Source organism: Rhinolophus sinicus, linkage group LG14 (assembly GCF_036562045.2).
Source record: "Rhinolophus sinicus isolate RSC01 linkage group LG14, ASM3656204v1, whole genome shotgun sequence".
Taxonomy (NCBI): domain Eukaryota; kingdom Metazoa; phylum Chordata; class Mammalia; order Chiroptera; family Rhinolophidae; genus Rhinolophus; species Rhinolophus sinicus.
This window is the reverse complement of record NC_133763.1, coordinates 30298546-30442724: the sequence shown is the minus strand read 5'-3', so window position 1 is coordinate 30442724 and position 144179 is coordinate 30298546. Positions and strand designations below refer to the sequence as shown.

Sequence of the window (144179 nt, the reverse complement as noted above, 5' to 3'; positions counted from 1 at the left end):
TTGTACTCGTATATCTGTACCACATTTTCTTTGTTGATTTGTCTACTGATGGACACAGGTTGCTTCCATATCTTGGCTACTATAAATAATGGTGCAATGAACATACAGGTGTATATATATTTTTGAGTTAGTGTTTTGGATTTCTTCATATAAATACCCAGAAGTGGAATTTCTGGGTCAGAGTGAAGCTCTTAAAACACTTAACAGATTGTGTTGGTCCATGGCCTAAAACCCTTCAATGGCTCCCAGTCCCCAGAATGAAGTCAAATCCTTAGTAGGAAATACAAATCCCTCTATGTCTGCCTATGTCTTCAACCTTATATCCTATCAATTTCTGCCTCATTTTTTGTACCCAGTAATTAGAAGACCTAGCATTTGTTGAGATCTACAAGACCAGACAATTAAGTTCATGAACTCATCCTAGAAAAAGTGCTACATACCTCATTGCTAAATATCACTAGTCACCTTCAAAGTATTCCCCTTTGGGAGTCACCTTCAAAGTATTCCCCCAGGGAAGCCATGCCCTGACACCAGCACCTAGTCCACTCTTCAAAGCAATTTTGGAAATTGTTTTCTGGAATGGCCATTAGAGCTCTCATCATATTACCCTTGATGTCCTGACTGTCATCAAAATGCCTTCCTTTCAATATTTCCTTTATCTTCGGGTAAAGAAAGAAGTCATTGGGGGCCAGATCAGGTGGGTAGGAAGGGTGTTCCAATACAATTATCTGTTTACTGGCTAAAAACTTCTTCACAGTGTTGTATGAACTGATACTTTGTCGCGATGCAAGAGCCATGAACTGTTGGCAAAAAGTTCAGGTCATGTAACTTTTACAGCAATTCCAGAGCAACCTTGGTTAACTGTCCAGTTAGTACAAATTCATAATGAATGATCCCTCTGATATCAAAAAAGGTGAGCAACATCATTGCAACAAGTTTGCGAATTTAATTATCAGACCTGCTATGCACTAGTCACTTACAAGCACTTCACATGTACTGATATGTTTCATCCTCATGATAGATACTATTGTATCTCCACTTTAAGATTGAGAAAACCAATTCACAGGTTTTCATAATTTGCCCAAAGTCACAAATCTTGCAGAGCCTGGGAGCCATGCCCAGGCAGTCCAATGCTAGATAAGAAATGCTGAGTTCTTGATAATTCGCACACACAAAAAGCTGTCTCAGGGTTCCATGATTTGAGTTATATTCTTCCTTCCATCTGAAATAACCATTCTCTTATTTCTTTCCCTGGATAAAAATCAAGGCCTGATTTAGTACTTATCTTTTCAAAGTACTTTTATTCTAAATTAAGAGTTTTTACATTTTTCTAGAGCTTATTGTTACGGAACCCAGTGAACCTCTCTATGTTATCATCTCTGCAATTTGTTTGTCTCCTCTCTTAGGTTTAAAGCAACTTGAGGACAGACCAAACCATATTTATCTTTATTTCTCCAATCTTAAAGAAAAAAGCTGATCTACTTCGCCCTCCAGTTGTCACTCATTTCTTTCCTTCTCTTTACAGCATAAGTTCTCAAACTATGTTCACCGATCAAACGAAGTACCCAGCTGAGCCCAGCACAAATAATCAAACTGCAGATTCATGAGCTAAATAAATGTTTGATGCTTTTTAAAAAAACAACAAAAAAAAACAAAAAAAAAAGTCTTTCCTTGTATTCTTTCTTGAACCCACTTCAGCCAAGCTTCAATGCCCCTTCACTTTACCAAGCAGGTTTATGTCAAGGTCACCAGTGACTTCCTCATGTCAGTTCTCATCTTGACCTTTCATCTCAGTTTGGTCTTTGGCAAAGTTGACCACTCATTCCTCCTAGAAATTCTCCCTTTTCTTGGCTTCCAGGACACCACACCCCCTTGTGTTTCTCTCAACTTGATATAGGATTCTGGTGTCTGGTGCCCGGAGATAATGGTCTCACGTACCTGAAGAATGAGAAAGCAGACTTGGAAGGAGAGGTAAAGGAACAAAGATTTTTATTAAAGCGAAACTACAGCTCTCTTACTATAGGGGGTATCCAAAACTGGGGTGCCTACTGGTTAACGCAAAGGCTCTTTCATACTTTCTCTTGCATGCTTGGGGAAGGGAATTGGCACCTTCTGATCCATTTTGTCTACCAGATTCGCTCTGTTTGTCCAGCCTAAAGGGATTTACGAAATAACCCATTTATCCCTAGAAGAATGTTACATGGTTGCCCTGGAGTGAATGAATCATTCCAGAACCTGGAGTTCTAAGATATGGCTGCCTTTGTTTATTCTACCAGGGACTTCTCTGTTTACCTAGCAACATGGTAATTAGCCTGTCTCAATCCCCCCTCTGAAGACAGAACTCTAACTGCCATTGGGTATAGGGGCGATGACTGCTCTGGCTGCTTCATGCTGAGGAGGGGTGTAGAACAGGCAGGCAGCTAGAGGTCTATCTAAATGTCCCCAGTAAATGAGCGAATTCAGGTGAGGTTCCACACTCAGGACCATCTGGAGGTGGGTGGTCTTCTTCCCACGGTCCAGTTGGTATAGTCACTTGAACCATGGAAGCCGGCCAGTAGGTAATCTGCAAGCTGAAATACATTGTAGGCAACAGCATGATACAATCCCTACAACAATGAACAAGAGTAAAATGAGAAATGCCTCCTTTAGCCCAGTTAGGCTGGGAAGCCAGGAAGTAAGGGAGGAGAGATCAAGCCCATAAAACCCTTCTCTCTGTTTAATACCAGACACTATGTCGTAAATCTGTTTAACTTTGCCTTCAATTAATTGTGAGTTGTCAGAGAGATTAAAACAACATAATTCTTTAAATTCCTCACATCCATGGTTATGTCTTAAGAGTAAATAATTTATGGCAGCTCTGTTTTTGAGAACTGCTTCTCTGACCTGTCCTAACTCCTGCCCAATGGTGTGGATAGCCTATGATGTAGCGTTTAGGACCTTTGCCATGGAGTAGGCTATTTATCTAATCTCTACATTTAGGGCAATAGTTATAGCCGGTACTTCAAAAAGAGATAACGATACATACTCAGCTGGGCTGAATAGATGTACATCAATGTTACAGCTGGAATCTAGAACAATGGGCAGCAGTTAGAGCCAGGGCTTCGAGGTCTTTAGATAAAACTTTTCCAGAGCCCTTTTTAAGTTTAGTTTGCTTATTTTACCTTTCCTCTAAGGTAAGGAACAATGATAAGGAATAGGCTGAGTAAAATAATCCCAAATCTGTGGTCTTTCTTTATCTTTACAACCGGCAGTCTTCAGAGGAAAAAAGTCCGGAGTGAGCAGTTGAGACAGAATAAATGGCTTCTATATTAATCAGGAAATTAACAGGCTTACCTGCCATGTCAGGGTCACCTGCAGTTTCACCTCTATGATGAGAGTACCTTGGGAGCCACTGGGAACTTCAGGCCCAACAGTGATTGCAGCTATTTGTGAGGAAGGAGTTGGACCCTGCTCCCTTCAGAATAGGGGGCAATTCCTCCTCCAGTGCCCTTTAGTTTGCACAGGGGGCACGACTGCTTTGGAAGATTAGGACACTCCTTATTCCAGTGGGCTGGGCCTCCACATCGAAAGCAGGCTCCTTTATCTGGCGTTTCCTCTTCTGGGGCTTTTGGGGTTCCTTGAGGTGGCTTCAGCCCTGGGTTGTCTATAACTGTGGCCAAAAGTTTGGCCTGTCTCTGGTCTTATCCTCCAGTCTTACTGTTCCTTTCTTTCCTCATTTTCCCTGTCTCAGTTGTTAAAGACATTTAAACAAATTTCCTGGCCTTCTTTTAGGATCTGAGCCTCTTAATCAGGGATTGATTTAACAGTGAGCTAGAACCATTAGAATTCCCTGCTAGTTAGGAGAAAACATTAGGCTTAGCTTCCTTATATTGGCCTATATTTGATACCAAGGAAGGCACATGAACTCTAGCAGTTTTAAAATACAGAAATTTACTTAACTATTAGCAAAATTTAATACTTAATTTTTTTGAGTAACCAAGGACCTGATTGAGACAATATAAAACACAGATAATTATTTTGATGACACATATAATCTTTGCTTTTCAGGCAGAAAAACTTTTCCATAATATCAGTAGCAGACCAATAGTCTGACTAACTTTATCTTAATAGAGAAAACTTAACTTGAATTTTGCACCAGCTTACTTTTGAGATTTAAATTTACTTAATTAATCACATTCAGCTTAACCATATAAAATGTTCTCAAGATTTTTCTTCACAACCTTTTATGTTTCCCAGTCCCTCTTAGTTTGTCTCCTCTCACTCATTCAGAAATAACCAGCCTTGGGACAAACTACTTTTTTTTAGTACCTTCAAAAATGCATTTCCATACCTTATACTGTTCTTGAAAACTACATCATTTCCTTTCATATTAATTAAATTCATAACCTTCAGAACCTTAGTTTCTACTGACAACTAAAAGCCAGTAACGAATATTTCCATTAGCAAATCCACAATACATTTTGTAACCTTTAAAAGTATAGGTTTGTTAGCAACATATCTACCAATTTTTAAAATTACATTAAAAAAAAATTTCCTGCCAGATCTTAAGTTCTTTTAGAATTTTTGTGACAAGAAACCAAAAAGTAATTAACATTTTAACATTGTTATTTTGAAATATCTAGACATCCAATAATTTTTATTTAACACAGCTTAGTAAAACTGAAATCTTAAAGTTGCCAACAGATGCTGAGAAACCACGTCTAAGCATCCATATCATGTAATTATTACTGAAGTCTTATCTAAAACCTTACTTTAGTTAACTCTTTATTAGCTATTAATTCTGAAAGGAATTATTACCCAAGCCATTTTCTTGACAAATTTTGTGACAAAGGTAACATAAATATATTTTTGTAAACCCAGGTAAGACAAAAGATACCATATTTAATGTTAATAACCTAAAAGACATATGTATTTAACTGAAAATTAAACCAGCCCTAGTATCAAATATTTTTTAGATCACGTGATCCTGAAAAGTACTTGAGTTAATTTTTAAGTTTATATAGCACTTAATTTTTTCTTTAAGCCAATTAAATGTAATCTGGCAATACCATCCAGAGGCAAAAACGCTATTGTATATAAAACACAGACAAGCACAGATATTAGAGGTCAGATATATATAAACAGAATTATTAACAATTGCAGAGAGGTCCTGAGATTTTATAATTACCCCTACAATTGCAAAGTGGCTAGAACAAGGGATGGGGTGTCTGGCTTGAGAATTAGCTGCTTGGTTTTAAAAAGTATCTTTTTTTTCCTTCAGTTACCTCAGCCTCAGGCATTCCTGGTTATAAGTGGATTAGGAGATGGGTGGAGTTCCCTTTTCTCTGAACTATCAATTTAGTTTTCTTTTTTATGTCCCCAATGAGGGCTTCTAGAAACCTGGCATGTCTGGTCATCCCTTCTGCAGTTATAGTTCCAGTTAGGATCAACAAAAGGCACCGTACCTGGTCCTGGGGCATTGCTTTGTGGATTTCTGGAAAATACTTCATCTGCCTCTCGGTAGGCCGCTTCTAAGATGCGATCCCTTTCAATAGCAGTACAACAGGTGGCCAAGATAAACTGAACATCTCTCAATGAGAGGTCAAAGGCCAACGTTAAAGTTTGAAACCCATCTGCAAATCTATCAGGGTTCTCAGAATATTTTCCTAGTTTTCTTTACATTGTTGGATATCTGCTATCAAAAAAGGGACTTGTGGGCAGGCCCGGTGGCTCAGGTTAGAAGCGTGGTGCTCCTAATGCCTAGGTCGCCAGTTCGATTCCCACATGGGCCAGTGAGCTGTACTCTCTACAGCTAAGATTGTGAACAACAGCTCTCCCTGGAGTTGGGCTGCCGTGAGCAGCCAGAGGTGGGCATGAGCTGCCATGGGCTGTTGTGTACTGCCGTGGGTGGCTGTGTACTGCCGTGGGCTACCATGTGCTGCCAGGAGCAGCTGATGGCCAGCGTGAGTGACTGGCAGCCAGCATGAGTGGCCAGCAGCCATCGTGAGCAGCCAGCTGCTGGCGAGAGCTGCTGTGAGTGGTCGACTGACAACCAGTGACAGGCTGCCTCAGCCTGGGGGGGAGGGGGGGAGAAGGGGGGGGAGTGCAAGTCTTATAACACCAGCATGGGTCAGGGAGCTGTGTCCTACACAACTAGGCTGAGAAACAACGGCTTGAACTGGAGTTGGGGAGGGGGAGGTGGAAGAAGGAGAAAAAAAAAAGAAGGGGACTTGAACCCTCACTGTGTACCCTTCCAATCCGGGCTCTTCCCTAAGGGGAAAGATAGCAGAAGTGGATGGTGGGATTTCAGGGTAAAGCATCCCATTGCTGGTGTGGGGAGGGCTAAGGATAGCTTCAGAGTCCTCGGAGGGTGTACTAGCTGGAGAACATGGGTATGGTGGAGGATGGGGTTTCCCCTGAGAGGTTATAGGATCCTGTTGCCTTTGAGTAGCAGGGGGAGGCTATTATAGGGGATCATCTATAAGGTCTAAATGATCTGGGCTTTGATTTTGATCTTTGTTGGTATTGATTTCTTTGTTCCCAGGGCACAAAGAGGGGTCCTGGTAGAGGGCAATAAAGGCCTGAACATATGGAATTTCTGACCATTCGCCTTCCCTTCTACAGAATGAATCTAGTTGTAAGATAATATTATAGTTTGAACTTCCATTAGTTGGCCAGCTTTCTTGGTCACCTAGTTTGTATTGGGGCCAGGCTTCTGAACAAAAGAAACTCAGACACCGCTTCTTCATAGTTTGGGTTTGGACTTGTCCCAATATTTCAGAATATAGCCCAAAGGGGTGCAGGCACTTGAGGGCTTGTTGCCCATCTGAAAAAAAGAGGAGGGAGAGAAGAAGGGCGTCCCTTTTCTGTCTCTTCCCTGCCGTCACCTAATTCCAGGGCATCCCCTGGACCTGTGGGTTCCGACGCTCTGTATGACCAAACGCCGGCAACAGAGGAGACATGCACTGCCAGGAGTAGTCATGCTTACCCAGGCCATGCCACCCATGTTCCTGAAACTTGCCATGACGCACCCCTATATTTGATGGTGCTTCAAATATTTGGTGGTGCCTATGGGTTCCGATGCTCTGCATGACCAGACGCCAGCAACTGAGGAGGCACGGGCCACCAGGAGTAGTCTTGCTTGTCTGGACCGTGCTGCCCCTGCTTCCAAACCTTGCTTTGCAGTACCCGTGGGAAGGGGTATTTTTTGTGGTTGTCTGTTTTTGACCTGGCCCTGGATGATAGAGTTTATGGCCAATGATTAAACACCCAACAGTGGAAGAGTGTATGCCGTGACTTCTGACATCTTAAAGGCCTACCATCTGTTCCCCGAACCTTTTTCCTTCATCATCTAACAGGAAGCGGACTGTTGAGATGATACTCAGAACTTGGAGGCGGGCCACTTTTATAAGAGGAAACAAACTTTGACAGCTAGAAGGGAAGAGATTCAGAAATCCTGTAATAGACTCACAGGGGGTGGCTACATGGCCAAGATGTGTAAGGCCTTGGTGAAGGCCTTACTAATGTTGTGGCAGTGGGAGAGGTGGACTAGTAACTGGCTTAGCTATTCTGGCTTCCAGGGATGCAGTCCTAGAAGTATACGGTGGGCAGTGCAATCACCAGAAAAGCGACAGCAAACATGTGCTACACAGAACAACATCTACTTCTTCCTTACTTTGACTGCAGGACCATCGTGTTGAGCAAAAGAAAAGATGACGTAGACGTGCAAGCCAGAAGAGTGGGCTCAAAGGTGGCCTGAAAACAGAAATGGGGCAGATAGAATATGGCCCCTCACAGAGAAAAGTAAGGCAGAAAAGGAGGATTGCTTGAGGTCCTCAGAGGAAGTTGGCAAGGTGGCAAAAGAATAGAGGGGATGAAAAATCAAGTCTCCAGAGAGACATTGTGCCATACAAACATAGACCTGATGGATGCTTGAATTTGTCTTGAGCCCGACAGGTCCTAAATGACCTGTTCCAAAACCAGGTTATCCTGTCACAGGAGTCTTCAAGCAGCAGACGCCCTACTGGTTGTTAACTGTCTGACCTGTACCCACAAAAGACGGCAAACAAGAGGTTACAGAAAAATGAGCAAGAGGTTTGGGGGCCTCTAAAAGGGGCTTATCTCTACGCCGGTCTGCGCTGAAGGGAACTGAGGAAGTCTGATGGGGATAGGTCCCTGTCACGCGGGACGGCCTGCGGGGTCTCTGGTCCCACTCCCCACATAAGAATGCAGGATATGGTGAGGCCAAAAAGGAGCACCCATGGAGCCAAAGGTAGGGGAGTCATACTACTACATTCTCACTTGCAGCTGGGTTGGAGACACAGGAGGCAGGAGCCACACTATCCGCAACCCGCCATCCACTTGTCTCTGCCAAACTCACTTGCTAGCAATCTGTTTCTCTGCAATCTGCAATCCACACTCCGCTGCTTGCTAGCTCAGCCACCATCTTCTTGCTAGCCCCCATTTTCTGCTAGCGTAGCCACAGCAGTTATATTAGTGGCCAATGGCTCACTGGTTACAGCTGACGGCCAACTGGCCATAGCTGATGGCCATCCAATCACAGTTGATGGCCATTTACTACCTGAGTGAGCACCTTTCCACGTGAGGCCGAGAGCCTGGAAACTGTACTCCTGGCTCTGTCCCCACACTCCACCCCTACAGGGTCTCGCCTCACAATCTATGTGACAAGTGTCTGCCACATGGGGCCCTGTGTGAGAAGCCTGGAGGTGAATGCAATATCTTAGACACAGCCAGGCTCTCTGGACACAGCCAGGGTTTCTCAGGGCACCACCAGTGCTTCTGGGCACAGCCAGACTTCCTGGGCTTCTTAGGGTACCACCAGTCTCCCCGGACACAGCCAGGGTTCTCAGGGCACTGCCATTCTCTTTGGGCACAGCTAGGCTTCCTGGACTCAGCCAGGGCTCTCAGGGCACTGCCACTATCTTTGGGCACAGCTAGGCTTCCTGGACTCAGCCAGGGCTCTCAGGGCACTGCCACTCTCTCTGGGCACAGCCAGACTTCCTGGGCACAGCCAGGGCCTCTCAGGGCACCGCCACTCTCTCTCTGGGCACAGCCCGACTTCCTGGGCACAGCCAGGGCCTCTCAGGGTACCGTGCTGGAATAACAGCGGCTCACAGTCAAGGTGCTTACATATTCTCGATGGCGGCCAGTCAAGACACAAAAGCAAACATCTGCCAGTTCCACTACATGGTGGTATGTTCCCAAACAGTCAAGTGGTCCATTAAATTAGGGATGGAAGGCAATTCCCCATAGTCCATAGTCATTCGCCAGGGCAGTCATGGAGGTGAGGGACGACCTTGACCTCACCCTCATCTCCCACGGAGGACTCAGCAAGCCTTTCCTCCTGGGACAAGTCCTGCATCCGGGCTGCCTCAGCAAGCACTTCCCAGCCTGCAGGGCCGCAACAACCTTCGCTTTCTCCAGCCTATGCTGGTTGGGGAACCGTCCACATCTTCCCACCCCTCCATGGGATTCCAACTCTCTAGCAGCTGCTCCTCCTGGTCTTCCTGAGACTGAGTTTTCATAGGCACAAACAGCTCCACCGCCCTTTGGGGAGCTTTGGCCAGCACCGTACCCTGCTCGCTGCGCCATTTGTCGTGCGGGGCAGCCTGTGGGGTCTCTGGTCCCGCTCCCCACATAAGAACGCAGGATATGGTGAGGCCAAAAAAGAACACCCACGGAGCCATAGGTAGGGGAGTCATACCACTATATTCTCACTTGCAGCTGGGTTGGAGACACAGGAGGCAGGAGCCACACTATCCACAACCCACCATCCACTTGTCTCTGCCAAATAATCTCACTTGCTAGCAATCTGCTTCTCTGCAATCTGCAATCCACACTCCGCCGCTTGCTAGCTCAGCCACCATCTTCTTGCTAGCCCCCATTTTCTGCTAGCGTAGCCACAGCAGTTATATTAGTGGCCAATGGCTCACTGGTTACAGCTGACGGCCAACTGGCCACAGCTGATGGCCATCCAATCACAGCTGATGGCCATTTACTACCTGAGCCAGCACCCAGCACCTTTCCACGTGAGGCTGAGAGCCTGGAAACTGCACTCCTGGCTCTGTCCCCACAGTCCCAGACCAACTGCTCAGTTCTTGGCATGAGATGGAAGGAAGGAAAGCTAGAGAAGAGAGGAAAAAGGAGGGGGTCCTTAGGTCAGCACCCTGATGGGCAGTCAGCCCAGCAGAAGGGACCAAGGGAACTTCGGGACCCACCGTAGAGTTGCTACAGCCAGGGTCCCTCAGTTGTCCCCAACTGCTTCTCCTAGATTCGTGCCACGTTTAGATCCCCGTGGAAAGGAGGATGGTCGGGACAAGGCCAACATTTCCGACAAGGTCAGGGGATTGACTGAATTCCTTCTGTTAAGCCTGTCCTCTGAGTCTTGTAGGTAAGCAGTCGTGCTAGTTGCTTTTAAATGGCTGATGGAGGCCCGATTTTTTGAGAGACAGAGTCTTAAAATGGAAGCCTGAAGCCAGGCAAGTGGCAGCAGAAGCAGTGTGCTTACCTCTCTTTCAATCCTGAGCGAGCCCCCAAATGATACAGTATTCTGGTGTCTGGTGCCCGGAGATCATAGACTCATGTACCTGAAGAATAAGAACGCAGACTCGGAAGGAGAGGTAGAGGAGCAAAGATTTTTATTAAAGTGAAAGTACAGCTCTCTTACTAGAGAGGGTACCTGAAATTGGGATGCCTACTGGCTAAGGCAAAAGGCTCTTTTATTCTTTGTCTTTCATTCTTGGGAAAGAGAATTGGTGTTTTCTAATGTGTTTTGTCTATTAGATTCGCTGTGTTTGTCCAGCCTAAAGGGATTTATGAAATAACCCATTTATCCCTAGAAGAATGTTACATTGTTGCCCTGGAGTGAATGAATCATTCCAGAACCTGGAGTTCCAAGATATGGCTGCCTTTGTTTACTCTACCGGGGACTTCTCTGTTTACCTAACAACATGCCAAACTAACCTGTCTCAAACTCTTCTTCAAAGTCTCCTTTGCTGGCTCCCTCTCATCTCCCTGACCTCTAAACATTGGAGCATCCCCAATTTCAATCTTTGGATTTCTCCTCTTTTCTTATCTACACTCACATCTTAGGTGATCTCATCCAGTCTCATGACTTTAAATGCCGTCTGTGTGCTAATGATAAATTTATATCTCCTGTTCAGAATATTCTATCCTGAATTCTAGAGTCCATTATCCAACTATTTACTGGCTATCTCTGCTTGGGTGTCTACTACACACCTCAAATTTAACATGTCCAAAACCAAGCTCCTCATCTTCACTCATGCCCTGTACCATCACCTGTCAAGACCTGCTCCTCTGGTTTCTTTTGTCTCTCAGTAAATGACAGTACCTCATCCTTTCAGCCACTCAGGGCATAATCCTGAGTCATCCTTGACTGTGTGTAGGGAGGAGAGGATTGCTGGAGGCAGAAGGCAGCAAGCCTCCTTATTTCTCTTAAAATCCCATTTTCCCCTGGGTCAGCCCTTTCCCGGGGCCACATTCTTAATGTCCCTCTCTTCTGCTCTAAGTCAGGTTTGGTTCCAAGGAGGTGACTGTGCAAAGCTGTCCCCATCCCTCCCTCTCATCTGATGGGCCACTGAGCCCACAGAGCTTGGTGGGGTTAATTCTGAGAGGAAAAATTCCCACCTCACCCCAGGAAGTTCTCTGGCTCCCAGGGATCCCTGGTGCAATAGGGAGCAGAGAGGGGGTCGGCTCTCTAGCTCGGAAGAGGGCTGTAGTCTGGGCACTAGGCGGCCAAGGATTTATTGTGGCCTCAGCTGGTGGAGGGTCTCCTCCCTCCTCCACCGTCTGCCCAGCAGCAGCTGGGCTCCTGCCCTCCCCTTCCCTCAGGCCTTTGTGGCTCTAGTTTATTTTCCAGTATGAAATGTAGGGATTGGGGGGTTTAGGGGATGGAAGGGAGGCTGCCTCACTGCTGGTGACCCTGGAGATGCTGACAGTCTGAAGGCATCTCCTCTGGAGGCTCCAGCCTGCACATCCGTCCCCTTCCCTCACACCCTGCCCCAGGCTGCCTTTGGGTCACAACTACCAAATGTCCCCCACACCTCTGGGCTGCACCCTGCACTCCTGGGAGCAACTGCAAAGAGATCTGAGCCAAAGCTGGTATTTTTGGTGGTGTGGGAGAGAGACGAAAACCCTGCAGCCAGAGGTCTAATCCTGCTTCTGCCATTTGCCAGCTGAGTGTCTTCCAGCAAATCATTCAACAACCTCTCTGAATGTCAGAGGAGGTGGAGTCTGGGAATGTTGCTCCTCCTTCTGGAGTCAGAGAAGGTGAGGTCAGACAATTAAGTTTACGAACTTGTTGCAAAAAGGTTGCTAACATTTTTTGATATCAGAGAGATTATTCATTATGAATTTGTACCAACTGGACAGTTAACCAAGTTTACTATTTGGAAGTGCTGAAAAAGTATTGTGTGAAAAAGTTAGACAAAAATGACCTGAACTTTTCACCAACAATTCATGGCTTTTATATCATGACAATTCAGCTCACACAGCACTGTCTGGGAGGGAGTTTTTAGCCAATAAACAAATAACTGTATTTGAACAGCCTTTCTACTTACCTGATCTGGCCCCCAGTAACTTCTTGTTTTACCCAAAGATAAAGGAAATATTGAAAGGAAGACATTTTGATGACATTCAGGGCATCAAGGCTAATACGATGACAGCTCTGATGGCCATTCCAGAAAAAGAGTTCTAAAATTGCTTTGAAGGGTGGACTAGGTGCTGGCAACGGTGCATAGCTTCCCAACGGGAGTACTTTGAAAGTGACCATAGTGATATTCAGCAATGAGGTATGTAGAACTTTTTCTAGGATGAGCTTGAGAACTTAATTGTCCAACCTCATAGATCATGAAAAATAGAAAACACAAGATTCTGTGTTGTATTGTCGACGAAAAAACATTCAACCTGAGAAACCTTGTAAGAGTTTATTTGAGGGCGGTTCAGTTGGTTAGAGCGCAAGCTCTGAACAACAGTGTTGCCGGTTTGATTCCCACATGGGTCAGTGAGCTGCGCCCTCTACAATTAGACTGAAGACAATGAACTGTCGATGAGCTTCCAGAGGGGCTGCTGGATGGCTCAGTTGGCTAGAGCGCAAGCTCTCAACAACAAGGTTGCTGGTTCAATTCCCACTTGGGATGGTGGGCTGTACCCCCTGCAACTAAAGATTGAAAACGGTGACTAGACTTGGAGGTGAGCTGCGCCCTCCACAACTGGATTGAAGGACAATCTAGACTTGGAGCTGATGGGCCCTGGAGAAATACACTGTTCTCCAATATTCCCAAAAAAAAATGTATTAAAAAAGAAAAAAAAGTTTATTTCAGACAAACTGACAACAATGGCCGGGAAGCAAAATCTCAATGGATTGAGAAAATGCTCCACAAAATGGCTGTTTGCAGCTTATTTTATACAAATCAAAGGAGGAGGGTTACATGAAATCCACTGGTGGTAGATTTAGGAAATGGGGTAAAGCAAAGCAGGGAAATCTCTGGGGTGAGATAAAAGTAAATTGGAGAGACAGGTATGTTATCTTAGATGCAAAAAGACAATGGACAGGCTCACTTAAGGTAAAGATTGACTTTTGTCAAGGAAGCTACAAGCTAAAGATGTGACTTCCTACCATGGCCCACCTTAGTTAGGAATTTTTTATTTTCACGCCATCCTATGTGATTCAGTCTCCTGAGCTTGTCAGATTTAACGTGTGGCCCTTTTGCATTCATGGTATCCAGGCTTTGCAGCCTCCTAGCTGAACAACCTTTGGCAGGTTACCTAACATCTCTGGGACTTTAGTTCCTCCATCTGTAAAATGGAGGAAACGAGTAGTTACTGAGAGAGGTAAATGAGATAATTCACAGTAAAGCACTTGGAATAATACGGGCACATAGTAAACTTCAGGAAAAGTGCTGCCCACTATTATTATTATTGTTATTCAGCATCATCTTAATAAAATACCAGTGCTGTAAATAGAGGTAAATCCAATTTTATGGGGCCTGAAGTTTATACAGTCCTTTGGGCAGGGTGAGGTGGGGGCTTCCTTAAAAGGAAGGAATACAAAATTAAAAATTAGGTACAAAAATGAAAATTTATTTTAGAATGAAAAAAGATCTTGACAAATTACAAATAGTAAAAACTTATCAAAACAGAAATTATTAAAATCTAGAAAAATAGCATAAATCATTTTTAACTGCCTGACACACCCGTAAAATATTTTTTCTACTTTTTTGGGTGCGTACCCTCTGATTGATTCTTCATAATGATTTTGCAACTTTTTTTAGAGAGAAGAAAGATAATTCAGTTTTCGTCTAGCATGACTGATTAAATTTTTTTCTTATTTTTTTATATGCTTCAAAAGTGTCTTTCAACTTTAAAATTGCTATTGGTAATACCATATATAATTTTTGGATTGCTGTTAAATTTGAAAAAAACAAAACAAAACTATACACTTTTTTTCATAATTGAGTGGTAAGCTATCCAGACAATTCAAGTTTTATGTCGTAACTAATCTGAAATACTTGTTAATAAGGGACACCAATCATTATTAACTAGTTCGTCCTCATTGTAGTAGCCTATTAGTTTTGTTATCTTTATCAAATCACCATGAACTTTCCAATGTAATCATTTTGTAAGACAGGTATGGGTAAACAGGAATGAACCTAGGAGGCAGCCTTTGATTGGGGTAAGGGGGTAGGGGAGTGGGGGTTGGGGTGGCTCCAACTTAAGTTTACACAACAAATGTTGTGATAACAAGTTTAACTACACATTCCTCCACCCCAACAGACAAAGCTGGACACAATAGAAGATTCTAGTACAGGCTGAAGCAAATTACATTTTGGTTAGAAAAGTATAAAACCCCAGCTAAAGAGAAACTCAGCATAACTGTCTACTCTAGACTATTGCTCCCCACCCCCAACTCCTCTGCCCGTGTTTCTCTTCTTCAATAAACTTTCTAACTTCTATTCCTTTGTGCCTCGTGAATTCTTTCGCAACCGGCAAGTGAGCAACCATGACAATCATGTGAGTTATTTCTCTACGTTAATCGGACTATTAAACAATCCAAAAACCTATTATAAATCTATCTCTTCCTCTTAATGTAATATCTCTTTGGGAATAATCTGAGTTTTGTGTTACCATTCATTTCTTAACGTCAGAATGATTTCTATCTAATAATTTAATATACACAAGAAACATTTTTCTATGGTATATTTGTAATTGATACACTACATCATCAGGCATATTCCTGGCGGGAAAGAATTTCCATTTTGACAAAGCATCAGTGAGAACCAAATTACTTGCAATGCTACACGTGATTAGAATTTTCCATGGACTAGCTTCTGGCTCCATACATCTCAAACACGGCTTCCAGGTCCAGGCACTAAAGGACATGTTCTTCTCACCATGACTCTCTGGTTCTGCATCTACATGTCCTGATGCTGCATGAGTCAGCTTGGTGGCCACAGGAGCATTCCTGGAAGCTATTCCTACACCAGGATGGGTAGCATAATCATACAGTCAAGTGATTTTGATCCACATTACATAACCTTTTAATCCAACCTAAATATACTCTCAACCCAATTTCCACTTATCCAGACCCCCGGAATGCCCATGACTTCTCTACCACCTGACATGAGGGGAGGAGGGGACGTCATAATGAAAGAAACAAGAGTCTTAATCAGTTGTGGTTACAGTATCTTGCTCTTGCATCTTTTATGTAGAAGCACACAAACACTGTCAGAGTGCCACCCAGGGCCTTAGAAGGGTCCTGAGCAAGTGTGCTTCCTTAACTTTATGGTAAGCCTGCCCCTGGTGGTAGACTTTTAAACTAGGTGTAATTTTAGATGCTTTAGAAGGTCTCTCTTAGTATAAAGGTGTCTATAATTACATTATTAGAAATTCATTACTTTTGTTAAAGCATTGCCTCAGTGCTAGCTCTCTTTTAAAATACATGGGGGTGGGGGGTGGGCAAGATGTGGAGTTCTTCACATTTTAGTATAAACTCATTCATCAGGGGAAGTTTGGAACAGTAGGGAAGCTCTCAAGATTGTGGAATAAAGATTCAAAAAAGCCAGACCTATCACCAAAGGCAAACTTCCTTCAATTCACACTTTTCTTGGGGAATGGATGTGCTGGGTTCTGTAAGCCCCAAATTTGGGGTTCCCTATGTAGGAAGGCAGAGTGAGAGAGAAACCCTATAGCATCACATCATTTTTAGTCAATTTTCAATTCTAAGCTATGATGGAAAATAATTACTGAACTGGCCCGTGGCTCTGGTGGTTGGAACGCCGGGCTCCTAGGGGCCAAAGTCGCCAGTTCGATTCCCACATGGGCCAGTGAGCTGCACCCTCTATAGCTAAGATTGTGAACAACAGCTCTCCCTGGAGCTGGGCTGCTGTGAGCAGCCAGAGGTTGGCTCCAGCTGCTGTGTGCTGCTGAGTGCTTCTGTGAGCTACCGTGTGCCATCATGAGCAGGCGGCAGCCAAGCATGAGTGACCAGCACCCGGCGTGAGTGGCGGGCAGCCGGCGAGAGCTTCCGCAAGCTGCTGTGAGTGGCCCACCGACAACTGGTGACTGACTTCCTCAACGGGGATGGGGGGGAGTGGGGGAGATGGAGGGAGGTAGGGGGAACGCAAGACTCATAACACCAGCATGGACCACGGAGCTGTGTCCTACACAACCACAACTAGACTAAGAAATAACGGCTTGAACTGGAATGAGGGGTGGGGGGAAGGTAGAAGAAGGGGAAAAGAATTATTAATTATCTTAATAGCAATTTTTTAACAGCATCACTTCACTTGGTAAATATTTTTTTATTTTATTCAGTACTTTAAGCCACATGCTGTTGACTTAGCTGAGGATGGATTAGGAAAACAAATAATTTTTCTGATTTGCTTCCTCCCCATCATCTGCCCCCACTACCCAACTTCTGCTTGCAGGAGACCATGACTCAGGTCCCAGTCTAGCTGAACTATGCCAACACACTCTATCACCACCCACCTTGGGTAGTTTCTAGGTCCTACTTTCTCTGAGGTAAGTAAGCATTTGATGGTGTGTTTGTGAGAGGGAAACTCTCAGTCCACCTTGGCTTCTCTTTCCATTTAGACTAAATAGAGGTGGCAGTAAAATCACCCAAGAAGATCCAGAAGCAGAGGAGGGGAGAACGGACAAGAGCCAATGTTGTGAGGAGTGTGGGGCTGCCAGGCGACTGTATATCTCACAGTCTCCCTTGCTAGTTCTGAGCTTTCTTCTCCCATGTAAATGAGGCAGGAAAGGGCAAGGCCCCAAGAATACAAACAGAGCCTGATGTTTCTTCTTTCATAGCGGTAATCCTATAACAAGCCTCCTCAGAAAACTCCACTTTGATAAACCCCAGCACTTGAGTGAGCCACACTGGAAGCAGCTGTGAAGAGGCAGGCTATGGGCTGAGTGTGTGCAGTGCCTTTGACAAGAGAATGAAAATCCCGGGATATTAGATAGAAACCAGGCTATAGAACACATAGTCCAAGGTCTCCAGGAATAGAAGAAACATGATAGAGTTTGACATCGTGGGTGAGAATCCTAACGTCACATTTACTTGCTGTGTGCCTTTGGTCAAGCAGCTTAACTTCTCTCTGCCTCAATTCCCCTCCACAGAAGTGGAGATGATGACATCCACCTTGTCATTGTGAGGATGAACAATAATGCCGGTACAGTTTTCTAGCACAGTGCTGGACATGTTGTAGACACGGGCTCACAGAAGGTACAGATATTTGATTGGAAAAACATTCTTGGGGCCGGCCCGGTGGCTCAGGTGGTTGGAGTTCCGTGCTCCTAACTCCGAAGGCTGCCGGTTCGATTCCCACATGGGCCAGTGGGCTCTCAACCACAAGGTTGCCGGTTCAATTCCTCGAGTCCCTCAAGGGATGGTGGGCAGCGACCCCTGCAACTAAGACTGAACACAGCACCTTGAGCTGAGCTGCCACTGAGCTCCCAGATGTCTCAGTTGGTTGGAGCGTGTCCTCTCAACCACAAGGTTGCTGGTTCGACTCCCACAAGGGATGGTGGGCTGCGACCCCTGCAACTAGCAACGGCAACTGGACCTGGAGTTGGGCTGCGCCCTCCACAACAAAGGCTGAAAGGACAACAACTTGAAGCTGAACGGCACCCTCCACAACTAAGATTGAAAGGACAACAACTTGACTTGGAAAAAAGTCCTGGAAGTACACACTGTTCCCCAGTAAAGTCCTGTTCCCCTTCCCCAATAAAATCTTAAAAACAAACAAACAGAAAAAAGCATTCTCTAACCATCTGCCATGTGGCAGGTTCTGAGCAGACCCAGAGGGAGGAACTAATGTGTGAGGAAGGTGCACGTAGTTTGAGAAGTAGGCAAGACATGTCCGTACACATGTCTATAATAGTGAACAGGTGGCCTTAGAAGCAGAGAGTAGAGAGTCCATGGTAAAGGTGCATCATCCCATCAGGCAGCTCAGAGAAAATGCTGCATCTGACTTGGGGCTTGAAAGAGGAGTTTTGAATGAAGATTCATGGTAAAAACAAAACAGAACAAAAAAGCATTATGTGGAGGGGAAAGCATGCACAAAGGCACAAGGGAGTGAAACCCTAGGGACTATTTGTGGAAAAACTAATGGATTAGAGATTAGGGACCATCTGGCATACGTGAATAAAGCTGGAAGGCAATAAAGCTGTCCCTGGAGCCCAAAGGTAAGTTAAGGCCAGAGAGGGGATGACTTTGCTTGTCTTCAGTGCCTGGCTTAAGTGTTCATAATGCACTAGGAGATAGGGAATCATGACAAGTTTTTAATGGACATTTTTGGAGAGACATCTCCATTCTTCAGAGCATCCAAATCGGGTCCTGGCCCCGTGTGGGGACAGAGCCAGGAGTGCAGTTTCCAGGCTCTTGCCCTCACGTGGAAAGGTGCTCACTCGGGTAGTAAATGGCCATCAACTGTCATTGGATGGCCATCAGCTGTGGCTAGTTGGCTGTCAGCTGTAACCAGTGAGCCACTGGCCACTAATATAACTGCCATGGATACGCTAGCAGCAAATGGGAGCTGGCAAGAAGATGGTGGCTGAGCTAGCAAGTGCGGATTGCAGCTAGCACGGCAGGTACAGCTAGCAAGTGAGGTTGGTTGTCAGAGAAGTGGACAGCAGGTTGCAGATAGTGTGGCTCCTGCTTCCTGTGTCTCCAATACAGCCGCCAGCGAGAATATAGTGGTGTGACTCCTCTATCTATGGCTCCGTGGGTGTTCCTTTTAGGCCTCACCATGTCCTGAGTTCTTATGGGAGGAGCAGGACCAGAGACCCCGCCTGACACACGCCTGACACCCAGCCTGACACCCCACCATTCTGTTTCATCAGAAGAACAGAGAATGTGTCCACCATCAAACAGGAGAATGAGGGGGGCCAATGGGCAGAGAGAAGTACTAGGGAGTTACAGCGTTATAAATACACTTTAGCGCAGTGTGACTTAGCCATAAATCGCCACAGTGTGCTCAGGTGATGTCACCCGACTCTCGGCTGTATTTATAGCTTTGTTCACTGTTCCTCGGGATTCTTTTCACATTCCAGGTAATATGTGTCACACACACACACACACACACACACACACACACACAATCACCCTGAACAAGAGAAGATAAACTTCCATGCCATTTCTGCTCTTTTTCCAGTGCCTTGGAAGGACAATTTTCTGGAACTTACCAAGTGTCTAGTTAGTGGGGGAGTTCCTCTTGTAGTTTAACTGCCAGTCCTCTGGCTGTGTACTCTGTAAAACAGAACCAGCTCCCTCTCTACTTTGGGAAATACTTTGTAGAATACAAAATAAGGAACAGCTCTCTCTCTTTTTTCAGTCCTAAGATGCTACTATGTGCCAGGCACTATGGTGACAGCAGTAAACAATACTGAGACAGTCTTCACTTGTACAGGACTTACCATCCAGCAGGGGAAACAGACACTGAATGCTTAATTACAAGTGTTATCAATGTTACCAGTGGAATTAGAGAGTGCTTGGGGGCAATAACAAGGTGATCTAACCTCTTTGGAGGAATTAGAGAGCCTTCCATGGAGAAGTGACATTCAGTGTGAGGTCTGAGGGATGAGTAGGACTTAGCCTAGGGGATGAGGTAAGGGTAGGGCCCCAGGTGGAAAAGAACATTGCAGGTAAGGCAATAGTGCATGTGGGAGCCCCAGTGATAAGAGATATGTGGCCAATTCTAAAACCTCAGAGAAGCCTAAGAGCTGGAGCATAAGGAGAAAGGGATAATGGGGAGCACTGAGGCTGGGAGACAAGGCAGCAACATCCCAGGCAGGTTCAGGGAACTGATGGAAAGATTCTGTCCGATCTTTGGGGAAAAGGTGAGTATTAAGCCAGGGAGTGAAGTGGTCAAATTTGAGTTTGAGAAAGGCCGCTGGGGCTGTAGACAACAGCACTGAGGAAGGGTCTTAATAGGCAGCAAGAAACTATTGCTGCTGGTCAAGGCAGGAGACGACAGAGGGAAGTGACAGTGGTGAGAGAAGGAAATGGACCACTACCTTGGAAATGACAACAAACAGGAAGGAATTGGAGACTATTGGGTATGAAAAGGGAGGAAGAAAGAGCAATCAAATACAGACTGGGGGAGTCTCTGATTTGAACAACAGGATGGAGGCTAGTGCCATTTTTTTTAAAACACATTATTGAGGTATGATTGACATACAAAAACCTGTACACATTTAATGTGTACAATGTGATGAGTTTGGAGATAATCCATGAAACCATCGCCACAATCTATACCATTAACATATTCACCACCGCCTAAAGTTTCCTCCTGTCCCCTTTATTGTGAGTTTACGTTGTGATAAGAACAAAACATAAGATCTACCCACTTTGCAAATTTTTAAGTATTAAGTATAAAATGCTTTTTGACTAATACCTCCCCTTTCCCTCTTCCTCCATCCCCTGGTAACTACCATTCTACTCTCTGGAGGTGTTATTCATGAAGGAGGACCACTGAAGGAGTAGCTAGGTTTCTATCTTTTTTTTTTTCTTTCTCCTTCCAGGGCAACTTTGTCCTCTGGCTATGCTTTCCCCTGGATCTATTCGCAAAGTCTCAATTCAGGCTCTACATGGGGAGAACTTAGTGTGGGTCTGGAGGAAGATGGAGGCTCCCAGCTGAGGGCTAGAAAAGGGAGGGTAGAGAAGGAGAAACTGTTATGGCCTGATGGAGGAGGACTTGCTACCAGCCAAGCCTCCTCTCTGGCTGAGTCTTGAAGGCTGAAATAGAGGCACTGGAGTGACATTAACACTATCTGTCCATTTGGAAATGCCGCCAAAGGTAGCCAGACCTTGTCTGGCATCTACAGCTAGGCTGTTTCCTGGCAGAGATGCTGGAAAGCCAATGGGAGCAGGGAGGAATGCCACTAGTCTGGAGTGTGGCTGTCACATGCAGGAAGGCCTACCATGTCAGGTGCAGGAAGTGGGAGTTAGGAAATGGGTCCCTGACCCTGGACTTCGGAAAGAATCCTGACTAGCAATAGGCCTCAAGAGTCTCGAGAAGCAGTTCTCAAACAGGGAGCATTTATAGAACACACCTATGTTCCCTAATGCAACCCCTCAGCAGACATCTCCAGGGAATGGCCCCTGACTCCTTATTAGAGGCTGAAGTATCACAGGGCCATGGGAGTGTCACAGCTGGCAGGAAACTAAGGCCCAGAGAGGGTAACTATCTTATCTAAAGCCACCCTTGGAACTTCGATGAAGATCCTCATTTTCAATTCTCAGCTCTAGGCAACTTTCTTTGACGCCGCCAAGCTGAGTTCAGTAACTCTTGCTACGCACTTTAAAACAACAACAAAAAAACATGGGCAGTTTTCTATCTTTGCACCTCCCAGCTCAGTTTGAATGACCTGCTGGTCTTTCGCACTAGTCTATGAACTCCTGGAGAATAAGGGGGCATGCTTTATTCAACTGTGTATCCCAAGTGCTTAGCCCAGTGCCTGGCGCAGAGTACACTTTTAAGACATGTTTGTGAGATGAATAGATGGATGAATGTGTGAGTGAACTAATTAATTAATTATTTAATTTTAATCCAAACTCTTAGCAAGGCTCTGTTGGAATTATAAGGGTGCGAGTGACACTGTTAAGGCTTGTGCTTTAAGTTAATGGCTTCACTTATACCCTATTCAATATCACCCTTAAACCTACCATGATGTCCAGTGACCTTAATACAACTTCATGCCATAATCTTAGGTGCCAACTTAATCTCCTCTCTAGCTTGGATGCAAATATAAACCATAGCCCTGTAACCTAGTCCTGATACTAATGATGGGATCTAATGATGGGTGGTTCTAGGTTTTTGAGGAAGCACTGGGGATTGTTAAAGTTCAGGAGACTCTAGACTTGGGAGTAGGATCCACGGGCCAGAGGAAGATGACAGACTCCCCTCTTCTCCTTAGTATCACTTGATTCTCTGGTTTTCCAATACCAGAGCTACATAATGGTCAGAGCTGTTTGTTCATAAGGGGGCGTTTACTGATAAAAGTATTTGGAATGAGTCTGGGGTGCAGAGGTGGGGAAGTTGGAGTTAGCGAGATATGTGGGTGAAGCCTGATCTAAGAGGCAAGAAGCCTGGGTTCTCGTCCTAGTCCTACTCTAACTGTAACTTGCTTGTGACCTTTGACAGATCATTTCACCATCTCGAAAGTGAATGGACTTCACGTTGTCTGAGGCCTCATCTAATTCTGAAGCTTAATGTTTAAGTCATTAGTTCATATAACTTTCTCCATTTTTTCTAATTAAATCTATTGCCCACTCTTCCCTCCTCCACACACCCACTCCCCACCTCAGTGGCCCTGCCCAGGGCCCCTGAACTTTAACCTTCTCTCTATTTTGGAGCTCATCTCTTTAACTGGGCTGCTCATTTGAAGCAGGACTCTTCCAATCCCTGTGAGCTCAGGCAATGAAATCCTCATTAAACCTAATAAGAGATAACTGGTCCATTTAGCACAAATTGTCTCCCCATGTTAGAGCTGCAATATGAAGCGCTGAGAGGGAAAGGGCTGAAAATGAGTGTAAGAAATAGGTAACAGTTGCTCACAGGCGAGGCTAGCATGGTAACACATGGTAACACATCCTAGGAGTCTGTTTTGGCCAAGATCATGTTTTCTGAAACTGTGCTTTAGAGCAGCTTCAACCTACCCAAATCTCTCCCTAAATATTTTGGACACTTCTCCTCAGTAGATAGTCCCTTCTAGGGTCTAGCCTTTAGTCATTCTGCTTCAATTGCAGCACTGCTCCCTCAGATATTCTCTGACACCTACACCCCATCCAAAGAGCCTGACCTCTTTGGTCCACCTTCCCCTAAGGGACCACTAAGAAGTGGTCAGGATGCTTCAACAGCTGCTATTTTTCTTCCTGCCCCCACTTCCTCCCCTGACAGTGCAGATCTGAGTCTCTCCCCATTGCCATTGAGGTTGTCCTCTGTCTCTGCTCTTATTCATCTCAAAAGCTGAGCATCTTACTGAAAAAGAGAAAATAGCTTGGTATTCAGTAGGAGAGCCCAAGGCTTGATCTCTGGAAGGACTTGTGCAGCCACCTGGGTGATAGCACACAAGAGTGGAAACGGAATGAGGGAAAGCCCCTTTGCTGGGAGGACTTTTGAAAAAGAGGTGCATCTCTCACTGCTCTGGTTACAGTCTCTGCAGCAGGAGGAGGGGTATGGTGACTTTTGGTGGCTCCTTACCCTTGGGAACTCAAGGTTTCCTTTATGGTCAGGATTATTTTCCAGGCTGAAAATCAGTATCGTGGCCTTTCCCTGGTAAACAGCAGAAAAACAATCCTCTGCCCCCTCTAGGGGGAAAGAGGACAATTTATAGAATGGTTCTGCTGTTCTTAGCCTTCACTGAGACAAATAATTCATTTCCATCTCTCAGAGTGGCTTATCCTGCTGATGGTCATAAATTGCCTTCCTGCTTACTTTCTGACCTGTTGATCTTTTTGCTTTTGTTTTCAAAAAAAAAAAAAGTATTAATATTTCTCTTAACTCCATATATAACCTTTGGCAGCTTCTCTCCTTTTTTTCTGAGTGAAGTAGTGTCCTTAGGAGGATTATTCCCTCAGCTTCCATGCCTGCTCACTTCTGTCTGGGCAGGGCCATGTACATGAGGATTAAAACAATTCGAATTTTGCAATAGGAAGATTTGAAAGTTCTCTGCTCTGGGGATCTCCCAAGCCGAGAATAATCACAGCTAGCACCTACTACTAACCATCTGCCCAGCACTGTTCTAGGAGCTGTATGGACATTGACCCACTTAATCCTCACAACCACCCCATAAAGTAAGTACTATTATCATCCCTGTTTGCAGATGAAATAACCAAGGATTAGAGAGGTTTAGTAAATAAACTGCCCAAGGTCACACCAAAAGTAAGGGGCAGAAGCTGGATTAGAATCCCCTTGGGCTGGTTTTAGGGCTCATGTGCTTTGTTCTCAACTGCTCTGCTGCCTCTCTGATGGGGAGGGGGTACCCAGCTTCTTCCCTTCCCTCAGGGAGCTCCAGACTGAGGTGATATGCATACCCCTTGACCCCAAGGAGCCCCAAGTTTGATAAGGGAAGCAGATATCCTCTCCTGGGGAACTGCGTCTAGTCTGGTGATGGGCTTTGCCTTTGTGAGCATCTGTCTGATGCTGGGACTCAGCCCAGGAGGCCCCCGGTGTGACGAGAGTTATGTGATTAGGCTCCAGCAGACGCAGTCAATCCAATTGGACAGAATTGTGAATGTTCATGTGAGAGAGATGAGAATGCAGCAAATTGGGAAGGAACTTCATTGGAGTTTTCCCTAGAAGGAGGGGAGGGTATGCAGCATTGGCAATAAGCAGAACTGCTGATGGAGGGAAGAGGGCAAGGAGCCCTGTGGTGCACAGGCTTGCTGAGGACAATGCCTCGAAAGCAAGGGTTTGCTTAGCTCAGGTCTTCTCAACCCATTAGAATTACCCGGGGAGATGTTTAAAGATACTCATGCTTGGGGCTTCATCCAAGAAGAATTAATATTTGAGTGAGGTCAAGGCACTGGTGATTTTAAAAGCCCCTCAGGAGATTCTAATACACAGCTGGTGTTGAGGACCGCTAGCTGGAGTTGGGGTCCTTAAAATCTGGAATCTGGGATGTTGAGTGACTTACTTATGTGAAGGAGATTCTGGAGATGTATGTTTGCTATGAATTGAGCTGGTAAGAATTTGAGATTAAAGGGAGTGGGGACAGAAAGTTAAGGGACCAGGAGAAAGGTAGATTACTGTTTTGGCTCTCAAGGATTTGGAGAAATTTGGTTCCTCTGTTACTAGAGTTTGGAGGTGAGATAAGAGGCATAAGGGGCAGTGAAAGCTTTGATAAGGCAACCCCTCCTCACACTGAAAATAACCATCAAACCTGAATACTAGAAGCTGGAAGGCGGGCAAGAAGCACTAAGCTAAGAATATTCTCTTCTCTCGCTTCTGAACTTTTTCTTAAAATTCTCCCCAGTCACTAGCACCATGGGCCTCCTTTTCATGCACCTTCAGGCAGAGTGAAAAGGAGAAAAGGCTGCCTCACTGGTACTCCAAAAACAGCACTACATCAGGGCCTTTGCACTTGTTGTTACCATCTACTGGTTACATTCTCCCCTCAGAAGCCCCAATACCTGAATCCCTCAGTTCCTTCAGGTGTCTGCTCAAATGTTACTTTAGCAGAGCAACGTTCCCTGACTACCTATAAGAAGAGCAATTTTGCCCTCCCTTCCATTCCCTACTCATTTATCATGCTTTATTTGTTTAAAAGCATTTACTACAACGTGGTGTATTTTATGTTTTTCTACTGCCTCTTAATCCCCTCCAGAATGGAACAGTATGAGGGAGAGATTTGTCAATTTTTTGCCCAGTACTTATCTCCAAGGCCTAGGATTGTGACTGAAAGATAAACAGGCACTGAAGAAACATTTGGGCAATGCATGATTAATGAATAAGTAAATGAAAATCCTTTATGTATATGCACATTGATGCGTGGCTGTATTTGTGATTATATTCCTATTTCTCTGGGTTAGGTACGGCTCTTTATTTTTAAACTTTTTGCCATGTTTTTGAACATATGAAGGACTCTCTGGGTCTGTGCGTAACATGCTTAGAAATATGAGCTTGTGTGTTTTTCTGCCCGTGCTTCTGTGTCGTCCACTTGTGTGTGGACGTGTCTGGGCCGTTCAGTTTGGTGTGAGGATCCGTGGAAGAGCTGTGTTCACCCCACACCAGCAGAGGGCACCAGAGAGCCACGTGCTGCCTCACAGGGGCCGAAATTGAGAAATCTTGGCAGGTAGTGTTAGGGACCCAGGAGACCTACAATCTGCGAGGAAAGAAGTGGAGACCTCTCTAGACCAACACAGTACTATAAAGTTGTGCAATTCCTGTTATTTCTCCTCAACTCATTCCCCAGAACCCAGACGTCCTGGCACCCCGAGCAACCCTGGGAGAAGAAGCATCTGGTTACAGGCTGGGAGCCAAGCTGGGCTCCTAGCAAGGAAGGGACCAGTACTGAATGCGTTACTCGCACCAGGAATCCCCTCCCTTCCCAGTACCTATATCTCTCAGCCCCAAAGGATCTCAAAATCCTTCCTGCTTGGAGATCCTCCTGTGGCTGCCCTCTTTGGCCCTTCAAAGCCGTGGATGGAATTGGCTACGTTCTCCTGGATGGGTAGATGTCCTGGATGAAGGAAGGAGTCAACTGTACCTCTCCCCCAGTCAGGGCCAGAAGAGGACTCCAACACTTAGTCTGGCTTCGCTGTATGCTGGGGAGGCCCCCTGGCAGGGACTCCAGGCGGGTCCAGGAAGCAGATTCTGCAGCTCTGGGTTTTGTAGGGGGCGGGGGGGGGGGAGAGAAATGTATTATCCCCAATCATTCAGTAGTCAATTGAGAATTCCCAGTTTGGGGAACGTAGGGGTTAGATTTGGGGTATGGGATTAACAAGGAAAACAAAAGGATGTTATGCTTTTTTATTCCATGAACTGTTTGCCTCCCTCCCCGACACACTTACACACACCCAAAGACAGAGATACACTCACACACCCCATCACGCTCCTCCGCTGGGCTAGAGGCTTGTCCTCAGTCCATGCCCCGCCTCCCCAATCCACTGCGTAGTTCGGTAGCCCGGGACCAAGAATGTGAATATAAAATGGGAGGGAGGCGCTGGTGGGCAAGGGTCCAGCCGTCCCTGCCCCAGCGCCCGCGATTGTCACGCTCGTTACCCCCTTTGCCTTTGCCCTCGACCCCTTTTTCTCTTTGGTCTTTTTCCATCTCCGTTCCAGAGAGTGTGTGCGCGCGCGTGGGGGGGGGGGTAGGGGGAGGGCTGTAGAGAAAGAGTAGACGTCAAAAGGAGGGGGGAAGGAAGGAGCAAGGGAAGGAGAAGGGAAGAGAAAGGGAGAGCAGAGATGAAAGAGATCCAGAGAGATAAAGCTTGAGACCAGAAATAATAAAAGGGTGAGGGGGAGGAGAGAAGAGAGCAAGAGGGAGAGGGGCGGGGGAGAGAGCGAGGAACCGGACTGGGAGGAAAGATAGATAAAAAGAGCGGAGGGAAGGGAAGTGAGTTTGTGCGCGCGAGTGTGTGCGTGTGCGCGCGTGTGTGCAGGGGCGGGAGCGGGCGGGGGCGGCCCGGGCTCCTCCTCCCCAGCCCGCTCCTCGGGCTCCCTCGCCAACTCCCGGCCCAGCCGCGGGCGGGCGCACGGCGGACGGACAGCATGCTGAGCCTCCTCGTATGGATCCTCACTCTCTCTGATACTTTCTCCCAAGGTAAGGGCTCCAGGCCCGCCCCGAACTCGGCTCCCACCCGGGGGCTGGGGGACCGCGCCCCGCTGGGGGGCGAGCAGCCGGCGGCGGGTCCCCAGGGTCGGAACGCCACGAGGCGGGGGCTGCGTACCGGCGCGGAGCCTTGGGGGCGCGGGCGCGGAGTAAAGCGGGCTATAGAGAATGAGTTTTCCGTTGATTTGCCCAAGTTGCGTCCTCTGGCTGCGCGGGAGAATGGAGGAAAGAAGAGACCCGAACGCTCAAAGTCTTTTCCGGAGCGTCTGGCAGCCCTACCTACCTCCACCCTCCGAGGCCGGGAGCCGGACGCCTGGGTCCTGCCTGAGGGGAAGTCTTGGAAGAGGTTGGGATTTCAGATTTGGGGGGTGGGAGGTGCGCGGAAAACTAGGGACCCAGGCTCGGTAAGGTGTTGCTAAGGAAATCCCCCTACTTCAGCCTAGCCCTTCGGGGGACCCAGTCACAGCCTCTGCTCCAGACTGCCTGGGGCTGCCCCTTCAGAGGAAAGGAGGGGTGCCTCGGGGCTCCTGGAGGGGATTTGAAACTCACGCCTGCTGGAGGGGAGTGGAGTTCCAAAGGCAGTTTCAGGAGGGCTTGATATTCAGGGGGCCACTTGGGGGGCGGGGGTTAACATCCCACTTTGGGTCCGGAAAGTGCTGATGTCGGGAGCTTATTTAGAACTGGCAGAGGTGAGGCAGGGAGCTGAGGGAGAGGTTGAGAAAGAGAAGGTTAGTGTATCCTCATCAGGCAGGCCTGGGGGTGGGGGAGGGAAGGGGAAATAAAGGGCCCAGACTCCAGCCAGGACTGGGCAGTCTGTGGGAGTGGATTCTTGCCTTATGGGTCTGACTCTAAGGAAGATTTAATACTGCTGAGCTAGCCACCCCCCCCCCCAAATGGAGCTGATACAGAAATTGCGTATACACAAACACCAAAAAATAATCATAGACACTGAAACAGACTATTCACCTACCAAGACAGACATACCCACAAGCATCCCTCACACTGAGACAGACACATATACAAAGACACTGACATATCTAAGGAAGACAGATTCCTCTCCATATCCGTTCATGCTTGCACATTCATGCACCCAGACACATCAAAACTCAAACACAGTACATGCATGCAGGCGGACATTTACAAGGACAACGCGCGCACACACACGCGCACACACACACTGAAAACCTTCTATAGCCACCAGCCGTCCAGCAAACAAAGAAACTTGAACACACATTCATATAGGCAGACACCTTTGGAGATGTACCGACTACAAAATGGAGGAGGTGGTCTCTCTTTGGGGTGGGGTGGGGATCTGGGAAGAGGGAAGTCAGCTTGGATAGAACACACCATCACTCATTGCCCTGCTCTCAGTTCCCTTCCTGGGCTTATAGGTGTGTGTTTATTGTGCTCCTTTCCTTGTGGCGCCCCTCCCCAGCTCCAAACGAAAAGCCTGGCTGAGTTGGTGGGGATGGGTTTTGATCCATCTTTCCCCTTAGGGCACTCATGCCCCCCACCCCCTACATTTAAGATATAGGGCACACATTGATGGCGTGAGTTCAGTGGGAATTGGTGCTGGGGGAAAGGAGGCCTGGTCCTGGGGTTGGCAGGCCAAGCCAGCCACTTGGCAGAGTTGGAAAGATGACTTAAGTTCTGACTTTGTTCAGTCAGGCTGTTAGGGAGGAGGAAAGGGGGTGTGAGGGGGGAGGGGGCAGCTGGGTCAGTATTGGTATGTGTTGGGGGCAAGCTTATGTCTGCCCCTCTCCAGCAGCCCTAACATTTCAGCAACATGGATATGAATGAGCTTCAAGGAACAAAAGCTGCAGTTAGCAAACAGGAGAGACATGTGGATTGAATCGGAGAGAAGAATGGTCAGAAAGAGAGAAGTGTGTTGTGTGCTTTTCTCCCTTTGGAAAGGGGGGGGGGATTAGGGGTTAGCTGAGCTCCCAGGTCCCTGGCTGGAACGAGGGTAAAAGCTAGACCTGATGAAAGTGTGCAAAAGTATTTGGTGGGGGTGAGGGGGGAATACCAAAGAAAAGAAAGGGAGAGAATAGCCCAGAGGGGAGAGGAAATCACTGCTCAGTGTTCTGAGAAGCTGAACAAGGACTGGGATGGAGGCAGGGAGGGAAAGTGTGGGGACTTGGGGAGACTGGGACACTCAGGAGGTGGTGGGGAGGTTGTAGGAGCTCCTCTTCTTACCTTCCATCCAGGGACTCTGGGCAATGAGAGGAAACGGGGGATTGCTAGGGGGTTGAGGGATGGAGGTGGGAAATCAGGAGAAGGTGGCAGGAGAAGGCAATTGAACTGAGGGGGGCAGAGAGGAGAGAAAAGAGAGATTCAGCATAGGCAGAGAAATCATCGCATTTTAAAGAATTTCAGTGGGCTTCATCAATCTTCATTTTTCACTAAATAATTTTCTGTATCTTATCTAAATGAAAACCATTATCCTTACCCCCATTTCCATCATGCGCCAGCTCCTCATACTGATTGTGCTGAAAATTGAAATATTTATTCATTTTCTGGGATGTTTTCTCACTCCCCAGTCTCAGAGAATAGAAATTGAAAAAGAAAGATTATAGCTAATCAGGGCAATGTGAGATGACGGGCTGGCTCAGGATGGGAGGTGGAGGTAGAGGTGGGAGAAAAATCTGTCCCTCTAGTCCCCAGAGGTCCCTTAGGTAACCCTGCTACAGACTGGCAGAGGGGGAGGGGTGAGGAGTAAAGAGGAGAGGTGTGAAGGCCTAAATTCCCAGTATTCAACTCCCTGAACACAGCTACTTCCTGGCAGAGTCTGGAAGGAAGAGTAGTTGGGAATTGAGTCTCCCCTCCCCACACTACACAGACATACACACTTCAGATGTCCCACTTCTGCCTGCCCAGCCCAGAGTCCGCTTTGAGGGTGAGGAAGAGGCAGGAGGAGACAAGGCAGAAATCAGGATACCAGGTTCCCCGCTCCTTGACTTTGATTAGATTCCATCTTCCACTCACTTAGACCTAAAGGGAGGGTGTGACCCTAGTATTCAGTGCCTAGTGTTACCTCTGGCCACAGCCCTGGACGCTGAGGACCTGGATCAGGTGGACATGGAGGCCTCTAGGCCTCCCCCTCTGCTTTTCACCATGGCTGCATGGCTGGTTGTCTCACACCGCCTCCGTTCTCCAGTGTGGTGTGGAGAGCCAGCCGCTGGTCCCAAGCCACTGGCCCTGAGAACTACAGACTCCGATGGAAGCTCCTCAAGGCCCTCTATATCCTTGGGGACCAAGTCTTAATTTCTTTATTGTCCTTCCAGTTTCTGATACAGTGCTACACATGTGGTAAGTGCCATTAAATATCTGGTCAATTGATTGATTTGATGAGAGTGCTACAATATTAGAAGGAGGCAGTATTAAATTGTGATTAAATCACAGCTCCCTGGTTAAACCCCACCTCTGGCCACTTGGTAGTCTGTTCAGCTTGAACAAGTTATGTGCCTTCTCTGTGCCTCGGTCTGCTCATCTGTAAAGTGAGGATAGAAATAATACCTTGCAATGGCAATTAAATGTGTGAATTCATTTAAGTGTGTGGAAGAGTGTCTAGCATAGAAAGAAGTGCTCAGTAACGCTCCTGTTATGACTTTGTGACCACACACAAATGCATAGGCAGTCGAGTTGGCTGTGCCTTCTTTCCAGCTCTTCTTTATGCTCCCTTTTTTTGTTTTCTTGCTCCAGCTGCCCAGATTCTTGATCCTGGGCCCCAGTCCCTCCTCTTGTATCTCTCATGGAGAGGACAGGGTTGTGGTGGACCCACAAGGGGAAATTTGACCAGTTTCCCCCTGCAGGACTCCAAAAAGGTCTGGGGAGGGAATTTGGAAGAGAGCCAAGTGGAAGAGGTTGGCATTCTGGTGAGAAGGAACCAGGGCTCTTGAGAGAAATAAGGAGGCACAGTAGCCCGATGGCAGCATTTCAGTCTGGAAATATTATGGATCATTTATTGAGCCCTGTACTAACTACTTTATCTGCATTATTTAATTTCATCAATACAACAATCTCCTGAGATCAGCTCTATAATTATCTCCATTTCATGGATGAGAAATTGAGGTTTAGACAGATTAAATATCTTGCTGACCTCAAAGCCTGCCTTGCACCCCTTCCCCTTTGCCAGGAATACCACATACTAGCAGGGATGGATGCTAGGACAGGGTTTTTCCTGGTCCATAGCAGAATGAGAATTAGGAGAAAAAGGGAATGACTATCTCCTAAAGATGAACTCATTCAGATGTTTAAAACAATCTTTTTTCTGGAATTCTGTCCTTCTACATTATTGTTGAATGGTTTTTCTTTGATCATATGGCAGTGCTCATAAGTGGCTTTTTTTAAAAAAAGGCTTTACTTGGCAAATGAAAAGATTCTCAAGTAAAGTTTGTTACTAATATTAAACACAGCCTTCCTTATAGGTCCATGAACTACAAATTTGGGAACTTCCATGCAAGGCCAACTCCTGGAGAAGTCCAGAGTTCTACAGAGGTGAAGCGCTGAGTGGGGGCCTGGGGAGAATGCCAGGATAGTCAGCTTCCAAACCAACCCAGTCCCTCACAGACGAGGAGGCTGGGGTGTTGGCTGGCCTATTCCAATCTGATATGGGCGGTCCTGCTTTGGCCTAGGGTAGTAAAAAGTGATTGTACAGGTAGGCTCCATATCAAAGCATCAAAACGACTTTTTATTGAATTCCTACTATGTGCTTTTCATATTTATTATTCCTTATTCTTTTTAAGGACCTCCTGGAGTTAGTGTTACCCCCCTTTTATAGATGAGGAAACCAAAGCTGAGTTTAATTAACTCGTTCAAGGCCATACCTGGGGTGTTAGATCCCAGATTTAAACCCTTTGTCTCACTACAAAGCCCAGACTCTGCAAGGCAACCTTCCCTGCACAGTCACAGCACCTGCAGTGCCTCATATGTAGAGCCAGGCAGCTCTGCAGGGAAGAGAAGGACTTCATCCTTCTCCTGTGCCCCACAACAGCAGACAGGCTCCTCCAAGTGTCTAGCTCACCTTCTTCCCCAAGGCTCAGCCCAGGGCACCTAGTCCTCATCCATCTCTGTGCCTTGCTTTGATAATTATGTGTTTCATTCATTGGGGGTGGAAAACTGTACATACTGCCCCTTGTCTGTCAGGAAGAGGTTTGTGATGCCTCAGACCCCTTTCAAGTCTTAACTTTGTAAAGTGCTTTCCAAGTTTAGCAATTTTTGCACGTATTATCTCATTTAATAGACCAACCTATGATGTAGGCAGAGTAGTTATTTCACCATTTAATAGTTGAGAAAACAGAGACCTAAAGAGGCTAAGAGGTGGAAGTTGGGCTGGAAGGAGGGGCTAGGGGCAAATTCCTTAATTGTTCCAATATCAATATCTGGGGGCTGTTTCCAGTGAGGGTGACGAAAGTCCAGCATCCAGAGAGCTGAGAAAGCCATCAGCGTCCAGAGCTGAGAAAGCTCCTGACCTCCCAGCTCCTGTCTGGTCCTTTCCGATGGCCTCCCGACCATTTTACTGGGCGATCTCCTAGAGGAGGCTTTAACCTGGAAAAGGCTAGAGGTCTAGGGGTTGGTGGTCAGCAATGAAGGAGAAAGAAGTAGCCGTGTCTTTGTCCTGAAATGTGAAGCCAAGGAGAGGCAGTCTCAGGAGTCAGGAAAGAGATTGGGCTCATTCCAAGTGAGGGAGAAAGTCACACATTCGTGGCGGGCCGTGGAAGGCCAGCTTTGTGTTTTGCAGGTGTTAGTAACTAGTTTAATACTCACAATAATCTGTTAAAGGTAGGCGTTATCTCCATTTTATAGATGGATGAAGAGAGACCCAAAGAAGTTAAGCAGATTGTCCAAGATGATATAGCTAGTAAGTGACAGCTAGGACTAGAACCTAAGCTGGGAAGTTGGAGTTGGGAATGGGAGTGATTCCCAGAAGGAAACTCCTTAAGACTGGCATGGACATGTCTTCCACACCACTGCTGCATGCAAGTCTGCAGGTGCAGTCTGTCCAGCATGGGTGCCCACAGGCAGGTGCATAGATTCACATATGCCCTCATGTGCATTAGCACACATAGCATTTCTCACCCCCATACACATGTGGACAAATATCTCGAACTTTACCCCAGTCCTTCCATTCACCAGAGCTTTGGTGTACAGCCTTGCCATGTGTCTGTGTACCATTTTCCTTCTAGCTATGGCATCCTTAGTCTTTGAAGGCACTACTTTTTGTCTTGTCTTACATGCTCTGTATCCCCTCTGATGGATGCACACACTATAAGATTAAGGAAGTCAGAATCCTTGGGTTTCCCATTCTGTGACTGTGGGTCCCTTGCCAACCTGCAGTCTAGCTCTTATACCTTCCTGCCCCCGATTCAGGCAATGCGAACCTGATTCAGTTCTTTGGGCACCTAGAATGAAAGCTGCTCTAGCTCCCAGACATTGCCAATGATCACATTTTTCTTTCTTTTTCCATCTCACTCTCTCCCTCCCATCAGCTCTCTCCAAACTTCCAATTTCTTCTTCCCTCCACAGTCTCTCTCTCTCCAGCAACTTTTATTAACGTCTGTTTCTCCAAGGACTGATGCCTCATTCTTCTCTGTTGTCCTTGAGACCATTTAACAAAATTCGGATTGTATTGAAATAAATGGTCCTTGTAGCCAGCCAACCTTGTCAGGACTAAGGGTCTTAAATCCAGGGGTGGAATTGTCTAGTACTCCCTAGCAAATTTCACTAGTTTACCAGGAGATAATGCTGTGGCTTCCTTCCTCTGGTAGCCTGGTTCTGGAAAGGTGATGGGAGAATCTCCCAGAAGGCCATGAGGCCTGGGTTTTGAGGCAGGGAAGGGACAAGAGGAGCTGGAGTCTCTGGTGCTTTTGCCCACAGGGCTGTCCCACCCCAGGCTAGGTTAGGAATCACAGATTCTTCTGGACAAGGCCATTTGATATTTTACTTCTCTGCTCCTTGTTTCCTTCTAAAGCAACATTAAGAGTATATTCTCACTGGGAGATGTGTGGGGAGAGTCAGGACTCATTTCCTTCATACAATGGAAATGTGTTGTATGCTTACTATGTGCCAGGCACCAGTATTGCAAAATGAATAAAATACTATACTTGCCATTAAGGGTCTCACTTCCTGATTTAAGTGCAAATTAGTGAACTTCAATAGACCTTAGTTTCCTCTTCCATAAAATGGGGAGAATTATTTTTTTCTGATCAGAAAATGTATGATATGCAAAACATATTTGTAGGCTTTATGGGGTATTTAAAAAAATGACATCATATGGTCCCTTCTGCCCAAGAAGCTAAGCTGTGCACGTGCAAAGGTTCCTGGTAATGCTAGATTGGTGCCAAGATAGCGGTGTGCACAGTCAGAGCTGGTGAGTTCAGGAGAGGGGAGTTTGCTATGGGCTGAAGAGACCATGAAAGGCTCCATGAAGGAACAGGGCTTAAGGATGGACAGGATGTGGATGTGGCAGGAAGATGGAGAGCATTACCAGACTTGCCGAACTTCCCCTGCCAAGGTGTAGCTGCCTGGATGTATGGGGTACATTGAGGCTGGTTGCAGCTGCAGGTTAGGGAGAAATAAATGAGGTGATCCAGGACAGTAGACTGGGTCCAGACCCTTGAAAACCTTGAAAAGCCAGTCCAAAGACTGGGGAGCCAGGGATTTATGTTTTTTTATAAGCAAAGAATGTGTTAAATAGATAATCAGGGTTTTACCAGGAAGATGGTGAGCAGAAAACCTCGGAGAAATATCAGTTCCCCCTTGGGAAGTCTCAGATCTGTGACTTGAGTTGGGGAGGCTGTGGAATGATGAGGAAGCCTTTCTACTCTGAGAGTCCTCAGGAATAGATAAAGGTACCTGGAGGCAGAGTTAAGTGAAGATAACTAAGAGGAGAGCCCTGCAGTGGGACCTCCTGCAGCCTGGTGGATACTATCCTGAGCTCTTCATCACCTGTTCCCTGGAGCCTAGGCTGGGTCTGCACTGCCCAGAGTCTAGGGCAACCATCTGGTTTCATCAGAGGGCCAGTCCATGAAGTTTCAGTCCTGGGCTCTTTCCTCTGGTCTGTGGCCATAGATGTACGTTCATTTGGGGGTTGAGCCTAGAGACTTTTAAACCTCTGCGAGGAAATGAGCTCTGGTGTTTCAAATGGAAACCTTTGAAGAGGGTTCCCGCCAAGAGGGTAAGAGCCTGTGTTCAACTAAGCAAGTATTTTTTTAGTCACTGGGCCTGACACTCACCTAGGCACCAGGATAAAGAGGTAAGTGAAATGTAGTCCCTGTCCTTGAGGCACTCTCAGTCAGGTGTGGGAGACGGATGTATAAACACTTAGTGGTGTAAGATAAAGGTTGTGAGAGAGGTATGTGAAAAATGCTGAAGTCTTAACTGTCTGAGGCAGATGTGGAGGTGGGGAGGGAGAGGAGTGGAGGAGGGAGCCTGGCAAGGGGAGGGGACCTCCACAGAGGTGAGGCTCAGGGGCTGAGGCTGGAGCCTCTGGACAATTCCTGATTGTGCCCCCTGCTCCGGATGGAAGGAGCTGAGGAATCTGAAGAGGTGAGCTGAGGTCCCTCCCAAGGATTATGATTTCCAGGAACAAAGGCAGTTTATATAAAGCGTGCTTTGCCCAAATCTCCCACCCTCTTTGGCCCAACTGTTCCCTCCTCCCAACCCACCCCCACTCCCACTCAACTGAGCTAATTTCTAAACTAACTTTGTCCTGGTGATCAATTTAGCTGAGTTCCTTTTTCCCTCCTTTCTGAATTCTCACTGGCCCGATCTGGGGCCCTGCTCGCTCCATTACCCAGCATTGTCAAGCCATGAGGCGCTTTCAACTGCTCCTTCCCATTATTCACCTAACTAGGAAGTTATTGAAAGGCAAGAGAATGAGATGGGCACATGGGCACAGAGAGAGAGACCATGGGAGGGGAGAAGGCATTGTCAAAGGAGCAGAAAGCAAGGATGGACAGGTTGGCAGGTGGAGCCCTGAGAAAGTTGACATCTTCATCTTGATTCCCTAGTCAGTCAGAGCTCTGCTCTGGACAACACGGTTACTGGGTTTTATTCCCAAACCCTGAGAATTTGACTTGCTGCTCTATGCCTCACTCCCAGCCTCCCTAGAAATCTACCAGCTTGACCTCACTGTGTGATGGGATGGGGGGCCTCCCCTCTTTGTCCATGTCTCCCACACACATACTGGCTGTGACTACTGCTGCCAGTGCTGTCAACTCTGTGGCACCCACCCCTAAGTCAGCTACTACGTGGATGATGTTTGATCCTAGACTGATGTACCTATTACTACACACACATCTGGGAAGTCTCACCTCATCAGGCAGTGGGTGAAGTGAGACTCCAAACTCATTTTAATGTCAATTTGAGCCAAATATAATTAGAAAGGAAAACCTGGTTTTGCAAAAAAATCAAATGCATTACAAAACCAAGTTGAAGTGACTTCTGGATTATCTGCACCACTGCTGCTCTCCATTTATGCAGAAAATTGAGAGGTGAGCTTGTAAAGCCTGCATCTAAGGGATTTAGTCTGTGCACATTGCCTTCAGTTTCCTACCAGGGTCATGTCACAAGACTGGCCTCTTTCAACACAAACCCAGAATTGGGTAACCCCTCAAGTGCAGTGGGACCTCCTCACCAGAGGGCCTGTGGGAAAGACAGCCTCTTTCCCAGTGGGGTTGCCGCCTATGCAATCAATCGTGACCAAGTCACTTAACTGGAGCCTCAGTTGTCTCATCTATAAAATGGGGGCAATAATACCTATCCCAGTGAATTGCTGTGAGGACTGAATGAAGGAATCTATATTAAGAAACAGTATCTGGAACACAGTAGGTATTCAATAAATCATAAGTATTATTAACATTGCACAGTGCCTGCTTTTTACAGATCACAGTCCAAAGCAGATCTGAGGTAGTCAGACAATAGGATGAATGAAGAACAAATAATAATCCAAATACAGATAAATCTCTGTTAACTGTGCCCAGAGAGGTGACCAGTGATGTTATCCCTGAATTTATAGGTCTGTGGGAGCTCTGAGATGATAGCACAATGTAATGGAAAGCACCTTTGTGTAGAATTAGGTCTGAGTCCTGGCTCTGAAGATTGAGTGGCCTCTTCACCTTTGTGAGCCTTAGTTTCCTCATCTGTGAAATGGGGTGACGGCAGCCACTTACCTCTACTTTAAGTCCTGGAAAAGCAGCCCTAGGATGTGCACAGGAAGCATGTCCATCATTTTAGCCCTGTCTCTCCAGAAGATTTCAACTCAGTATTTTAGAAAAGTGATTCTCAAACTTTAGCCAGCTTATAAAACACCTAGGGAGCTTGTTAAAGTGCATATTTTCATTCAGAAGGTCTGGGGTCATGTGGAGCTTCTGCATCGGCACCAAGCTCCCAGATGATGCTGATGCTGTTCGTCCTAGGGCCATACTTTGAAGTGTTAGAGGATGTTTTCCTCTAGGGAAATAGATCTTCATTCTAATGGGAGGTGAGAGAAAATAGGATTCATTTAACTGAATTCACTTTTCAGTAGCTTAGTTGTATAAGAGATCTCAGATGGGCCATTGCTTCAGGAGGATCTATATGCGGGGACAGGAGCGGGTGCAGTGCTTATCAGCATGCCCATCTCTGGTCCCAAGATTAACCTGCCCCACCTCCTCCCTACCACCTCACAAGCTCCCAGCCACCCCCAACCCACCCCACTAAGGGTACACTCATGCCTATAGCTGGCAACTGCAAAGTTGAACAGCAACCAGCTAGTACGTTGGTGGAAACTCCTCCATGCCTGAGCCAGTTGATCATTTCCACTCAATTTTTTTTCCTTTATGAAAAAAGTCCTCATTCCAGCTCTCAATTTGATATAGATTTGAGGGAAGATATTTTGACAGAGCTGTTAGCCAGGGCCTTGACCCTGTTGGCTTTGGCTTGAAAATTGGATCATTAGCAAATTGTGATTTGGGAAGAAAGGCAGTACGCTTAACTGGGAGCATGATTGGGGGGGGGGGCAATGGAGGACCATCTCTGGACAGGTTAGTTTCTCATACTCATATAGAGCTAATGGTTGTTTAGCCAACACGATGCGCTAACTCACTCTCTCCCTCCCTTCTGTCTATGTTCAGAGCTCCAGGCTGAAGAGAAGATCCACAGGGCAGAAATAAAGACTCTCAGCCTTCAGAATTCTCCTGATTCAGTGAGGGAAAGCTTGGTCCTTATCTCTAGGGAATCCTGTCCACTAGGAGAAACAGGAACTCCCATTAATTCTTCATCCTTTTCTCTCCCCCAGAAAACAGACCTGTATTCGGTCCCCTGCAAGAGCAAATGGGGACTTATGCAAACTGCGCACAGAAGTCCTGAGCGCTTCAGAGTAAATCGAGATGTTTAGGCTTCCTAGAGCCTGGAACCTGGGATCAGGGATGAAAACAAGGAGATGGTTCTTTAGGAATCCCAATCTCTTTGCATACTCAAGATAGCTCCTTTAGGGGGGACTGCATTGAATCAACCGTGACACATCAGTGTTTTTCCTTTTTCTGAAAAGAAAGGAATTTCATTAGCACTCTCTGCTCACTTTTATATTTAATAATCCGTGGCAAGCAGGAAGTTCATTGTGTCTAAGCTGACCCCTCCTGCTCATGCGTGAAAAAAACAAACAGTCTTATTAGGGACTGTAACTGAATAAATCTCTAGTATTCTCTATGTCTGGATAAATAACATTTTCCCCAATGGGTTCATTTTCTCTCACTTCAAGGCAAAGCTTCTCATAATAGAGAAGCAAGCCCAGAGAGTTCATAGGTGAGACTGCCCCTGAGGCCCCAGGTGAGCCAGAGTAGGTTGTCTCCTTAGAGGTCAGATTTGCTTTCCAGCAAACTACCAAGGCTATCCTCCCAGTCTCCCCGGTCAGGGCCAGAAAGATAGTGTTCACAGGAACCTGGCTGAGTCACCATGCCCTTACTTGTCTAGTTTTCCCTTCTCAGCAGCTCAGAGCAGCTGGGGCCTAGAGGGCTCTCGTGTCCTTTACACCTTCTCTAGCTAATGGCCAGAGGGCCCCTCCTCCTCTCTCCATGGGGACCAGGCTAAGAGAGGCCCTGGCATCTGTTGCTGAACCTGTAGAATAGTGAGCGATGGAGGGAAGACGGCAGAGGTAGGCCTCCCCATAGTCAAGAACTGTTCTAGCTTCAGGGTAGGAATATTTTCCTTTTGGAATCATACAGGAATGCCCTCAACCCAGCCTTTCCTGGGTTGACTGGGTGGATCCCAAGTGACATCCGTGTGGGCAGAGAAAGGAGGGGAGAGGGTGCCTGCCTTTGGAGAGTTCCCAATCTGATGAAGGAGTGGGGCATTTCCCTGGTATGCTGGACCATATGAGGTAAATGCAAACTCTTAGCTCTAAACTTGAACTTGAGAGGGAGACATGGGATATTTAATTGTAATAGGGGAGATGGTTCCCCATCTTCCTCAGGGTCTAAACACTTACAGAGATCATCTAAATAAGGGGGGGAGGGTATTTTGAACCCTGAAGTGCGTCTGCACAGGGGAAGATGGAAAGAGATCCTGGAGCTGGGGAGTCAGTTAAAGAAGGTTCTTTGGAAGGGCAGAGGGAACCATGGAACGGGTGGGAAGGCTCGATAGGGCAGGATGCACTGAAAAAGAAGGTAGCAGAGACCAGCCTTATAGGAGAGCTCAGTGGAAGAAGAGTAGGGGCCAGAAGGAGGTCTGGCCAGTTAGGGCTATGTGAGCTGGAGCTCTGGGAGCTGAGAGCTTCAGTGTCACCTCGTAAAGCTGTGGCCCCAGCAGCATTCACACCCGACTGTGTGACATACTCCCACATGCACAGGGAGCCATATACCTCAGGAGAGGAATAGTGTTAAAGTAGCTCCTGCTCCCTTGAGGATAGGGCTGAAAGCAAGTCCTCTGAAGAGGAAGAGCTAACTTGGGTCCTCTGTCTTCCCTGGAAGAGACAGTGAGGCTGTTACCATTTTCCTCCAGTGTGGAGCCTGCCTGTGGGGCAGCTTGCATTTCAAGGGTAGCCATAGCCCAGGGTCCTGGACGTGCTGCCTGGTGGCCTGGCACTGGACAATCCGCACAGCCCACTCTGGCTGTCATCCACCAGCAGAGCCACACACTGCAGGGCTCCCAGCTGCTCTCTGCCCCCCAGCTGGATGCTCCCTGAGCCCTCTTCTTCCTGCCGTCCTTCCTTGTCTGTCCTGTCACTCCCAGGAGTGAAATGCGCCCTGCTCCTGAAGCATTTGGTACTTGATAATTTGTGGATTATAGCTAACTCTCGATAAAGATTCCCCTAATTGCTTGGCTCACCTCAGGTTCTATCATCAAAGCAAAGCCTGAGGCCCCCCTCTCACCCTCCTTTTCTTTTTATTATCTCTTAATTAATCACGTTGGCTTTCACACTTAGCAGATAATTACAGTCTCCTGGGCAGGAAGCTCATTTTCATAACCTCCTGCTCCAAGCCCAAAGCCGAGAGGGGTGGGAAGGAAGTAGGAGAGTGGGGAGAGAAACTCTGGAGGAAGGTAGGGCAGTGGGTGAACACACAATATGATACGTAGATGATACATTACAGAACTGTACACCTGAAACCTCGGTGTCTTTACTAACAATTATCACTCCAATAAACTTTAATTTGTTTTAAAAAAGGAGGCAATATAGAAAGAGCACTGCATTGTGAGTCTAGCTGTGAATTTGAGCCCCACTTTTACCTCTAATGGAGTGACCTTATGCAGTGATCTGGGCCTGTTTTCTTAACATAAAATGAGAAGGTTCTTTCTGGCTAGTTTTCCAAATCTTTGCCATCTGTGGGTGTTCACGAAAAGGACTGGTTCTTCCTCAATGAGACCATGGTTCTCTCTGATTTGTTTTGTGTGCCAAGGCTGGAAGAACTGATTTCAGAGGGCCAGAGCAGGGATACCCCCGGAGAAGCATTATTTGCTCAAGAACTAGCACAGAAGCAAACGTTTTCTACATCTCCAGATCTGGTCCGGAGTTAGGATAAGGAGAACAGGAGCCCCCCCACCCCAACACCACCATCACTCCCCTGGGGAAGGAAGGTTCAGCCTACTCTAGGAAAGTGTGGGGCCCTGAACCAAGTGGATGGGCGCATGTTGATAAGAGTCTCTCCCTAAAGAAACATTCTCTGGCTTCACCCTGAACTTTAGCTTTGGTCTTTGAAAAGGTTTTGCAGAGTCTTGTGAGAACATAAACATTTGGCAGATTTCTTTCCCTGAAAGCTATTTCTTCTCCTTTCTTTTTCTGGGAACTTTCGCCAGCAAGACCAAGGCCCCTCCACCCTCTCCTCCTTCCTCCCGTTTTCCTGAGACACCCTTCCCTCCCTCCCGCCTCCCCAAAATGAAAACAAAGTAAACTGGTGGATCCTGGGAATCATCTCGGAGCAAACTGGGCCAGAAGAAAGGATTGACACAAACAGTTCTACCAAGAGAAGTTATAAGGAGGGAGGAGAGAGAAAAAATAAGCAAATGGCATCAGTGGTGAAAAGTGAATTCCAGACATTTAAAATTCTTTTGGTTTTAATCATCTCAGAGGCCTACCAGAGCAGAGATGTGGGGGAGGGGTAAAAATGAAAACCAGAGCCATCCACTAGAAGCCAGTGCTCAGGAATCTCTGTAAAGACCTGAAGCTTTCCCTAAGGAGGCTTCTCACTCTTCTCCACCCGTGCCCTCCACTGCCCTCCACCTCCCACATCTGACGCTCAGAAGGGTTACCACCCCCAGGGGCCCTTCCTGGCTAACCCTCTCCTTTATCTCATTTCACAGGCTCAGTTTATACTCAGTTTTAAAGCACTGACCTTTAAGTTTCCTACCAGATTGCAAGTTCCCCAAGGCCCTGGATTATGTTTTGTTAAAAACAAAACAAAAATAACAAACAACAAACCCCAAGCACTTTCATAAGTCATGCCTGGGCCTTCTTGGTGAGGGTCAGAGCCTCAAAGGAGCTTCTGCTCCTGTTTTCCTCCTTTGTAAATGGATTTGAAGAGATGAGCTGAGCCTGCAAGAGACTCTATAGGAAATGGGAGGCTGAGAGGGAGCCTGGCAGATCCCGCTGCCTACTCTGTGCTGTGTTCTATGTTGGGAACTTTAGAATGGTCTCAAGGACTCTCTTATGAGAGGCCTAGGGGACATGGTAGTCTTCTTGCCTCCTCCCTCAGCGGTGGGGCTGGTTGTCAGGAAAAGCAGCAGGCAAAGCCCCTGGGCACTGGGGTGGGGGTGAGGGGATTCTAGGCTCATCCCTTTCCTAGGCCTGGGGGACAGAGTAGATTTTAAGGTAAGTAAGGGAATCAGGAAATCTCAGCCTGGTCTGGTGATGAGTGGCCAAGTCAAGAGGGAAGCAGCACCTGAGGTTAGCCTCCAGCACCTGGAGAAGCTCGAGGAGCACAGGGAAGACATGTGATGACATCCTAGGAGGCATGCTCAGAAGCAGCCTCTTTTCCCAGTCTGGGTTCCTTCTCCTCAGAGTCTTCTTTCTGAGCTTTCTCCCCCAGCATTATACCCATCCACCACCACAACTTTTAATTCTCTATTTCTCTTTCTCCATCAGGAGACAGCTCTTTTCATTCTCATAATCAGCTGTTTTTCCTTCTTTCCTCCCACCTCTTTCCCTCAAACTTTGATTCTTGGACATTTGGACTTTGTTTCTTATAGAGCACCTCCCACTCCTTGTCCCCAGTAAGATTGTAGTGAGAGTATATTAGAGTTGATCTTAGACTGGGAGTCAGGTGGGTGGCCAGGATTTTCATCTTGACTCTTCTTGGGCTGTTTCTTCTTGGGTAAGTCATGTGTCCTTTCAGGGCCTCAGTTAATTCAGCTATAAAGCAAGGAGCTCACTATACGATACCCATGGCACCAGACATGCTCATCAGCTTCTGGATGAAAGCAGCATCTGGAGTTCAGACTTCTTGGGATTGAATCCAGGACCTGCTGTCTCCTACCAGAGTGACTCTGTGCAAGTCCTCTCACCTTCTTGTAAAAGAATAGTGGCATTTGCTTCATAGGGTGGTGATACAGAGGGCGTTAAATAATTTGTGTAGAATGCTTGGCAAGGTACCTAAAATGCTGTAAGGCTGCAGTTAGTATATGTTAGCTCTTGTTGTTAAATTGAATCCTAACATTCTGTGGCATGGAGTAACAACAACAACAACAACAAAAGCCCTGGGTTTATAGTCAGGAGACCTGGGTTCAGATTCCAGCTTCCTTCCTGACTTTCTGTGTGACCCTGTACACATTCATTTCAAGTTACGAATATAAGTTAATGTAAAGTCCTTGGGGGCAAGACCCTTCTCTGGCTTAGTCTTGCCTCAACGCACCACCACCACCTCCCATGCCCCCTTCTAGAACAGTGCCAGGCATAGGTACTCAGAAAACGTGTGTTAAATGAATGATTGAGTATAAGGTACTAATCTATGAGCAAGGAAATTGAGGCTCTTAATGGAAAAAGGACTTGCTCAAAAGGAATAAGCTAACCCTTTGTTGTGGGGGCCTGTTCTGTGCACCTTAAAATGTTTAGCAGCTTCCCTGACCTTACTAGAAGCCAGTAGCACCACCCTCCCACATGTGTGACAATAAAAAAATGTTTCTGGACATTTCCAAATGCACCCTGGAATGAAAGTGCCCCAACTGAGAACCACTGAGCTAACCAGAGGAAGAGCTAGACCTAGAAATCAAGTCTTTCAACTCCCAGTCCATAGCATTTTCTAAAATGCCATGTTGTTGTCCATTTCTCCCTTTACCCACATATTTAACCTCAACCCATATCTCATAAAATTAAGAAAGATGTTTATGTTGTTGAGCAGTAAGTAAAATATTTCTAGCCCATTTCAGAAATGATTAGATTCCCACCTAAGCCATGGATTACCTCTCTGTCCAAGGCTGGGGATAGGGAAGGAGTAGGCAGATGGCAAAGAGCCACCTGGACAGTCCACTGGCAGTGGGTGGATGGAGGCCCTGACTTCCTCTAGAAACATCTGAAGTCTGTGGTAAGGATTGCTGGAAGATCTACCACATCTCTATGTTAAGCAGATACAAGCAGACCCACGTGGTGTCTGACAACAGAACGGTTTTGGGTCTCAGGTGCCTGCTGCACCCCCCTTCTCACCTCATAGCCCCTACACCCCACCCCCACCAGCTATAGCTGCTGAAATGTCTCATATGGCCTAGGGCACTGTTTGAAAATCACAGATTTAATCCAACCCCTGAAAGTTACCGATGAAAACCAAGACTCAGGAGGGTAAGCTATTCACTGCCCCAGAGCAGACACTAGAAATGAAGTTCCACCTTAGCCATGCTCTTTCCCCACCAACGCATACCTCATCGGTTTGGGAAACCACTGCTTCACCTCCATGGACTTCCCTGCCTCCCCCCACCATTCCCAATTGCACAGATCAAAAAGCCCTTTCTGGGTTTAGGGGTGGTGGTGGTGGTGAGATAAGGATCTACTAAAGGAATTGAGGCCCAGAGAGAAGAGTGGTACCCCCATAGACTATGAGGGACACTGCTCCTGGGACTGCCAGCAGATACCCCACCTTCCTGAGACACACCCTTATCCTTCAGCCTCTGCCCGTCCTTTCTAAGGGGCCTTCTCTTGCTGTCATGGCAACTAGGGGATTAGGGCCAGCTTGGAAGCCCAAAGATGTGGGAGAGGGTTTAGAAAGGAGGCAGGTGGAAGGAGGAAATGAATGAGCCATGATGATAAGGAAACAGAGCTGGGTAGGGGGAGGGCAGGGCAGGGAGGAAGGTGAAAGGAAAAAGAAGGGAGAGAGAAACCTCATCCATTCTAAGAGAGAAAAGGAGGGAGGAGGGGGAAGGAAGAGAGAGAGAGAAACCTCAACTTTTATTTAAAATCAGAGAGCAGTTGTATGCCTGGAGTCGTTGCCAAGGCAACGGCAAAGAAGGAGATAGCTTGTGAAGCCATGAAAACCCAGTAGGGGTAAATGTTTAAAGCCAGGAACAAAAACCATTGAGAGATAATTAAGTAACAGACTGCAGGTTCCAGACTCCTGCCCATTGTCAGGGGACTTGACCTGAGATTGCAGCCTGCTCTACCTCTTTTCTTCACCCTTTACCTGCCCTCACTCACCACGAGGATTTCAAAGAAGCAGCGAGGGAGCCACCGGCCTTCCTCTACTCTTCTCTTTAGCAGAGACTGCCCTTCTCACTCCAGTCGCAGCTCCCCACACCAAGGCTGAACAAGCTTTCTCTCCTGAACTATTAGGAAAAATAGAGTCTTTGTAAGTAAAACAACAAAAAAGGCTTTAGTCAGATAAACGGAAGAACTTTTGGACACTGAATTACTAGATGGATAATTAGGTTGTGGATTTTCTTCCATCGGATGATCTCCAGGGTAAAGGATTCATGTCACTAACAGGCTGACTTCTGTGTTGACTGTCACCCTCCAAGTCTGATAATGGATTCTTTCTCCAAAAAGGGAGGTACATTCTAATCTGGGAGCTTTGTCTGGCTGCTTAACTGTATTTAACGCTACCTCTAATTCCTCTTTGAGTCCTCCTTAGGATTTTTCCAACAGGCTTAATCTTCCCAAACTCTAAGATGGCCGAAATCTTAGCTGATAATTTTGGGGTTAGGTATACTCTGCAGAAATTAAAAAAAAAAAAAAAAAAAAGCCAGAGTACTTTTTTATTTCTTAAATGAGTCTCACTCAGTCACCTCACTTTGACCCCAGACATTACAACTGCTGGCTGGCCCCTTGCTCCATCTCCTCAGGGAAATAATCTTTTGAGTTCTGCCTCCCCTACCTTTAGATGCCGCCCAAAAAATCGTGAATATCAGAGAAGGCTGTGATGTTCTTTTCTTCCTCTCATCCCAAGATGTAGCTCTGAACCAAAGGCCAAAATAGCTAAGTAGCAGGAGTCCTGTTTTATATCTGCAGCTTTCCCTCCCACTGTTATCAGCTACCTCCAGTCCATTCCTTCAGATACTCTAAACTTTATCCTTAGACTAAGCCAGACCATCAGATAGTGGCAAACTGAGACTGAATAGTATTGGCCCCTCAAAGAATTGCTTTCACTGAGCAGAGTACTTGGCACTGTCCCACCAGCCCACTCTGAGGACTGTTCTAAGTAGCAGCCCTGTGAAACTCTTTATTGTATTTATGGCAGGGATGTCGCCCAGGACATGGCTCAGCACGTCACAGTGTCCTTTCATGAAGATCCACAGGAGAAAGTTCTGTAGTGGTACTTTTTCTAAGACACTGGTTAGTTTTTATTTTGTGGATACTGTAAATTGTGTCACTAACTTTGATTCTTTTCTTTTTGCACTGGCTGCTTGGGAATACCCTTGCAATTTATCTCTGATAAGACATTCAGGATCTTGTGGCATATATTTAATATATTATCTTTACCTCAACCTCAGTTTATTTTTCCTGTCTTTATTCTCTTTCCCTGCTTGTCTAATCACCACCATCCCCACCCAATGTCTAGTGTCTTCTCTTAATTTTTTGTTGAAACCATTGACCGAATTTGTCTATGTATCATGCCTCAAATCTTTTGTAGAACAGATAAATTAACTAAATGAGTTAAGATATATAAGACATATAGCATTAGTGCTTGGCAAATAGTAAGCAAACAGACACTCAATTCAGCTGTTTTAAGTAACCAATAATAAAAATTATCTTGGGGCGGCTGGATGGCTCAGTTGGTTAGAGCACGAGCTCTCAACAACAAGGGTGCCGATTCAATTCCCACAAGGAATGGTGGGCTGTGCCCCCTGCAACTAAAGATTGAAAACGGTGACTGGACTTGGACCTGAGCTGTGCCCTCCACAATTAGATTGAAGGACAACAACTTGGAGCTGATGGGCCCTGGAAAAACACACTGTTGCCCAATATTCCCCCCCCCCAAAAAAAAATAATATTTTTTTAATTAAATAAATAAAAATAAAAATTGTCTCTAATTTTCCTTTCAGAGGTGCTGTAAAGATCAATCTGGGGCTGTGACCCTGAGGCTGTGGGGACCTTCTTGAGTCTCCAGATTAAAGGCCATCTGTAACTAGTTAACTCCCAATGGACTTCATGACAGGGCACCCTCCCCCCCACCACATGGGTAACGTGCCCAGCCCAGCCACTGATTGCTTTAATCTTTTTTTTTTTTTTACTTTGGAATGCATCATGATGATGATAATAATGATAGTAATCAGATTTGCCTTGCTTATTAGAGTTGACTTGGAATGCTCGTTGAATGAGTTCTAATTCCCTGCTTACCCCAAGACACAACTGAAAAGTTCTGGGTGGCAAAGGGAATCAGTCTACCTGGCATTAAGATTTTTCCATGGAAACCTATGTGCGAGTAGTTGAGAGCTGTTGGTTTTTCATAAGATCAGTTATGCCTATCCCGAAGAGAGAGAGAGAGACCGAGACCACCAGCAGGTAACAGTAAGACAAGAAGAGGTTGACAAAATGTGACCTCTGTGAGCCCTACGCAACCTGATCTTGCTCTTGGCCATTCATTTCCAATTGACCTTTCATTTGGTCCTGAGGGAAAAAGAAAACAAGAACCCATTACAGCTTTGCTTTGTTCAACCCTGCATTTATTGAGCACTTACTATTTGCTAAGCACTGTTAGGCATGTGGATGTACAAAGAGAAGAGAGTTCTCTTTACTTCCTGAGGGTGGGATTCCAGTTTTTTCTCTTTTCTCTAAGTTGGAGAATCTGTTCAGTGGATACACAGCCCAGATAATAGGTATCTTTCTAAGCCTCTGTCATTTTTCTCCTTTCCCCGTTTTCTCTGCTCTTGCATTTCTCAAGATCCATCTTCCACTAACTCTTCTCTCTCATTTCCTCAAGGTCTTTTTCTCAGGTCCTCCCTCATTTTCTCTGTTACCTCTCCCTTTCTTTCAAGGTCCTTATTTTCCTTTCACATATTCAAAGTCTTTCTCTTTTTTTTCTATTAAAATAAATTTTTGAGAAAGAAAATAACTCCATATTTTTTTTTCTGCCTTCTATCCTTCGGGGGTTTTTTTTTAACCCCCCCCACACACACACACTATTACTTATAAGAGGAAAAATAAAACAACCCAGCCCTCCCAATCTCTTAGTTCTTTTGCTCAGAATACAAAAGATCCTTCAGATTTGGAGAGGAATGAGGAAAACAAAAAAAGGAGAAGAAGTGAAAGAGAGAGAGAGAGACAGAGACAGAGACAGAGAGATAAGAGAGAGCAAGAAAGGAAGGGAGGAAGGAAGGAAGGAAGGAAGGAAGGAAGGAAGGAAGGAAAAAGATTCCAGTTAAAAATGTTCATCAGGGTCAAAAACCTGACAGGAAATCTTTGTTTGAAGGAAATGTGAAGGGGGAGGAGGAGGGAACTGGCAACTAACAACTCTCAACCTCAAAAGGCAAATATCTTGAGTGTTGAAGGAAATCTGGAGATAGAATTCCCACTGAAGTATTAGAATAGCTTTGGTTCCCCTTTGAATCAGAGAGTCTTCTTTTTCTGAGGCTTGTAGAATATGCTTAGAAGAATTGTGGGGTGGGAGGGAAAGGGAAGAAGGATACTATCAGTTTTAATGATACCCTAGGTCAGAGTCAGGATGATTACGAAGAAGACCTCAGGCCCCAATGCTTTGCACTACTGGTCCTGACCGTAATACTTTCTGAAAGAAGAAACAAGAATAGAGTAGTACGCAGAATCGAGGAGTGGTGGAAACTGATTTAGTGTGGCCAATGGTGGCGAAGCTAGTGAAACCCTGTGGGCAGGTGGAAGGCTACATGGTTCTGTTGCCATGGAACAGGATGAGAAGAGATGGATGCAACATGGGGATGGAATATGAGAAGATATGTGTTATGTGGACATAGATGGGAGGTGGGGGAACAAGGTTCCAATTGGTCATAACTTCTCCTAGACTTTGGGCAGAAAAAGATTCAGAAATGTCCTTTGGTTTGAGGAAGAGTGACAACAAAGGGCAACATGGGGCATTATTAAAGGGGTGTCAAAATGGAACAACTAGAATGAAGAGGAAAACTCAAAGCTGGATACCTGGACAAGAGAACACTGGAATAAAGAGGCAAGGGCAAAGGGGGGCAGGAACTCATCACTCATTAAGCCCCTATAAATGCCTACCTTCCCAGAAGGCCTTGCTGATAGTGGTGGATGGACCAGCTTGAGAACTCTTTGTGGCAAGTGTTTAAATCCCAGGCTGCTTTTGCCCTGGCACTTGGTATCCAGCCATCAATTGATGTGTGATGAGAGAATATGAACCAATTTTAACATTAGCCTGAACAGAATGTAATTAGGAAGAGAAGTAGCTTCTGCTTTTCTGGTTACTGCAGCAAAGAAGTTACATAAGGTTCATTCTAATGGCATGGGAGCATCTTCCCCGTTCCTGCCCCCATGTCTCTGGCTTGAACCAAAGAAATGGAAGCCCAGAGCTTCCACCCCAGTCCTCTAGAAGTCCCAGAGACAGATATACCACCGAGAGCAGTCCTAAGACCCTCAGCCTTCAAAAAAGACACTGGGTAAGGGCACAATTTGAACAAGTCAGTAGATAATGAACATGTAAGCCAAGGTGAAAAGAGGGAGGAGAGGGCAAAGGATAGGAACAGATGGAAGACGGAAGGAATAAAGAGCTGAGGCATAGTGTGGCTCCTGTGTCCGGGAAAAAGAAAGAAAAAAAAATTACTGAGTTATCCTGAGATAACTGCAGAACATGATGGATTCGGGAACGAATTAACTCTGTGTATGTCCTATATTATTATTACTACAATTGAAGATAGGGAAAGGACAGCACGTGGAACATTTTGGCAGAGGCTCTTTGGGTGGTTGGAAAGGGAGCGAGGGAGGGGGTAGCAGTGGGGGTGACTTCCTGGGGGTGATATTTCTATGGAATGTTAAGGCCACAGACATCCCAGGCTAAGCTCCACGTGGCCCCTTAGAACAGGCTGCTCACTCAGGGCACTTCATTTGGGTGGAGGGAGGCAGGAGTGGAAACTCCAGGCCTAATTGCTAGGTCTCTCTCAGCTCTTCCAGGGAGCATAGGGCAGGAAATTCCTCAAATTCCAGGCTTGTAGGATCATTGCTGAGCTTAACCGCAGAGCAAGGGAGAGAGGCAGAGAGGGCTGCCTCCTCTCCATCTTTTTTCCCTTGCAGTTTTAAAGCAGCAGCAAATTAAAAGGGTTTAGAGGGGCTGAGCTGAGAGAGGCTCCCAAAATATTAGTCCCCTGTAAAGAAAGTCCCAGGTCTGGGAATCCCAGACTAACTGGCCCTTTAAGGTTGAGGTCCAAAACAGATTGCCGTGGACTGGGACAAGGGCTTTTCCTAGGGTGATTTTTTTTTTTTTTAAAGGCTCTGAGGAATAACTAGAGGAAAGGAACTTGCTTTAGGAGAACCTGAGCAAGAACTGTCTTGTTGGAATAAATGATTGCCAAGTAGGGAGTACTTCAGAAGGGGTCTTGGGGTTTACAGAGTTTCCTTTTGCTCTAAAGGGAAAGCCAGTCAGACCTCCTAGAGCACTAGATGAGGAAGTGAAAGTAGATGCTGTTCCACATGTCACCTCCATGCTCCTTCAGCCCGAATGACCACTTTTACCCTTCCTTTGCCCTCTGAAATCTGGATTTTACTTGTAAGATGCACTTTAAATGCCTCTTTTAAGGTAGCCTTCTCTACTCCCCCCCAAAATAAACTTTTTATTTCCTTCCGGCTTCTAAAACAAATTGCTTGAATTTCAGTATACTTATTTTCTATCTTAATCATAGTGAGCCATTTACTTCTGCCTCTCTCACCAGACTAACACTCCTGGAGGACAGGGAATATATCTTATTCATATTTGTAACTTCCTTCTCTTACCTCTCCTCTCCAGCACATAGCAGAGTGCCTGCCACAAAGTACACACACACACGCACACACACACACACACACACACACAATGCTTGTTGAGTGACTATTCCAGTTATTTCAGTGTGGTTTGTCCACTTGGTGGGTCCCTATAATGAATTTTTAATTTGAAGCCTGATTCCTCTTCCAGCTAACCACTTCTACTCCTCATAATAGAACTTAATATGTACTCATAGAATGCAAACACTTTTTAAATATTATCTTCAATAGAACATAATTAGGTGCTGCTAAAAATTCATGATTATGCTTTCCAACACCAAAAGGAAAAGGCTTTTGTGTTATCTATACTGCTGCTCTTCCTCAATAGTGAGGACAACTGAGATCTGAATGTTTTCGTCATAATTGATGATGGGACCACCTTAAAGGGCAGTTGGAGGAGGAAGAAGCAGTGGCCTCTGGAATTCTTCTCAGTTGTGAGCATCCTGGGATTTGCACAGAGCACATATTGTTGGTCCCGCCCTCAACAGCAACCTAAAAATGTCTAGTGTGGGTTGCAATCAAGGAAGTGTCTACACTAAAACCTCAAATATTCGTAGTCAAAAATGCTATATCCCAGACTTCATCCTAAGGCTGTTACATTCTTTCTTGGGATGGGATTATAAAATATTTTCAGTTCTTCTCCAGACCCGTGTGTCCCGTTTTGTTATCAGAACTCTTTTCTGGATGACCAGTATAGGTGTTTCATTGCACTTTAATACAGTTTCTCCACCAAAAAAACAAAACAACCCCCCCAAAAAAAACAACCATAATTGAGCTGGCTGAATGATGTCAAAATGACTCCTGTTCGCCTAATTCAGTCAGCTGTTGAAAGGATCACAGTGCCAGGCATTACTGCCATCCCAGTTTCCTTCCTGACTACTAAATGAGTTGTGTGACTTTGAACAAGTTACTTGATCTCTCTGGGCTTCACTCTGCCCTAACATAAGGAAGTTGGGCTAGGTAAAAGCAGAGGCTCATTTTAGCTGTAATGTTTTTTATTTATATATAAAATTACTATGTTTTTAACCTTCCTCCCTTACCCAGGGAAGACTGAGAGGGCCCCAGAGGTTGTGTGGATGTGGCAGCTATTGTGGGCTTTATGAAAAGTGTTTTACTTAGTCCCTTAGTTTAACTTGTAAGGTTTCAGGAATAACTTATGCCTGTACTTATCAGGAAATATATATGTGCGAAGGCGGATAAATATAATGCAACCTGAGGCGTTGAATGCTGAAGGGACAGGAAATAATACTGGGTGTGGTTATAGATGTTGCTAGTTTGGCCAGACTTCCTTAAAGGGATAAGTCTGGAGCAGGGCTCAGAAAGAGGAGACGTGGCATGGATTGCAAGGGGAGAAAGAAATCTTCTTCAGATGCATGGGTGGGGATGTTCAGGGGTTGGGGCTTGCTGGGCAGCTATTAAATAAAGCCTTAGTCACCTGGCTTCTCATTAGACAGCTCTTGTGGGTTCTTTGAGAAGTGGGTCAACAGAATGAAGCTTGAGAGACTACATTCAGATTTCTGGTCATATGAAATTAGGAAAGGCAAGCAAGCAAGGAGGATGCTGAAGGGGACATTGTCATCCAAATGAGACCCGTGGGATATGACCAGTATGGAAAATATTATAAATATGTGGAGGATGGGAATCTCAGAATTAGATCTATTCACGAATTTAACTTGTGCTAAACACTAACCTGTGCTGGGGCATCCATTCTGGAAGGAACCTTAGAGGTGATCTATTCCATGAACTAGGAAACCGAAAGCCAGATAAGGGATGGGACCTGCCCAGTGCCACACAGATGATTCTGATTCCTAGTACAGTGCTCTTTCTACTACAGCTAAGTACCACCCTTATTCCTTGACCTCAGTTCCTCTATTAAATTTGCATTTAGTGCCCGAGGGGTTCCCCTGTGTACAGAGTGACAACACTCCAGGATCTCTACTACAGATGTGCTGCCCCTACAGGCAAAAGTCAGAACTTGCCCAGATCCTTTGCCAGCTACCCAAATCCCACCCAGTTTTGAGATTTAAGCTTCCCACAGTGCTCCTTGGCCAGATTGCACAATAACTTAATCGGAAGGGAGGGAGAGGGTCCAAGTATTCAGGCTGGTGCTGCTCCATTAGGCTCCTCCCATCCACATCTGTATTACTTTGAACAGTGTAAAGTCATGCGCAGGCCTTCTGCTAAAGTGCCTAGGCCCTGTTTCCAGCTTGCTTCTTCTTCCTGTGGACTCTAATCTGCATAACCATGGAAATGAGGAAAAGTCTGGGATTTGGGCAAGGAGGAACCAGGAGCAACCACCCTAGATGATGTTAGGGTCCACAGGTGTCTTACGAAGTTCTTTTTGGAGCTCTGTGTAGCCCCTACTCTCTCCTCTCCACAGGTTTGGCCTGCAGCCATGAAGTGGGCCAAGCAAATTCAAAGTTCTGGCCCAGAAAGCTATGCCGTTCTCGTTTGGCCTTGGCAAGGGCAAGAAGTGCCAGTTGTACCCTCAGTGATCATTTCACCACCTGTTGACCTTTGTGAGTGGTAGGGAATGGCAGGAGTGAGCTGGCTCCAAATGGATGGGGCTATGCTTTATCATCCTATCTACAAAAAACCTCCATCACCTTCTTATTTATGGGGAGGCCTCCACAGTTTTATAGACAGTCAATTGTATGTTTTCATTTCAGTTAGCTTCAATCTGGCAAGCATTTATTGAGTTCCAGGCATTGTTAAGTACTGAGGAAACAGAGATGATACAATATGGTTACTTGCCTTCCAGGAGTATACAGTTAAGTAAATTTTTATTTAAAACCAACAGCATCTATCTCAGATATAGCAAAGAGACTGACTGCAGGGAAAGGTATTTTAGGATAGAGAACAAGTGGCATAGTTATGGAAATCCCCTGACTACCAGACCAGCCAGCAATTCTCCTTTCTCTGATTAGAATGCAGCTTGGTGTATGATGGAAAGAACACAAGAAGAGGAGTTAGGAGACTTGGGTGTCTTCTCCCAGCATTGCCATTCATACTTTATATGCATCAGGCAAATCAATGAACTGCTCTGGCACTCAGTGTCCTAACTCTAAGTTGAGGTGCCGTTAAATAATATTTTAGGTCTCTTCCATCTTTAAAATGGAATCAATTTAGGAAGACTTCCTGGAAGAAGTACCATTTCAATGTTTAAAAAACAGGAAGGAAACATTAAGTTATGCTGGGAAGGGCATCCCTGTTGTATAGTATCTGGGGAAAATAGAGGTGGGAAGGAGTGAAGGGAAGGAGAGAATGGAGACAAAGGGTTTTGAACAGATATTATGAACAGATAGTGTAGGAATTGGTCAACATGAAAGATGAGTGCGGGAAGGCTTTTGACCCAGTTGTACAAGATCATACCTGAAAGCATAACGGTTTATAGAGGGGAACTTGAAACAGAGACCTGGCCAAAATCATCCAGATGTTTGGATGTTTTTCCTAAGGCAAGTGTTCCCCCCCACAGTTTCGTAGTATTGCCTGACCTCAGAATTAAAGGCAGCTCACCACCAGCTGCATTTTTAGAAGGAGAGAGGGTGGTGTGGCAAAACCAAGTCAGTAATTCCTCAAAGGTTGGAACTGCTTGCCCTAAGTTGAGGGAACCAGACTAAAAAAAGAGGTCGTCCGTTTGGATTCCCTCAGCAACTGCTATGGGCAGCCCAGGTGTGGCTGGGAGACACCTGGTCACCAAGGTGACCCATGGTAACTCCTACACAGAACTCATTCTCCTTTATGTGGAGAAGTCATCGTCAAATTTCTTCACCTTGGCCCTGATTCCACAAGCTATTCACTGTCTCATGTTTGGGACTAACTACTAGTGGATTTTGAATGCATCAGGGCACTTAGAATGAGAAAAGTCAGAAGTGTCCTCCCTCAAGTTTTCCCCCATCCTCTCCTCCCACCAGGAAAGGGATGGGATGTATACAAATTCCTCAAAATACACATTTCTTTCAGTGTGGTGGAGACACTGAGTGGGAGAAGGGAAAAGGATAGGAGGAGGAGGAGAATGAAGAGAACACAGTAAGAAAAGGGAAAGAGAAAAATTGGGGAAATGGACCAAGAAACAGGAGGTGGAAAATAAAGAAAGCATAAGAAAGAGGTGGAGCTAAAGAACAAGAGAAGCAAGGAAATAAGGATTCTGTGGCAAGGGACAAGGCTAAGGATGCCACAGGGAGGACAGGTGGCCCAGAGCAAGCAGCTGAAACAGGAAACAAAGGAGAGAGAGGGAAGAGGGTCACAGCAAAGGGGACCTTGGGCAACAGGAGGAAGGAAAGGCCAGGGGCAAAATAACTAGAGAAAAAAGTGGGTGGAACAGAGGATAAACAGCAAGATGAGGAGGGAGAGATATAGCCAGGAGTGGGTACACAGGAGAAAAAAGATATAACAAGATAACAGGAGGAGAGGCCAGAAAGATGAGAGGGCCTGGAAAGGGAAATGGGAGCAAAGGAGCTAGGAGAGGGCAAGCAAAAACAGGCAGAAATCAGGGAGGGAGCTGCAGAAGAGGCATACGTGGTTGGTTTAATGAGCCACTCTCCTCTTCCACTCCCCAGGAGCACAGCTAATTATGCCTCCACTCTCCTGGGCAGTAGGAGGTCAGGAGGTCTGAAGAAATGCCCTCACCAAGCAAAACGGCAGTGGGGACACAGCTAGGGGAAGGTAAGAGTGCTGAGCTGGCAGGATGGCAGAGGTACCCCTACCATGGATCAATCAGGCCTCTCTCAGACTGGTGGCCAGTACATTGCCAGCCTGAGGTGGGAGGGGACACACCTATTTTGCTTTGCACTCTGGTACCGCTGTCCTCTTGGGGAAGTCATAAGAGAGCCAAAGGCCTGGAAAGAAGGAGGCAGGAGAGGAAAGAGCTGTAGGCAGCGGTTTCCCTAGCCCAATATTACCGTCTGGTATTAATGCTTCACCTCTGAATCTCAAAGGCACAGAAAGCAAACCAAGAGCAGGTGAACCTCCAGCCTCAGGCTGCTCAAGCTTCTTCCCTGTTCCTGTCCTGCTGCATAACATAGACACTGACTTTAATATACTAACACCCTGGACTACTTATCTGGGTTCACAACTGATTGAACACTCTGTAGGTCCCATGGAGGACAGAGGGGTGAATGGGAGGCCACCACTGTCCCATGAGCAGTTTATAATCTAATGGGGACTTGTAAAAGATGGGGGACAGTATATGTAGGGGATCTGAAGGAGTGAGACACTATGGAAAGGTAGAAAGAACATGGCTTTTGGAGTCAGACACACTTGGTTACAATCCCAGCTGTATCGCTTATTAGGTGTCAGGCAGATTTCCAAGCATCAGTTTCTTTATGTACTAACCCTGTGCCAGGCACCTTTCTAAGTGAAATTAATGTATTTGATCCTCACAATGATCCCATGAGATGGGTATTTTATAGAAGAGGAATCTGCAGCACAGAGAAGTTAAGTAACTTGCCCGAAGTCTGACAGCTAAGACATGACAGAGCAGCTGGGATTGCAGTCAGACAGTCTGGCCTGGAGACCATGCTAACTGCTGTGCTCTGAAATGGGGATAATGTAACTGAGCACAGGGCTATAGGAAGATTAGATCCTCCTCAACTCAAAGTACTTGGCACATAGGAGGTCCTCTGTATGTCTCTGTCATCTCAGAACAAGGCAGTAGATGCTAAACTGTTATGTGAGGAGCATAGGAAGTTCAGAGCAAGGACAAGTCACTTCCCATCAGGATGCCTCGGGAAGCTTGACCATCATGGAGAATTAATAAGAGTTCAGTCTTAAGGATAGGGCAGGGACACCTCAAGAGACGGAGTGATAATCTAGAGGCCACTTCACAGAGAAACAATACTCCTGCCTGCCAACTGCACCCTGTGCTGGTTTTACTACTGCTATTTCTCCTTACTCCCCTGCACAGCCCCTCCCCCACAATCCCACCCTCAGCTACTGTCAAGTCCCTAGTATAAGGCCTGCTCACTCTTGCCTCCAGGCTTGGAACATGCCACTGTCACTACCTGGAGTGCTCTCACTCCAATACCAACCCTTGACCTACACGTCCTGACCCAGCCTCAGTGCTCCTGTGGAAACTGTGACGGGATGTGCCTTGTTTGCTGCTCAGGGTCTCCTCGGTGCCTCGGTCCTCAGGGTGTGCTGCTGCATAGTCATTTGCACTGGTTGGTTTATTACTTAAATAAACCCTTATGTCGGGGAATGTGTAGGTGTGTCCCATCCAGAATGGCTAGAGGTGGGTTAATGCAACTTAAATGAAATTTAGGGAGAATTTGGGCTATTTCTTTTCTCTTTAGCTATTCCCAAAGCTGGGTGCAAATCCAACTTTTCATTGTAGCAACTGGCTTTTCTAAGGATCTCTGAAGTATTCATCCCATTTGCTGATGATGTGCCAGTGAACAAGACAGTTTCCATCGCTGTGAATGGAAAGCACAGGAGGCATTTCCCCTTGATAAGCCCTGGGACAGACCCTTTGGCATCTTAGGGGTTTGCTCAGTTATTTTTGTTTGTTTATTTTTCTCCCTCTTTTTCTAAGTAATAGATATACAGCACTTTTCAGTTTACTAAGTATTTTACAGTCCCTTTGTTTAATTTTCACTATAGTCCTGTGAAGTAGATTTTTATCTCCATTTTATGGGTAGACAAACTGTTATTGAAAGAGGATAATCCTCTTGCTCTGGAGCTTGGTAGAGCCAGTAAGTCAAGGTAGAGCCAGGATGCAGATCTTGCTTTTTCTCCAGGTATTAGGACGTGTTCCACTGCACAGCACTGTCTGGTGAAAATTACCCTACCCGGAGGCTTCATTTCTCTTTTAGTTGGAATAAATGACCTTTATCTCTGTGGTCATCTGCTCAAACCTTTATTAAGCCCATAATTGTGTCTGGCTTGGTATGGATAAAATATGAAGAGATACATATGGCTCAGGCCCTGCCTCTCCCCCTGCCCCCAATCTCACCCCTCCCCCACCCCCGGGGGTTGGGGCTGTAATCTAAGCCAAGACACGGACATGGATAAGCTTGTGCAGGGCAGAATGAAAACAATAACCTAATGTGAATTGACAGCCAAGTATTTACAAGACTGCGCAAGGCAAGCATAAGTGCGTTTTAGGGGTGAGGAAGAATAAACAACTCTTGTCAAGCTGACTGGACAGATCTCCAGTGCCAGACTATGGGAGTACATTTTCATACCCATCCTAATTCTGTCTCCTCCTGCTATAACAAAACTCTGTGTGTGTGTGTGTGTGTGTGTGTGTGTGTGTGTGTGTGTGTGTTCTGGCTGCCAGTGTACAATTAGGTTGGCTATAAGGCAAGTAGTTATAGGAGTCCTATATTTAGATAATGATGGAGAAACTTTTAACCCTCCTGTAGCAATATAGTAAAATGTACTCTCCTCCAATATACATCAAATTTATCTCTTAATACCTAGCTTTTATGAGATGAAATTAACACCTGGGGAGAGAGAGAGAAATAGCAACTCTGAAATCAGAGAGATATGTATTTTAATCCTAGGCCTGTTCATATTTAGTCACCTTCATTACATTGAGCAATTTATCTGAGCTTTCCAAGCCTCAGTTGCCTCTTGTGCAGCTGGGAAAATTATCTCTACCTTGCAGGGCTATGGAAAGAATTAAGTGAAATTGTGTATATACAGCATTCTCTAACCTGATGACTTAATTGATTTTTGTTAAATTTTTAATTTTGTATTTTTAGTAGGGGATTCACGTGGTGCAAAATTTAAAAAAAAATGCAAAAGGGTAAACAGTGAAACCGCTCTCACATTATTATCATCTAGCCATACTTCCTCTTCTCCTTATGTATTTTGGTTCTCACAAAATCTCTGTGTAGTAGGCTGGACAAGGTTTAATATCCCTATTTTTCAGGAATGGAAACTTAAGCCCAGACAGATTAAACAATTTACCTAAGGTAACCCAGATGAAAATGGTAAGATTAGAACCCAGATCCCCCCTAATAGTAAACCCAGCTTGTGGTATTCCATATTTCACAATAGAAGCCATGATCAGAGATGGAAAAAGTTACTGAATTTTGTGATTTTGGGGGCCATTAGACTCTTTCAAAAAATCTTATGAAAGATATTGATCCCCCACCACCACCTCATGCCGTTCAGACTCGCACATATAATTTTGTATGGTTTCTCTACCACCAGATGCCCAAACTATTCCAATGCCTTCTTTATGTCCTCATCAGGGTCTTAGTTCTGTGGGACTTCTCTGGAGAGCACTGGCACATGCCCAGTGACCTGCAAACAGCCTGATCCCCAAGAAGCCCCGGGTTCTCAAGTCAGAAGATCTGAATTCCACTCCTGGCCATGGCATGTCTTAGTTTTGTGACATTGGACAAGTCCCTCAATTCTCTGACCTTCACTTTATCCATCTATTAATGGGATTGGTATTCTATATCCCCAAAGAGTTGTCTACTAACATTTATAAAGTCATTTTGCAAACTAAAGTTATAAACATCCATTATTTCTCCCTGCAAAGCCTAGAGGGAGTAAGGAAACGAGAAAAGTAGACTCATACTTGGAATTTTATCCAGTGGCTTAGAGAATGCCCATTGTACTTGGTGGAGGCTGTCCAGCTATGCTGCCCTCTCTGGATTTGGCACCCAGAATCAAGGTCCCCAGTAATAGGTATGAATGCTGACTCATGTAACATTGAACATCCCATCATCAAATCTCAGCTCCATTTGCTTGTCTCTGTCCAAAGTGAGTGATAATTCCATTATTAAGATGTGTCTCATTAAGACATTTGTAAGATGGAGCCAGCAAACAGCCTGGTAGAATTGAGGCTGCTGCCTGGGAAAGCTTCCTCTCCCCTCCCCCATTCATTAATGATTATGGGAGGTTTCATTTCCCACAACAAAAGTGTTAATTAGACATCATTCTGAACAGGGATATTACACAAGTGAATTAAACTCAAACCAATCAACAAGTCAACTCTGTGCGTCAGGTCCCCTGAACGAGAAGAGAATTGTAGGCAGTAATGGGAAACAAACAGTAGGATGTCTTCCCAAATATAGAATAATAAGTAGGAAGATTCCCTTTGGTTCTAGCATCACTTCTTTGATGGCTGATACCTTTGTTCTCCTGCCTTCTTTGCCTTCTCAATCCTTTCTCTTTATTCCCGTTTTTTCCTTCTCTGTAGCACACACACACACACACACACACACACACACACACACACATACCTGTCCATGGAGCTTGGAGAGTTAGGATTCCATTCTTGTTACACACACTGGCCTGTACTACACGGTAGACTTTGGTACTTACTGAATATCCTGGTCTTTAGGCTTGGGTTAGGGTGAGGATGGAAAAAGACTATACCTAGTCAGAAGACCTCAACTGCATGCAATCTTTTCTGTCACTCATCACCTTTCACTGTGAATGAGTCAATGAATCTTTTAAGACCATTAGTTTTCTCATCAGAAAATAGGGTATGTAATATTTGCATCCCGTGGATATACAGTAGATACTCAATCAGCATTTGTTGAATCTAATGGCTAGGCAACATCTGGAAACACTTTGTGGCCTGGCAGTGAATTCCTGGTACTGATCACCCCCTGTGGGCAGAGTGGGAAGAACCAGAGGGAAAAGAATCTCATTTTGAGGGCTCCCATTTGATTGGGGGAGAGATTACCGAAGCTTGAAAAATGTTTTAAAAACATGCAAATGAGAACAAGATGGGGCAAAACTAGGTATTGAACACTTGCTGTGTGATAGGAGCTGGGAGACTGGGGTCTTCTGGGGAGATAGAGCAGAATGGAGGGGTGGAGGAGGGGCAGGGATTTTTTTGCCATGGGAAGGAAGCCGCTTACACAGAAGCTTGGAGATTCTGGAGAGGATGAGGTGGATGCTGGGTCTGTGTGGCTGAAGCAGAAAGTATTAACCGGACCAGGAGCAGAGAGATGAAGTTGGTATAGGTAGGGAGCTGGCTGTGTGGGCAGGTTGACTTTCCCGTACCACCTCCAGTGAATGTATGAAATTGGATTGATGTGATGGGCTGTAAAGGAATTGGGAGCCCATCGCATTGTCTCTTGGATTAGTAACAGTCAGAAGGGTACTAAAGGCAGAATTTAAAAATCATTTTCTTGGGGTGGCCGGATGGCTCAGTTGGTTAGAGCACGTGCTCTTGAAAACAAGGTTGCCGATTCGATTCCCACATGGGCCAATAAGCTGCGCCCTCCACAACCAGATTGAAAGACAATGACTTGACTTGGAGCTGATGGGTCCTGGAAAAACACACTGTTTGTTCCCTAATATTCCCCAATAAAAATTAAATTAAAAAGTTATTTTCTTTAGGAACGTTATGCAGAGGGTAGTGTGTGGAAAGGGAAGTCCTTCCCAGCGTGTCTAAGAAGAGATGAGCTCTGAATATGCTTTTCTTTAACTCCAGTCTGTCCTAGGAGTAAGAACTGTCCTCCCCACACCGCCCCACCACACACAAAGCACCATTTAACTCGTCCTCAGTCTCTTTCCCAACCTAGGATGCTCCCTTTGAAAGTACCTCCACCACTATTCCTATGATGCCTGTTTACAGAAAAAATGAGTGGCTACTTTCTCTTTCATGGAACACCTCACAGTTCTGGGCCAGATGGTGAGCTTTTTGGTGTCATTACTCTATTGTACCTTTTCTTCCTTACTTTGCAGCTCACGTTATTGCTCACCCCAATCAGGAAGTCGTTTGATCCTTGTCTCAAAGCCTACTGCTACAGGCCATTTCCTTTTGTTTGGCCCTTGACAGATGGTCCCTAGGTACTATGGAACTAACTCTTGAGAGGTAGACTGAAATTTTTATTCATCCTTCCCCTGTTGGATTCTAGGTGCCTCAGTTTCCCATACATTCCCCTCTTATAATTTCCATTGTATTTTATATTCAAGTACTTGGCATGCTCCATATCCCTGAAACCCAAATTCTAATAGGATCCTGAGCAATGCCCCAAATAGAAGGAAGTTGTGAAATCTCTGTTAATTTGTTACCTGGATGTTTTACAGGATGGTGTGCGTGCACGTGTATGTAAGCCACTGGTACACATTATGTTCCTCCCTTGTAATCTAGTGAAAAGAATGTGTATATTAGGAGTCAGGAGATGTGGTTTCAAGTTCATAGTGTCTTTTTACTAACTGTTAGACCTTAGGGAAGTCACTGAACTTTTCTGTGATTCAGCTTCCCAGGGTTAAGTTTTTGTGGTTCAAAATGTAAAATAAATATGAAAATGATTTTTGAATTATAAAGCTGTTCATCAAATGTATAGTATTATTTTTTGCTGGTTCTATATTAGTCCTGATGCCACTTAACCCATTAAGGGTTTGAGGGATAGGAGGCCCTTATGGATAATCCACAAGTTGGGTAGCTAGAGTAGACATATGTTTAAATAATGCGGGGCTACCTAGTTATTACTACAAATCACACTTGTTTGTCATCCCACCAGATGTAAATTTATTTTTCATTAAAGAAATTGAGGCATGCTAGAGAAATCCAACATTTAGATTCTCTCTACTCCGTATTTTCTACCAAATGGACATTTATGTTGAATTTGCCATTGTTTTGTTTTGCTTGTATCCTTTTCTTCTACCTCTTTTGGTACATATTGTATCTTAGAATCTGGGAATTGAAGCAGGAACTGGTAGGAGCCAACCTTCCTGTTTCCTGGCTAGGCAGTTATTGAGGCACCCTCCCTACCTCTTATAGGGGGATCAATTACTTATCATCCATCAGCTTCTTTTTTTCTTTTGGAAGGAAACCTTTTTAGAAGAGTCCCCTTTGGACTGGGATCCTAGGCAGTGAATGTCACCATTAAAGGGAGGGCCAGATGCTACATTGCTGATGTACACTTGCAGCTGCACTTGTGGATACTGACAGCAAAGACCACAGAGCTCTGCCCGTCTCTGGCATCTTCTATCCATCAGTGGAGGGGCAAGGGTATCAGGAGGAAGACAAGAAGAACCTGACCTTCACAGTAGTAGGGTAAATATGAAAAAAGGAGGAATATCAGGGGGAGAGAATTAATATGCAATGAGTACTCTACACTAGACACTTTGCTAGATATTCTACTTACTCTTGACTCATTTAATTTAATTCTCATGGAGCCTGTTAAATAAGAATTACTAACCCTATTTTCTGGTGATGGTGGAGTTGGGATTCAAACCAAGACCTGTCTGACCCCAAGGTCCTAGCTCTTTTTGCCAGTCCACAATATCTCAGGACCTCAGAGAACCACTCTGATGAAGGAGACAGGCCATGTCCCTGCTAGATGGAAACTGAGTGGCTAATAACAGTAACTGGATGTTTGGATGACTTTAGCCGCAGTCTACATCCTAGTAGCAGTACTACCAATAATTTGCGAGGAACATGCCTTTGCCCTTTAAAAAGACTTTTTTTTTTTTTTTACCATCCCCAAAGTCCCAGAAATCTACAGAGTCCTATAGAATTACACAGAGTCAAGGGGAGAGATGTTTCCAGGGGTGGATTTATATGTAGGCTGAATGTACTATCAGTCCGCAATTCTCAACAATTTTGGAGAACCAAAGTCTGGAGAGATATTTCTCTAAAACCAACAATAAAAACCAAGGAGTACTGAAATAATTAAAAAATGTTATTGTTTGTTTTTGATATAGAAGGAAGCTTGAGCCTTGACATTGCAGGACAGGTGGTGTCAATAACATAGACTACAATGCAAATGACATCCCCTGGAGTACAGAATCGGAGTGTGCAATTTTAAAAATGTATTTCATCATTCATTAATCGTTTGTGGGGACAGTCCTGGAGAGCATTTTCCAGGTTCTCAGCCTCGCTGGGGGTGCTGGCTCGGGTGGTGGTTGGCTGTTGGCTGTAGCTGGCTGGCCAATTGGCTGCTGATGTAACTGCTGTGACTACGTTGGTTGGTTGGCTGGTTGGCAAGTAGAAAAGCAGGTGGCGGATTGCGGATCCTGTGGATCCAGCTTCCTGGGTTTCGACCGACTGCCAGCGAGGATATAGTGGTATGACTCCCCTATCTATGGCTCCGTGGGTGTTCCTTTTTGGCCTCACCATATCCTGCGTTTTTATGTGGGGAACAGGAGCTGAGACCCCGTGTAACACCCTGCATGACACATTGTTTCAGACTTATTTTCTGGTTTGACTCATTGAGAAGGTTACTGTGGTAAACTTATAGTGCTGAGTATACATATTGGCTGGAGGTGTTTGGAGCAGTGGTGGACAGTTAAGATGTTTTAGAGAGCCGTGCTGGGATGGAAAATGCACAGCTCCTTTACAGACCAGGGCATAATGGAACATGCTTCATGATAAGATAACAGAAAACAATCTGTTGTATAACCTGTGTTCACAAATAGTGAAGGGGTGTATTAGTTTGCTAGGGCTGCCATAACAGAATACCATAGACTGGGTGACTTAAACAACAGAAATTTACTTTCTCATAGCTATGAAGGCTAGATGTCCAAAATCAAAGTGTCGGCAAGGTTGGTTTCTTTGCTTGGCTTGCATATGGCTACCTTCTCCCTATGTCCTCACAAGGTCTGTCCTCTGTGGGCACACCCCTGGCATCTCTTTTGCATGTCCAAATTTCCTCTTCTCATCAGGATACCAATCATATTAAATTAGAACCCATCCTACTGGCTTCATTTTAACTTAATTACATCTTTAAAGGCCCTATTTCCAAATACTGGGGGTTAGGGCTTCAACATATGAAATTTGGGGGTGGGGTACACAATTCAAACCATAAGGGGCACCGGAAATGAGAACAGAGAGGGCTCCTACTTAGGCCTACTTAGGACCTGCAAAAAGGAGAGTAAGAGGGTTCATGGAGCAAAAGATGGTTTTGTGTTCTCCCAGACGAGGCACAGCCCATGTGAGAGAGGTGGCTTCATAGAGGGGACATCCCACTGACACTGGAACCTGGTGCAACCTTGGTCAGCCTGCTGGAGCTGATGTTCTCGAGTGTAAAGGGAAGGTATTCGGCTGGATGGTGCTGCGGCCTCCTCATGGCTTTCATAGGTCTAAGGTTCGAAGGGAAAGCATATAAGGAAGGCAGTTTGGGGTGGAGAGCAGGCTGGCTGGAGAAGAAAAACTGTGGGAAAGAAACCCCGTTATGACAGTTAAACAAGAGTGAGGATGCTGAGGGTGAAGGCTGGTGGGCTGGGTAGCATGGCTTGGATCTCCTGTATGCTGAAGGGCCTTGGTGGGTCTGCAGTGCACTTCTGTGAGCTTTGGACATCAATGGGGCCTAGGCTAGATGCAGTCTCAGCACATCTGTTGAGGGTTGTCTTTCCTATGATAGAGAAGTCCCAGGGGATGCCATGGGGACACTGATGCCATGATGCCCACTGATGCAATGGGACCCACTGTTATCAGCAGCAACAAGTGCAGGTTTGGAGTCCTCGACACCTGGGTTCAAATTCTGGCACTGCTACTGACTAGCCTTGGACCTTTGACAAGTTACTTCATCTCTTTATGCTTCTGTTTCTCTATATGTGAAAGGGGTTAATCATACTACTTTTCAGTGAGTTGTGAGCCTCAAGTAAATCAGTGTTTATAAAGTGGTTAGCAGAATGCCTGGCATACTTACTTGTTCAATATAAGAATATTACTTGAAATTGTTAACTATCAAACCCCTTTCTCCTTCCAAACCCTATTAGTGACTCCCCTCCTCCAGCAAGCATTCTCTGACTAAGCTCACAGGACTCTGGTTGCTTCTGTATGCTGAACCTGGGCTCTTGTGGCCTTACTTTGGGTTCCCGAGTAGTTGTAGGATTGTTGTCCTGAGTGTCCTAGAAACATAGTCTCCAGAGCAAGGGCCTATTTCCTCTTTTCCCTACATCTCTCCTCAGGCCCAGAGCAGATTCCTGCCCACAGGGCATGGGATGAGCCTGGTGGGGCTGACTGATTGACTCCCTGTGACTCATTCCTGTTTCCTCACCAGGAAACCGTCCCAGGCTCCGTGTCAGTCAGACTCCAGGAGGACCAGTATGCCAGCTGCTCTGTGGCTCTGGTTGAGTGGGGGCCTGGCTCTGTGCCCGCAAACCTTCCTGGGAGGCACCCCTCAGGCCTGTTGCCCATCTGCTTGGCTGACAGGGGAGGGAGGCCCGTTATTTCTTCCTTAGGCAGGTGATAATGCCTGAGGGATAGAGACACCCCATCGGGGATGCAGACACCCCATCGGTTCTCCCCAGGTTTGAGCTGAGTCTTGTGCATCCATCCATTTTGCCATGAATTCAACAAATATTTACTGAGTCTCTATCTGTGCCAGGCATTGTTCTAGGCCCTGGTGAACAGTGGAGATGAGGTAAACAAGGCTCTGCCCTGGTGTAGCCAGAGGGACCTGGTTAGTCATGGTGGGAGTGGGTGGAGGACAGTCGGTAAATCAAAAAGAACATATCAACTATGAATAAGTGTTATGATGCTGAAAATACAAAAGACTGACATCTTCTAGTTCCTTTAAAACTTTCTCTTCCTCTTTTAAGAAGTGCTTCTTGGTGGATAGTAGGAGAAACTACTATCTCTGAGGGTTTTAGCCCTCAGAGATTTCATAAAATGAAGACTGAACACAAAGCACCTCCAGGAACTTTGTTTCATTCACTGCTATAACTTCAGAATCTGGAACAGGGATTGGCTCCAGAAGGCTGAGTTAGGATGAATGTATGTGGACGTGACAGAGAGGCGGATCTCCATAGACTATAAGGAAGTTTTTTAGTAGCCTGAGCTGTCCGGCAAATAAAAAGGGCTGCTTCGTGAGACAGTAAGCCCACTGCCCAGCAGGGTCAGGAAGAGCCTGGATGACCACATGTTGGGCACGCTGGACCTGGGGCTTCTGATTGAGAGGGAAGTTGGACAAGGTGACCTTCATTGTCCCTTCCAGCACTGAGGGTCTACCATTCTTTCACCACGTCTCCCCTGGCCCAGCCTCCCTGGTCTTGCATCATAAATGCCTGGACTTTGCTGATAATGCCTACGTCTCGCTTGTAATAGAATTATCCATGAACAGGAGCTCTGCTCAGCATTGAAAGGGAAAATCACTTGGAAATAGATTTCCCTTTCCTGACCCTGCAGCTCCATTCCCATTTTTATTTTTCTGTATCAAATTGCCAACGGTAAAATAGCTGGATGCACAGCATGTGCTGTTTGCTTCCTTTATGGTCCCTTGTTCCCACCAGTTGGCCAGTGGAGAGAACAATTAATGGCAGGCTGGAGGACATGAGAACAAGGGCTGAGCAGCGTGTGGAAGCCCGACAGGCTGGGGTGGCAAGGCCAGGACAAGCGTGCACTCACATTGTCACATGCCTACAATATCCTACCCCATATCCCATACCGATTCATTAAGCTGATTTTCCTCCAACCATTCAGATTGTTCCTGAACCCACTGTCTTGAGGGGTTGTGTCTGAGTGCAGTGTTCCCCTTGCTTCCCCACCTGTTCACATCTTCTAATAGGCCAAGTATGTAGATACAGTCTGTCCACATATTGATTTTCTGTTTCTAGGCCTTCTTTCCAAATGGCCTAGATGTTGGTTGCTACCTGTGTTGGTGTGTTGGTCTCAGAGGGAGGTCCCAGAAGGCAAAGGATGTGTCTGTCTTGCTCTTTATAGGGAGCTTCACTTGTCACCTCTGGGTGTTGTTGTTATGTTTTTTGTTTTGTTTTGATATGTTTGGTGTTTTGTTTTTTGGCAACCATGCCATCTCCTTGAGGGCTGTTGACTTGCTTATAAAGCAGAGCTCCAAAGAGAGGAGACAGCTGGTGCACAAGAGTTCTCCTGCTCTGAGCGTAAGACTAGGTCCCCCTGGTGTATTTTCCCTCTGGACCATTCCTTCATTGCTGCTCATGCCTGGAGGCGTGTTGGAGCCTCAGTCCATTCATTCATTCACTCAATTATCTATTCAATTAGCCACATTCGTTGAAGGCCTTCTATGAGCCCATTCCTGGGCTTGGCCTCTGGCAATGTAAGAACCAACTTCTAACCATAAGTCTAACAGGGAATCAGACATGTAGACCAATAAATGCCATAAAGCATAACAAAGAGGCCCAATAATAGAGGTAAGAGGTGGTGAGCAATCAAAGAAAAGGTAGAGATTTCAGAGTCAGACACATCAGGATTCAAGTTCTGACTCCAGCCTTTACTAGCTCTGTGACCTGCTTAAGCCCACATTTAATGGAATGATTATGTCTATCTTCTAAGATTTTTGTGAGGGAGAATTAAATTAGGTAATACATAGCCAGTATTCTATAAGTATGGATCTCTCTTCTCCATTATCTGAAAGAATATAAAAGCAGTTTACTTTGCCGGGGGAAGTTAGGGCTTCACAGTGGAGGTGGGTGGTGAGCTTGATCTTACAGCACAGAGAGAAATTCTACAGGTGAAGATGGAGGGGAAGAACATTCTAGAAAGTAAGAACAGGTATTTGCTTAATTCCCAATGCCGGTAAGGAAAAAGGCCTGACCTATTCAGAGAAACAGGTCAGAATATGCTGTGGAGTGGGTGGCAGGAGATAAGGTGGGGAGGAGATTAGAGATCTGGCTATGAAAGGCCTTGGGTATCCAGCTAAAGATTTTGAATTTTATCCACTGCAGATGCAAGATAAAAGGGTTCTTGTGCTTTCTGTCTGTCTGACTGGAGCAGCTAAGATTGACTGGGGGAATACAGGGAAAAATCATGGAGAAAGTTTTTGTAACTCAGAAATAACCTTATGAACAGTGAAGAGCTATTTTACTCCAAAGAAAAATCTAAAATATGAGTTTAAAAAATAGATTTTGATTTTATTCTAAACAGCAGAGACACAATGGGGCTTTTTAAACAGTAAGTGTCATGGATCGATTTTGTGTTTTTGGATGACTTTGGGGAGCAATGTGGAAGTAGTGGAATAGGGAAGAGAAAGGGTAGGTGTGGGCTGGAGAGAGACTACAGGCAGTCATTCAACAAAAGTTTATTGAGCAGCTATTATGTGCCAGACACTCCACTGAACATTGGGATACAAACATGAATTTAATAGGACCCTGAAGGAGACAGATAAACAGAGAATACAATAAGCTGGGGTAAGAGTTGTTCTAGAGAGAAGCACAGGTTCTACAGAGGCCTGAGGGAGGGACAGCTAATAAAAGGCCACGTGCTAGGCCTCTAATTCACCCACATATCTGTGTATGCATGACTCAGTTCCCCAGGGGTGTCATTCATGGACAACTACCTGAGGTGGACCTGGTATTGAAATTGCATAGGAGGGAGAGAAAACCAAGCATTAGAACCAAAGGAGCAAGAACTCAGGAGAGGAGGCATGTACAGGAGTTGGGATTGATGATCGATTTAAGGATTGAAGGGGTTGTAGGGGTCTGAACCCTTCAAGGAACGTCCCTCAGAAAGGTACTGAGGCTCCGATATAAGGTGCAAGCAATGATGGGAGTGACTAGAAAGCTGAGGGGACATAGACCTTGGGCAGGCACTGGGGGTTTGGGCTCTTCCCCTACTGGCTGAGACTTATTTCCCCTTATCTTTAGAACCTAAGCCATGATTTCCCTGTACTTGCCCTTGCACTCTCTCTTCAGATTTTTTATGTTAATCCTCTCCCAAATGAACCAGATTCCAATCTCCACTCCATTATCTACTAATACTTGCATAGTGGTGAGCAAGTCCACCCTTTTGCTCGTTTGTGAGATGGAATAATGGAGGGAAACACTTTGTGTACATTGTAAAACCCTAGGCTGATTTAGGATTTTAATTATCACTGAGCAGCAGATTATCTTGGATGGAGTGGAAGGGAATGGGTTTGGTGAGCAGGAGATGGGGAGGCGGTTAGGTAGTTGGTCTATTTCAGAACTTTCTGGGGAAGGAGGTAAGAACAAAGTTCAAGGCCTTCACAGAACCTCAGAGAACTTGCTGCACTGCCCAACAAACCCAAGCTCATGATGTCACGGGGAGGCATGGGGTGAGGGCCAGGGAAAGGATGAAAATTCCTCAAAACTCAGAGACCAGTGGCAGGCCCAGGCCGGCAAGCAGACAGGTAGAGGTATGGCCCTTCCCTCCAAGGAACCTGTGTGTGTGTGTGTGTGTGTGTGTGTGTGTGTGTGTGTGTGTGTAAGGGACAGGGGTGTATGAGAGAATTGGTAACTGAACAAGGTTTCCAGGTGAGCATGCAGGTAAGGGGGAACCCAGCCTCGATGTTCAGGACATGATGGACCTTTGTGTCCTTTGACCACTTCCTGTTTCATTAGGAGGTAGCTAGGATATTCAGAAGGAATCTTTAACATGGGCTCAGAACCATTTGCATCCTTGGCTATGCCATTACCTCATTCTCTGTTACCTGAGCCTCATGTGTAATATGTGTAAACTTTCCTCTACCTTCAAGGTTCTTCTGGCTGGTCTAATAATCAAATAGACATAAGGCAGATTAGCAAGAGAAAATAACCAAATTTAATACATATATACGTATGGGAACCCCGCATGTCAGAGACCTCCACATGCAGGAGAGGTTTGTAGATAGAAAGGGGGATTGAGGTATATAATACGTCCTCAGGGGATGAATTAATGCACTTTAGGGGCTTACTGCAGGACAATAAGAGATAAGAACAGATGTTTCTCCCTGCCCTATAGATGAGTCAAAAGCAGTTATCTCTGAGGCCTGCACGGTGGCTCAGGCGGTTGGAGCTCCATGCTCCTAACGCCGAAGGCTGCCCATTCGATTCCCACATGAGCCAGCGCCAGATTGCTCAGTTGGTTGGAGCATGGGCTCTCAACCACAAGGTTGCCGGTTAGACTCCCACAAGGGATGGTGGGCTGCACCCCCTGAAACTAACAAGGGCAACTGGACCTGGAGCTGAGCTGCGCTCTCCACAACTAAGACTGAAAGGACAACAACTTGAGTTGGAAAAAGTCCTGGAAGTACACACTGTTCCCCAATAAAGTCCTGTTCTCCTCCCCCTCAATAAAAGCAGTTATCTCTGATAATAGCTTATTATGGGTAAGGCCCCTAATTCAAGTTCTTCCAGGTAGTTAAAGGGAGGGGCAGAAGTTTCTCTTGAGCCTGAAGCTAAAATTGCCTTTATCTCAAAACAATCCACATACCACACAATCCACATACCAATCTATGGGTGGCTCTGTTCTGAACCCCCACAGTAATGTAGATGCTAGGGTTATTAAGAGATGAGGTAAGACTCAGGAAATGAAAGCACTTGATAATCTGCAAAGGGCCATAGCATATAACAATAGCTAATGTTTATTGAGTGCTTAGTAAGTGCCAGGCACTGTTCTGTGTACATTGTCTCATTAAATCTTCACAATCACCTGAGGTAAGTACAGTTATTCTCCCCAGTTTTGTAGGTGACAAAATGGACTCACAGACAGGTTATACAACAGGACGGGCAGTCTGGCTGTGGCCTGTGCTCTTAACCACAAGCTGTACTATCTTTTTGTGGTGTATTATTGTAAGTCATGTAAAGGATGGTTATTCGTCGTAGTGGGCACTCAAGTACCTACTGTGAGGAGGTGGACTGAGGACAGGCAGGGAGAAGGTGGATGCAGAATGGGCCTTGAGATTCACATTGGGAAAAGAGAGTGGATGGAAAGCTCCTTAAAAATAAAAAAGGTGGGGCGGCCAGATGGCTCAGTTGGTTAGAGCGCGAGCTTTAGATCTTTAGGTTGCGGTTCAATTCCCGCATGGGATGGTGGGCTGCACCCCCTGCAACTAAAAGATTGAAAATGGTGACTAGACTTGGAGCTGAGCTGCACCCTCCACAACTAGATGAAGGACAACGACTTGGAGCTGATGGGCCCTGGAGAAACACACGGTTCCCTAATATTCCCCAATAAAATTTAAATAAAATAAAATAAAGTTAAAAAGGTGACACAAATGTAAGATACCTTTGTGACCAGCAGGCATCTCATCTCCTCTCTTAAGAACACTGACTCTAGGCCACCCCTCCCCCATTCCTGCTCTTGTTTACCTCTACCCTATGCTTGGCCCCTTCTGCACTCTTCCCTTCCCCCAACCCGTGGCCTCCACCCCAGCCTGGATCAGATATGGCCTTTGTCTTTCTGCCTGACTGCTCCCTTTCAGGGGATAAAGGCCTTCTGTGTCTGGGAATACTAATCATTCAGGGGAGCCCAAGGGGCAGCTTTGGGAAGTCATATACATGACTCCCCAAATAAATGCCATTTCTCCCCATGCATTACTATTTCTCTTCATTGCCTTACCCTAGCCTGGGTACCCCATTATGGTTAAGTTCCAGGGGCTGTGGAGAAAGCTTCTGCTTTCCTGGTGCCCTGCTTATGGGAAGAGGAAACAAGAAAATGTGCCTTCTGGAGAGGTACTGAGGAGGCCATGGAAGGGAGTTGTGAACCACAGTATTGGGTGAGGCTTCCTCTTGCGCTCCCACTAAGACTAGCTAAGGGGTTGCCAAGAGGGGCTGGGAATCCTGGCAGGCTGTGCCTGTTCTCTGGTGGCTGTCCCTGAGTAGACACCATGTACTCCTTCCCAAGGGAGGGAGGGCACCAACTACTAACTAGCTTAAGGTGAGCAGAGAGCCATGGTATCAATGACAAAAAGGCTAATGCAACTTTATGTCTCTTTACAATCACAATTATTGCTAATAGCTACTATTTACGTAGCATTTAGTATGGCTAAGCACTATACACACTGGAGTTCATCTAAACTTTGCAGTCATATTTTATAGATGAAAAAACTGAGGCTTAGAGGGATTACTTCACTTGTCCATGGTTACATTATCATTGACAATGCAGCACTGAGGTTAGGATCAGGCTCTTATTTATTTATTTATTTATTTGTTTGTTTGTTTGGTTTTTTTAAAGGAGTTTTCTTGTTTTTGTTTTTTTAACTTTTATTTATTTCAAGTTTGTTTTTCCAGGACCCATCAGCTCCAAGTCCAGTAGTTATTTCAGTCTAGTTGTGGAGGGCACCGTTCACACTGGCCCATGCAGTGATAGAACCGGCAATCCTGGTGTTATGAGCATTGTGTTGTAACCAACTGAGCTAACCAGCCGCCCCCTCTTTTTTATTTTTAATTAAAATTTATTGGGGTGACAATGATTAGTAAAATTACATAGGTTTCAAGTGTACAGTTCTGTAATACATCATCTACGAGTATATATCACATTGTGTGTTCACCACCCAGAGTCAGTTCTCTTTCCATCACCATATATTTGACCCCCTTACCCTCATCTCCCACCCCCCACCCCCCCTTACCCTCTGGTAACCACTGAACTATTGTCTGTATGTATGGGTTTTTGTTTCTTTGTTTGTCTTGTTCCTTTGTTGCTTTCAGTTTTATATCCCACATATCAGTGAAGTCATATGGTTCTCGGCTTTTTCAGTCTGACTTATTTCACTTAGCATAATAATCTCAAGATCCATCCATGTTGTTGCAAATGGCACTATTTCATCTTTTCTTGTGACAGTATTCCATTGTGTATATATACCACATCTTTATCCAATCATCTATCGAAGGACACTTGGGTTGTTTCCATGTCTTAGCCACCGTAAATAAAGCTGCAATGAACATTGGAGCACATATATCTTTACAGATAAATGTTTTCAGATGTTTTGGGTAGATACCCAGGAGAGGCATTGCTGGGTCATATGGTAATTCTATTCGTAATTTTTTGAGGAACCTCCACACTTCCTTCCATAGCGGCTGCACCAATCTGCATTCCCACCAACAGTATATGAAGGTTCCTTTTTCTCCACAGCCTCTCCAGCACTTGTTATTATTTGTCTTGTTGATGATAGCCATTCTAACTGGGGTGAGGTGATATCTCATTGTGGTTTTTATTTGTATTTCTCTGATGATTAGTGATGTTGAGCATCTTTTCATATGTCTATTGGCCATCTGTATGTCCTCTTTGCAGAAATGTCCATTCAGGTCCTCTGCCCATTCTTTTATTTTCTTTTGAAAAAGATTTTTTATTAAAATTTAGCCAACATACAATATCATATTAGTTTCAGGTGGGTACTAGGCTAGTCAGGGGGATCACGTCCTAAACCACTATGCTCTGCCCATTTTTCAATTGGATAGTTTGATTTTTGTTGTTGAGTTGTATGATTTTGGATACATTATACAACTTATATATTTTGGATATTAGCCCCTTATTGGAGGCATTGTTTGCAAATAGCTTTTTCCATTCAGTTGACTACCTCTTTATTTTGTCGATGGTTTCTTTTGCTGTTCAGAAGCTTTTTAGTTTGATAGAGTCCCATAATTTATTTTAGCTTTTACTTCCTTTGCCTTTGAGGTCAAATTCATAAAATCCTCTTTGAACCCAAGGTCCGTAAGTTTAGTGCCTATGTTTTCTTTTATGCAGTTTATTGTTTCAGGTCTTATGTTTAGGTCTTTGATCCATTTTGAGTTAATTGTAGTATGGTGACAGATAGCAGTCTAGTTTCATTCTTTTGCACGTGACTTTCCCATTCTCCCAGCACCATTTATTGAAATGGCTTTATTTTTCTCCATTGTATGTTTTTGGCTTCTTTGTCAAAAATTATCTGTCCATATTTATGTGGGTTTATTTCTGGATTTTCAATTCTATTCCATTGGGCTGTGTGTCTGTTTTTCTGCTAAAACGGTAGTATTATTGTTGCTCTGTAGTACAAGCTGAATTCAGGGAGTGCGATACCACCAGCATTAGTCTTTTTTCTTAGGATTGCTTTGGCTATTCAGTGTCTTGTGGTTCCATACAAATCTGATGATTGTTTTGTTCTATTTCTTTAAAAAATGCCATTGGGGTTTCGATGGGGATTGCATTAACGGGCTCTTTGATGTCAGAAGATTTATTCTTTAATCCTATTTTTTCATCCTAGTGCTGCAAATTACTAGCTTCATGGCATTAGGCAAATTATTTCTCTCAGGCTCCAAATTTCTATCTGTAAAATGGGGTTAATAATAGATATATCATAATGGTAGATGTTGAGAATTCAGTGAGACAGTCCATGTAAAATGACAAGCTTAATGTCTTGCACATTTATTGATTCATTTAGGAGATGTGAGGTGTCTACCAAGTCAGTGCCAGAAACTGTTACGTGTCGACAAAAGAACATCCAGCCTGAGAAATAGTCTTGTAAGAGTTTATCTGAGCCAAACTGACAACAGTTACCAAGAAGCAAAATCTCAATGGATTGAGAAAATGCCCTGAAGAATGGTAGTTTTACAGCTTATTTTATACATTCGAATCAAAGGAGACATAAGAGGGGATTACGTGAAATTCATTGGTGGGAATCGGGAGAAAGCAAAGTGAGATCTCTGAGATTGGATAAAAAGTAAAATAGAGACACATACTTCTCTTACATTGGTGGGTACAAGATAGTTAAAATTTACAGCACATAGAGGTGGTATTCGGGAAACAAGTTAATAATGAGAGGTTCTATGGTCTCATGCTCTGGTGGGAGGTTTTACCCTGCAGGGTCTGGAAAAGAAGATTATTGTGATATTCCAAATGTATGTTATCTTAGATGCAAAAGACAAAAAACAGGCTTATGTAAGGTAAAGATTGACCTTTGTCAAGGAAGCTACAGGCCAAGGATGTGACTATCCGCTATGACCCACTTTTAGTTAGGAATTTTTATGTTCAATAATTTTTATGTGGTTATTTTCAGTCTCTGAGTTTGTAAGGCCCACCATGCAAGTTTCCTCTGAGCTTGTCAGGTTTAGTATGTGATCCATTTTTCATCCAGTTTCCCCTTTTGGTCATAAATCAATCGGAAAGATACAGTGATGACCAACCTTTTGGTTAATGTGGTCCCATGGTGCTAGGAAGGCTCATTCTTAGTAAGTCTTAGTGTTAGCATTCGTCTTGCTGAATGGTGGACCACTGGGGATTGGGCAAGACCATAACCTTAGATGGCAGTCAAGGCCAAATTTTTGGAAAGGCGAGCAAAGGGAGACTGTCAGATCCTATATGTCTTCATTAAAAATATTCTGGGGGGCGGCCGGTTAGCTCAGTTGGTTAGAGCGTGTGCTCTTAACAAAGTTGCCGGTTTGATTCCCACATGGGCCAGTGAGCTGCGCCCTCCACAACTAGATTGAAACAATGACTTGAGCTGAGCTGCCACTGAGCTGCCAGTGGGCAGCCGGATGGCTCAGCTGGTTAGAGTGTGTGCTCTTAACAGCAAGGTTACTGGTTAGACTCCCGCATGGGATGGTGGGCTGCGCCCCCTGCAACTAGATTGAAAATGGCTACTGGACTTGAAGCTGAGCTGCGCCCTCCACAACTAGATTGAAGGACAACGACCTGACTTGGAGCTGATGGGTCCTAGAAAAAACACGAAAATACAAATCTATTAAAAATATGTATATATATATATATATATATATATATATACACACACACACACATATATACATATATATGTATGTATACACACACACATATATATTCTGGATTATTTCTAATCTTAAAGCTATCATGATCAGAGCTTTTTTGCTTTTTTTTTTTTTTACATTTTGTTTTTCTGCATCTAGTATAACATTTATATACTAGGAACAAGAGCAACAGTATTAAACCACTAACACTGATTAGGAGCAGAAAATGCCCAATACTAAACAAGTATGAGTCTAAGGGAAACAAACGACACAATCAACCAAAGAACCCTTTACATGTATCATCATATTTTTTTTTTATTAAGCTAATAATATGTTTTCCTCCCTCATCTACTGCCATTTGTACCTTACGATAAGTTTGGCCAGATGAATGAGGATTCTCTACTATACTAGTTCATGTTCTAGAAGCTCTACTTTTTCTTCTGGCCAATTAGTTTCCATAGAAATGACTTCCCAGGGAAGATTAAGTTCAATTTCCCAATACATTCGATTTTCAGCATCAATATTATCATAGGTTTCATTAACCTGAGGTAAAGTTATTTTGCCTATAATTTCAGTATTACACCACATTCCCATAGCATTTAATGTAAACTTGGTGTCATTACAATAAAAATCACTTAGTATAACAGAAGAAATTTCTATCCCTACAAAAACGTCCCTTTCTATTATTTTTTAATATGGTCCATCTACTTTCCATTGGAAGTATTCTAGTCTGATTAAGGATGGTTCTTATACTAGCCAGTTGAACTACTGAAACTCTTAGCTTAGGATTTAACTGAGGTGTCTGAGTTTTTAAGATACAATGTCATAGGTCACATCTTCCATCTAAAATTTTCCAAAATGAAAGGGGATCATAAGTGTCTGGCCTGGGCTTCTGCACTTATAGTGGACCATTGTTTTATAGCTACTTCAGATTCCATTTGCATTAAAATTGATAATAGGCCCTGTTGAGTTAGGGTAAGGCACGTTCTCATTGTTAGGTTTGTGCGTGAGTTTTTATAGTCTGTTGAGTCCCTTCTATACATTGAGCTAAGGTCTCATTGTCTTTCCATGTTGTTCCCATCCTGTTCCTTCTTCTTGAAATAACATTCCCTCTATATGACCTATTTTAGATACAGTCTTTTTCTAATGAATTGACAATCTTCATTAACTACAATTTCAGCTTGTCCCTGAATACCAAGGCCAGGCCCTAATCCAGCCCCAAGTATTCCCCTCTTATAGAGGGCCAGTGTTGTCGGATCCACCAGGGTGTTGTTGCCATTGGGTGGTTATGGTCTGGGACCAATTGGGGTACACTGAATGGACCCCAAAATGTTGAGTTTCCCGTGACATAGTTGGCTGCAGGCCACTCACGCTGGCCACCGGCTGCTCATGGCAGCACACAGCAGCCCACTGGCCCATGTGGGAATCAAACCAGTGACCTTGGCATTAGGAGCACGGTGCTCCAACCACCTGAGCCACTGGGCTGGGCCCCCTCATAACATAGTTAAATGAGTAGAGGTAACCTCCAAATGAGCTACAGTTTGAGTATTCCATTGAAGCTTCCCACAAGCATCAGGATGCAAGGAGGGTAGGGTAGTTACAGACATATCTATCCACCAAGCAATCACAATAATTTCTGAAATGAGGACACACTGATTTTTTTGTTTTCTCTTTTACGGGCATCCAGCCACAAGAGCATGGCTGGTGAGTCTGAGGACAAGATATACTATGACAGATTGGGCAGGCTGCTTCAAGCCTTTTCACATCATACCAAGGTACTTTTCTTAATTTTTTTATCCTCCATTCATATAGCTATACATTGCTCATCTAAATTAGATCCATATATAGTTCTACCAAGGGAACTATCAGAGAGATGTTCTTGAAGGTATTTTCCCAGGATGGGTCCTTTATAATAGATATATCTACATAAAAAAGTGCAAGAGGTTATATTAATAGTAGGAGAGAACAGATGTATGGATAACAAGGCATTGACTTCATTATCATAACTCATAATCAGAATATCATTGTCTAGTAGATAGGAAAGATTAGCAGTTACCCAAGTTAAATTTTTCATATCCAGTAAGGGAGGGGGTCTGGGGAGATAGACACTGTTTCCATTAGGAAACCATAAGAAGAATAACAGCAATGTAATAATCATTTTATATATCTTCATCAATCATTAACAATTAGGTAATATATGTGTAAGAGTAAGGTTTGAGAGAAGTTCGGAGAACAAATTTAACTATTATTATTAGCGGGTGAAAAAGAAAAAAAATGACTAAACAAGTGTCCCTGAGTCCAACATCAATTTGTGGGCATACAGACCTTGTCAATGTCTTGGGATAGCTGTCTGTCTTCAATGTTGGGGGCTTCTCATCCTTGAAGACTCTTTGATGTCTGCTTTAGGTGGAGGTGAGTCTCAGCAACACAAGATGTCCATTCGCTCTTAGGCGCCTTTTTAAAAATGAGAAATGTGAATCCATAAATTAATGCCTTTAAGTCTGGCCGCACATGGATTAGTTTAGTAATACCTCTTTAAGTTTACTTCCAACGAGGTTGGAGAGAATTTTTTATTTTATGTCTTTCCCCCACTTCTTGCGCCTCTCCTCCCCCTACTCCTGTTCAAGATGTTGTTTTTCAGTCTAGTTGTGTAGGACACAGCTCCCTGGCCCATGCTGGTATTATGAGCCTTAGGCTCCCCCCACCCCCCAGCTGAGGCAGTTGGTAGGCTGCTGACAGTGGCTCTCGCTGGCTGTTGGCTGCTCACGATGGCTGTCGGCCACTCCCAGTGGCTGCTCATGGCAGCAAATGGTAGCCCATGGCAGCACTCAGCAGCCCACGCCAAACCTCCGGCTGCTCACAGCAGCCCAACTCCAGGGAGAGCTGTTGTTCACAATCTTAGCTATAGAGGGCGCAGCTCACTGGCCCGTGGGGGACTTGAACCAGCCACCTCAGCCGCTAGGAGCATGGCGCTCCAACCACCTGAGCCATCGGGTGGGCCCTACTTTTATGTCTTTTTTAATAGACCAAATCTCCTGGTTGTAAGCCATGGCCTTTGAAGTCTTCGTCTCCCAGGACCACACTGTGAAATGAATCAGTTACTAATTTATAAATCCCTTTAAGCTGGTTAATAAGCCCTTGATAATAATGTATAAAGTCTCTTTTTAGTAAGATTGGTTCGTTTATATGCCCCTTCATCCAGATGCATAGAGTGACCAATGACTATTTCATAAGGAGAAAGGCTATGTTTACCAAAAGGAGTAGATGTCAGGTTGAGGAGTACTATAGGGAAAGCCTTTGGCTAGGGGAGATTAAAAGCTTCTGAAATGTTGGCTAGTTGAATTTTTTTTTTTTTTTTAAGATTTTTTTCAATCTTAGTTCTGGAGGGCGCAGCTCAGCTCCAGGTCCAGTTGCCGGTTGCTAGTTGCAGGGGGAGCAGCCCACCATCTCTTGGATGGATCGAGGAATCGAACTGGCAACCTTGTGGTTGAGAGCCCGTCCTCCAACCAACTGAGCCATCCGAGAGCTCAGCAGCAACTCAGCGGAAGGTGCTGTGTTCAGTCTTAGTTGCAGGGGGCGCAGCCCACCATCCCTTGCGGGACTCGAGGAGTTGAACCGGCAACCTTGTGGTTGAGAGCCCACTGGCCCATGTGGGAATTGAACCGGCAGCCTTCGGAGTTAGGAGCACGGAGCTCCAACCACCTGGGCCACCTGGCCGGCCCCGGAAGTTGAATTTTGATTGTACCAATGGTACATTCCACCAGTCCAGAGGACTGGAGGTGATAAGCACAATGAAAATGCTGTAGAATTGGCCAAATGTTACAGATGGATTGCATTGTTTGGCCCAGTGAAATGAGTCCGTCGGTCACTATGTAACTCGGCAGGAATTCCCCAATTGGGAATTATTTTCCAGTAACAATTTACCTATAGTTAAGGCTGTTGCTCTCCTGCAGGGGAATGCCTCAACCCAGTGAGAAAACATACAAATTATAACTAGTGTATATTTGTATCTCTGAGATGGTGGCATTTGGATAACATCCAATGGCCATACCTTAAATGGACCTAAAGGAAGTGGGAAATGTCTTTGGGAATCTGTGGAGTGGTTTTCCTGGGTTGTATTTTGAACAGATAGAACATCTGCTATACACTTCATGAGCTACAGTGGAAGAAGGTTTCCAATAATATTGTTTACTCCATGAAATCATCTTTTCAAGATCCCAGTGCGTTAGCTCATGTACATGTTGAAGTATTGGCGGTTGAGCCCCCTATAGGTAAGATTGGTTTCTAACTGGGTCCAAACCTTGCCTGGGTCTAAGGTGCTCCCCTTTTGTTGCCATATCCTCTTTTCTTCTTCTGTAGGTGTCTGTTGGAACTGTAAAAGAGAGACCTTTATTGATTTAATAGGGATCAAGGAGCATTCTCAAATCTGGATAATTTGGCTGTTTAATGCTGCCTCTTTATACCGTCAGCTAGATGATTTCCTTTTACTTCAATGGTGGCAGCTTTAGAATGTCCTGGAATTTTAATAATTGCCAATTGTCCCTGTTGCTGTATGGCATCTAATAATTCTGCAACCTGTTTTCCTTTCTTTATGGGCTGCCCTGAGGAAATTAAGAAGCCTCGCTGCTTCCATAAGGTTCTAAAGTTGTTCACTACCCCAAAGGCATCATGACTATCAATGTAACTACTGGCTACTTGATCTTTGGCCAATTGACAAGCTCGAGTTAGGACAATTAATTCGGCTTACAGGGTAGATCTTATTCTGGTAAATAAGAACTTTCGATTATATCCATCATCATGGAAGTTATTGCATATCCAGCTAGGTAATGTCCCTGTTCATCTTTCAGATAAGAGCCATCTATAGACCAAATTAAGTCAGCATTTTTAATTGGAGTTTTCTATAAATCATTCCTAGGAACAAGAAGGTAGTCAGTAAGCAAAACACAATCATGGGTGTCTCTAACCTGTAAAGAGGGTAATAAAGTTGCTGGGTTAAGATTCTTGCACTGAATTAAAGTAATATTTTGTGCAGAAAGCAGGAGTACTTCATAAGAAGCCAGCTGACTGACAAAGAAATGTTGAGTGTGATGAGAGTTCAGTCAAGATTCAATAGAATAAGGAACATAAATAGTTAAAGGGGAGCCCATAACTATCTCTTCCATTTGTTGGCATAACATGGCTGTAGCTAAGATGGCCCTCATACAGGGAGGTAGCCCTTTGGCTACTGAGTCTAATTGCTGGCTATAATATCCTATAGGTGATCTTCATGTTTCTGAATTAGAACTCCTAAAGCATTTCCTTTATTTTCATATGTGAAAAGGATGAAAGGAAGTTTATAATGACCATATCCCAGAGTGGGACCTTTAGATAATTCTTCCTTTAGAGATTATACAGCTTGTTTTTCTTCTGAGTTCCATTGAATTGGATCAGGTTGATCTGATTTTAACAAGACATATAAAGGCTGGGCCATTAATGAAAAATTTAGAACCTCACTATGACAGTATCCAGTCAGACCCAGGAATTCTCTAAGCTGTTGTCTTGGTTTTGGAAGAGGAAAGGATAGGATTCCTCTGAGTCTTTCAGGGTTAATCAGTAGCTCATCTTTAGATATGAGATGGCCAAGGTATTTTACTTGGGGCAAACAAAATTGAAGCTTGTCCTTTGAGACCATATGTCCTTTTATAGCTAGCTCTTTCAATAGGTAAATTTGTCCTTTTGGGAGTCTAGTATTGTCCTAGAGCATAAAAGTAAATAATTCACACTGGATTAGAGTGGAATCTCTGGAAAAATCAACATCATTTAAATCAGCCTTTACTATCTGAGCGAAATAGCTGGGACTCTCTGTATATCCTTGGGGCCTTACAGTCCAAGTAAATTGGCGATCTTCCCAGGTGAAAGCAAAGAGATATTGACTGTTTTTTTTCTACAGGAATGCTGGAAAAGGCACTACATAAATCTATTACTGAAAAATATTGGCAGTCCACAGGAATGGCTGATAATAGGGTATGTGGATTTGGAACCACAGGATGTCTGGGAACAACTGTTTTATTTATTGCTCTGAGATCCTGTACAAATCTTCATCCTTTTCCATTGGGTTGCTTTACTGGAAGGATAGGAGAATTACAAGAGATTGTACATGGATTTATAAGCGCCCCCCACTCCCCAGTCCGCCTTTTAAGTAATCTTGTATAATTGGTGTGGGGACAGAGTCCCAGAGAGCAGTTTCCAGGCTCTCTGCCTCGCGTGGGGAGATGCTGGCTTGGGTGGTGAATGGCCATCGACTGTGATTGGTTGGCCATCAGCTGTAACCGGTTAGCCAATTGGCTACTGGTGTAACTGGGGGGCTGCGTTGATTGGTTTGTTTGTTGGCAGGCAGAGAAATGAATGGTGGACTACGGATGTGTGGCTACTACTGCGTGTGTCTCGCCTGGCCGCCAGAGAGACTATAGTGGTCTGACTCCCCTACCTATGGCTCCGTGGGTGTTCCTTTTTGGCCTCACCATATCCTGCGTTCTTATGTGGGGAGCAGGACCAGAGGACCCCGCAGGCCAGCCTGTGCGACAATGGGCTTAATTCCAGCCAGTGTATCAGGTCTTAAAGGATATTGGCAAATATTAGAGGCAAAGTATTGTCAATAGTTATTTTAATAGGAGTGGCTGACTTAGTCTTGCCAATATCTGTACCAGAAAGGGCCCAAAGTTGCGTTGGAACATCGTGCAATAAACCTTCAGCCTCAAGATTAGTTACCCCTTATGGAATTAATTACTTTAAAATCATTATTTTCCCAATTGGCTCAGTAGCTGATTCATTTAGTTCTAAATTCATTTCTCCCTTTTGGAAAAAGGATATGTGGGCATCATGAGTTGCAAGAAAATTTCTCCCTATCAGGTGAATTGGGGCAATTTGACTAGTAAACATACTAGTTCTGACAAGTAAGTTCACAAACTCATCCTAGAAAAAGTGCTACATACCTCATTGCTGAATATCACTATGGTCACCTTCGAAGTACTCCCCTTGGTAAGCTATGCACTGATGCCAGTGCCTAGTTCACCCTTCAAAGCAATTTTGGAACTCTTTTTCTGGAATAGCCATCAGAGCTGTAGTCGTATTACCCTTGATATCCTGAATGTCATCAAAATGTCTCCCTTTCAATGTTTCCTTTATCTTCTGGTAAAGAAAGAAGTCATTGGGGACCAGATGAGGTGAGTAAGGAGGGTGTTCCAATATAGTTGTTTGTTTACTGGCTAAAAACTCCCTCCCAGTGCCATGTGAGCCGGTGCATTGTCGTGATGCAAGAGTCATGAATTGTTGGCGAAAAGTTCACGCAGCCTTTTCAGCACTTCCAAATTCTAAACTTGGCTAACTGTTTGTCCAGTTGGTACAAATTCATAATGAATAATCCCTCTGATATCAAAAAAGGTTAGCAACATCGTTGCAACAAGTTCACGAACTTAATTATTAGACCGCGTATGTTGCCCTGTAACATTCCCTAGTTGAAAGGAAACAGGTTCTGATTTAAAAACAGACATTGATTGATTAGATATCCCTACCATTTATACAGAAGCCTCACTCTGAGGGAGAGGGCAATTTAGTTCGGTGGGGTTAAGAACAGATAAAGTAACCCCAGTGTCTACAAGGGCCTTAGTAATTTCCCCTTTTATGGTAATTTCAATTTCTCCTAAAATATTAGTAAGGAGAAGGGGAAATACCCATTGATAGTCCCCAGAGTAGCCCTGTGCTTTCTTCTGTTCCTTTTCTAAATCCCATTTCAGTTTTCTACAATCCTTAAGGTGACCTGACTTTTTACAATAAAAACAGACTCTTCTCTCCCCTTGTCTAAGAGACCTTCGGGAGGTCTAGCTTAATTGCTAGAGCTGTAAGTTCACAATTTTGACAGCTTTGTCTTTTTCTGTCTTTTGAATAGTTTTAGATAGTTTATCAGCCAGAATTGCCAGTTCATCAGTACATGTGGTTGACCAGTTTAATTTATGCTGTTTAATCAGTTACAAGCTCTTCATCTAGTACTTCCAAAAATGCCAAATTTAGTAAGTGATCATTTTGATGATCCTTTAAACTGTTTGGAGACAGACCTGAGTATTGTTTAAAGTTTTTTTGACACATTCAAAGAAATCAAGCACTGGTTCATCAGGCTTTCTTTTACATTGCTGGTCCAGTCCTTTTTCCAAGGAAAACCCTCAGGTATGGCGTGGTCAAACTGACGGGCTAATTCCCCACATTTTTCTCTCTCTGTTTTAAAAAGTCCTCTACAGGAGTTTCCCAGAGAACCTTATTCAGCCATTCTGTTGCTTTGCTCTCAGAAACCAGTAAGTATATTAATTGGAATCATAGGCCAGAATAGTCAGAATGATATGTTCTAACAATTAAATCAAATTCCTTTGCAAACCCATCAAGGTCCTGGAGAGGGTCTGGGGAATCTTTAGTAGATTCCTTTATTCTATTTTAGTCTAAGGAACATATACTATTGCTGGTTCTCCTCTGCCTGATACTGGCTTTTCCCTAAAGGGAGCTGCCGAAATTTCTGCTTTATCTGATCTATCTTGGTCTGGATTTCTATTCAGTTTCCCCTAGGTCAGTATGGAGTGGTGTTAAAGGAGATATAGAGGAGGTAGGAGGAGGAGGAGAAAGGGAGGGGGAGGGCAAGTCTGGATAAGGCAGCTCAGAAAGCAAAGCATTTATTAGTTTCAGAAACCTTCTTTAGTCTAACATTTTCTTATTAACTTCCTGTAGAGAAAAAAAAACTGCCTGTGCTCCGCCTAGAAGCTTCTAATTTCCAATCAAGATAAGCTTCCCATTCACTCAGTTTAATTTTAGAGCCAGCTTTTTCCAATTGAGACACAGAAAAATCAATTCGGAGGTGTCAAAAGTTCCCCACTTTAGCCATCTCAAGTTGATAACATTTTTAGTTAAATTTTACCATTTCTATAGGTACTTGCAAGTTGAAATTCCATATGAATTGTTCATATAGCCTGCAGAAGTATCAATGGGGTCTGGGGTTCTTCGGGTTTATCGACCTTAGAGGCACAATTTCCCATTTTAATTTTAGTTTTCTTTGGATATCTGCAGAGTCTGAACAAATTTCTAGGGATATTATGTGGTGGGTTGAAGTGTGCTACTTAAGGGTTGAGCTCCAAGGTGCTATAACCTCCCGAGTTGCTTCAACCCTCTTACCTGTCTAGGTTTCTCGCCCCCCCACCCCCGTACCCCTCCGGCTGTCTAATACAATCATGAGGACTCAGAGCACTAGATAACCAGCCTTTATGTGCACATCCCCAGATGAGTCAATTATTTAATTGCAGTTGTGTTGGAATTCCCTATGGGGCCCTGCTCATTTTGAGGAGTACCCTCAAACACCTCCCCATAGATTCTTAGTCACCTAAGAATACCTGAAATTCGAGCTGTAGGGAGCATATGCCCCTTATCTTCAGAGCTGAACAAGTTCAGACTCTCATTTATCCAGCAAAAGGTTTTTGTTCAGACTCGCAGTAAGTAGTTCCAATGGAAAAGCCAAAATTAAAACCAGCTTCCCATTGGAACACTTATCCTTTAGCACCACCTCAAAGATTTTCTAAGAACAGCTCAAAATAAGTCAGACCTTCTACCACAAGAAAGGCAAGGTCCTGGATTCCAAGAAATTCTCCTGAGTTCACCCGATGCAAAAAGGAGAGTAGTGGGGCTCAAGGGGGCCCTGCTGGTACTTAGCACCGGGTCCGGGGCTGCGGGGTGGTCCGGGGTGAGCTTTTGAATCCTGCTGGCTATACCAAGTAAGTGGCGATGAAAGAACATCTAGCCTAAGAGAAAGCTTATAAGAGTTTATTTGAGCCAAACTGACGATAATTGCCGGGAAGCAAAATCTCAATGGATTGAGAAAATATTCCAAGGAATGCTAGTTTTACTGCTTATTTTATACATTAGAACCAAAGGAGACATAAGTGGGGGTTTACATGAAATTCATTGGTGGGAGGAGGGAGAAAGCAAAGTGGGGGAAATCTCTGAGACTGGATAAAAAGTAAAACAGAGAGACACATACTTCTTTTACATTGGTGGTCATAGGATAGTTAACCAGCACATGGAGTGGTATTTGGGGAACAAGTTAACAGTGATAGGTTCTGTGGTCTCATGCCTTGGTGGGAGGTTGTACCCTGTGAGGTCTGAAAGAGATTCCTGTGACACTCCACAGGTATGTTATCTTAGATGCAAAAAGAAAATAAACAGGCTCACTTAAGGTAAAGATTGACCTTTGTCAAGGAAGCTACAGGCCAAGGATGTGACTACCCACCATGACTGGTTTTTAGTTAGGAATTTTTATGTCCAGACCACCCTATGTGGTTACTTTCAGTCTCTGAGTTTGTGAGGCCCACCATGCAGGTTTCCCCTGAGCTTGTCACGTTCGTATGTGACCCCCCTCCCTTTTTTTTTTTTTTGGCCACACATGCTAGATATACAAAAGTGAGCAAGATGGACATGGATCCTGCCTTTTTGAAAACAATCAATATCTACAAGGCCTGATAAGTGCCATATATAGGAAGCATTATGTAAAAGGCAGCTATAAAAAAGTAGCAGAGAAGGAGGTAAATTCACCTCTGCCTACCTCCAAAGGCAGTGAGGTAATGTCCAATACTACTGCTTTAGGGATTAATGTGAAATCTTGCATAGGAGGGAATGGCCCTCTGCATGGAGGAGGGAACGGCTACACTTAGAAGTCCATGCCAGAAGAACTTACATCTTTTCTGGGTACCCATTTTAATGAGAAGTGAACAAACTAGACTTCCCTAAAGGAGGATTGATAAAGCTTCTAGAAATCATAACGTTTATTTATTCATTCATTATTTTTAAAGTACCAGGCACTTTTTCTAAGTGCTGAGGATATAGCAATGAACAAATTAGGGGGAAAATATTCTTTTTTTTTTTTTTTTAAGTTTTTATTGGGGAATATTGAGGAACAGTGTGTTTTTCCAGGACACATCAGCCCCAAGTCAAGTCGTTTTCAATCTAATTGTGGAGGGCGCAGCTCATTGGCCCATGTGGGAATCGAATCGGCGACCTTGGTGTTATGAGCACTGCGCTCTAACCAACTGAGCCAACCGGCTGCCCCAGGAAAAATATTCTTATGCACATGGACCTTATAAGGCTCATGAAGCAGAGACAATTAATTAATAAGTAAAACACATGGTAAGTTGGATATTGATGTGTGCTATGGGGAATAATAAAGCAACAGAAAGGGAATCCAGAATGTGGTAGAGCAGTGGTGCAACTTGACGTAGTGTGATTAGGTAAGAACTTAGAAGGTGATAGCTAAGAAAAAAGAAAATCTAAAGGAAGCAGACATATTGGTGGGGAGCGGGGGCAGAGGGGGGGTGCTTTCCAGGCAGCAGGAACAGCAAATACAAAGGTCCTGAAGTTGTGGTATGCCTGGGGTGTTTGAGGAAAAGTCTAATATGAATGTAGTGAAGTGAGCTAGGTTTACCCACTTCACTACAGGTTTAAGGGCATAGCCTTCAACAAGATAGCTCTCACTTCAGATGCCAGCTGCATGTTTGGGAGTCCCCAGGCCATGCACACTTCTGACCAACTGGCTACAGATTCAAGGGTTCCCATGGCCCCCTCAGGTTCAATAACTTGATAGAACAACTCACAGAATTAGGAAAGTGCCACACTTACAGTTTTATATTATAAAGGAAAATAATTAGGACCAACCAAATGAAAAAATGCATAGGGTAAGGTCTGAGAATATACCAGGTGTGGAATTTCCATGGTTTCTACCTGTGGTACCAAGCCTTCACCCTCACAGCACGTCAAAGTATTCACCAACCAGGTCCCCTGAGTCTCAGTGTCCATAGTTTTTATTGGGGTTTCACTACTGAATCACTGGCCTTGTGATTGAACTCACTTTCAGCTCCCTTCCTTTCCCTCTTGGTCAGTAGGTCAGGCTGATATCAGTGGCCCAAAGCCCAAACCCTCTAATCTCATGGTTGGTCTTTCCAGCAGGACCAGCTCCCATCTAGAGTCCTTTCATTAGCATAAACCCAGGTGTGGTCCAAGGGGCCACCATGAATAACACACTCCTATAATTTGGGAAATTCTAAGGGTTTAGAGCCTCTGTCCCAAGAACCCAGGATAAAGACCAGACAAGTGATTACAGGACAAGGACCTAAAAGAATCACAAAGACTTGGGTTTTTACTTTGAATGAAATCAGAAGTTGGTAGGTTTTCAGCAGAAGTGACATGATATAATTTCTGTTTTTAACAGAGTCTCGCTGTTATGTTAAGAACATACTGTGTGAAGAAAGGCTGGAAGCAGGGAGAGCTATTAGGCAGCTACTACAGTGATCAATGGTACTAGCAGAGGCCATGTGAAGTGGTTGTCGATGTAAGAATCATCCAAACCCATAGAGAATTTTAATAACAGTTTATTTGAGCCAAAATTGATGACATGTGCTGGGGAACAAGATCTCAAATGCTCCGAATAATAACAGTTTGCAGTTTCTTTTATGCATTTGGAATTAAGGAGGGAAAGTAAAGAAGATTACTTGAAGGTAGGAGAAAGCAAGGCAGGGATTGGATTATAGGACAGTTAAGATTATGTGCTCTGAGAGTGGTTACACCCTCACGGGGTATTCTGGCACTACAAAGGTGTGTTAACCCAGATGCACAATCACAATAGATGGGGCTTACTTAAAATCCTTTCACTAAAGTAGTTATAGGCCCGGGGCATGACTGCCCATCATGACCTGCCCAGTTAGGAATTTATGATTTATTACAGCACCTTTTTTTTGGCCACAAGTCCATCTCTGGAATTATTTGGAAATGAGAACTAGTGGGGTTTACTGCTGGATGGATGTAGGTTGAGAGAGGAAGATGACTCTGAAGTTTTGTGTTTAAGACCTGAAGGAATGAGGTTGTCATTTCCTGAGAGGATCAGGTTTTGGAATGGAAGATCAGGAGCTCAGTTTTTGACATATTAGTATGAGATGCCAATAGGACACCCAAGTGGAGATGTTAAATGAGCAGTCTGACAGATGTGACTGGAGCGTGAGGGAGAGACCTACGTTGGACAGATCTGCTAGAACATCAATATAGAGATAGTATTTAAAACCATGTAACTAGGGGCTGGCCCGGTGGCTCAGGCAGTTAGAGCTCCGTGCTCCTAACTCCGAGGGCTGCCGGTTCGATTCCCACATGGCCCATGGGCTCTGAACCACAAGGTTGCCAGTTCAACTCCTCGACTCCCGCAAGGGATGGTGGGCTCTGCCCCCTGCAACTAAGACTGAACACGGCACCTTGAGCTGAGCTCCCGGATGCCTCAGTTGGTTGGAGCAACCACAAGGTTGCTGGTTCAACTGCCGCAAGGGATGGTGGGCTGCGCCCCCTGCAACTAGAAACAGCAACTGGACCTGGAGCTGAACAGCGCCCTCCACAACTAAGACTGAAAGGACAACAACTTTAAGCTGAACAGCACCCTCCATAACTAAGATTGAAAGGACAACAACTTGACTTGGAAAAAAGTCCTGGAAGTACACACTGTTCCCCAATAAAGTCCTGTAAAAAAACAAAAAACAACAACAACAAAAACCATATAACTAGATGAATTCACTGAAGGCATGAATGGAGAGAGAGAAGTGAGCTAAGGACAGGACCCTGGGACCTTGGATCACTCCAACTAGAAGACAAGGAAGAACTAGCAAAGTAGACTGTGAATAGAGCAGGGAGGTGGGAGAACCAGGGGAGCACGGGATCCTGCAAGCCCAGGGAGGCAATGATCAACTGTCACAAATGCTGCTGATCCATCAAGCAAGGTAAGGACTAAGATGAGGATTAATGTTGGATTTAGCAATTTGGAGGTACTGGTGACTTTGACCAGAAAGCTTCTGGTGTGATGAGAGAATGGTAGAATTATTATGCAATCTACTCTTAAGTAGTCTCGCTGTAAAGGAAAGCAGAGAAATGGGGCAGTAGCTGGATATGGGATAAAGAGTTTATTTTAAAAAGCAGAAGATACAGCCCATTTGTATGCAGATGTTGGTGGAGAGGAACAGTGGTTTAAGAAACGAGATGTTTGGTCGTGAGAAGAGGAGATTCTGGGGGGCATGTCATAACTTTCCTCATATGCTTAAAGTACTGACATGGAAGAGAATTAGACTCATTTATGTGAGTCCAGAGAGAAGAGCTAGGACCAACGGTTAGAAGCTACAAAGAGGAGGATTGTAGTAAAGCCTAAGTAAGAACTTCATGCATCCACGTTAATTATTCAAAAAATTAATGCTATGTAACTTTACTAACAATTGTCACCCCAATAAACTTTAATTTAAAAAAAATTAAAAATAAAATTAACACTGAGTCCCTGACCAGCACTGGCCTAGGTACCAAGGATAAAGTCATGATAAACACTCAGCTCCTCTGGCTAGTGAAGGAGAGCTCCACGGGCAAACAATTGTCAATACCATGTGGAAAGAGCTGACAAGGACCTCTGTGTCTGATGGGGAAGGGGAATGGGGTTCCAGGCAAGGTCAGGCTGGACAGGGGAGCCAGAAATGTCCACTGAGGGTATTCCACCTTCTGATAACTGAGAAGCTATTTGGCCTAAATAAATGAGGCTTAAAAGGTACTTGAACCTCAGTTATCAGGTACATTTTCTGGATGACTAGGTCATGTAGATACAGCCTTAATAAACATGATTGCTGATAGATGGGTGGTGCTTTATCATTTACACAGCACATTTAATCTTCACAATAGCCCTGCCAACATCATTCTGTTACCCCTGTTTTATAATTGGGTTAACTGAGGCTCAGAGCAGTGAGTCTTGCCTAAGGTCACATAATTATTATAAAGATGGAGCTGGGCCAGAATTAAGTTCATGTGTCCCAGTCCTATGTACACAACCTTCCCAGAGCTGCCAAGCACTCAGCCACACTGATTATAACCTACTCTGACCCATGCACAAAAGTGCTTTGGGGCCAGGGTTTGGGTCTCTTGTGAAATGTTTCATAGTCTGTGCCCCTCCCCTGATTTATTGGAGCTTTCCTCAGTCTGGTTCCCACACTTTAATCTGCTCTGATTAAGCCAGACAGTTTCCGGTCCTCAGCCTAGGACTTTCTCTCCTGTTCCTTCCCTCTGGCCCCAACCCTCCCCTTTTTCTTGACACATTCTCTTACTTCCAGATCTCTGGAACTCAAGAGTGACTTAAAACTGGGATTCCTTGGACTTTGTGGACCAGCAGTCCTTGGGTTCCTGTGATGTTGATGAGACCTATTGAGTCCAAAAAATTAAAGAGGGGGAATGTATCCAAAAACTATAAATAAGAAGGGTGGAAGGAAGAATAGGGTAATGATAATAAAAACTTAACCTCTGGCTTACTATCTATCTATCTATCTATCTATCTATCTATCTATCTATCTATGATGAAATACTAATATTAGCTCCATTTTACAAATGAGGAAACACTGCTTTACAATGAAGTAAAGCACATCACCCCAGGTTGAGGAGCAGAGCTGGCCACTGTATTGACATGTTTGGCCGCTATGCTCTCCTGCCTCCCTTAAGAGGAAAAAGGAGGAGAGAAAAACAAAGACTAGGAAAAGTTTTTCATTTAGCATAATTATTTGGAGCCTCCAGTGTGCTGAAGCTATGGGGTAAGAAATAGATCTAGTTCCTTCCCTCATTGAACTCAGATACAGAATCACAGAACATCACAGCGGGAAGAGATCTCAGATATGTGGTCCAAATTGGGACCCAGAGAGGTAAAGTGAGAATCTAAGAAAGGAAAAGGTAACATACAGTATGCACACAGAAAAATAACATAAAACATATCAGTGCAGGCCCTTAACAACTACAGCTGAACAGCTACAGGGTCTGACAATTAAGTTCACGAACTCATCCTAGAAAAAGCGCTACATACCTCATTGCTGAATATCACTATGGTCACCTTCCAGGTACTCCCCTTGGGAAGCTATGCACTCATGCCAATGACTAGTCCACCCTTCAAAACAATTTTGTGACTCTTTTTCTGGAATGGCCATCAGAGCTGCCGCCGTATTACCCTTAATGTCCTGAATGTCATCAAAATGTCTTCCTTTGAATATTTCCTTTATCTTTGGGCAAAGAAAGAAGTCACTGGGGGCCAGATCAGGTTAGTAGGGAGGGTGTTCCAATACAGTTATTTGGTTACTGGCTAAAAACTCCCTCCCAGATGTTGCCGTGTGAGCTGCTGCATTGTCGTGATGCAAGAGCCATGAATTGTGGGCGAAAAGTTCAGGTTGTTTTTGTCTAACTTTTTCACACAGCCTTTTCAGCACTTCCAAATAGCAAACTTGGTTAACTGTTTGTCCAATTGGTACAAATTCATAATGAATAATCCCTCTGATATCAAAAAAAGTTAGCAACATCGTTTTGACTCTTGATTTGGACTGACGGAACTTTTTTGGTGATGGAGAATTGGCTGACTTCCATTGTGCACTTTGACGCTTTTTTTCAGGGGTTGTATTGATACACCCATGTTTCATTACCAGTGATAACACGGCCCAAAACATCGTCTTACCTCTCCAAAAGGTCTTGGCAAACTTCGACTCTCCTTTGCTTTTGTTCATCGGTGAGCTTTTTCAGGACCATGTTTGCACACACCTTTCTCATGCCAAGATTTTCAGTTAAGATTTTCCTAACTGTTTCTCTATCAATGTTTACTTGGTCTGCTATGCTTCTCACAGTCATCTGATGATTTTGACACACACAATTCAACGAAGTTTTGCAATGTTTTCGTCAGTTCTGCTTGTTACTGGCCGCCCTGACCTCTCTTCATCAGTGACACATTCTCTTCCCTCAGAAAAATGTTTAATCAATTTTTACACTGCTGTTCTCTTCATGGCATTATCTCCATAAACTTGGACTAATATGTCCCTGATTTCACTTCCACTCTTGCCAAGTTGAACTAGAAATTTAATGTTTGTTCATTGCTCTAATTCAAGCTCAGACATTGTCATGACGGCACACAAAAACATGCAACAACAATAGTGAATGCCACTCAGCAAGACACCACCACACATCGACACTAACACAGCTGTGAGACACTGATATACCAAGGTTATGAAACCTTACCGAGCTATAAGTGCTTACCAATGTAAGCACATGGTGGCAAGTCCGCGAATTTAATTGGCAAACCTCATATTACAGTAAAAAACGTGTGCTTGGTGTTGCCACAGGTGGGAACCAAAGTCTTTGCCCCCGCAGCTGGAAGAGGAATTGCAAGGGTAGGGAATAGTATGACATTGACCAAGAGAGTACAAAGCATTTAACATCTTTGAGTAAAATGAGCAGTCTAATTTCGTCGGAGTAGAGCTTACTTTTAAGAGAGAAGTGAAAAGTAAGGTAGAGATGCTAAGGGGTGTAGTACAGACTGAGTTTGGGGATATCAAGAGAAGCAGTCAGGTGGGGCTTATCAGGAAAGGCTTCCTGAAAGAGGGGGCCTTTGGGTTGCGTTGGAGAAGAAGAAAAGCTTGGATCAGGAAGTGAAGAGGCAGAATGAATAAAATGTTTGTAGGACAAGGCAGTGTGGGAGGTGGAAAAGGAGGAAAAAGTCAACTTTGGGGTTCAGTTAGTACAACAAATGTTAGTTGAGAGTCTAGGAGCCAGACATCCTTGATCAGTGTAAGGATGAATTAACAACAGCATCTGTCCTCAAGGAGCTTCTAGCTCAGTGCTTCATAGCATGATAGGATATATACGTAAGTACCATGGAGCTCGGGATGGATCCTTGGCCCAGGCTGGGGTTTAAGGACGACTCCTGAGGCACTAAGTCTGAACAACGTACTGAAGGAAGAAGAGGAATGCACCAAGTGGCAGGAGAGGGGAATGTGCTGAAGTGGAGCACCAAGGTCGGATGCAGCTTGGAGTGTGCAGGTACCTCTGACACTCGGATTTCTAGAAGGTACAGTGCATGTTGAAGCGAGCAGAAGATGATGCTAAAGAGATGAACAGCAGCTAGGTTGGACCCAACCTTACCTAATTTGAACATCTGAAGTCATTGGGGAACCATTAAAGGGTGTTTTTCACAGGGTGATGATGTTAGACTTATGTTTTAGAAAGATCATTCTGGCAACTGTGTGGAAAATGGATTTAAGAGGAGCAAGCTGGAGGCAGGGGAAGCAATTAGGAAGATATTGTAATAGTCCAGAGGAGCGGTGATGAAGCCTTCAATCAAGGGAGTCGGTGTGGAGAGACAGAATTGAGACATTTAGGAGGGATGTTCAGTGGTATCTGGTATGAGGTAAGGCAGAGGAAAGAGTCTGGGATGAATGCCCGAATAAAATGAGGGTGAGGAAGGAGCAGAGGCGGTGGGCAGAAGGATTAAGGAAATGAGGCTAACAACACCCACATCACAGCAGTGCCTGCAGTCTTGGGAGCTGGAGCCAGAGTCAGAGTCACAGCTTTTATGGACTGAGCTAGTCTCAAGTATTGGTGAGCAGTTCCTGGAAATCCCTGGGTAAAGACCAAGGACTTGGCAGTTTTTCAGGTTTAAAGCCAAAAATCAGTATCTGGAGGTGGGGTTTGGAGGAGAGAAGGGTGTGTGTGTGTGTGTGGGGGGGTGTTGACACATGGTTGAAGAGAGGGTCTATAACATTTGGCCGGGAATGCCTAGGTTCCAGGAACTGCTACACCTCTGATGCGTACAATACCTCAGGCTGCAGCACTGTCCCACACCAGCAGCCTCCTGGCGGGAACAGAGGATCAAACCCAATCCCCTGCATTACGGGGTTCTGCAAGGACTCAGGGATATCAGATGGAGGACATGGTGGCTAAGACAAACATAGGAGTCAATCTTTAGAGGCCAGTCAGTGCTATTGTACAGAATGTTCCATGTTCAGGGACCTTTATGATGATAGGGAACTGGGGTGGGGTTGGGAAAGATGGCACCTGATTAGGAGTCCAGACAGACCAAGTTATGTTTCTGGCTTAGCTATTGACCAGCTCTGTGACTTTGAGGAGCTCACTTCACCTCTATAGGACCCAGGTTTTTCATCTGGATTAGACCATCTCATGTAGGTCTCCTTCAGCTCTAATCATTTCATGATTGTGAAGAATCCAGTCAGATAGCTGCTGTCCATTTGACCCTTCCCTGGTCGCACGATCTACACTTTCCCAGTTCTTTTCTTGGTTCCTGAAAACTTGAGAGCAGGAAGTCCTCCTTCATGTCCACACTCCCTTTTTTCAGTTTCATCACAAAATTTATTGGAGAGAAAGAACATCTGCTTACCATTGCTCAGAGCAAAGGCCCTCTCCTCAGCTTTTAGTGTTGTCTAAAGTACCGTCAACTAGTCTCAGTATGGACGTGGGGAGGACCCTGGTAAGTGGAGGGCAAGGGCCACACAGACAGCCCAGTGGGGCTGTCAGGTTTGCTCACACTCACACTTACACTCAATGCTTTCACTGTCCTCCTGCCTCCATGTCTGTGCTCATGCTGTTCCCTCTGCCAAGAAAGGCTTCCTCTCCTTCCCGTGGGCTTTCCTGAAGCAAGGAGAGACATAAGGACCCTGACTCCCAGTTCCTCTGCCCAGTTTTTATCACATACAATCACAGATGATTAGCTGCTGTTGTTATTATTAATAGTTCATGGTTACACAACAAGTACCTATAGATGACAGTTGACATTAATGAAATAATAACTGTAACAATGGCTAATATTTTAAAGTACTCACTACGTGTATATCTTATTTAATCCTCACAACTGTCAACATTACCAACAACTAACACATAGCCACAACAACACCAACACTAGAATAACTGTCACTACACTTGACTTGGGCTTATCTCCTCTTTGGAGGGACACAGTAAATGGATACCCGCTCTCTTCTGCCTCCCACTCTTTCCCTTCCCCTAACTTATTTTCTTTTCTTGCTTCCTCTTTCTCTGGGATGGGTGCAAGAGTAATTTTTCAAAAATCTACCCATCAGTGGCTCCCATCATTTACAGAATAAAGTCTATATTCCTCAGAATGTCCTTGGATGGTTGCCAGGCCATCGCATCCACCACGCCCTCCTTCTCCAGAATTCCATAGTCACCTTCACCCTCTGTCTGGTTACCCAAACTGAAAATGTTCCCCTTCCCCTTAGCTTCCACATTCTCCAAACCATTAAATCCTGTTGATTCTTCCTCCTCCATATATTTCATATCCATTCCATTCATTTCTCTTTATCCACTGTCTTCATTTAAGGTCCTTATAATTTCTCTCCAGGAGCAGTGCTGCAGATTCCCTGCTGTGCCCACCCTCCCTCAGTGACTGACAGAGTAGTCTAATTCTTCATTCACTTCCTTTAACCACTGTGATAAAATCTAAAGTCTTGATCCAGCATGCAAAACTCTACCTAACCTGGCCCCAGCTTACCTCCCTTTCCCCATTTCTGTTCCCTCTCACTCTTCCTAGTTAATCAGAACCTTGCAGATGCCATAGTCCACCAAAAATTCATGCCTCTGAGCCTGTGCTCACATTTATATTCTGCCTCAAGGAACTTATCCACGCCCACCGCAACACTCCTCTTATCTGCTTAGTGAGCACCTTCCATTTTTCAAATCTTAGTCTAAGTGCTATTCTCTATGAAGACTTCCTGACTACCTACCTCCACCAGGCCAAATTGACCATTTCTTTCTCTGTGTGTCCATTATATCCCCTTCATACTTATATCATAGTCCCTATAACCCCATGTTGCACTCTGTGTTAAAGTCTGTACTCCTTGGTACATTTCCTTGAGAGGAGGCTTGTGGGATTCCACTTCTTGCCTCCAGCCTCCAGCACAGTGCCTGACACACAGTAGGGTAAATACACATTAAGTGTCGAGTAGATGAATAATGAATGGCCTTCAAGACCTGCCACACTCTGATCCCAATCTGCCTATTCTTCCTTACCTTCCTTAAACAATAAAAATGCAGCACCTTACCAGTATAATTGGCAGGTATATGTAGCTGGCAAGTGTATTTAAGGAGATTATCACTTTTAATCTTCAAAACCCTGCCCTTCCACAAATTCCCACAGCTCCAGCCACACCACACACTTCCTGCCTTTGTCTTCATTGTTCTTTTTGCCCAGGATCTTTTTACTTTCATATTTGCTGGTTCAAGGCTTAATTTTGCCCCTTGCACAGACACTTCTCATAGCCACTCTCTGGAATTATTTTTCCCACCATTGGAATTATTTCTTTCCTAAACACCAAAGTTGATGATTGGCCTCAGCCCAGTGCTTAGCATAAACCCTGTCCCATAATAGGCCTCCAATACTTGTTTGCTGATTAGAATTGAACTGAATCAATTGTTTAGGTTTCAGAGTTCTTCCAGTTTTTGCTGGAACCACAGGTGGAAAGGTAATCAAGAAAGTGGTGGGAATGGGTTGGGGCTGACGTGAGTGAGGGTGGAGGCAGAGGTCAGACTGCTTCAACTTGACAGAAACTCTTCACAGAAGTTATAAACATTTCTTGACAATAAGTTGGCTGTGGATGTTTATGGAGGCATCATTAGTACTATTATTTGATTTCTGATTATCCCAAACATCTTACTGAGTGCTGAGTAACGTGCTGATGACCAACCCAGTCCGTGCCAGAAACTCATCATGGCCTTTTCCCAGAATGGTTCTCAGATCCCACTCCTATCACACTATCTCAAGAGTCAGAAGCATCTTGCAGATCTGTCCAGCACTTGCACTTCACAGATGAGGAAACAGGGGTGCTGGCTCAGCCACGGTCTCCCTGGTAAGTAAATGGCAAAGTTAGAGTTCAAACCCAGTTCTTCTGATTACCAGCAGATGTTTTTGGTTACTCTACCTCCATCAAATTGCCGTTAGAATTCCTCATCCTCCTATCGCTTCTCGGCCTTTTGCCTAAGATCAAGTGTAGAGTTCCTCATCCTCTATCTTCCTCCATTCAGTTCAGTTCAACAAATATTTATTTTATCGAATATCTGCTCCTGCAGAGAGGCCTGTGCAGGGGGACATTGACACAATAGAGAGGTTAGGAAGATAAAATTCCTGACCTTGACAAGTCTACTGCCTAAACTATGGATGGCTGTGGGGTGTGATAGGAGTGTGTACTTCACTAAGCATCATTAGTGAGGGCTTTGGGCTTTCTTGCTGTCCCCTTTCTTGGCTATCTACTATCCGTCCCTGTTTTACCTTTGATGAAAAGGGCTCTGAAAGGCAGTGCTATAACCTGATTGAATCTAAGCTCCAAGCACTTTTGGACATGCCTTGCCCTCTGAGTGAATGAGAAGGAAGCAGCCCAGGGTGCCTAGCCTATTGTTGGTCCTCCTGGATAAGGTGGGAGCAAGGAAAGAGACCAGACTCTCCTCAGTTCCTACAGCCTGACATTTGCTGTCATTACCAACAACTGTTTGTAGCTCCACAGCCCCACTGTCCTTGATCCAGAGCTACGGGTCCCAGAGAGATGAGCTGGCAGGTCTGAGGACTTGGATAGCACAGATCTTTGCTGAGAAATTGAGGAGGGGTCTGAATCAGCAGCCTGGATGCCCCTAACCTCATAGGCAGACACAGCAGCCCCTCCCTGTATCCTGGCTGTCCAAACACCTTCTCGGGAATTCCAACAGGCCATTAATTTGTGTGCCTTGCAAATAAGAATTTACATGACGCCAGGGCTGCCTGGGCACCTTCCCTGCATCGCCTTCCAGACACTGCAGATGTTGAAGGCTGGCTTAGAAAAGAATCAAGCCTCCCCACCTTTACATCTATGCACCCCTCAGATAAGGTTTTAATTGAAAATTGGTTCATCTGTCCCCCTGCCTAATTATAATCTTCCTGCACTGCCAACGGAGTGCACAGACATGAGCCCAATGCCCTCAAGGGAGACTGGCGTTGGGTCCTGGGACAGGGATGGCAGTGGTTTTGGCAGCTTTCCTTCCACATCCATCACAGGAGGCCTTTTCTCTCACTGTTGAGCAGGCACGACTCTCCCTCCCCCTCCCTCCGTCCTCCCTATTCCCTGGCTGGTGATTCTCCCAAGGACGGGATGCAGGTCAGCACCTGCTTCCTTCCTCCTGCCTGGGGTGTACGCCCCCTGACTCGCTGTCCTGCCCACTGCTTTCCTTCCATCCCAAATGGGCAAAACCAGCCCCTGTTTGTCAACACCATTCCCTTTTTACCTGTGGGCCTGCCTGGAGGACACTCAGCCCATCCAGGACACTCATTCTCAGCTCCTTCCTCACTGTACTCCTCTCTAATTTACTCTGTCTCTCCTCTTCTGTGAAGTCCTGTAGTAGTGACTTAGGGCCTATTGTCTATCTAGATCCTCTGCCCTTGTGTCTACGTCCTGGGGACTTGTTTCTCATCAGGTTGGAGCATCCTTCACCCTCTGTGACTCCTCCTGGCCATGGCAGGAAGAGGTGCTGCACCTAGCAAGGCGCTCAGTGGTGGCCTGGGCGTAAGAGGCTGGGTCACAGCTCTATCTACCCTCTGCCAGAGATTCCTGAAGGTTGATCACCATAAGGTGGGAGAGCAGGGGTCAGCTTGGGTGCCTTGCCTAGGTAAGGCTGAAGTGTTTGATTCAAGGCCACAGGTAGAGGAGGAGTACCCTGGACCTGCCCCGTGAGTGCTCATGTCCTCTACTCTCAACCACCCTCTCTTGGCCCCTGGTTGTCACATGTCACTGCTGTCACATTTGGCTCCAACAATAATTCCCCTGCCAGAAAGCAGGAGGAAGAAATCATTTCCCAGCTCCAGCCGTGCAGCTGTGAAATATGATTTCTAAATTGTTAATAATGCATCACATTTAGATAGCACTTTACATCTTCCAGAGCGGCTGGCTGGGCGGGGTGGGAGTGGAGGGGGCTGACTGCCAGGTTTCTTTCAGGACTTTTCCTCTGGAACATGTGCCTGATCCTGGGTGCCTTAGTTTCTCTTTCTGAAATGGAGGAATCATTCAGTCTTGGCCTTCTGCCAGGGTGTGGAGGTGCCTCCCTCCCCTTTTCACCCTCTCCCCTTTCTTCCAGACCTGCATTTCTCCTTCATTTACCTTCTAGAAAGACTCCAACATTTTCATTCATCAGACCCTAGCTAAGTGCCTGCTGTGTGTCTTAGAGCCTGGGATGCAAAAGTGCCTCTGCCTTTGGGGGCTCTTGGGAGTGGACGGTATAGATGTGAGTCCCCTGCTCTCAGTACTGTGACCTAAAGCAGAGGCAACTGAAGGATGACACCCTCTTCTCTGCTCTATTTTGGGGATATGAGGGTATGAGATGCTCTCTGTAGGCTTCCAGGGCTTCCAGGGGAAGCCAGCTACCTTACTTCTGTGGACCCCATGGTCTGTTCAGAGCCACTAAGCCTGTAGGGTCTTTGCCCTTCTAAGACCTTGAACCTTTCTCAGCCCTCCCATTATGGACCCTGTGCCTTTCACACATGTGTACCCCCATTTTTTTCATTCCTCTCCAGGGCTTTTCACAGACCTAGACTATTCCACTCTATCCATGCCACTGAGCCTTTTTCCACCTATCATTCCAAAGGCTTGGGAAATGTCTCTATTTCCCAGCCGGCATCTGTAGGCACCACTTCCAGAAAGCCCTCCTAGAGTGCTCTGAGGAAAAGAGAAGGTGTGTAGTGGTTATGATGGGTTACCCCAAGTTTTCCCATTGTTCCCACCCAAAGGACAGCTGCTCTTGTTGCATTGGAGTACCAGGACACTGGTGCAGTAGTCAACCCTCTGAAAAGTATATGGAAATTCTAGTTTTGTAAAATCATATTCTTTTTTAGGAGAACTGGATTTCTAGGTACTAGGAGCCTTGCTGTTACCAACTGTCATTGCAATGTCTTTGGACCTCAGTGTTCTGATCCAAAAAATGAAGCCATTGGAAATGTGGTCCTCAGGGCTTCTCTAACATTCTTTGATGACACTTCTACTTCAAACAATTCCTTGGTGAGTTATTAGGTAAAAAGGAGAATCCCTTTGATAAGCATGTAATTGCCTTCCAACTGATTGATTTCATAGAGCAAGTTGGAGGATGTGTTTTTCTGAAGGCTGTCTTGCCTGTGCTCTGTAATGTCTTCTTAGATTGCTTCTGTCTTCAGCCGAGTCTGTGGCCTGTGGGTCTGGCCTAGTGTGGAAGCTCCAGAGGGCCAGACCTAGGGCTCCGTAATTCTGTTTGCACTTTGTCCTGCACCACTGCTGGATGCAACTAACAGCTTTGTGGGCCTGGGCTTGAGAAAAACGCTTCCCCTGCCTTCAGCCCTTTTGACTCCTCACTTCCTAGGAAGACAGTTCCTCACAAAGTTTTCCCAATGGGTTGTGCTGCCGCTGCTGTTCAGCTGACACCATAGCTGACGAGTTATTAAAAATCCTGCATTATTATTCTGAACTCTTTCTCCCTCCTCCCTCCCTGCCCTGCCCCAGGCTTCCAAGGCCCATGGTTGTTACTGAAAAATGCCTGGAGGCCCCTCAACAAGCAGAGGCAGGCTTTCTACCTCTGTCCTCAAAGTGGCCCCAGCAAATGTGGCAATAGGTCTCACCCAGAGGCAATAGGTCTCCCTGGGGCTGGGGGTTCTCACATCTGAGTTCCTGATCCTGATTTCAGCAGAACTCAGGGAGCCTGTGCACGTGTTTCAGTGCTCCAAGGTATTTATATCAAGAAATAGTTGGAGAGGGATTTGTCGTCTCCCAGGGATCCCAGTTAGGGAGACATGTCTGAGGTGTGTATATTCTAGATGATATCTCTGACGTGATGGTTCATCCCGTGGGGAAAGACTGACAGACTAAGTCTATCATCCCCTCCCTGAGCTGGGGTGCACACCCATCTCATCTATCACACATCCCAAAAATCAGATTCGGCTGCAGCAAGAACACAACATAATACTCTGCTCCTCTCCCAGGTGCCACAGTGACAGTTCCTGAGAGGTGTGGAGAGCCTTGCTCCTTGGAATTTCAAGGAGGGAGGGGCAGGGCCCAGAGGGAGAAGTCCCTGCTACAGTCATGTGACAAATAGGCAGAGTCCCCAGAGCAATTCAGCACCTTCACAGGACCCTCCCTACTGCAGGGCTTCCCATGGGCACTCTGTGAAGGAAGGGTTCCTGTGCCCTGTGTCTGAGCAAGGGATCCCAGGCTCACAACTGTGAGTGGAAGTTCAGGCTCTGCCTCCTGAACTGGAGTCCATTTACTTGTTCTCTGTCACATTTCTCTCTGCTCAAACATACCTCTTCACATCTAACTTGCTCTTCCTGGTGTCTCGAGCATCAGGTTCATTTGTCCTGGACCTTGTTTAGCCCCACTTTCTAGGACCCTGTTCTTGGGGCAGAAAGCTCTGGATGGCTGGATTAGAAACAGGAATGACCATCCATAATAAGACTAAGAACTCAGGGGCCTCCGTTCTCACATTGATTTGGCCTTCAGGGTGAGTTGTTATCTCTTGTTTGTCTCCACGTTTTTTTTGCCTAGGTGAATTGTAACCATCTCTCCAGAGGTGTGGGGGCAGAAAAAAATAAGATTAGAGTTAGTGAAGTGAAACTGTCATTAGGGACAGTGGCCTTTAGGATTGGGGTGGGGATATAGTCAGAGCTTGCACTTGAGATTGACCAGTGCTCAGGAGGGATCAGGCTTAAAGCAGAGATGACTGTTAAAGACAGGGGTGAAGATTTGGTTTATGTGCTCATTTTTTTCAATCAACCTCTACTAATCACTTATGCTGACCAGACACTGAGGGAATTTGAGATGTGTTGCCTTCAAGAAGCTCATGTTCTAGTTAGGGTTTGGGGTTAGAATGATTGTTACGATTAGGTTTGTGTTGGAGTTAGTGGTGGGGTTGGGGTTGGGTTAGGGGTTACTGATGACGTAGAAATAAGGATTACAGATTATGTATAACCATACAGGTTGGTGTGAGGTTTCTGTTTAAGTTCCTTCTTCTGAAACGCTGCTCCATAATTCTCCCCCTCCCACTGCCCACCCAAACTTATCTTTGCTGTCTAAGGCTTCCTGCGCTTAGTGGAATCCATATAATGACAGCAACCATCTGCCACCCCTCTTAGTGATCAGTCCCTTCATCTTTCCTCCTCCACTCCACCTTCCCCTTTCCTGGCAGGAGTCCTGCATCCTTCATGCCCAGAGTGGGGTCCTGATGACTCCTGTCCTTTCTCACAGCTCATGTCCTGGGAGTCTCTGAGCCTTGTCCCTCCTTCTCCATCTATCTTACTGTCCACAGTCACTGCAGATGAACCATATGCACCCACCACACCCTCCTTCCCTGGCCCCACTGCTCCTTCTAGCCCCAGGCTCTCACACTTCTTTTACACATTTGGGACCCTTCTGTCTCCAGTGGAGTTCTCAAGGTTCTCTGGCCTCCCCTGTTTCCCCTCTTGCCCTTAAGCAACACTTCCATATCACTCCCTCCCTCCTTCACCTTTGATCCATTTTCTAGGGTCCCATCAGAAGTTCCTTTTGGCTCTTATTTTAGTCTGCCCTGCCTCCTCCTTTACCTCCCTTCAGAGAACCTCCAACTCATGGCCCATTGGTCTCGAGAAATTTCTTCTCATCTCCCCTCATCATTCATGTGGGGCAGAGCCCTCAGAGGATACCTACCTCTTCTGGCCTTCCAGCCAGGAGCAAGTGATTTTGGTGGGAAAAGATACAGGTGTGGAGGAATGCTGGCGTGGGGGTGTGGAGTAGGGAAGTGTTTCTTCCTTCCCTGTTTCATTCCAGGGTGAAATGGCATTACTCCAGTGTCTCCCTCTTCTCTCTCCATTAACCGCATGCTGATTGTTTAGGGGGTGTGTCATGCAGGGTGTCATGCAGGGTCTCAGCTCCTGCTCCCCCCATAAGAACGCAGGATATGGTGAGGCCAAAAAGGAACACCCACAGAGCCATAGATAGGGGGGTCATACCACTATACTCCGAGCCTCTCTGCAATCCACGCTTGCTAGCTCAGCCACCTTCTTCTTGCTAGCCCCCATTTTCTGCTAGCATAGCCATGGCAGTTATATTAGTGGCCAGTGGCTCACTGGTTACAGCTGACAGCCAACTAGCCACAGCTGATGGCCATCCAATCATAGTTGATGGCCATTTACTACTCGAGTGAGCACCTTTCCACGTGAGGGAGAGAGCCTGGAAACTGCACTCTGGCTCTGTCCCCACAGGATGGCTGAATGAAAAGCCAGGATTTCAAGAGTGGCTTAGGAAGGAAGTTCCAGAATTACCTGAGCAAAAGTTAAACTGCTCCCATTCCCGTCTTCCATTTTGGAGAATCTGCATATACACTTGCTGAGGGCCATGTGTTCAGAGGCTTCTGTCTGTTTCCCACAGTCCTCCCTGTTCCCTAGCCTCTTTCTCGCTTTCAGAGCTCTCCTATGCTCCCATGAGAACCTCTCCCCACCCCACCTCATCCATCCTTCTAAGGACTGTGAGTTTGATTGACTCTGATATCTGGGGAAGACATAAGCTGCTCATTGGAATGCACGGTGCCCTGTTCCCCTTGCAGGGAGATAATCGAGGAGGAATATTGGCTTCTCCAGGAAACAAGGTGCTAAATTTGTTGTGAGATTGGTGTCACGAGCAATCAAAGAGAGCCTCTCCCCATGGAGGGCTGGGCAGCTAAATGAGAAATCATTAGATTATTGCAGAGACCAGGGAGGTGAAGGAAGGAGAGACTCCCCCTACCCATTTCGCTTGGGGGGCGGGTTGGGGAGTGGGGGTAGGAGAACAAAACCAGGAGATTGAAAAGGGAAGGAAAGAATCAGAGAAACAGAGAGGGTGTGAAGGAAGGGGCAGGCTGCTTTCTCCAAGATTTCTCCTATGCCTACATGTTTGTTCCCTCTTTGCCATGGGCCCAGTCAAACCTCTCTGTATGCAGCATTTTGTGAAGCTTTAGTAAGCACCTTCATCAGTGACATGCTCCTGAACTGTGGGCAGTTCTGAGGCTGACACAGGACACAGGACAAAGACACAAGTGAGCAGGGTTGGGTTTCCCAGAGCACTGACATTTTTGGTGAGTACAGAAGTTGAAAAGAACACATGTGAAGAAAAGTTGATGAGAGTACAGGCCAGAGGGGTTGGTTTAAATGGTATGGGAGAAGAAAATCAATACCTTCTTTACAACCCCTCTAAGAAGACTGGAGGAAGGGAATTTGAAGGATACATAGCAGGCCCTGGATGGGTATAGGCCTGCTAGGAGATGGCGGGATGGCTGACATGTATCCACATAAGTTGTCCTCTCCTTTCTGCTAAATACTTGCCTCCTTCATGGAAATAAGGCCACAGAGCTGCCCTGGTTTTCCCCTGCTTTGGGGTCTCCAGAGCAGTCATCAGTATGCGTGGCCTCGAAGAGAAGGCCTCTTCATGGACCCTTGCCATGGTCACCACCACCATATCCCCCATCAATGTCCTGTCAATTCCGACAGTGGTTAGATGAATAGATTTCCTCTCCTTGGACTTCCCCTGTTCTTGGAGGGTCCGTGGTCCATCTGACCAGCAGATTGAGTCAGACAGAGCAGCAATGATCAGGAGCAGACAGACCAGAGCTTCCCAGCCCGAGCCTCCAAGAGCCTCCAATCCCAGCATCATCCACCCTGGGTCCTCCCTTCTTTATGCCAGTCATTGCCTGTTGAGACCCTTCTCCTACAGCTGTTAATTACAGAGCCTCCACTTCCAGGCTCCCTCCGCTCCCTGCAGCAAATTAACATTTTTGTGCCCTTTGCATGTATAAAATGAACCAAGTTAGAGGGATCAAGTCAGCAGCCTGGTCAGAGCTGCTTTTACTTTATGCAGGATTGATCCACATGACCCTAACTTGGGGCCTTTAGAAGTGCCTTTGTGGGAAATCTTTTTAATGGAGATTAATTAGAAAAGCCTAGAATGTCCTAGTTATAGGCAGAAGTGCCGCATTCTCCCTTTTGGTGGGTACATACCAACACTTGCATATAGACATGCAGTAACACACATAAGCTCACTAGACACATGAATGCAAACAAGGACACATGTACCTCTCCACACAACACACACACACAAAACACACACATTCACATCACCAAACAGCCGCCTTATTTGTTCTGATTCTTCTAAGCTCACCTCTGAACCTTGCCAGGTTGACACACTGCGGCTTGGGTCAACCACAGCTCCGACTTTTGTCTTTCTGAATCTGGACCTCTTTCTTTGTCTATGTCTAGTTTCTCTCAACAGCCTAGAAATTTCTGGAGGGCAGAGACTGAGGAATGTCCAGAAGGAGAAAGAGTTTAATTTTTAAAGAGATATGACCTTGGTTCCAATTTCTTTATGTGCCTGAATTCCAACTACTCACTGGTCTCTTATGTCTCCGTGTCTTGGTTCATGCTGTTTCCTTTGTCTGAAATGTTCTCCCCCCAGTTCTCTGGCTGTGAAAATCCTTCTTGTCTGAAATGTTCAATGCAACTTTAGTAGGTAAATGTATATTTATTGACTATCTACTGTGTGCCAAGCAAGGCCTCCAATGTCCAACTGTAGAAAGGGTCTAAAGCTAACAAAGGCCAACAAGATATGAATCTCAGCCCAACAGAAGACTAGTATGGAAGTCAGACATGTGAAAAATGCCATTTACTTATTGATCTAAGGCACTTTCCTCTGTGTCACTCCATCATGACACTCATCATGCTGTATTGCCAGGATACTTGGGTATGTCCATTAAACTGTAAAATGGGTGATGGCAGAACCAGATCTGTCTTATTCACTTTGCATCCCAGAGCCTAGGATAGTACCTGGTATATAGGAGACACTGAAAAAAATGTTTTTTGTTTTTTTTTAATTTGTGTGTTTTTTTTTTATTAGGGAAGGGGAACAGGACTTTATTGGGGAATAGTGTGTACTTCCAGGACTTTTTCCAAGTCAAGTTGTTGTCCTTTCAATCTTAGTTATGGAGGGCGCAGCTGAGCTCCAGGTCCGGTTGTGTTGTTAGTTGCAGGGGGCGGAGCCCACCATCCCTTGCAGGACTCGAGGAATTGAACTGACAACCTTGTGGTTGAGAGCCCACTGGCCCATGTGGAAATCGAACCGACAGCCTTCGGCGTTAGGAGCATGGAGCTCCAACCGCCTGAGCCACTGGGCCAGCCCCTAAAAAAAATGTTTGTTACATGAATGTTGAGTTGAGTTGACTTCTTCTGAGTTCAGGTGCCTTATACATTTTTAATTCAGACAATCAAAATAACAAGCATTTATTGAGCACCTATTATGTGCAATGCACTTTTGTTCTAGTAACTTTGGAAGGTGCACAACTAAGATATATCTGTTGCCCCAAGAAGTTTACAATCTAGTCATGTGAAAAAGGAGCCAGAATAAAATACAATATAGCTACAAACTAAACTACAGGTCTAAATAAAACATTGTCATGTTCAGGTCTCATTGCTATCTCATTGAAGGTTCATTATTAATTGCCATGGGACAAAAGTTTTACTTATATTTTGACTTCTATACTAGGCCATTTATTTTGAATTGTTCTTTTCCCTGCAGATGGCTCTGTTCAGAATTGCTTCCTTTGTACTTCGGTATTGCAAATTGTTTCAGTCCACCTTGATCAAACTGTTACAAATTGACTATTTGATAGGTATGTGTCCAAAGTAAGAAGAAAATATATGAGGTGTGTGAATAGAATTTTTAAAAGTGACAGGATTGAAAGGGATCTTAAATATTATCCAGAACCCTCTGGAACACTGCTTTGTGGGGAGCGACTGGAGCCCAGCCCTTAGTTCCTTTTGGAATTAACCCACCTTTTCTCAGCTCCACCCTCCCTTGACTAATCCTTTCAAAAATTCCTTCCATTTCTCAAAGATTTCACTCCTTTTTCTTTTGACCTAAATGCTCTGGACCTTCAGGTGAGGCCCTAAGGTGTTAATCCGCCCCCAGACGTGCCCACCTATCTGCCTGCACAGCCCCCTGGCCTCTGCTGCCTGCCCTCCAGCCTTCTCCAATTTCTTTCCTCTCTCCTCTGTCCTCCTTAATCTTCTCTTTTTTTCTCCCAGATCGTTTCATTCGTTGTTTTTTTCTTGATTCTTCCCATTTTTATTCATCTTCTCAGGCTTCTTCGTAATTTCTTTCTATATCCCCGTCATGCAGGGTGGCATGGGTCTCTAGTCCCGCTAGAGACTAGCGGGGTCTCTAGTCCCGCTCCCCACACAAGAACGCAGGACATGGTGAGGCCAAAAAGGAACACCAACGGAGCCATAGATAGGGGAGTCATACCACTATAGTCTCACTGGCGGCTGGGTTGGAGACACAGGAAGCAGGAGCCACACGATCTGCAACCCACTGTCCACTTGTCTCTGCCAACCAACCTCACTTGCTAGCTGCAATCGCCTCTCTGCAATCTGCAATCCACACTCCGCCTCTTGCTAGCTTATCCACGGCAGTTATATCAGGTGATGACCATCTACTACCTGAGGCAGCACCTTTCTATGTGAGGCCGAGAGCCTGGAAACTGCCCTCTGTGACTCTGTCCCCATACTCCACCCCTACAGGGTCTCGCTTCACAATCTACATGACAAGCATCTTCTGTGAGGGTCCCTGTGCCATATTACCCTACAGGCACCTATGGACAGAAATAAATAGTAGTCTTAGGAACCAACAATGCAAATCCCTTCCATCTGCGAGGATACATGCTAGCTTTTTGTCCTGGGAAAGGAGGGTCACTGCCACCGGAACCTTTCCTGGTTTGTGGTACCAGATCTTTAAGGCAGTGCTTGGGGTCCCTTGTGTAGTTTCAACATGTAACAGAACAGGGGACCCCATAAAGGGCCTTAACAAGAGCACATAGATTCCACGCAAAATCGGGACCTCCATATACTATAGTCACTTGCGGTGGCCACTCGGCCACCACCCCTGGCATCATTTGCAAATCATGGGTCAAACCAGCCCTCCATGGGGCTATCAGGCCCAACCACTGACAGTGGGGGCTTTTGACCTGCCAGGGCCAAGTCCATTGCTGCCGTTACCCTGCTTTCAAGCATGTGTGTGCTGGCAGCAAAATGTTCCCATTTCTGCCGTAGCCTGGCTTTAACAGAGTCTCACTTGTAGTAACCTGTAACTGAATGGGAGCGGCCTTCCGATGTAGCAGAGCTTCTACTGGTGCGGGCCCTCCGTTTTGTGGTCTTTCCTTCAGGATTCTCAAGATGTCCCATAGACACAAAGCCCAATGGGGCACTGTGGGAGGGTGTTTTGACACCTGGAGGACTTGCTTCAAAAGGCCGTTGTAGCGTTCAATCATGCCAGCTACTTGTGGATTGTACGGGGTATGAAAGAACCATTGTACGTCCATCCTGGCAGCCCAGCGCTGCACTTCTTGCCCCGTAAAATGGATACCCCTGTCACTGTCAATGACTTGGGGGCGCCCATAGAGGGCGCACAACCATGTAAGAGCTTCCACTGTATGTCGCCGATCCGCAACCCGCACTCCGCCACCTGCTAGCGTAGCCACAGCAGTTATATTAGTGGCCAATGGCTCACTGGCTACAGCTGACGGCCAACTAGCCACAGATGATGGCCATTTACTACCTGAGCCAACACCTTTCCATGTGAGGGCGAGAGCCTGGAAACTGTACTCCTGGCTCTGTGCCCACACCCCCTTTTACCTCCCTACTTTTAGTGAAGGACGATTCCAGGTACATTCCTTACCCCCCATCTTCCTCCCACCGTTGGTGCAGGACAATCAGGTTTGGGGTGTGCCCTGCCCCTGGAGAAATGGGCTCTCTGTAATTGGGAGGCTGGCTCAGAAGCCACTAGGAGTTTAGAGACATGCCCACCCCAAATACCTCTCTTTTTTGCTGACCCTCAATTTCATCAAAATAAAGCTGTTGAGTTGGTAATCAAGCCCTTTCCAGCTCTAAACTTCAGACCCTCTTTCTAATTTTCTTCTCTTTCCTTTTCCTGCCTCTTTGCCTTATTCTCTCTCTTTTGTACCTGTGTCACCTCAGCTCCTTCCTACCCAACCTTAAAACAGTCTCTTACATCTTTCTCACTTTTCCTGCCACCAACTTTCTCTTCATCTACTTTGCTCTCTACTTTCTGTCTGTGACTCTCCCTGTCCTTTCCTCTACAGTATTCTCATTTTGTCTTTGCACATTAGGCTATTTCTTTCCGTGTCCTGTGTTGCAGTTTCTTTTCCTCCCACTTTATGGACTTAGGGATTTCTGGAGACTCAGGAAACTGGGTCCCTCCTCCGCTTACTTCTGTATGTGGTGGGGGAGGGGTTAGGCCTATCATCTTCTCTTGCCTTCCCAGCCCTGCTCCTGGTGCCTTACTCTAGCTCTTCTAGCCTTCTCTGGCTTTATATGACTATCCTAGCTTCTGCTCTCTCCTTCCCTCTCTCTGTCTTTTGCTTTCTTTCCTCTTATCCCCTGTCTCCTATTTAAGCTAAATCCTTGCTAGCCACCTGCCTCCTCTTTCCTGCACTGCCCTTCCCTTGCCCACTAAAGCCAGGAAATGCAACTTTTCAGCATAACCCTCCACCATCCCTGCACCCCCCTTTCTGTTCCCTCCTGTCATACCTGCTATATCCAACACCACTTGGGCTCACAATGCCATTGTCCTTCCATGAAACATTCTCAGGGTTCCCTGCCAGGGCACATTTGCATAGAGTTGTCAGATCAGGTTTAGCCCAAGTATCTTGGGCTGGCAGGGTAGACGGGGCTAGAGGTCTGTCGTGCGGGAGACCCTGCTCGCTGCGCCATTTTTCAGGCGGGGCGGCCTGCGGGGTCTCTGCTCCCGCTCCCCACACAAGAACGCAGGATATGGTGAGGCCAAAAAGGAACACCCACGGAGCCATAGGTAGGGGAGTCATACCACCACGCTCCCACTGGAGGCCGGGTTCACCGGACGTGCGACCTGCCGTCCACCTTTCCGCCAACCGACCAACCGACGACTCTCCTCCACTCTCCCGACTCTGTTCCTCTCCTCTCTTCTGCTCTCCTCAGCCCTCCTCTTCCGCTCTCCTCGGCTCTCCTCTTCCACTCTCCTCGACTCTGCTTGGCTCTTCGGCAATCCTCCGTAGCCGCAGCAGTTTTACCGGCGGCCAATCGGCCAACCGGCCACAGGCGACAGCCAATCAGCCACAGCCGAGCCAGCACCTTTCCACATGAGGCCGAGAGCCTGTAAACTACTCTCTGGGGCTCTGTCCCCACAAGGTCCAAATGGGGTGGGGGAGGGGGTGTTCCAGCTGCACCTACCAGTCTTTTTTAGTTCGGGAGTTCAAAGTCAATGTGAGTGGGCCTGGGTTGACAGGTCACTTCAGAGACCCACAATTGCTTGCCCTCTATCCTCCTTTTTCCTACCATGAACCTAGTGGAAAGGGATGTAAGACACTCTGATGGGAGTTCCTGACAGGGAAAACAAAGATTGGCCTTTCTTTACCTGTCATGGATACATCATCTGTGTCCTCTCAGCCACTGTCTTAGTGTCGCAAACCAACAAACCTCCCTCTACACACCTGCTGGGAGGAAATGCCAGAATGGCCCCAGATATACCACCTCTCCCACACAGTCTGAGAGGGATGGACACAAGGCTGAGTCCTTAGGCGTGTCAGCAAGAGCTGGCTGAGGTCCCAGGAGAGCAGAAGATGCTACGGCAGAATCTTAGAACATCAGAGCCAGAAAGGCTCTTGGGGGGGGGGGGCAAGTAATTCAGCTCCCTCTCTTACAGTTTAAGGAAGCCGAGACCCAGAGAAGTGAAGTCTCCCCACAGTCAGGCAGCTGGGTGGTGGCAGAGCCAGGCCCAATAAGCCCACACCTCCTGACTCAGGCCCAGAGTTTTGTGTCCTTGGCAGGTGGTGTTGGGCCAGGTACCCTTCCCTCTTTCAGGATTCTGTTTCTGCCCCTTTTGGTGACTATTCCACTGGCCCAGACCAATGTCCTCATGCGCCCTGTCACTGTGAATGTCACCCAAGGCCTGCAGCCGCCTCTAGCCGCCTCTGGTCTGCTCAAATGCAAGAAAACCAGGCTGGATTGTGGCCACTTGTAAAATCCCATCTGGTCCCTGGAAAGATTCCCCTTCGGCTGTCCCTACCATACCTCATCTTTGGAGGTAGACATTAGGTGTCTTGGCCAAACAGGTTGCGGGCAAGGAGGAGAAACTGGTTCTTCTGCCTATGGGTTCAGCTTCCTGAGATGAGAAAGGACCAAAAATGGGAAGGTGGGGAATGTGGGGAAGGTCAGTGGGTCAGTTAAGTGAAGACCTTTGAGGCCCCTACTGTTCACTTTCATTTTCACTTCTAACTGTGAAGTGAAGGCAGTGCTTTGATATTGTAAGTGCTGGTGGGCAGAAGAGTAGGGGGGATAATAATTTATGAATGTTTGAAAACTTGTCTTTGGGAGGTGCGGTGTGTCATTTCTGACTCTTAATCTGATAGCTATATCACCTGAGATCTACTCACAGCCATATCTGAGGTTCCCTGCTGTGAACAAGGCAATGGCGCTTTCTGACCTGTCAGCAGAAGGGGTTACAGTCTCGAAAGTCACATCACATTTGACATTTTCAGATTCTGGGCTGGGCTCTGTATAAGGCAAAAGCAACACACCTGTGCCCCTCATGCCCAGTCAGCTGGGCAGCCCTAGTGCTTCTCTCCTGGGAGCTGCTTGACTAAGGGTCATAGTGAACCTGCTTCTCTGTCTTCCTCTGTGGGCCAGTTTCTTTCTCTCCTATCTGCCTTCACTGTGCCCTGCCCCAGCCAATACTCCCTCCTCATCCTCCCTTTCTCTCTCACTTCCTCCCTTCTCCTCTGCCTTCTCTCCTCTATCAAAAGTGCAAATCTCTCTTTCCTCTTTGCTGGACCTGCCCAGAGAATTGCAATCCTCTTTTCTTGGTGAGAGGATCCAACGGATGGGGCCCTCTCTGGCTGTTGTATTTTCATAGAACATAACTGGAATGGCTAGGGTAGGGAGAAATAGTCTTGAGGGAAGCAGGAGAGCAAAGATGTAAGAGCAGAGAGAGGGAGGAAGAGTGGAGTGTGGAGAGATTTAGTTCCATTTGAAAGCTGTCGGTATGAATCAAAGGCTTCTCTTTGAACCAGCAGCAATCTGGAGTGGAGAGCATGGGACTGCTCTGGCCCAGGGGGTTCATTACTGCTCGTTTGATAAATCCAGAGAGACAGGGCCTGGCCTCCACTGTCCCCCTCTCCTGCAGCCTGGATCCCTTGGCTTCTCATGTGCTTGGCCCCACTCCCTTTCTGGTTCCTGCCAGGCCTGGCAGGCAGGGAACTGGGAAGATGACTGCCAGGGCACATGTGCCAAGATATGGGTGCAGATGAGTACCCATGGGTTGCAGAAACATGTACTTTAATGCAAAGGTGCAGGAGGTGTGTGTGTGTGTGTGTGTGTGTGTGTGTGTGTGTGTGTGTGTGTATACCAATGAAAATGTGAGCCTGTGTATTATGGCACATTTGTGCCCACAAAAACTATACAACGCATGTCTGAAATCTGTTAGCATTTCCAGCCTCTCTATTCGTATGGTAGATTTTGAGGTGACTTAATAGTTCTCAGTCAAAAATGGGATTCGAATCCTCTGTCCTCACCAGGCATTTGTGGGGGAGCCTGGTATTAGCCCCAAGGACAGGCCCAGTGGGATGGGAGATGTGTTCACACACAGAGACTGTGATAGGTGGCCTTTCCTGGCCTAACTTGGGACCCCAGTACTATGCTGAGGATGGAGGAGAAACTTGGAGAACAGCTGGAAGGCAGTGTCACCCCAGGAAGATCAAGGTTGAGAAGGAGACGTGGGATGGTGCTAGAGAAGAGGTGTCCTGGGTGAGAGGCTAGCATCAAGAGGAAATGAAGAGGCCCAGGGGACAGGTTTTCACAGTGACCAGAGTCTGAGCTAGGAGGTCCCAGGGGGTGGTGATAGGTGGGAAGAGAGTTGTAGCCAGGCTATTATGATGGCATTCCAGGGTGAGCAGGTGTTCTGGCCCCTTGCTTTGCTTATTGGCTTCAATACTGACCGGCTGTGTGCCTAGAGGGGTAATGTTTATGTCTCCGAGCCTTAGATTCTTATTGGAAATACTAATGGGCCTCACTGGTCTTTTGGGTACATTAAGTGAACTAGTCTCAGTGACTTAAAGGTTGGCATTTCGCTGACCACTGAAACCTCTCTGGGTGCTTCTGATGGTTGTTCTAGCCTCGGGAACCATTCTCCCTTCATGCAAGGATATTTATATCAAGTTGCCTCCTGTGGTTGATGGCATCATGTAGGGGCAAGTCCTGTGTGAGTGGAGGACACTGGCCAGCCCCAGATCTGAGGAGCACTGCCCTTCCAGGAGGTAAACAGGGTTGAGAAGGAAGTCTGAGGCATAAAGTGGAGCTCAGAAGTGATAGATGGATGCAGAGCTTAAGGGCACCAGAAGTTCTCTGGGGTGCGGACCATGAGTCCAGTTCATTTAGGAGAAACTTCTAAGATATTCCTAGCATGACATAGTGCCAAGAGCAGGGACTATGCAGCCTAAAAACCTGAGTTCAGGACCCACCTGGTGGCTCAGGTGGTTGGAGCGCCGCGCTCCTAGCACGGAGGTCAGCAGTTCGATTCCCACATGGGCCAGTGTGCTGCGCCCTCTACAGCTAAGATTGTGAACAACAGCTCTCCCTGGAGCTGGGCTGCTGTGAGCAGCCGGAGGTTGGCATGAGCTGCCGTGAGCTGCCGTGAGCTGCCGTGAGCTGCCGTGAGCTGCCGTGAGCTGCCGTGAGCGGCCGACCAATGACCGGCAACCGACTGCTTCAGCCTGGAGGAGCACAAGGCTCATAATACCAGCATGGGCCAGGGAGCTGTGTCCTACACAACTAGACTGAGAAACAACGGCTTGAACCGGAGTGGGAGTGGAGGCGGAAGAAGGGGAAAAAACAAAAACGAAAACAAAAAACTTGAGTTCATTCCTATCTCTGCCACTTGGTGTCTGTACCTTGAGCACCCTGAGCCTATTACCCTTTTCTAGGAAATGAAGATATAAACCACCACTGTCAGTGGACTTGAATGCTAGAAATGATGTCTGTAAGGCATCTGCCTTGGTGCTTAGCACATAGTTGGCATCTTATAATTGGGAGTTATTATTAAGGACCATTGCTGGGATTGAAGGGACAAGAAAGGTAAATCAAAGTGTCTCTGTTCTCCAGGGGCTCCCAGGGGAGTGGGAGAGGCAAAACCGCACACACAAGTAACTTTTAATATAAGAGACAGGCTATAATACAACCTGGAGCCCACACAATGCAGAGGAGCAATAGGGGAGAGAATTATTCCAAGTGGGAGGCCAGAGATGCTTTGAGTTATGGGGTGAGGTGGTGAGAGTGGAGGAGTTAACTAAAAGGAAGAAGGTCTGGGAGAGGGGCTGAGTGGAAGGAAGCTGGTGGGAAGTCAGGATTTCCCCAGCTCTGCCCACCACACCTCCCACACTTCGTGAGAGGCGCAGAGCTCCCCAGGGAGACCCACTGCTTTTAATTTCTCCCCAGGTTCTCTCTGAGCTCCCCTCTCCCTCCTGACCTGTTCAGCTTTCACCTGCCCAAAAGCCCTGGCTAACCTTCCTAGGAATCTTATGTCCTAGTGGCAACATTGGTAGGGCCAGAGGACACCTGGAGTCTGAGATCCCCCGGCCCATGGTAACATGTCTGAACCAAGACATCTCAGAGACAAGGAGCAGGACATGGAGCCCTGCCTTACCCTCCCCTCTGCCCCACCTCTTACCCCCGCCACTGCACACTCACCATGTACCTCCCTGACCTGTGCTCTTTGTCTTTCTTGTGTCTCCATCTCAGTCACCCTCAGCCTTCCTTCTTTTCTGCCTCGGCCTGGGTCTTCATAACTCCACAGGTGGGGTCTTTCCTGGTGCTTTTCTCTCTGGATCTCCTTTTTCTTTCCTGGCCTCTTTTCAACCAAAATCTCCTCTTCCCTTCTTGCTTCTTCTCCAGCCTAATTCCTCTCCTTTGCTCTTCCTCTGCATCTGTCTGGATTTCTCAGCATCCTTTGCAGCTCCTGCTGGATGTGTGCATGCAGGTGCCACTGCGCCTGTGCACAGCGGGTGTGCTCTGCTCTGCCTCTTCACATGGCTGCCTGGGAGCTCGCCACATCTGTGATGGTGAGGCAGTGAGGTCAAAGCAGGAGGGGATTCATTTAAAAACACACGTGGATTCACCTTCGCCTTAGACTGGAGCTGCCAGACAGGCAAGGCCATTTATTCGATGCCACTAAGGGAGACTAGTCTGCTTTCCCAGTCTGTCTGTGGCCAGGCCCTTCCTGATTTCCCTTCCACCTGGCTCTTGGGCCCCACAGCCCCCCATTCCTCTGCATTTCTGTTTGGCACTGGTTTTATTTCCTGGAAGCAGCATGCGGATGCAAAGATGGGATGGAAACTTTGCCCCCAGTCCCAGTTCAGGCCCTGCTCTGTGTCACAGTGGGTAGAAGTCCCAGTGTCATGCAGGGTGACAGGCGGGGTCTCTAGTCCCACTCCCCGCATAAGAACGCAGGATATGGCTAGGCCAAAAAGGAACACCCACGGAGCCATAAATAGGGGAGTCATACCACTATAGTCTCACTGGCAGCTGGGTTGGAGACACAGGAGGCAAGAGCCACATGATCCACAACCTGCTGTCCACTTGTCTCTGCCAACCAACCTCACTCGCTAGCTGCAATCCGCCTCTCTGCCATCCGTAATCCACACTCTGCCACGCCACGCTAGGATGCCACACCTCCACGCCACACCACTACACCACCTTGCTAGCTTAGCCGCAGCAGTTATATCAGTGGTTAATGGCTAACCAGTAACAGCTGATGGCCAACTAGTCACAGCTGATGACCATCTACTACCTGAGCCAGCACCTTTCTATGTGAGGTTGAGAGCCTGGAAACTGCTCTTTGGGGCTCTGTCCCCACACCCAGCCATGTATGTGTTCTCGGATTTGTGTATATCTCAGTTGGGCCACTGGCACTGGTTATTGATGCCTTCTTGACAGTCAAAGACACAACCAGTATCTTCTTTTTGGTTGTAATGCCACCAGGACACCTCTGCCCTTCCGGCTACATCCTGTCTGGTGTCTGCATCTCATTGCTCACTTTCTAGTCTTTTTCCTCAGCTATTTCCATATCTCCTCATCACTCATCCCCATCATTGCATCAGAACCTTCCCGAGTTCTGTTTCCCCCACCTAGCCTAACTCTACTCCCTCTTTCAGGGAGCCTCCCAGCTGCAAGCCTTGTACCAGCACTGTCCCTCCCCTCACTGCAGGGAGACCCCTACCTGTCCCTCCACTCCTGCACTGTGTCTGCCTCTGCTGTAGTCTGTGAGCCTGACCTGGGGCCGGGGTGCTCTGCCTCCTTTCCTTGATGGCAGTTTCACAAGGCAGGGCTGTTTACTCAGGGATTTGCTCACCTTCACTCCATCAATCAATAGACGTACTCAGAACACCTGCTGTGTGCTTGGCAGCCAGGCCCTGTGCCAGGTGATGGGGCTGGAGCTCTGAGTCCAGATGCAAGAAGTTCCCCCGCGGCAGGGAGGGGGTGGGCAGTGCAGTGTGGACCGTCTATAGCAGAGGTGAGAAGTGAGTGCAAAGGCCTCTGAGGGCATGCAGGTCAGTCATGGAAGACTTCACAGAGGAGGTAACTATTGGAATCCCAAGGGAAAGGCCTGTGCAAGAGCATGAAGTGGTGACAAAAGTGGAGTGTGCAGAGTAGAGGGAATGGGACTTGCTGATGGCAGGCTTGGGGCTTTCTCCTGATCATGAGCCAAGTTAGGACAACCCATGGGCATCTGGACTCTGTCTCAGATACTGTCTTGGCTGCAGGGGCTGTTCTGGGGCCAGGAAATATTTGTAGGCTCAGGACCTAGACTGCCTTTCTATTGAATTAAATTCCCTAGATCCTTCATTGCCCATCTTCTCTGGACTCTCTTTTCAGGGTCACTGCCTCCATCCCCCCATGGCTAAGTTGCTTCAAACAGGCCTAAACCAAGAGGGTATTTTATTTCAAAATCCCAAGGATGACAGATAACTTCTTTGTCATGTTACTGCTCAGGTTTCTGGCAGTCCCTCTACTTATCTAACATCCCAGAATAGAGAAGGGTCACAGTTACCGTTTAGTGGGTACATGCAAGGGAATGCACCCAGTATGTCATATACTTTATCCCATTTAATTTTCACAACACTCTGGGAAGAAGGTGTTCGCGTCCCCCAGTTTGCCAATGGGGGAAATGAGGCTTAGGGAGTTAAGTGATGAGGTCACATGTTTAGGAAGCCACAAAGGCACTATGCTAACCTATGTCTGTCTCCTCAACCCGTGCTCTTAAAAAAGGGACTTTTAGTCCAAACTTGTCATTGTACAAGTGAGCAAATGGATGCTGGAATAGAGAGTGACATGCCCAGGGTCACACCACTCCTCCCTCTGACAATATCCCCATCTCTCTGACTCTGACCCCAAGGACATCCCACCTCTGTCCTGCTGGAAGGTCAACTGCATCCTTGCACCAGTGGACAAAAAGCCAGCTTCTCACTGTCCTCTGGAGACTTCAATAGGAGACCAGGGTTCCCAGTCCCCACACAGGAAAGCCATGAATATAAATTCCATCTCTGAGCCCTGGCTCACAGACCACCCCACTCCCAAGCCCTTGACTTGGGCTCTGGGGGCCCTAGGAAGGAGAAACAGGAGAGTGGAGAGTTTGCAGCATGAAGCTGCACGAGAGAAATGCGCAATGATATGAATAAATTTGAATAATAATGAGGGCAATGCCTGAATTAATAATGCTGGCTATTCACCTGACCCACTCCCTCCCCTGGAAATATGGGTGAGCCTATCCTTTGCTTCTTTAGAAGACATGGATGAGCTGTCAGGTCATCAGAGTTAGGTTGCTGCTCACAGAGTGTGGGGGAGGAGCCCTGTTTCTGCAGACCCAAAGAGCTAGATCTGCACACTTAACAAAAAAAGGCTGCCTCTTTGTATTAAATCATATGCTGGCCATCAGTCCACTCCTGGCCCACCCCCATCTCCCTTTGTCCTCTTTATGTGCAGCAACCAATGTGGATGTCAGATGTTTAGGGAAATTCAGAGGAAAGAGCATGGCCCTTGGCCTTGAGCAGAGGTTCCCGTTCTGGTGGAACAGATAGAACAAATGCCCCACTTCACCAGCTGTCCTCTACCCCATGATAAACAAAAGAATGGGCACAGACTCTCTGATAGCAGAGAACAGGAAATCCCATGGATAGAGCTGTGACAGCAGGGCTGAATGATGAAACAAGCTGTGCTTGTGTTTGGTCCCAAGGAGCTAAGGGACCAAATAAGGAGGACTTCCTGGAAGAGAGGAATGTGGAACAGGTTTGCAAAGAAGGGAAGAAATGAAGCTGCTCAGGAAAAGGAAGAAGGGAGGGGAGGAGACTAGGAGACCAGGATAATATAGAGGGAGGTTTTGGAATGGGGAGGGACACATTCCATTTACTTACTTACACACAAAGTGATGGAGGATCAGAGAAATTTTGGAAAGTTCAGTTTGGGAACAGTTGGATTTGGAGATTGTGGTCTCTACAGAGTTGAGAGGGGAAGGAGTCCCCTGAGTTCTGTGGAAGACTGATTTCAGTTACAGTGGTTGACAGATTGGGGACATGGGTAGGAAGCCGTAGACCTCTCCTTTTGCTATCTCACAGCCCCTCCATTTTTTCTCCTCTTCCCCACAGTCAGGCACAGGAAGCTGAGGCACTGCTCCTAGAGCTGTGCACAGTGCCCAGGTCTGCCCCCCACAGGGCAGCCAGACTGGTTGCAGTGTGTGGGTGGGAGCAGTGTGGGAGAAGAAATCACCATCCAATTCCCTGCTCCATTTAGGCTCCACAATTAAAGACAATTACTCTGCAGTTCTCTAATCAAATGCTCCCGGCCGAGCTGCCAGCCGGGCAGCCATGTGTAGCTCCCACAGCCAGAGGGAACAAAGTCACATCGCTTCTCAGCTCCTACAATGCGGGAGACCGAGCATGTGCAGGGTGTCCATGTGTGTGCCCTCATGCTCCTGTCATGTGGGATCCAAGGTTTAAACACACGGAACAGGGCGAGTATGCCATGAAGTAGGGTCAGAGCCACTTTGTTTTGGATACACAGCCACCTAGGCAGTTTATATACACACACGTGGACATCCCTGTCGCCTAGAAGCTGCCCTTATGTACTCGCAGGATGCATTCATGGGGAATTCTACTTGGCATGGTTGCACACGTGTGTTACCTCATGTTGGCTCAGACGGCACATGTCCAAGTAGAGGTACGGTGGTTTATTCATGTCTCAAAGATTGAGGGGGACTGTGCTGTCACCAGCAGCATTTATTTGTTATAAAGTTCCTAGAAGAGGGGAATGTGCTTTACACATACTTTGCTTCAGCCTCTCTCCTGCGCCCTACTCAGGCAATGTCTGCTCAGTGGCCAAAAACTCATTTTAATATCAGCCTGAGCATTTTTTATTTATTCAACAAGCCTTTATTAAGCACAAGAGCCAGTGCTGAAGCAAACTGATATGGATGTGGGAGGAGGCGGTGGTAGAGGAAGAACCGAGGACCTAGAGTACCAAGACTCAGATTTGAATCCCAGCTCTGCCCTTAACTCACTGCCTGTCCTTGGGTGAGTCACTCATCTCCCTGGACCTCAGTGTCCTCCTCTGTAAAAGGAAAGGGTTTGACTAGCCTAGTCTCTCAGGCTAGTATATAGCACTGCACAACTTTCTATGATTGCTAAGTATTTTGGCTCCTGAAAGCATTCCCATGGGCCATGGAGGGAGAAAGGAGTCAAGGGTGAGCACGTGACGTCCTGGAGAGAAGGGATTGGGGCTAAAGTAGGGCAGGGCCTGGAGGATCCACCTGTCCAGTCTTCATCTCTCTCTCCAGCCTAATGCAGTGTGGGAGCAAGTGCCTGGGAAGGGTGGCTTCTTGATGGAGCCCCTCTGCTCATGCATTTCCTTATCCAGTGCTGGCTTTGGCTTTGCCAGGAACCCAGACCCGCTTCAGCCAGGAGCCAGCTGACCAGACTGTGGTGGCCGGACAGCAGGCTGTGCTCCCCTGTGTGCTGCTCAACTACTCGGGGATCGTGCAATGGACCAAGGACGGGCTGGCGCTGGGCATGGGCCAGGGACTCAAAGGTGAGTGGGGCCACCCAGCAAGCCCAGCATCCAAACAATCCCATCTTTGCAACAGTCCCCACCAACCTGCCCAAACAGACTCCTGGACTCAGCCTCTCTTAGTTTCACATCTCACCACATTCTCTTTTCTTTAGCCCCTCCTTTCTCATATGTGTGGGTCAGACTCTCTCCCTGTCCTCCTGAGCTCTGTCTCCACTGCTTTCCAAACCCCGCAGCTCTGCCTTTCCTCCTGCTTGTGGGCTCACTCAAAAAAGGCAACGGAAAGCCTGGGGATCAAAGGAAACCAAGAGATCTTTATGTAAAAGAGCTTCAGACAGACAGACACCAGGAGAGCTGCTGCTGCAGACAGAGGTGAAGTAGAAGGTGCTGGGAGATAAAGTCCCCTGCAGAGCAGAGGAGAGACAGGAAACTTCCTTGTCCCATAAGTGTTTCATGCCAGGCTGGCTTTGCTCCAGTCTCTCCTGTGCCCTGTCCAGGCAATGTCTGCTCAGAGGCCAAAAACTAATTTTAATATCAGCCTGAGCACTTTTTAATTTATTCATTCAACAAGCCTTTATTAAGCACTATGGAGCCAACATAATGAGTCGGTAAAAAAATAAACAAACAAACCAAACAACCAACCTATATTCCAAAGAAAATAAAAATACTTTTGGAAAGACTGCCTGGCAGAGTGGATGAGGAGTCAAGAAACCTGGTGCTAGTCCGGCTTCTGCCTCCTACCAGCTGGGTGACCTTAGAAAAGCCACTAAGGTCACCCAGCTTGTAGAGGAAAGCCACCTCTCTGGGCCTCAGTTTACCACTGTGTAAAATAGTATAATAGTCACGGACCTGTCTGCCTTATAAGTGAGTTTTGAACCTAATGAGAGAATATGCTTTGTGAAAACACATTGTTCACTGTAAAGCAGAGTAAGGATAAAAATATAGGAGGGACTGTATGTTTTTATTTTATTGTTGATTATTTGCTATGGATTCCATGTACAGGACAAGTGGGGGAAATTTGTGTGTATAGAGCAATCTGTATAAAGAAAAGAGATGATTCTGGTAGATCTATTGATAATAAAAACAGAAAGAAACTGGGAGAGAGAGAAAGAGAGATCAATAGATATGTAGTGAGAAGAATCAATAACCTCTGGACAGTGGGAAATAATGGAAGGGAGCTGATGGTGGGAAACTGGAGAGGGGAGGGCAAGGGAGACTAGATCGCAAGGGCCAGAGGTTGAATCCCACATGCCACAGCTACAGCTTCTGCAGCTAACAGAAATCTTTGGTTTAGGGCCTCCTTGAGGGAGTTGGGCCTCATCCATTCCTCCCTTGCCCTGTGAGCCTTGGGCTTCCCTGTAGTCCCCAGTGAGCTCATGTCTGTGCTGCAATGCCCTGTATTTCCTAGCACCCACGCACCTCCTCTTCTCTCCCTCTCCTTTCTCCCTACTGTCTGCCTTTAATTTTTTTTCCTCTTTATTTCCTATTATTATGAGAGACATTTGTCTGCAAACAGCTTCGGAGATTTCATCTGCTCCTGCTCATCCCCTACTTCTGTTCACCACCCCTCCTGCCCCTCCCAACCTTGCTGTGGGAGGTTGTGACATCACAGTGTCTGCATCTGGGACCTCATCCTCATCAACTGGGATGGGGTCCCCGGAGAGGGTAGAGGGAGGAATGCTGGCCTGGAATGAGATGTAGACCCTGACATGGGCATAAGAAGTGGGCAGAGGGTGTTCCCGGTCCTTCAGGCTGGCTTCCAGGTTAGGACGGGGCTCACACCGGGCTCCCCCTTTCTGTTCCCGCAGCCTGGCCGCGGTACCGGGTCATGGGCTCTGCAGACGCCGGGCAGTACAACCTGGAGATCACAGACGCCGAGCTCTCTGACGATGCCTCTTATGAATGTCAGGCCACGGAGGCCGCCCTGCGCTCCCGGCGGGCAAAACTCACCGTGCTCAGTAATAGCCCTCGACTTCTTACAGTGCTCTCAGCCCACTCCTCCTGTCTCTTTCTCTTGGCATCCTGGCAATCCTTAACCTTCTTCAGTTACCTCTTTCATTTTACACTTCTCCCTCTCTGTTCCTGGCCTCGTGCCTGCCTTCACTGTCCCTCTATCTCCCTAGCTTTCCCTCCCCAACTCCTTTTAACTTCTGAAGCCAGGTCCAGATTAAAGAAAGCAAAATGGAGATGTGGGCAGCCACTGGCAAGACATGTGGGGTGGGTGAGGTCTGGCATCCTGTGCTCAGGCCACTCAAGGGCTGGCTGTGCCTTCTGGACATAAAGCTTTCCCCACCAGAGCAGAAGAGTATTGGGATGACAGAGACCCAGCTCTCGCTTTCCCAGCCTCTCCTGGCAGACAGACTTGTTGGTGAGGGAGCTTTTTCCTTTCTCTCTCCCACTTGGCTGCCTCAGAAACTGCCCCTTTTGCTCCTTTTCCTCCTCACTCAGCCCTTCCTCCTCCCCTTTGCTGCTTCCTTTCCTCCCTCAGCGCTCACCCCTCCCCCTCACATTCACCTGGAAGCCTCCTCAGAGAACTGGGAAACAGGGCTGGAAGGAATGGGCTGAGAGCTGAGGACTGGGGCGGTGGGGTTCTGGCTGCGTCTGGAAGGGGCCCTGGAGGAAAGCACGTCTCTCAGCAGCTGCCCAAGGGGCACAGAGCAGATGTCCCTCTATGGTAACAACCAAAGCCATTTGCATAATGAAGGGGTTCTCCTGCACATAGTACAGGAATGAAGCCAGCTCTAACACGCCCCCTGCCTCTATTGGGCCTCTCTTGCTGGACCTCTGGCTCTATCAGTCTTTCTGTCTCCCTCAAGCTCAGGGGCTCTCCCTAGGCCTCCACCTCTGTTTTGCTTTCTGTCTCTGGCTCTGTCTGCCTGTGACCCTCTCTCTTCTCTTTTGTTATCAACCCTCTCTTTTTTCCTGCCTCCATTTGATCTGTCCTGCTCCCTCTCTTTTTCCTCCCCTAACCAGAAATCGTTGAAGTGGGGGAAGCCCCCAGGATGGATGGGAGGAAGCGGAGCTGATATGAGTGAACTTGGACACAAGGAAGTTTTTCACATGGGCAGGGGAACATGACAAGTCTTCTAAGTGTGGCAGGGAGAGGCCTGGACTGGGATCAGGAGACCTGGGCCATTGTTGCACCCAAGAGTCTGAAGCGGTCACAACCTCTGGACATTAGTTTTCTTGTCTGTTATATGGCAAAATGACATCAGCCTTTTCTTAACTGCCACTTTGCTGCTCCCTGCTCAAGGAGTTGTAAAACTGTGAAGGTCGGGGCAAATGTGAGGTGTCGGAATAACTAAGGACTGGAGGGATCCCATAGCCAATTTCATTGGCTATAAAGGCCCTGAAGGACTAGGACTCAGGGCTAGTGGATGACTTGCTTTTCCTCTCTGGCGAGGACAGAATGGGAAGAATTACCAATGGCAAGGAGTAGGATTGAAGCTAGAGAGCAAGAGTTAACTGACCACCAGGAATGGGCATGGGAAGACCAAACATCGTCTTCCATCCCTTGTTGCAGTGTGTGTGAGCACCATGCTGGACCAGGTACTCCAAAGGAACCATGAGATTCTTAGGAGACCTCTCTTTTTTCTCTCCCCAACTGTCTCTGTTTTGGGTGCTAGAAAGTGCTACTTCTGCCCTGGAAAACTCCCATCCTAATAAAGAGGCCCTGATAATCTTCCTTTCCCTTTCCCACCCAAGCACAGAGACAGAAATAAAGAGAAATGAAGAAAGGCCAACCAAGCCCCTAGGTATTGTAGGAACAGGGCTTATGATGGTGTCCAGTGGCTTGGTTCAATCAAGGAAGGCTTCCTAGAAGAAGAGAATATAAATGGGAACCGCAGATTGAAGCATATCTTGTTAAAAAGCTTGCAAGTCAATTAGGGAGAGCCGCATCAGTGAGGGAGCTGACTGTCTTGTTTTGACTGCATGGTTGGTGTTAAGGGTGTGGGCCTTTGTAGCCTATTTGGGCGGACGAGGGGAGCAAGGAAAGGCCCCAAAAATAAAAGAGATGAAAGATTAGTCTGACCGCTTCTTTCCCTTCCTTGTCTCTCTTGAATTCTCAAACTACCTGCCACCTGCAGCCTTGAGGACACAATAATGAGGCAGGACATTTGTCACATCTTCCCATTTACTTTCATACACAGAGCTTTTGCTCATGGTAGTCCAGAGCCCACTTACTGGGCAGGGCAGAGTCAAAAGTGGGCTGTGTCCAGTGCCCAATATCAGCCTTACTGCACAGAGCCAGCTTGATCAGCTCTGCCCACCAGCAGCTATATGCCTCCAACCCCCACCCTAGGCTAGGCTTCTTCACAGAATAACCTTTCATTCTTCCTGCAGCAGGACTTTAACAAGCTGCCTCCCACCCCCCCTCAGACACAGACATAATATAGATCTACAGACCTGCAGCTCCCTCATTATTCACAGTGATAACAACTTGAGTGCAGCAGTGAGAAGCATAGTCTAGGGTCAGTAGCCCTGTCTGTGAGCACATTTGCTTAAACTCCCTGAGCCTCAGTACCTTATCCATAAATTGGGATTAATGGTATTTATCATGAAAGGATTAATGAAATATACTTGATGGTGAGGATTAAGTGACATCATATACACAAGGCACTTTGGCTGACACTTGGTGACCATTCAGTGAGTAGTAGAAACATTGTCGATTGCATTACAGTTCACACATGTCCTTATATCCCGGATCTCATTTCCCCTTCACAATTACAACCCTGGGAAATGGGTGTTCATGTTCTTGTTGAAATTTTACAAACAAGGAAACTGAGGCCACAGATACATGCACATATTGATATGCAAATTTGTCACAAACCATAAAATTTGTTCATGGACATACACATGGAAACATGCTGTCCAACTGATGGCTGAGCAGACACCTCAACAGCCTATTTTCCTTTGCCCCAGACATGGAAAGAAAGGTGGACTGATGACAGAGGCGACGGATGGGACGGTCTTTCCCTGAACAAAGGGAAAGGACCAAGCTTACCCATGAAGGGAGAGCTGATGGGAAGAGAAGCCTGCCCGCAGGAGGGATTTCTTGTGTCTGGATATGGTATCCCTTCATCCTCCCAGCCCCCCGTAGAAGCACAAGGCCTCTGCTCATCCAGGACATTCCTCCTGGGTGTGCCAGCAAGGCATGATCTTGAGGGTCCCAGGTGCACCAGGAGACCCTGACTGGCAGCTCTTCATCCAAGTCTTTCCACCTTTCTCTCCTTCCCATCCCATTTCCAAATCTGCACTCATCTGGCACTGGAACCAGGTGCACCAGTGAGCAAAGAGGAGGAGCCAGGGATTCAGTGGATGATTCACTAGCCAGAAGTTGGAGACACTGATGGTTCTTGTCCAAGCAGTAAAGCAAACACATTCCACACATCACCCATGCCCCACGCTACAATCCATATGTGATACCTCATCTGACCTTCATGAGGGCCCCGTGGGCAGGCACTGTTATGTCTCTGTTGAAGAAACAGACTCAGTGGCTTGAGAGACTCAGCCAACATCACATGACAGGTAAATAAAGGTGCCAGGATTTAAAACCAGGGCAGCCTGATTCTAAATGTCATACTTCTCCCATTCTACAACTCTGCGTGCATGAGTTGAGCAAAATGTTGGGACAGGCTACAAGAAGTTCCTTTCTCCTAGAAACCCCAGAGTGGAGACCATCATTTCATAAACTTTAGGACAGCCCTCCCCACCACTGTACTCCATGGGCCTCCCAGGGTTCACTCTGAAGAGTTCCCTTGGAGTCTTTCCCAGTCAAAACAAACAAAACCCTTATTTCTAGCCTGATGAACACTAGGTGGACCACAAAAATTATAATCAAAATTTGTCTGCCTTTATCTCATCAATCACTTATTCAGTAATTCAGCTAATATCTCCTAGGACATGCTCACCACCGAGTTCTGAGCTAGTCACTGGGGCTTTAAGAGAAAGTAAGAAGTATCCTCTGCCCTCAGGGAACTTACAGTCTGGTTCACCTGAGCATTTAGAAGTCTGTCGGGATAGGACAGGGAGAGACCCCCTGATTGCCTCGTATTCGACATCTGCAATTCAATTCCTTCAGCACTTCACAAGAGCCTACTTTGCTCACATTCTGGGCACTGGAGACTGTAAATATTAGTGAGGCAGGGTCCCTGCTTTTCCGGGAATAACGGTTTGGTGGCGGGGTGTGGGAAGTGGGGGGGCGAGGAGGTGTGGCTAATCACCATGAGTAACCCAAACACAAGGTACATGGTGTGAGGAGCTCTGAGTGACTTGCCTGGACACAGGTGGTGGTTTGAAGGGGGGCGTGGCGTGGCCTGGAAGGCCTTGTGCAGCCACTGGGATGCAAACAGGATGGGTAGCACTTCAACAGGAACTCTGAGGGAAAGAAGAGCAGAAGCAAAGACGAGGTGATGAGAGTGCAGGACTTGGCCTAAGGAGCCCTGAACAGCAGGCTGAGGTGCTTGGAACTCATGCTCATGGTAGTTGGTAGCCATAGAAGGTGTCCGAACAGGGCAGTGTCAGTCTTAGCTGTGCTATAGAGAAAATAACCTGCCAGCAGTGATGGATGAGTTGGAGCCAGCAGGGACTAGAGTCAAAGAGTCCATTTAGGAGGCTGCTATAATGGACCCACCCATCTGGCTGCTCCAGGGCAGAGGAGCAGGCAGGAGAGAATGAATGGAAGCAGCTCCACGGAGGTAGCCACCTTTCTGTGCCAGGCCCTCCAAGGTATGAGCTGTACTCAAACCCTGACTGAGATAGTCTAGCACTTTCCTAATTTGAGGCCATTCCCCTTATCTGTATGTATCCTTGAGCAATGGCAAGGGATATAGTACCAGAATATGGTACAGGCTGTTGAGGGCCTTGGGTTAAGCCCCCACAGGAGCACAGATAAAATGACTATATTGGGGAATAAGGGTGGCACCGCCTCACCCAGGAGTGGGCGTGAGGAGGGAAGAATGCCTTCAGAGACAGGGGTTTTGGTCATCAGGGTAGTGTTGTCTGAACCCTGGACTGACTTTCCTTTGCTCTGCCCCACAGTCCCCCCGGAAGACACCAGGATTGATGGAGGTCCTGTGCTTCTGCTACAGGCAGGCACCCCCCACAACCTCACGTGCCGAGCCTTCAATGCCAAGCCTGCTGCCACCATCATCTGGTTCAGGGACGGGACGCAGCAGGAGGGCGCTGTGGCCAGCACGGTGAGACCCTGCCTGCTCCTCCAGCTCCTCTTGGTCCTTATCCCAGATCACCTTTCCTTTCCCACTTGGGTCTGACCACAGACTCAGGGGGCTGCAGATGAGAGAAGAGGCCTTAGAGGTGATCTGGTCCAACCCTCTCATTATACAGTTAGGAAGACTGAGGCCCAGAGAAGAGAAGTGAACTCCCAGGTTCACAATACTATTCAGTAGTTGAGCGGAGACCAAGAATAATAGTAATAATAGCTATGTGGATGAAGCACCTACTGTGTGCCAGGCACTATGTATGCCAAGCTCTTTGTGGACAGTGTCTCTTAATCCTGACAGGAGCTTCATAAGATAGGGGTTATTTCCAACTCACAATGAGGAAACTGATGGTCAGAGAAGTTGAGTGACTTGCCCCAGGTCACACAGCTGGCATGCACAGAGCTGGGGTTTGTACCTGGGTACAGGTACAGACAGTGCTCTCTCTATTGAGCACCTTGACCTCCTTCCCTCATCCTCTAGTTGGCACATTTCTTCAGTCGGCCCAACTAAGAGGCCGGGGAGGCAGGGATCATTGTATACATTTCATAGATGAAGAGGTGTGGCAGAGAAAGACATCACGTGATTTGCCCAGAATCACATGGCAAAGTTGATAGTGGAGATGGATCAGAATCCAGATCTCCTGTTTGGCATTCCTTCTGTCGTCTGGGGGCTTTTAAACATATGTGTACCCAGTCCTTTACTATGTGCAGCAAGATACACTTTTCATTGTAGTGTTTCCCCAAAATGTCACTCACCTGTGTGCCTTAGAGGGTGGCCCCAGAGCAAACCTGGATTAGCTCTGCCCTTGACACCTTGGACCATTCACTTCTCTCTGGCTTTAGTTTCACCATTTGACAAATGAGAGTTTGGCCTCGGTGGTGCTTAACTTTTTCACCACCAAGAACTCTCTTATTTTTCTCCTCTAGGATTACATGTATTGAAATACTCTGGCAACCAAGCAAGCTGATTTGTTAATGGCCACTAGTCGTCCACCCCTCTTTTTTAATATTCCTTACTTAAAGACCTTGGCGCTGCAAAGCAGCACAAGGGAGCCGCTGTTACTGCACTGGGCCGGTTCTCCTGTGACCCAGGAGAGATATGTATATTGCTGTCAAGGTGCAGGCCTTACTTTGGCTAATAGTATGGTTTGCCTTTGGCAGTTTGCAATAAGGAAACAGCCCTAGGGTTCCTTTGACCATAGTTAGGGATCTCAGGTTGGATACCACAGAGCCAGTTAGAGACTTTTGAACCTGAGTCCTTTCCCTGCCCTGAAGGAGTTTATGGTCTAGCAGGAGAAACCTAAGATTGCAAATATCCAGACATGATGCCTAAAAGGCATGGCAGAATGTGCCTAGAGCCGTGTGTAAGACAGACTGCCTGCGAGACAAGTTCAGGCTACGAGAGAGTCTTGAGAGCTGCAATGGCTAAGGAAGCCTTTGCAGAAGAGGAGGGACGTAAGCTGAATTTAGAGAATTCCAGGAATGAGGCTCAAAACCGTGGGGAAAACTGTGCTACACACACAGTGAACTCTAATGCAAACTATGGACTTTAGTTAGTATCAATATTAATAATGTATCAATATTCGTTCATCATTTGTAACACATGTATCACACTAATGACTCATGTTAGTAATGGGAATTGTAGGGTGGAGGAGGAGAGCATATGGGCATTCTCTGTAGTTTCTTTCAATTTTTTTATAAAGTTAAAACTTATCTAAAAAATAAAGTCTACTAACTGAAAATAAAACCTGAGCAAGAGGTTGGGTCTGGTGGTGGGGGCTGAATTTCAGGGTAAAGTGCTTCTCCAGCATAAGCCCAGTTCTGAATCAGGTCACCTTGAGATAAGTTGGACCATGTCTCCCACCACCCTTGTCCCACCCCAGGAACTGCTGAAGGATGGGAAGAGGGAGACCACCATCAGCCAGCTGCTCATTAACCCCACAGACCTGGACATCGGGCGCGTCTTCACCTGCCGGAGCGTGAATGAGGCCATCCCAAGTGGCAAGGAGACTTCCATCGAGCTTGATGTGCACCGTGAGCAGGGTCCCCAGGGGAGCTGAAGGGTTGGAGTGGGGTGGGGAAGGGAATGTGGGCACTCTTGAAGAAGCACAGAAGAAGCCTCCAGGGGCCCCAGGACAGATGCTCACTTTCCTCATCCTGTGAAGATTCCCTGGTTTTACCAGTGGGCACTGAGGGTGGTGAAGAGGCATCGGCTATGAGTTGGGCAGTTCCCGGGTCTAAACCAGTATGTGGCTTTGCGTAATGATTTAATGTCTCTGAGCCTCAGTTTCCAATTTTATATATGTGCACAAAATAAAATACAGGCATACAATCCCTTATCCAAAATTCCAAACTAAAAGTAATTTGGTGGCTAAACCTGACCCGAAACTCTCATCTTTTCTGTAACGCACTTAATCCGAATAGTCATACGTTGCACTGCAAAGGTATTAACGTATGTTACTATGGGTATTAATGTATGTTACTAGTATTGCCATACACTACTGGGGTTTTTACATAATAAATGGTCCATGCACACCATGTACCCTTCTAAAATTTGAAAAATTCCAAATTCTGAAACACATAGTCGTTTCAAGGGTTTCAGATAAGGGACTGTGGACCTGTACCTGCTTCTCAGGGTTGTGAGCATTAAATGAGATATAACGTAAGAGCATCTAGCATGGAGTATTCAAGCTGGTCCGTGTTCAATCAATTACCCTTGCCCTGGGCAGGGAGGGAGTGTGGGCAGCGATTGGTGAGATACCCCACCCCCATCCCTTTCAGTGAGTCAAGCGAGCCCGCACTGGCACCTAGTGGCCACCGTTGGCCATTACACCCACTGACTGATTTGTCCCTTCGGTATAATCCTTGGTGGTCAGTCACCCTTAGACGGCCCCCTAGAGGCTCTGTGGGGTAAAGGTGAGGAAGACAGCTTATTTATTGGAACTGGTACACTGCAAACTCAAATTCCCAGATCCATCCCCACACAGTGGTGGTATCTGAGTATATGTGCTAGGGAGAGAAAAAGAAACGAGGCACAGAAAAGATCCTGACTTCCTGTCCCCTGTTTTGCAGATCCTCCGACGGTGACCCTGTCCATTGAGCCACAGACTGTGCAGGAGGGTGAGCGTGTTGTCTTTACATGCCAGGCCACAGCCAACCCTGAGATCCTGGGCTACAGGTGCGAGGAGCAAGGACTGGGATCAGTCTGGGGAGGGTGATGGGTGGGGAGGGTGATGGACAGGCCTTTGAAACCAGGAGTAGGCTGCTGGGGAGGACAGTGCCACTGGATGTGGGTAAGAAGGCTCCAAGCCCTGACCCGTGTTTCCTCCTCCCCCAGATGGGCCAAGGGGGGCTTCTTGATTGAAGATGCCCATGAGAGTCGCTATGAGACAAATGTCGATTATTCCTTCTTCACGGAGCCTGTATCCTGTGAGGTTCACAACAAAGTGGGCAGCACCAACGTCAGCACTTTAGTAAATGTCCACTGTGAGTAGCTGCAGGTACAGGGGCATAGACAGAAAGCGGGGATGAGGACATGGGGTGGGGGCAGAGGGCAGGGGCCTGTAAAGGTTCTGGGTGGAGTTAGGGAGGCTCCAGGAAGCTGAGGAGACCGAGAATAGACACGGGGAGGTAGCAGGGCAGGAGAGGGTAGAGAAGGCCGATTGGAGCTTACCCTGATGACAATGAGACCCTAACAAGCTGCTCCCTTCTACTTCAGTTGCCCCCCGGATCGTAGTTGACCCTAAACCCACGACCACAGACATTGGCTCTGATGTGACCCTCACCTGTGTCTGGGTGGGGAATCCCCCCCTCACCCTTACTTGGACCAAAAAGGACTCAAACATGGTAAGACGCTTGCTGCCTCTCCTGGGTGTTGGGAGCAACAGGCACAGCCACCAATGGGGAAAGGGCATGGTCGCCAGTGGGGGAGGGAGCAAAGGAATTGCGGTATCATTTTTGAAGTTGAACCTGGGATATTTCTAGGGTCTTGGGATTTGGAGGAGAAAGACAGTGCTTGCAATCAACCCCCACCCTCCTCACAGAACAGCTGGCCAGTTCAGTGGCAGTGGGAGGGACACGCTGACCTATGTGTAGGAGGAGGAAGAGGGCCTGAGAGGGATTGCAAAAAAATGTGGTGAATAAATGCTACATGGGAAGATAGGGGACCTAGAATGGGTCACTAGAGAAGAGAAGGTTGAATTCTTTAGCACTGTGGAGACCTGCATTAAATACTTTGGGCCAAAATTTCAGGAAGAAGGATTTCAGAGTGAAACATCCACTAGAGCAGATCATCTGAAGAGGCTGCATCCTCTGTGAAATGACCACAGCCTCACCTGCCCTCTGACCCACCCATCTCTGCCCCCAGTCTGTGTGCAGAGATGGTGTGTTTAAATGCCAACCTATTTAGAGTCAAGAGAGGGACCAGACAGACTTGGGACCCCATTTCCCTTCTGGGAATTCACTTGCGGCCCTTCCTGCTTTCTTTCCAATGCCTCCCATGCGGGGCCCACATGAACCTAGGGGCCCAGGCCTCCTGGCTCCCCACCCGAGGCTGCTCTCTCTGCCCAGGTCCTGAGTAACAGTAACCAGCTACTGTTGAAGTCTGTGACCCAGGCAGATGCCGGCACCTACACCTGCCGGGCTATCGTGCCTCGGATCGGAGTGGCTGAGCGGGATGTGCCACTTTATGTCAATGGTGAGTGTTCTAAGAGGGACTGGGCCTGGGTGGGCAGGCATTGTAAATTCCAGCTGACCCTGACTCCCTCTTCTGCTTGCAGGGCCCCCCATTATCTCCAGTGAGGCGGTGCAATATGCTGTTAGGGGTGACGGTGGCAAGGTGGAGTGTTTCATCGGGAGCACGCCGCCCCCAGACCGCATTGTGAGCGCTGGGATTGGCATAGGGCATGAGCATGGCCAGCCTCCTGCTTCTCTACTCTACACTTTCTTTGTCTATGTTCCTACTTGTCTCTACTTCCAATCCTCCAACTTTCTGTCTCTCTGTCCCTTTCCCCACTCAAATGCCACCTCCCCTCTTACTTATTGTGTGACCCTGAAAAAATTACTTAGTGCATTGAACCTCAATATCCTCATCCATAAAATGGGTGCAGTGCTCCTACCCTAAGAGGTGCTGTGAGATGTAATTGTGACAGCAGGTGTGTAAGGCCCAGGGGAGCTCCTCACTGAATTCATTGTTAGTTCCCCTTGGCTACCACTCTTACACTCTCTTCTTCCTCATGTCCCTCCCTTTCCTTCTGATCTTTCCCTTGGTTTCTCCCCTTCCCTTTTCCTCTCAGTCCTGCCTTGTCAGCTCTCCTTCCCACCCCATCCCACATGGCACTCCCCTCCCTTCTGCCTTCCTCCTCAACCAGCTCCCTCACCCCGTCCCTCACTCCTCTCCCCTCTCCCCCACACCATGAGCCATTAATTCCTTCCATAACCATTAATCGTCACACCCCTCATCACATTTAATGACCATTTGGCTAACTCCAGGGCTGCCCAGGGATACTTCATTACCACGGCTGCCCGGGCAGCAGGTGGCTTGGCTTCTGGGGGCTTTGCTTGCAGAGCAGGGAGGACTGATTCTGGAAAGGTGCCAGTTCTCAGCCACTATCCACCCCTCGGGCTTTACACAGAGGGAAGGGACACAAAGTGGGGGCTGCCCCCCAGGAGGCCAGGGCTGAAGTACCCTGGGACACCCCTCTCTGGTAATAACTCCTCCCCATTATGAGAGTCTGTGGCTGGGTTTCCAGAGCCAGTTGGGCGGGTTCGTGTGGGGCTAGATTTAGGTTGGCTAAAGATAAGGTTGAAGATTGAGGAATATGGAAGAAAACTTGAGTATTGTCTAGCCTGTTCCTCTCACTTTACAGATGAGGAAACTGAGGCCCAGAGAAGGGAAGGGAGGCCACACAGGGACTCAAGGGGAGTACCAGGACTTCAGCCCAGTGTTCTTGACTCCCTCATCCAGGATATTTTCTACAACATAGGGGGTTTCTAAATGCCGGTTCATTGGGTCAGCTGCACCCACATCACGTAGGATCCTTATAAAAATAGAGATTCCTGGACCTCTCCCCAGGAGATTTCTATTTAGGAGATAAGCCCCCGAGAATTGTCACTTTAAAGAATGTCCTAGACATGTTTGAATGTTCCTGACATATGTCTCAGTCATGTTTGGGAGCCACTGTTTCTCCTAGACTGGAGGTTCGACACTAAGATTTGAAGCAGCACGTGTGACTTAGGTTTGTTGCAGGGTGTGTTGGGCTGGTCTTAGGGGTACACAGGGCACATGGGGTAAGGATGCCTTGAAGGTGGGTCAGGTGTCCCTGCCATCTGCCCCTGCCTTACCCCTTCCTGCCTTTCTCACCCCAGGCATGGGCATGGAAGGAGAACTTCCTGGAGGTGGGGACTCTGGAACGCTACACGGTGGAGAGGACCAACTCAGGTAGTGGGGTGCTGTCTACGCTCACCATCAACAACGTCATGGAGGCCGACTTTCAGACCCACTACAACTGCACTGCCTGGAATAGCTTCGGGCCAGGCACGGCCATCATCCAGCTGGAAGAGCGAGGTGACAGCAGTGTTGGCTGACAGCCAGGGCCCAGGGCAGCTGGGGATCCAGCTCCCTCTTCTTTCCCAGGGCCAGGCCCAGAGGGAGACAACTGTGTCTTGGGCCTCCCCACCAGAACCTGGCCTTGTTGCTCCGCTGGGGAAATCCACTCACTTTTAAATGCTTATTGAGCATCTGCTATATGCCAGGCCCTGCACTAGGGGCTGCAGAGACCAATGTGAATAAGACAGAGTCTCTGCCCTCAAGGAACTTTAGTTTCAAGAGGAATTTATAGAGTGGCAGCAAATGACTTCAGATGGAGAAATGTCAAATGATCTGTGGAAGGGAATAACACTACCCACATCGTTGGGATGGTATGAGGATTCCATGAGAGAATATTTATAAAATACCTGGCCTATAATAGGTGCCCAGTAAGGTTTGGTTCTCCACCTCTCCAAGAATCCTTAATCTGATAGGAGACACATGTTCCCTCCCCTAAGACACTTCTAGTATGACTTTTTTGGAAGCTTCCAAGTCTGAAGAGAGAGAAGACTTTTTTTTTCTTAACTAGGCATTTGACATGGGAGATACGGGGAAATAATTGGGGATCCATTCAGTTCTGTCTTAGCTGAGGGTGCCAGCAAAGGAGGTGGTATAGAAGAAGGCAGTAGACAGAATAAGACGGTGCTTAGCAGGCAAGGCTTTCTGGAGGGGAAGAGCCTTACACAGATCTGATCCATCCAGAAAGGGAGAGAGAGCTGGAGGCAAGAGTCCCAGGTCGTTCTCAGCTCTGGGGAGAAGGAGCAACCAAGGAGGACTGTTTAATCCTTGGGTGGGTGGTGCAGATGGAGCCATCACAGTGGTGGGACAGGTGATAAAAGTGGTCAGAGCACACATGGCAAATTGTAGAGTTTGGAGACAGCTGACCTCAGACGAGAGCCCAGCCCAGGAAGGAGAGACCAAGCCTCACAGCAAGGTGGGCTGCAGGAGTGGGACAGATGGATCACTAAGGCCAAGGTCAAGTTGATGCCCAAACTGCCAGGATGAGATGTGACACCCCGCCCCCCAACTCTGATCTAGCTGAAGCTCAGGCCTAAACCCAAACACAATGCAGACTTTCCTCTCAAGTCCCATTGACTTAAACCAAACCTGTACCCAATCCAGGGATGCTAGTGGAATTTCTGGCCTTGTGGACAGCCTGGCCTTCAGCCAGTACTGAGCTCAGAACCCGGGGTGGCTCCTTCCTTACCTCCTCCTTTTCTTCCTCATCTGAAGAGGTGTTGCCCGTGGGAATCATCGCTGGGGCCACCATCGGCGCGGGCATTCTGCTCACCTTCTTCTTCATCACCTTGGTGTTCTTCCTCTACCGGCGCCGCAAAGGCAGTGAGTATGGGCCCCGTGGGCCACCACCCGCCCCCCACTTCTTCCAGGGCCCCCAGGAGGCAGCGCCTCCGGGGCCCAGGAGGGTGACATTTGCATTTCCCAGGCCAGGTGGGTACAGAAACAGCCACTGTAGAGGCTGGCAGAAAGTGTCCAAGCTGTCTTTCCCTGACCCAGGTCGCAAGGACGTGACCCTGAGGAAACTGGACATCAAGGTGGAGACAGTGAACCGCGAGCCACTCACAGTACATTCTGACCGGGAGGATGATACCTCCAGCATCTCCACAGCGACTCGAGTCATGAAAGCCATCTACTCGGTGAGGGTCCTGTTCCTCCCTGGCCCACTCCCTTCTTTATACTCTTGGGACTGGCCCCACCCCAGCTTTCTAATAACCACTGTTACTCGCTGCTCCCTCGGTTGGCTTACCTTAGTCCTGCCAGATGTGCACATGCACATGTTCACATAAGCACACGTGCAGACACACTGACACGTGCGCACATGCACACACACTTGAGCACACTCCCAGGCTGGTTTCCCGCCAGCAGAGGATAGGAAGGTGGGGCCCCCCCATAGGCCTTTGCCCCATTCTTGACAACCCCCCCCCCCAGTGTCAGAATTGGAAATCCCTAGAAGTTTTCTCATCCAACTGCCTCATTGCTGAGTCCCAGAGAGAGGCAGTGGCATACTCAAGGTCACATTGTGTGTTAGCGACAAAATTGGTGTTAGACCCCAGGTCTCTGGCCTCCTCCCACCACATCACAGCGTCTCTGCTGGGAGAGGATACGGAACTTGAGCCTGCCCGTGATCCCACACCCTCCTGTTAGTAGATGGCCTCTGGTTGTGGGGAGGGGTTTGGCAGGGGGGACAAGAGCAGGCCCTCCATGTCCTAATGCCACTCAACACTGCCCCACAGTCCTTTAAGGATGACGTGGACCTGAAGCAGGACCTGCGCTGTGACACCATCGACACCCGGGAGGAATATGAGATGAAGGTGGGAACGTGGGAAGGGGACAAGGGCATGACGACCGGGGGGGAGCAGAGGGTTCCCAGGGCCTGAGGGCAGAGGGGAGGGCAGTTTGCGGAGGGATGGTCAGGAGGTTTCTTGAAAGAGCAGAGGAGGTGGATAGGTATTCACTGGGGACACAGGGCAGAGCCCGAGGAGGAGGCCCCAGGACGATGGCAAGGTTTGATCCCCCGCCCCCCCAAGAGGGAACTCCCTCCTCCATCATCTTCTCTCATTGCCCCCAGGACCCCACCAATGGCTACTACAATGTACGTGCCCACGAAGACCGCCCATCTTCCAGGGCAGTACTCTATGCTGATTACCGTGCCCCTGGTCCTGCCCGCTTCGACGGCCGCCCCTCTTCCCGTCTCTCTCACTCCAGCGGCTATGCGCAGCTCAACACCTACAGCCGGGCCCCAGCCTCCGACTATGGTCCTGAGCCCACAGCCCCTGGCCCTGCTGCCCCAGCTGGCACTGACACAACCAGCCAGCTGTCCTACGAGAACTATGAGAAGTTCAGTTCCCATCCCTTCCCCGGGGCAGCCGGGTACCCCACCTACCGACTGGGCTACCCCCAGGCACCACCCTCTGGCCTGGAGCGGACCCCATTCGAGGCATATGACCCCATTGGCAAGTACACCACTGCCACTCGGTTCTCTTACACGTCCCAGCACTCAGACTATGGCCAGCGCTTCCAGCAGCGCATGCAGACTCACGTGTAGGGGCCAGAACCTGGCTGGGGCGTCTCTGCGGAGCAGAGGAGAAAATGTTCCCTGATATTCAGGGGCGTTGCTCATTGCTCCTGTCCCCAACCAGCCTTCCTCCTCCCACCGTGGCAGGTGGGGAGCAGGTCGACCGGAAACACCTCACCTGAGGATGGTGCTCTGTGCATGCCCCAGCCTCCTGGGCCTGCCCTTCCCTCTTCTTCGGGAGGATGTGTCTCTTCTGACCTGTGAGCACACTTGGCCCCAGCATGGGGACAGGAAAGTGAAGGTTGGGGAGAGCAGGGGGGGCAATTTTTAACATTCCCTTTTTATTCCACCGCTCTGGTCTCCCATAAATGGGACGAGCAGGCTTTGGCCTAGGGGACATGAAGTGTAGGGGTGAGTGGCTCTGGAACATATAGGTGGAAACAGGATGGCCTGGCCAGTCCCTCTGTCATCTTCATTCATACTCTGGTGCATCTCTCCTTCCTCAGGACTGCAGAAGGGACCTTGGGTTCATTTTATCTCTGTCTCCAGAATAGCTTTGCCACTGAGTTCAAGTCCAGTCATCATTCAGCTGAGATGAAAATACCAGTCATCCTGGCTGGACACCTGTCTGTAAGCCTGCAGAGAGATCCAGGTGTCTCCAGTAGCGCTGCCCCCTTTCCTTCTCCTCTATGATGGACTAGCCAGATAAGTCAGGGGGTCATGATGGAGAAAGGAAAAGTCAGGAACCATGGTGTCCTGATTCATCAGCAAGACCGCTATGTGCTACCTAGCAGTTTCCAGAACCCACACTAGGGGGAGCCCACCCAAGCCCCCTTCTTCCCAACCTGCCCCACTTCCTTGCTTGGACTCTTGAGCCTGCCTGGAGGGTGAGAGTATGTGTATTATAACCTATTTTTCAAAGACGAAAAAAAAAAAAAAGAAAAAAGAAAACCTCAGTTGGAAAATAAATAAATAAAGCTGTAGGGATTCTCCCACCCAAATACCAGTCCCAGTGGAAAGGAAAGGGGCATCTGTTCTTCTCCACCAGATTCCTAACACTTTCCATCACTTTTTCGATCTCGAAGCACTTTGAATCCACTTTTAAACATTCAGGTGGTGAGACTTGTCTTGCAGGTGGGCTCTAACAAGCTTAGGGAGAGGACCTGGCTCTCAGACACCTTGTCCAACCCTAGAGCCACAGCTGGTTAGAGGCCACTTTCCAGGGAGTGTGGGAGATGTTCTCCTTAGATAGGTTTTGATTGATTGTCTTTTTTTTTTTTCTTGGACCAATCATATTCCTCCTTCCACTTTCAGTGCCTTGAGCTCTGGTTGACCATGTGTGGGTAGCTGTGCAGGGAGCAAGTATTGTGAGCCTCAGACATGCTGTCAAGTTTTGCAGAGTTTAGGGGACAGAGAGGTGACGTGACCTGGAGAGGAAGGGGGCCTGGTAAGAGGAAGAGCAGACAGGGTAAGGTGGTGCAGAGGGCACTGTCTTCAGCTGTGTCCAGTGCTGCCACTGCCCCCCCCCCATGCACGCACACATTCCACATGGCCCTTTTTAGACACCACCTGCTAACCAAAGAGAACCAGCACTCCAAAGAGAACCCATACCTCTGTCTGGCCTCCCCTTTCCAAGAAGCAGAGTTGAGTGTGCTCCTGACTCACTCAGCCCAGACTGGATGGTCAGGGCCTCCCATGCAATGCCCAGAATGCACATCGCCCTTTCTTGCGATCACCATTCATTAGTCATGTTTGCTTTAATGAATTACATGCTCATCAGCCATGGGCCATCACAGCCCTTGCAGATGGGTCTGTGGGGTGACATTCTCTGTCATCCCCCTGCTGGTAGGAATCAGCTTATGCCGGGGAAGAAAGCTCCAGTTTCAGCCTTGCAGCCAGCTGCCTCTGCATCATCCTCCATTTCAGCAGGGGCAAGCCGCGTGCACAACCTTCCTGAGACATGATCCAGGCTCCCAGCCATATTTGAGCCCTGGAAGCTAACAGCTTCCTGTGCAGTCCTTTTATGTGAGCTCAGTGAGAAGGCAAGTCCAAGACACTGGTTCCTCGGCACACAAATTCATGCATATTTTGATTATTTTCACAGAAACCAGGAGCCATTGGTAATGCAAACAGTTAAAATCTAAAGATGGTGGCTTTTTGAACAGGAATATTAAAAACAAAACAAAATTTGTTTGGGGTTTGGCCAGATTCTCTTATTTCCTCTTTTTCTTTTTTTTTTTTTTTTTTGGTTTAAGTGCTGGGCCCATTCTGCTAAAGTGATGGAGACGAGGGGGCCATTAGTTTTCTGATGCCTGATACAGAGCTACTTCATTGTTCTCTGTTACTTAACACATTAACTGGGGCCTCCTGGGTACCATGCAAGTGCTGCCCTGCAGGACATAGGAAGACATCAGCCACCAAAGCCATCTCTGTCCGCTGCAACTGGCACTCTGGTCAGATCAGAATCTGAATTGAGACCTGCCTGTTACACCAAATGGAACCACTTTTCTGGAGAATGGGAAGGTACCCTTGAACATAGAGCTTTGTTGTCTAAAGCTAGAGGTCTTTAGTAGGGTGCCTCAGTACTTGATGTGGTCAAATCCTGACCACAAAGGTCCTGACCACCTTTGACTATCTTGTTTTGGTTAAGGGGCTAGAAGTCAGGAGAACTGGGACCCCATTCGGAAGCTGTCATTTACTGAGTAACAGCCTAACCTCTTCATTACCCCTGACTTTCTGGTCTGTAAAATGAGAGAGAAGGGTTGCACAAACTAGAATTATTCTGCTCTTTTTGTATTTATTTGGTGAGGTGGAGAGGTCTGGCCATCCTTTTCAAGGAGCTGCGAACAGAGCTGAGGGATGGAGGAGTTGAAACGTTCTTTTGAAAGAAGCTTTCACCACTGGCTTCATTATTTTGTCAGAAGTATTGTGAATGAATTTTCACTAGGAACCTCTTGACCCCAAACAGCAACAAAAGCATACCCTAAACCTCAGTAAAGTTGATGTGGGGTTATCCTTTGGACATTGGGTAACTGTACTCCCCACTTAGAATTCTGACATTTTTGCAAAGGTGTCTATAGCCAGGGCAGGGCATAGTAACTCCTTCACTGTGTATCCAGGTTTCAGGCAACTTCCTCTGTGGGGAAAAATGGGTGTAACTACCAGCCACCCAAGTCTTTGGGAGTGTTTTCCTGGCCCCTGTAAGTGTAAGGGATCACTTACAAGGTGAAGACTGCAGGCTAAGGTGTCTTGAGCCAGAGGGCAAGGTGTCAGTACAGCTGACCCCTTTGTGAACGAGCAGGTAGGAAGGGCAGCTGGTAGACGGAAGATGGACCCAGCAGTTCTGACATAAATTCTGGATCTTGAAGAGGGTCTTGTGATTCTGGGTGAGCCATTGTTTATGTCTTTGAAGTGCACATACCCAGGGATGTAATTGGAAAGACATTTAATTTTGTGAAGAGGCTATAAAATTAGCATTTAAATATCCCATTCCCTTCTCCTCCTTTCATGGAGGCCAGCCTCTTTCTAAAAGGACTCACCTTTATCAGCTTGATTCACTTCTGGACTGGTGGAGAGGACAGAAAGATGTGTGGTTTGGGAGATGGTGGGACGGGCAAAATCCCATTTTCTTGCATCACTGTGAGGGAGCTCCTGGCCCTGTTCCTGGAGAAATATTTGCTGTGTAGAAGTCACAGGCCATACTGGATGGTTCTGGTACAAGCCTGCCCTTAATAATAACTCCATTTGTATATACCTATTACTCATTCCTACCAGTCTCCTGCCCCCACTCCTGGCTTTCTGATGTTCCCAACCCAGTGGCCTTGTCAAATGTTGGTGGGCCCTCTTCTGCTAGCTTCTGGAGATCTTCAGATATTGCCTCTGGAAACACCCCTAACTCGGGGGAGATTGCTGCCAAGCTGCCAATACAATCAAAATCTCCACACAATCTTGTTAGCAATAGTGACCCAGAAGATTGGGCTGCCTCCAATTTCACCAGAAATAGGACTCCCTGCGGTCACATTTTCTACCCCAACCATTCTTGGGATTACAACCTCCATTTTCAGCTCCTATTGAATTTTCTCCACCCAAACACCAATAATAAATGGATCCACGATGATAATTAAGAAAAGAGAGAAAAATATTTTTATTAGGACAAACCATCATAGATTTTTAGCAATGTGTATCTGTGTGTCCTTCACAACTTTTCCTATTCTGCCTTTTTTCATTTTCCTTTTTTTTAAATATTATGTACTATATTTTTAGTCTCAAACACACTATATATTATATATATTTAATTTTTATATATATAAATATAAATGTTCTAAAAAGTACCATGGTTTGTGTTATTAATGCATGAGCAGCTCTAGTTACTTAAAAACTTGCCTGATTTGGGGTGAAATGGTCCAAATTTGGGGGGAAAGATAGGAGATTTTTGGATTCAGATCGTAGGCACTGTATTTGTGTCACTCCCAGGCCATGGGACAAGCACATTTTTTTCCCACCATTTTGTGACTGTTGCAGAAACCTGAGGACAATTATGGCAGTTCAGGGACAAACAGATCAAGGCTCTGTGTTTTTAGAACACAGCATCAAATGTGCTGTGCCAAATCTGATTATGGGGATAAGTAAGGGGAAGACTGAATGTGGGATCAAGATCCGAAAGGATTTGGGAGTAGGTGAGGGAGCAGAATTAATTTCGTTTATTAAAATGCAGTGGTTTGGGTAAAAAGCAAAACTACCAGGTCTCAACCTTTTAAACTTGTAGTGAAGCAAAATGAAAAAATGATGTATACACACAGAGGCCGTTCTGCGGAAAAATTCTAAATTCTCCTAGTTTAGTAGAGTTTGCAAATATTTGTCTTTGTTCATTTCACAGAAAAGGATAATTAAGATATTTTCAGATGTTTTTGAAAGCTGTAAATCATTAGAGAAATACAAAGATTTATCATTTTCCTCATCCATTTAACAACCAACCAAACTGAAAATGGTCCACAGTAGCCTTTTTGTACACAAAGGACATAGGACAGTCAGAGACAGAGATAGGAATGTAAAAGTAGAAAAACACTTTAAAGTTAATGCAACCTACTTCCAAGAAGGTTGAGGGTCATAGCCCAGAGCTACCACTAAGGAAGAGGCAGGGAGCAGTGGGGGCTGCAGACTGTGTCCAGGACCAAGAGCCTGTAGGTATCCCAAGGCAAGTCCAAACAGGATGGGAACATGCAGGGTGAATCTTGAGGCTGCAGCCAGGTAAGTTGAACTGGCACAGGTAAACACGGCATGATTGTTGGGATCCAGGAGCAAACAGAATAGAGTGAAACAAAAAATAGAGAAGAAATAAGTTTGCAAACATGGAGGCCCAGGTGAATTCTGTTAGGC

The 144179-nt window shown here is 46.5% G+C and overlaps 1 protein-coding gene across 9 annotated transcripts; it reads left to right on the top strand.

The window, feature by feature from the left end:
- The first annotated feature begins 27530 nt into the window (after positions 1-27530).
- Positions 27531-143134, top strand: KIRREL1 (kirre like nephrin family adhesion molecule 1). Of its 9 annotated transcripts, none has more exons than XM_074318556.1 (16): positions 27533-27792; positions 27996-28147; positions 121833-121982; positions 123770-123919; positions 129003-129160; positions 131067-131217; positions 132256-132361; positions 132521-132669; positions 132902-133029; positions 133705-133879; positions 133962-134062; positions 135550-135748; positions 137003-137110; positions 137285-137424; positions 138022-138099; positions 138357-143134. In XM_074318556.1, exons 2-16 carry the CDS (start codon positions 28021-28023, stop codon positions 138831-138833), a joined length of 2397 nt encoding a protein of 798 aa, XP_074174657.1. In that variant the 5' UTR covers positions 27533-27792; positions 27996-28020; the 3' UTR covers positions 138834-143134. The 9 variants fall into 9 exon arrangements, with proteins under 9 accessions (XP_074174661.1, XP_074174657.1, XP_019606843.1 ...); XM_074318557.1 differs by having other exon boundaries at positions 27534-27792; positions 133753-133879; XM_074318560.1 differs by lacking the exon at positions 123770-123919 and having other exon boundaries at positions 27531-27792.
- Positions 143135-144179: the final 1045 nt, after the last annotated feature.

Excerpts from the sequence above, each read along its gene's own strand:
- KIRREL1 (XM_074318556.1), top strand. The coding sequence starts at position 28,021 with ATGGAGGAAAGAAGAGACCCGAACGCTCAAAGTCTTTTCCGGAGCGTC. Across the intron at positions 123,920-129,002 it reads GGCAAAACTCACCGTGCTCA|TCCCCCCGGAAGACACCAGG; the intron begins GTAATAGCCCTC and ends TCTGCCCCACAG. Across the intron at positions 133,030-133,704 it reads CCAAAAAGGACTCAAACATG|GGGCCCAGGCCTCCTGGCTC; the intron begins GTAAGACGCTTG and ends ACATGAACCTAG.